Genomic DNA, 144,179 nt, shown 5'->3' with positions numbered 1-144,179 from the left:
TTTGTCAAGTTGCCACAAATTGTATTTTCTTTTTCCCCTCCCCAAAACTCCATTTCTATTTCTGTAGTGAATTATTTCAGCTGTAGAAAAAAAAAATCTGTCCTGGGAATGTCATGCTCTTAGGACCCACTCTTATAACATGAAACTAATTAAGGAAACCACGAAGCTGACAAATATCAAAGTTCTACAGTCATCTCTGCCCGTTAATTCCTCAGATACAACATACTTTCTCCTAATGGTTGAAATTCTCATTTTTTACAGTTTTGTACAACCTCACTAGAGTAAGTCTGAATTGGCCTCTTCAAAGCTATAGGTAGCAATAACCATTTTTTTATTACAAAGAGTGTACCATTTTCTAGTAAATTTGCTGAATTATACAAAGATAATTCTAAGAACTTCTCCAAAGCCTTTAGCTTGTTCACACTTGTAGTGACACAGGGGTTCCGATCATAATGTCATAATTTAAAATTTCTCTTCAACTTATAGCAGGAAACATATCTTTTCTATAGCTACACTTATCCTCCAGAACATCAGACCCCTCCAAGGTTGGCCCAACTCTGCTCACTTTTCAGTAAATCTTAATGTTTGCTTTCCCAGGCATAGAGCTTGGGAAAATAACTGAGTCCATATTGTTGGTGCCTTTGGAAGCCAATTGCCAGAATGGTACTAAGTGAGATGGCCAGCTATATAAATTCTTTTAAATAAATAATTAAAATGGAAACCCATCATATGGTCCAATTCCCTAGAGCCTGGGAAAAAAAATCCCTCGGGGACATCTGCCCAATTCTCCTTGAGCTGTGATTAGTCTCTTGAGTTTGGACAATAAAAAAATAATGATATTTTAAATGGCAATTGAAAACTTGCTGATTGTCCATGTGCAAATGCTCAGCTTACGTTCCAAGTCAGAAAGAAACTTTTGAGAAACAATGAGGCTTGATTTGCAATACAATTGACCATTGCAATCTGGGTATACATTTGTATTCAAAGGCAGTTCAATTCAAACATGGGGATGATCACAATTCAACCATTTATAATGAAGGAAAACAGTGTGAAGAATGGAATCCCAAATCAAACCATCTTATAAGTTTAAGCTGGTGAGCAATGGCTATGCCACCTCCTCATGAAAACCTTCCTCAAAGATGTTGCAAAGAATGCATTCAAATGTTCAGGCTATCAGCCGGTGATGATGAGCAATTAATGTAAGCAAACAATGGCATTTTCTGACAATCTCCTGCAGATAAGGAAGAATCTGTGCATTCATGTGTGACCTTTTGGTCTTGTCTCTGGAAACTGGCATTGCCTGAATAAATTCAGACAATGGACAAAAAGAGGGTGATGATCATGACCATGAATTAATATTAAAAGCTGGAAGAGGATTGTGATTAATTACAAGCTACGCAAATGAAAACATTCTACTCTACTGTTTAATTATTTTCCCAGTTCTGGTCTGAATCTTGGGTAATGAAACTCTTCTCATCTTTAGCAGTAGGAAAAAAAATAGATAAAAAGGAAGAAGCAGTTATGACTCAGAAGAAATGAAAAACATAAAACGTAGAAGAGAACCAAGTTTTTGTTTTCATTTCTATTCATGCGGTACATCTATCCCCCACTGATCAGCTCTATAAAAGGCTTAATGGCAAAATGGGCTCTATAGATCTGGCTTTTTTTAAAAAAAGTGCTAGCAATATTTCTGAATGTGCTGCTGAACAGATCCCTAATTGCACAAACCCATGGAAAGCACTGCAAATCTCTTGATCTTTTACCGGTGATTCATGATATTTTTGAAGATGCTAAAGACTGATGGACAACTAAACCAATCTGAAGAATTTGGCGGGCACAGCTATTAACTAAGATTTATTGGGTGGGACTTGAATGGGGCTGAACTTATTTATTTAAAAAGAAAGAAAGAAAGAGACAAAGAGCAGGCCATAGGAAACTGCTAAAAATGCTTAAATTAGCATCTCTATTGACTGTGTTGTGTTGATCTGCATGGTAATAGCATAACAGAAAGAATTTTTAGAATTTAAAAAAATGGACAGCTCCTATTAAGCCAGAAAACCTGTTGTACTTTGAAATAACAGAATAACAGCGTTAGAAGAGACCTTGGAGGTCTTCTAGTCCAACCCCCTGCTCAGGCAGGAAACCATACACCATTTCAGACAAATAATTGTTGAATCTCTTCTTTAAAAAAAAACTAGTGTTTCAGCACCTGCAACTTCTGGAGGAAAGCCGTTCCACTGATTAATTGTTCTAACCGTCAGGAAAGTTCGAGGATGGATGTCTCCTTGATTAGTTTCCATCCTTTACTTCTTGTCCTGCCTTCCCAGATGCTTTGGAGAATAGATTGACCCCCTCTTCTTTGTGGTAGCCCCTTAGGTGCTCACATACGGATGCTCAGTAAGGATCAAAAATAATCACACAGCTACATAAAGTCTACATATCCAGAGACTGGTCAGACTGAAGGAGACTAAACTAAAGTTCTTGCATCCTACACTCATATCCTCATAAAGAAACTATCTTTCTTTTTCCATATCCTGCAGCTTTCTTCGTTGTGACATGCCTATATAACCTAGCTCTACATCAGTGGTTCTCAACCTGTGGGTCGTGGCCCCATTTGGGGTCAAATGACCATTTCACGGGGGTCACCAAACAACGCAGTCCACCATTTTTTCCCCCTTTTCCTTAGCTGTGCTACTCCCTTTTATTCTATTGGCTTTTGAAAGCCAATAGAATAGACTCTCTTGAATAGAGTCTAATTCTATTGTCTTTCAAAAGCCAATAGGAATTGTCCAGGCTGTCTCTGCCCTGCTGAGCCCGCCAAAAGTCCCATTCTGCAAACGGTGCTGCACCAGTTGAGTAGTCCTCGACTTACGACCGGTTAAGTAGTCCTCGACTTACGACCGGTTGGAGGTCTCAGCATTAAAAAGGTTGAGAACCACTGCTCTACATATTGAAGCTACTCTGACATCTTTGGTGAACAGAACAGAGCAGAATAGCAGAGTCAGAAGGGATCTTGGAGTTCTTCCAGTTCACCCCTCTGCTCAACCAGGAAACCCTATACCAGGGGTCTTCAGACTGGGCCCTTTTATGACTTGTGGACTTCAACTCCCAGAATTGCTCAGCCAGCATGTCTGGCTGAGGAATTCTGGGAGTTGGAGTCCACAAGTCATAAAAGGGCCAAGTTCGAAGACCCTTGCCCAGGAGTAGGCAACCTTGGCTCTTTTATGACTCTTGGACTTCAACTCCCAGAATTCCTGAGCCAGCACAGCTGGCTCAGGAATTCTGGGAGTTGAAGTCCAAGAGTCATAAAAGAGCTAAGGTTGCCTACCCCTGCCCTTGCCCTATACCAGGGGCGTCAAACTCAATTTCATTGAGGGCTGCATCAGCATTGCGGTTGCCCTCAGAGGGCCAGGTGATGTGGCCAGGGTGTGGCCTACTGCTGGGCTTGGCCAGCTCTACATTGTTTGCATCAAGGGTGCCTGTGGGGGCCTGGGCAGGATTGGGACAGATCTGAGGGTCTCTGGCAGAAGGGGGTGGGACCAGGGCAAGTGCCAAGGCATGGTCCACTGGAGGAGCCTCACTGTTCCTCTTAGGCCATGCGGGGGGGGGGGGCTTATGGAGCTAAGACTGAATGCTTTCAGCATAGATGGCCACCATAAAATTGTACATTGGCTCCTGGCCGGCCAGCCTGGGCCAGGGCCAAGGCAGCGGGGGCCGTTCCCTCACTGTTTCCAGGATGGCTTTGCTGGCCACATGAAACCACTTCGCGGGCCACATCCGGCCCCCAGGCCTTGTGTTTGACATGTCTGCCCTATACCATTTCATGACTGTCCAATCTCTTCTTAAAAACCTTAAAAAGAAAACAATGCAGTATGAACAGCTGGTTTCTTAACATCATTTTTTTAAAAAAAGAAAAGAAAAGAAAAGAAATACCGTATATTCCGGTGTATAAGGTGACCCGGCGTATAAGATGACCCCCAACTTCGGCGCCGAGTCGCATGCCTAGAAAGTCGTCTTATACACCGGAAACTACTGTTATTTCCGGCATATAAAACGACTCAGCGTATAAGACGACCCCCGACTTCAGTGCCAATTTCAACGCTTTCAAAAGTCATCTTATATGACAGAAAGTACGGTAAATGAATTAATTAATTAAAACCTCCTCCCTTTTTGCTCCCTCTGCCCAGCAGACATGTCATCTCTATCTCAAATTGCCTGACAAGTGAATTATACAGCAGAGCTCCTTAAAGTTCAGCCCATATTGTACGGCAGATGTTCCAATGCTATTAATTCAGGAGCTCCATGCAGATGTCCTATTGTTCGCTTCCTCCCTTGAGGCAATTTATGGCCTGCTCCTGTTGCATAGTATCATATTACAGTCACATTAATGCAAAAGATGCATTAACTTCACCTCTGACTTTTTTTCCTCTCAATCCTTTTACATTTTCATGTTGTTTTTTTCTTTTTCCCTGCAGGTTCTAGCATTCTGCTCTATATGTTCCTATTAGCTTCAAGTTGATCATTTTCATAAGTTCCTAATGAAGGAATCAAAAGTCATCCAAGGCTTGATAACTATCTCAGGCCTTCTACAATCACCATAACACCTAGTAAAAGAATGGGATTTGCTACCATCAGGTAAATTGATAACTATCAATTTAAATGGCCTGAATGAGAATTGGACAAATTCCTGGACCATGGGGCTTTCAATAAATCCTAGCTCTCTGTCTATGGAGATTCTCAGTCATCCAGGTCATGGTTGTCCCAAAGGTGCTTTTTCAAAAGACAACTGGAAATTTTCTTTGAAGACATTTCTCTTCATCCAAGAAGCTTCTTTAGCTCTGACTGACCCATTCCTTAAACATGAGTTGCTAGGGAACAACAATAGAAGACAACCATTGTCCTTCAGTTCTACAACTATTGCATTGTCGTGACATAGAATGCTGAGTCAGTCCTTGGTTTGATCAACTTGGGCCACAAGTAGATCAAACTTAACTCCTCTGATCTTTGATGTTTTTTTTCTTTAGTTCCTCTTTTACCACTTCAGGTGCTGAGGGAGATAAAGAGTTCTGACTCTTATTCTTCTGGTGGCCTCAACGATTTGAATTCCTCTAACTGCAGTTGTATAAAATAACCTTGCAAGAAATCTCCATTATTTGCCAGAACTACTGCTGAGTATATGCCTTATAGGTTGAGGACAAACAGACATTGTACTGTACAAACTATAAATTAGATCATTTTTTTTTAGAACCTCCAATAAGCTTAGATTCACACTTTGCATGGCTTTTCTCAGAAGCTCCTTGCATGAATATGATCATTACTTTCTAGCCCCATCCATCACTAACCGCACACATCTAGATCAGCCATTAACTCTGAAATGTAATACTATGCCCTCTAGTTGATTTCAAGAACGATAATATTCCATCCATTTTCTAGAAAATTATAGTGCTTTGCAGAAATACATTAAACTATCAAATCTTTCTCGTTACAGATTTCTCACAAGGCTTTCCATTTCAAATGAGCTTTGAGCCCACCTAAATCTCTAATGGAGCTGCCTTCTTTCCCTCTGCATGAAATGAGATGTGCAGCTTCATTGCAGTAATTTGAAACTGAGCCAATTGAGTGATGTTTGGTGGTGCAGGATCCATTATAGAAAGCTAAAAGGAAGAATTTAATATAACGATAGTGATATGTTAGCTAAGAATTCAGGGAGTCTTCACATACCATGCCATACTTCACACTATGTTTAATGTTTGTATTTCTCCATACTCTGAAAAGACCGTTAACAGAGTAACAAGAACAACAGAGTTGGAAGGGACCTTGGAGGTCTTCTAGTCCAACCCCCTGCTCAGGAAGGAAACCCTATACCATTTCAGACAAATGATTGTCCAATCTCTTCTTAAAAACTTCCAATGTTGGAGCACCCACCACTTCTGGAGGCAAGCTTTTACACTGGTTAATTGTTCTCACTGTTAGGAAATTTCTCCTTAGTTCTAGGTTGGTTCTCTCTTGATTAGTTTCCATCCATTGCTTCTTGTCCTGCCTTCAGGTCCTTTGGAGAATAGGTTTACCCACCTCTTCTTTGTGGCAACCCTTGAGATATTGGAACACTCTTATCATGTCACCCCTAGTCCATTAAACTAGACATACTCAGTTCCTACAACCATTCTTCATATGTTTTATCCTTCAGTTCCCTAATCATCTTTGTTGTTCCTCTCTGCATTCTTTCTAGAGTCTCAACATCTTTTTTTATATATATATCATGGTGACCAAAACTGGATGCAATATACCAAGTGTGATCTTATCAAAGCATTATAAAGTGGCATTAACACTTGTCTTACTTATCACCTAAGTGTGTGGATTTGCTGGCTATTTCTTCAGATAGGATTTATAGCCAAGTAACAAAGAGAATGCAGATGTTTTGTCCAGGCAAGACATTACACACTCTTGATGAAGTGAATAATCTGTTTAATATGCAGAGATATTCAAACGCAAGAAGGTCTAAACTGGCAAAGCAGGTTGATTTAGCATCTCTTTTAAATACTGCTTGTGTTAGAGCTGTTAACTTTACTGCTGAACAGTGACAACTATTTCTGAAATTTGCATTTATGGAACCATTATAATTTTGCAAGGAAGAAAAATGTCCATGTATGGTTCCCTCAAGTCTATGAAAATTTACAAGTTGAACACATCTTGGCATTTCATCTTTTCCGTTATTCATAACTGGAGCAATGCAGACACTTGGGGGGGGGTGTCCAGGAGGAGAAACACATAAAAAAGTACAGTTTTGGACACTGGATTTACTCCTTTAAATGATGTGGGAAGTTTCCAATAATGAAACTGAAGATCAAATTATAATGGATTGAGGAAACTGTTCACACTGGTTGTGATTTAGTAAAATCTCCAATAAATGATACGGGGCATTCTAAAAAGGTTTTACATAGTCCTGATTTATTGTTCCATTCATATAAGCCTCCTTTTCTTCTATTTTGACTTGATAGACAAAATGCTTCTTGCACCTTCTTAAGCATTCGTCATGCAATCCTTGGGGCTTACTTTTTTTGTAGTACTTTATCAATGCATGAAAATGTAGCAGTCATGCTTTGGGAAATAAATTCCAGAGGGGATGCAAAAAGGCACACCATTCCTTGCAAGTACATCTAGGAATATTATCTTACACAATTTCACATCCACCTTTTCCATATTATTTACAATGTGTTGATTTAACAGTGGTTCTTCAGAGTTGAGACAGGAGATTTTCTAGAGATGGCTTCCCCATGCAAAGGTTGTACTCTGCCATTCAACCGTGGTCCTTTCTCCAAAACCTTCTGAGACAGGAATTTGGATAGGTATACAAGGAAGAGAGAGAGGATTTTGTATCCACTGGCATGTATTTTCACTGAGCCAGTAGAATCAAAGTAGGGTTTTCAGAACCTTAGTGGAGGACTGCAACAGGAATAACAAACACTTTAAAATAAAAGTGAATAAAAAGTCACCCTGAAAAGTCAAGGCAGGAGCAACCTATGAGGGATTGAAGTTGAGACACTTCTTGATAAATGGGGACAATGAAGGATACAAAACAGGTACGTCAAGGTTGATTCCTGATAACCTCATAGACTCATCCACACTGGGGTTTTGTCAATATTCCAGAAGTGATTTGCTATTGCTTTCTTTCAGGATCATCGTCACTACCACCACCACCACCACCACCATCACCGCCACCAACACCATCATCATCATCATCATCATCATCATCATCATCTCCTCATCCTCCTCTTCCCCTAGATCAGGGGTCCCCAACCTGTGGGCTACTGCCCACTAGTGGGCTGTGAGGGGTTTGCAATCGGGCTGTGGAAACGGCCGGTAAGCACATGCACACACGGGAAACCTCACTTGTGTGAACAGTGGGTGCACACATACATGCTTCATTTAAGTGAGCGGCAAACACGTCTGCATGCCGCTCACACAAATGAAGCTGCACATGCACATGTGAGCTTGCCAGCCGCTCATGCAGAACCATCCCCTTTTCCCCCACCCTCCAGTCCGCAAAATCAGAAACATTGGAGAACTCTGCCCTAGATGTTATAGCTGTGCTTAAATCACTTTTAGAATTATGTATCAAACGTAGGATCAGAAAAGAAAATCAGGAATTATAGATCACTGGAAGAGGGGATTGCACGCCGCATATTTCTTAGGTCTGTCTGTAACAACAATGCCATATACCAACCAGGAATCATAATATTCTCCTTCTCTTTGACAGATATTTTAAAAGCAAATTCTCTTCTGTCAAATTGTACAGAGAAAAGTATAAAAATCGATGCCTAGGACTTTTGCAAAGTTAAATAAGAAAAATAAGAAACATACTTAGTAGGGGATGAGCTGGATTCCTTAGCTTAGATTCCGTCCATATCATTCTAGAATGATGCTACAGAGTTACAGGTACTCTTTATTCAAACTGTTCATTTGCTGTTATGCCTTATGACTCAAATTACATGGTAAGCTGCACAGGAAGTGAGCTTACATAACCAAAAAAAGAAAAAGAAAGAAAAAAAATCCAGCAAGAAAATGAAAAATAGCAATGTTTATGCCAGGTTTCAAACCAATGATTTATTTATTTCTAATATGCTAATGAAGCACCCTGGATAACAATTGTTGCAGCAGAAATTAGAGAGCTAAAGGACAGTGATCATTGATCACTGAATCTGGTGAAGTAGGTTGATTCAAATGTAGAGGGTTGTCAAGAAGGAAGTACAAACTGGAAAGCGACATTTGAGTTGGCCCAAGTCAAAAAACCCAACTTGAGGAAGAAAACAAGAGGGCTGGGGGAGAATAGAAGATTTATGTTCTTGTTCTCCAAAAATACTTAGTGGCGTCAATGTAGTAATCTTGCAATATGGTTTGTGTGGAAAAATGCATGCACAGCAAACTGCCGTGCTTTCCCCCCCACAAACCTCATAACCTTTTGATACCCTTTGTCCCAGTGAAGCAGCCAGAAGGTCATCCACTTTTGACTTAATGCCTGACCTACCTAAACAGATAATATGCTTAGTTCCTTCTCCTATCTCTTCCTGTCTTTGTTAGTTCCTTCTTCTTTCATCTCCCTGTATTTGTTCTTACCTGGTCTTTGACCATGTAATGTGTTACTTGAAAATAGTTGCTTACATGAAGACATTTTCCAATGAAGAAATCTTTGTCAGCATCTAATGGTTAAGCTAGTGTATGTAACAAGTGTATAAGAAGAATAAACTCAGAGTTTGTCAAGCTGTGTCCTGCAGCTTCAAACCTCTGCTCAAGACATGCCTGTGTCTTTTTCTTAGTGTCTTACAATGGTTATAACTTTTGAGACCTGATACTAGCTGTATGGGATTGATCTTATGTTGAGTCTATTTGGATCAAGAAGAAAGTGAAATAATTTCTAACTTTGTCTATGCTCTTCTGCTCTCTTCTTTTTCTACCTGTTACCTGCAACTATAATGTATATGTGTGAGTATATATTCCTATATACCTATAGACACACAGACAAATGCATATATATGGGGGGGTGTGGAGAAAGAGATTGAGATTGAGCATGTTCAGGGAAGTCTCCATCACCTCTATAATTGGAACTAGGAATGAAAATAATAGCTAATATTTAACAAAACAATAAGGCTAGACCTGACAAGAATCGCACTTCCATTCAAAAGCACACAATAGGAAGACTAATGCATTTTAAATACACTCCCAACTGTCTTGTCAGTAACAAATTAGACTTGTCACATTCTCCAAACAGATTTAGCAAGAGCATTAACAATGTTAATGATCTGTGATCTCAGCAGGAGAAAAGAGGTTGAAAACTAGCTTTAGTCCCTGACAAACAGTGTAGCCCCTTTCCCGAAGACTGTCTTCAGGAATGAACTTGAAGGAAAGCAATGCCCAAACACACTTTCACATTTGTTTATTTATTTATGCACTGTATTGATATCCTGTTGCATTTCCCGATGGACTCAAACTTGATTGGAGTTGGAGTCTGGGGTTGGAATCACTGGCAAATTACAGAGGTCTAGGAAACAATAGGACTCCCATTGCAATTTGCTCTAGATCTTTTTTTGATTCCATGCTCTACTTCTGTATAGTTGTTACTTTAAGCCAGTGTTTCGCAATCTTGACCAGTTTAAGCTGCATGGATTTCAACCCCCAATGCTGGCTGGGGAATTCTGGGAATTGAAGCCCATGCAGCTTAACGTGACCAAGGTTGACAAACACTGCTTTCAGCAATAGAAGCAGAAAAAGGAGCACTGACAGCTTTTTCCATATTACCTCCCCCCCCTTGATATTGATACAGCTAAGACTCAGTGGGATAGGATAAGCACTGTAAACCCCAATGGAGAGTTGCATAAATACATTAAGAGCCATTATATACATTAAGGGCCACTAGTAAGCACTCTGAATGATATACCTCATTGTATGCTAATCACTATACACAAATCAGGGAGCCATTGTTAGAACACCCTAGGGAAACACCGATTGGTTTAAGGTGGAGAAAGGATTGTGAAAGGAGTATGCCAAAATGATCTGGACACCATGAAATCTGACACCAGCCAGACCATAGAAAAACCCAAAGAAGGAGAGCAAGATCAGAAGACGTGAAAAGATCTGGCCCATAGAATCGCCAAGAGTTGGGGACAATTGAATAGATAACATCAACATGACCTTACTAAAGAAGATCAATTTTGGTGGATTGTAACATCTCAGTAGAAAAGAGATTTGTGATGGATGTTTTTAATCCTTATCTTTAATTACTCTGGACTACATTGGTCATGGTACATCATCAGTGGAAGCTCCAACACCAGAAGACCGATGTCTACCAGACTTTCCAGTGGAGGATACAACCACTCAACTGAGATGAACTTATGTTTCTGACTACAAAGATATTTCCATCAGTTAAGATATTATTCAGCCCTATCCCAATTTCTTGGAGAGAATAGATCTGAGAACTAGAATTGTTTTCCAAGACAATTGATAGACCAAAATAGTAATGATAGTAAGCAGATCCCAGAAATTAACTTCCCTTTTTATTTCTACAATTAATGAATATACACCTTGATTTAAGTCCATTTAATGAATTCAGTAAAATAAAGCACCAGATTAATGATACATAGATATCTTTAATAGATTACCACCTATTCTTTTTATCAATCAATTATATCAGGGCAATGATGCAGATTTATTTATAGAGAATGAAGGATGAATCATTCGAACTGAAGACAGTTTGGTAATTAATTCAACAAAATAAACAGTAATTGCTAAAAGTAATAAAACTTTACATTACATTAAAAGATCTAATAGGTTTTCTAAGAGGATTCTATTACATGTAGTGCAATGGAAATGTGCTATTTATAAAAGTGAGCTTTGAGAAATGTCAGTATCTTGGTATTTACTTTAGAAAATTAGAAACCATGAGGAAAAAAAACCTTTTTAAAAGCACATTTGAAGATTCTTTCATTAGTAAAATTAATTGCATGATCTTAATTGCACTGGTATGACATGAGTGGCTCCTGTGCAGGGTGATTTCTTTAAAAAAAAATCAAGGAATATAATTTGGTGTTGGGGGGGGGGTGTTCTAAGTAAAATCCATCAAAAAGAATTCCTTAAATGGGCAGAGATTTTGAATGGAGAACTATAAAAACTCCAATTTTTTACAACCCACAGATTTTGCTTTTCTTATAGGCACTTAGAGACCTAACCGGAAGCAAGTTTGTTTCTGAAACAATGAATTAAAATTCTACAGTCTTTCTTTCATTTCTTACCTTCAAGTGTTTCATAGAACAATGTGTGCAAACATTGAGTTCCTTCTCTTCATTAATGTTAGGTCAAGTGGAGTGGAAAACCTGAGGCCTTTCAAACATTACCCTTGGGAACAAAAACCACAAGATCCTTGCCTTTGCTTGCTCAGGCCTAGAAGAAAAATATTTTATATATATTTATATATAAATTAAGCCTTGGTTAAATAGATCAATGATCTGAACTCACTATGAGGCAATTTCATACCCACCTTAGTCCTCTTCTTTGACTTCTATCTAATCTCCCTAGTCATAATACTGACAGCTGAGGTTATTTAGAAATTAGTCAACACTTTTGCACTCATTCTTAGAGATTTTTAATGGATTTTTTGGTTCTCAGACTGGATTTCTTGATTTGTTACTCAGGTTCCCATAAGCATTTTAGCTGAAGTCTTGATCCTATTATTTTGGAGGAGGAAAAAAAAAGGCTACAGAAACAGCATTGGTTATAAGATGTAAAGGGATGAGGGAACAACACACAGTTGATTTGAAGTGGGTGTATAATCAAGAGAAAGCTAAACTGAGTGTTTTATTACTTTTGTTATTGTCAGAAATTAATAAAGACTGAGAAAGGAACAATCCAGAGAATTCTTGCAATATTGTGGAGAAAAAAACTAGAAACTCTGGAATGAAGCTAGGAGACGTGAACTATAAAAAACGCACATGCACTCACCCAGCGTCGGATGAGATACTCCATCCTGCTCACAGACAGTAAGTGTTATAGGTTTACAAGCAGGAGAAATGAGAACTGCCATTCCCAAGAGACCCTGAATACATCTTTTCTGATGACAAGCAGTTAACGTTATGGATCACATCTGCCTAGACTTTTATCATGATTTAAATTTGTTTTTCATTCACCAAGCTAGATTGCAGGAGAATGCTGAAGTGTGTGTGAATCACCTGACAGAAATTTTATTAGCATCTCTGTGGTGATCCTAGGGCGGAGAAAGGAAGTTTATGAGTAAACAGGAGTACAGGATACTCTGTCACCTCCAATATTCCCTGCGCAAAATGGAAGGTGTAATTGATTTTTCTAATAATAGGGAAAATGCTCCTTTGAAAACATAATAGCACATTTTGAGTCCATGTCTGAGTGGTGTAATTCACACTATGTGGGGCCACTTGAGTGTTTTACCACAAATGGCTTGCAGTCATATTTGGTCTTCTGGGAGCAGATAAGGAGGGAGACCCAGGCAACACAGTATTGAATAACTGGAGGTTGTATAAATATTTATAGAAGTATATACCGAGAAGGTTAGATAAATAGAAGTATTAATGTAAGAGAAAATTAATCTTATTGTATATAATACAGATAGGGAAATTTGGAGAGAGGAGTTGCTCAGACATTACCCCTGAATTGTATCTGAAGAGGGATGAGAGGGAAGAAAGGAGAGGAGAGAGAAAAGAGTGAAGGAGGGGAGAAGGAAGTAGGAAGGTTGGAGGAGAAGAGGAGAAGTGGGGAGAAAGGGGAGGAGAGTGGTGAAGGAAAGAGAAGAGGAGAGGAAGAAGAGGGAAGTAGGGAAGAGAAGAAAGGGAGAAAGAAGGTAGAGAAGAAGGAGTGTGGATACAGTGAAAGGGGAAATGGGCGAGCAACACCAAAAGTCATGTGTATGTATTTATTTCATTTTATTCAAAGTATCTTATATATGAATGTAAAAAGAATGTATGTTAACATCTGATAAATATCATGGTATATGTATGGGGGAGAGTTTGGAAAAATAAATAAAATAAAATAAAATAAAATATTTGGTCTTCTGAATGGATGCACAACATCTGAGGTCCCCTAATCCCTGAGGAAATTGCATAGCCTAGAATAGCTATTTATTTTTCAGAAGCATGGAATCCAGAATAATAGATACAGATATACCTGGTGCTAAAAGAACAAAGGCGATCTTGTTTCCTGTCTTCTCTGCAATAGATCCCAAGAACTGTCATGATCTTCTCGGGAGCTCTTTCATTTTGGGTACCTGAATTTTGTTCAAGTGGAGGGTGGGCATCAGACAGGATGCCAACGGTGCTGACTTCTAAAGTGTATTTCTAATGATATGCAGGAATGACTTTGGGAGACTGGGCAAAGGGACACTGCCAAGGGAACGTTCAGATAAGATATCCAGCATAGCTGGATCACTTGCCTCAGCTCCTGCCAATCCAGCAATTTGAAAGCATGTTATGTGCTAGTAAATAAATAGACACTTCGTGTGGAAGTATGAACCCAACCTGTGCCAAATCTGCCTGAATGTGACACCTGAACACGAGACAACATCAACAGAGGGGAAAAGTCCCAGATGATGCTTCAGAAGGTCATTAGCCATTCTGAATGTGAAGCTAGTCACCCTCTAGTTCACTTCTGGATAGTGTGCTAGCATGAACCAAATGGATTAGCAATCTTAGGCAACCAAACAACTACTCTGTAGTCTCCTGGCTAGTATACCCTCACCATACACTAAATAAGTAAATAGATTCTATTCTCCTCATAATCCTAAGGAATAATCCCAAATTACCATTTTAAATGAAAGTTCTGGCTGTTATATCAAGTTTGATATAACTCAGTATATTGGGATGCTGTCCAGGTATGATGAGAAAGTAATTCCTAAAATTCTGATGCTGAGTATAAATTTAGGGAGCTGGAGGCACTATGCTGGGAAAATAAATGAGATATAGGTATGGAAGTCTTCAAACACAGGTTAGAAGAGTGAGTATCTCCCTATTCTAAAAATTTTACATTTGTGCTATTATCCGAAAATATGAGCAAAAATCAAGCACAGAATCCATCATGACTAATGAGTGGCATCTCCTTCCATCTGCTTCATTCCTTCTTAAAATTGCATTGAGCACCTGCTAAGTTGTAAAGGGAATAAAATTCAATGTAATTCAAATCTAAAGGAAAATCAAATCATAGCCAACTCACATTCATAAGTGAATTATTTTCTATCCAATCTGAAGTTCTAATTGAAATAGCAGCTCCGGGCCTAATTAAGAAACATATTTGCAATTATTAGCCAATATATCATTTGTCAATGAGAAGTCAAAAGGAAGGAAGGAGGGAGGAATCGAGTCCAGAAAAAACACATCATTTCAAAAGGAAAGATATGTTTAATGTTTCCTTCTTCAGAGTGGGAGTAAATGATTTGCTAAGCTCCAGCAATACAGATGATCAGCAAAAGCTCCTGACAACATATTGACAGATATCTGCTTATTATCTATTCATAAGCCAAAGTTAGTGGAGAAATTCAGCTTCTCAGTTTGATTTTCCAATTCTGATTCTTTAGAAGGTTGCTAGTCCATATAAATATGATCAATACCAGCAGTGCCATATTTTAGATAAAGCAAAACTCCAGTAACGTCATCATGCGTGCCTCTTCCTTTTGCAATTTGATGATTTTGTTTAACTTTAAGCATTGGTAAACAATATGGGGGAGGGAATGAGAGGACTATTCTAATTAGATGCATTAAGCTTATCAAAAATCAGGTAGATTTATTTCACATTTTAAATAAATGGGAAATGTGTGTAGGAGAAGAGCAAGAAAGTAGAGTTAAATGAGACATTAGCCTAGAGTTGTTATGTTCTCATAAATTATTTAAATCCAACCTCCTGAATTCAGTTGACCCTTATCTGGTGCCAATTTAGTGTTGAACTTTAGTTGATTAGATTCTTGAATCATAAAAAAGAAGTTTTTATTCTTGTCTATAAGCTTGAGCAATAAATATTCTGACCCGCACCTTAATGTATGATCCTGATTCTTTGCATCTGATATTGTGCCAATGTAATTTTATAAATTTTGATGGTGAGACCACAGGGCAAAGGATTCATATTGGTCCTGATTATTCTTTCTATTTAAATGCATTTTCCTCAGAATAAACCCATTAATTAACCTCTTAGTAATGTTCTAAAATATCGCCATTGCAGATATTCCCCACAACTAATTAGTGAGAAAAACAACAGATATTTCTATGGGAAGTGAAGAAAGCAAGGATATAATCAAAAACAATATTTCAATCCTTAGAAGCAAGAGGTATAATTAAAAATTACTTTGAAGCAGCCACTGCTTCACATATAACAGACTGCATTAGTCTCACTTATGTGTTATTTTGGAATAAGCTAGAATTTCCAATCAACTGAAGAGTGTATTTTGGTGCAGAAAATTTGATCAGTATCATCAAAGCAAATGCTTGGGCATCAAAATGTGTTTAGTATCTTAGAGAAACTTTTTAAAACTAAAGTTTTTTTAATATACTTTATATGTAACATATTGGAGAACAAAGCTTTATTAGGCAGTATGAAGGTTTTCGGGGGTGGACTATTTTTTTTTAAGGCTTAAGTGAAAAAAATGATTAAAATTAGAAAGTGAACACATAAGTAGAATAGATATAGTTTTTGAAATGATGCTGTTTTCAATTTCAGGGGCTGAATATTTTCATGTCATACACATCAGCCATTTGAGTTGAATACATTTCCTATGGACATACAACCATGTAGGAACCAACACAGAAGTGCTTCCTTCTGGAGTGGGGTTTTTTTTCCCCTTTTTTTCCACCTCCAACTTTTTCCAATCTAGCCTACAGTCCAAGTTCAATGCTGATTTCCTTATTCCTTTTTTTGAGATCAGCCAAGATCACATATTAGGGAAGTCATAATTGATATCTTATAAGAGAATTGAATGTGGAACATTGCTCCTAGAGAACAAACTAGCAATAGCACTTAGGCTTATATACTGCTTCACAGTGGCTTTACAGCCCTCTTTAAGCAATTTACAGAGTCAGCAAATTATCCCCAACAATCTGGGTCCTCCTTTTACCAAGCTTGGAAGGATGAAAGACTGAATCAACCTTGAGCTGGTGAGAATCGAATTGCCAAACTGCTGGCAGCAGAAATAGCCTGCAGTACTGCATTCTAAACACTGTACAGCCAAGAAGACATAAAGTTGACTTAGAATAGAATAGAATAGAATAGAATAGAATAGAATAGAATAGAATAGAATAGAATAGAATAGAATAGAATAGGAATGGAGTAGAGTAGAGTAGAGTAGAGTAGAATAGAATAGAATAGAATAGAATAGAATAGAATAGAATAGAATAGAATAGAATAGAATAGAATAGAATAGAATAGGAATGGAGTAGAGTAGAGTAGAGTAGAGTAGAGTAGAATAGAATAGAATAGAATAGAATAGAATAGAATAGAATAGAATAGAATAGAATAGAATAGAATAGAACTGGAAGGGACTTTGGAGGTCTTCTAGTCCAGCCCCCTGCTCAAGCAGGAGAACCTATACCATCTCAGACAAGTGACTGTCCAGTCTCTTCTTAAAAACCTCCAGTGATGGAGCGTCCATGATTTCTGAAAGCAAGCTATTCCACTGGTTAATTGTCCTAATTGTTAAGAAGTTTTTCCTTAATTCCAGGTTGCTTCTCTCTTTGGTCAGTTTCCAACCATTATTTCTTGTCTTGCCCTCTTCATTGGAGACTTCAGATCTTCTCAGAGCAAACTTGACTTCTCCACTGGTGTAAGATATTCATCAGCACAATTGTACTAAATGGGTGCCCTAAATTTTCCTTAAATCTTAGTTTGGACATTAAACTTTAAACACATTGACATTAGTTATCGGTTGATTGCAGTCCGTGCAACAGCCAAAGTGCTGTTGTTTGTATCTATTGCCTATTTTACCTGAAAAGTAAAATTGAATTATCCTTGGGAAAACCATTTAATGGTTCATTTGGCGGCACAGAGAATCTACAGTCCCACTTCAGTTCCACTTCGGTACATAGCCAACAATTGAAATAACTGCTAGGCTTCCTTCTTTAATGGCCCTCTTTTAAATTATCGTCCAAAAGTACATATAATTTGGCAGGATATCTGGATTTAAGCAATCATATCCGGTTTGGAAGGGTTTTAAAATATTGATGCTGTCAGTATCATTTATTTCCAAGGCAGATAAATGAAGGTGGGAATAAAGGGGGGGGGAGAGAAATGCATATAAATTGAACTCAACAATGTCGAAAGAGAAAAAGTTTCTCCTTTCACCCAAACAGTGTTAATCAGAAAAGGCTGAAATACAGAATATCATTTCTCTTGAATAAAACTGACAGAATATAAATCACTCTTAATACTGCCAACTCTCTGCAAGAATGCAGAAAGAAGGTGTGATGCTGCTCTATACACATTTTGTATGCTTCAAAGCCTTCCACTTTGTCTGGCAATTCTGAATAATAGAGGATCCTGAGCCATGTATATGAAAGTTGGATTAATGTGCAAGATTTAATCTACGGTTTGCAAGGACCAGGCAAATTCCAGGGGAAATCAAGAGTTTAAGCAGTCTCTCCCAAACAGGAAATAGGTCTCAAGTCTGACTTGTAACGTATTGCTTATGACACATTCCTTGTTGCAAGCCAATTTTCTCTTCCCCTCCCCAACTGAATTGAGTGTAGTAGGTGAAGGGGGAAAAAAAACACAAGTAAGATCTCCTAAGAATTCAGAACTTACATTTTCTAGGAGGGGAATATGAAAACTAAAGCTCTGGTTTTAACTGGGGCTGTTAAACAACAGATGAGATCACTGGACTTTGATTTACATTAAACCAAGTTGTTTCTGCATTGTCCATTGCTACCTTCTCCAACTTGGTGCTGTCCAACTGAATTGAGATTAAGACAGATCTCTCAGTATAATAATAAACTTGTATCTTGGAGGGATGACCCAAAACTCAGAGTTTGCAGGAAAAAGAGGAAAAATCTGTCACAAAATGTTGACCTGCATTTGGAAAAGGAGCTAATAATTTCCTCAGGAATGCAATGCAGCACATCATTACTTACTACTGGGCCATGCCAGCTGAACCGATGTGAGAATGAATGACTTTTCACCCCTGGACTTCTTATTCACTGTTCAGCTGAAGCTGATCTCAGCAAATCTTACATTGCAAATAACTTGGAGCATTGCAGATCTGTGATTCTTCTCTATCTTAGCAATAGCACTAGCACTTAGACTTATATACTGCTTCATAATGCTTTACAGCACTCTCTAAGCAGTTTACAGAGTCAGCATATTGCCCCCAACAATCTGGGTCCTTATTTTACTGACCTTGGAAGGATGGAAGGCTGAGCCTTCCTTGAGCCGGTGAGGATCAAACTCCTGACAGTGAGCAGAGTTAGCCTGCAATACTGCATTCTAACCACTGCACCACCATGGCTCCTTATGACTTGTGACTCTGTGTTTTGTTTCTATCTATCTATCTATCTATCTATCTATCTATCTATCTATCTATCTATCTATCTATCTATCTATTATGGTAGGCTCTTCCTAGTTTCCCCTTCTCTATAATTTTCTCCCATTCAAACCTACTTGATGTTTTTTACTAGAGTTACTATTTGACATCACAACTGAACAAAAGCTGAAGCTGAATGCAGAGAGGGGCACTTCAACAAAATTGTGATTTCAGAAGTGCTTGTTTGATGCCAACAATTGCAGATGAAAGATTCTCAGGTGAGAATTTGGAAGACCCATCCCCCTTACATTACTCAAAAGCAATTCTTCAGTATTTCCTGAAAGTGGGAGTTTGAGGTATTTAATGATTAAAAACATGATGTCCTTGAGTACAAGTTAGGGGAAGGAATTGCCATGGTCCTTTAGGCTGCCAAAATGACTAACATAAAGGCAGCGGTAATGAGTCTGCCCGGAGTGATTAGATTTCTAATTAGAAGAACACATATCTCATTCAAGTGTGGTAATCCCTGCCTGTTTGTGACATCAGTTGGCTTGCCTCCATCCGCATTCTGCATTCTAAAAGAGAATACACAAGATGGAATGCCATATAGTGCCTTCCTTTTAGCAGTCTACCATTTAACCTGTGATTTCCAAAACAACTTGTTGTGGGATTCGTTGTCTAGTTTAAATAAACAATCACCAGCCAAAACTTCCAAGAGAAAATTATGGTAATTTATTTGTACTACTTTTCAGAAAGGGTGTGTCACGTACACACAAGTACAGTGGACAACACACCTTAAATCATTCATATTCTTTATATTCCCTATTGCTATTGCAAATTTACCTCCCATCTTTCCCTCATTGGCCTAATACTCAGACCGTCACAACCTTTTAAAGTGCCTAAATGAATACATTACCTCCATCCCTGATTACATTTCCCATTACTCAAATTCTATCGCCCCCTGCCTTTATTTACAAATTACCTTTTATGGCTATAATTCCTAGGGGTTGTCTCTAGTATAACTATCATATCAGCAAATTCTGGTTAGGACTGTTTTTTTTTGTTTTTTTTTTTTTTTTTAGCATAGCAAGGCCTCTGATCCTAGCTCCTACATGCAGTTTCCACAGGCTAGCATGTCTTCTGCAATTTCTATAAAAACAATAGGTTCTTTTTCCCATTACGTGGAACAACAAAAAACATGGGGAAAGAATCATGATATTACTTTTTGTTGTATTTACTTTTCCTTAATTTTCATGCAGCTAGACCCATGTCTAAGGGGCGCAATGGCTCAGTGATTAAAGACACTGAGTTTGACAGCTGAAAGCTGACGGTCTGGGTTTGAGACCTGAGAACCATGCAACAGGGCAAGTTCCTGTCCTTGCCCCATGAAAATGTGCAAATGCAAGTAGATTAATAGGTACCACTTCTATGCACCTTTGCTGTATAGCCATGCTGGCCACATGATTATGGAAAATGTCTTCAGACAATACTGGATCTTTTAGGCCAAGAAACAGAGATGAGCATCACACCCTAAGGTCAGCTACAACTGGACAGGGAAAACTTTACCTTTAGGCCAATGTACACTACATGAAGGAAGGGGATGAAATAGAGTATACATGGATAAGGAGTTTTGCACCATTTGGCATAGACTAGAGAAAGAGGGATTTTCGTTTCTCCAGGATCTGCAGGACCTTGGATGAAGCAGTGATTTTTTTTTTTATTTCTCCATATTGTCAGTGCTGCAAGATTTGTAGAACAGAAGATAACCATGGATTATTTTCATGGATTGAAGTATCAGGAGAATGAAAATGATGTTGGTGTGAAAACTGCCTTAGGGAAGCTTTAAACTGGCAGATGCTCATATGGTGAAAGAGGGGCAGAGCAGGTGGTTAAAGACTGCAACATGTTTTCCATTCTGACAATGCTGTGCCAAGAAAAGACCACTTGCAGTCACAGAAGAGAACAAGGTGCTTGTTAAAAGGTTCAAACATGCAATTCTGTTTGTGTCCAATTCTAGGAAGAACAACTAAAGAGAACAACAAATTGTCTTTACAGTGATTGACTCTATATACTACTAAGACTCTTGTGTCTGTTTGATTGTTTGGCCAAAATGGTACATTGTAGGCAACATTTTTTGAATCAACATCTCTCTGATTTATGGAATATGTCAAAATTTGGCAACATTGTGGCCGCTTCAGTGTTGCCATGTTGCCACAGTCAACTGGGGTCACATGATCATCATTTGTAATACTCCCTGTCAGCTTTCTACAATTCTTGTCAACTCAGCAGCTCAAAAACATGCAAATTGTTGTTGTTGTTAGTTGCAAAGTCGTCCGACCCATCGCAACCCCATGGACAACGTTCCTCCAGGTCTTCCTGTCCTCTACCATCTTCTGGAGTCCATTTAAGCTCACGCCTACTGCTTCAGTGACTCCATCCGGCCATCTCATTCTCTGTCATCCCTTTCTTCTATTGCCCTCCATCTTTCCCAGCATTAGGCCCTTCTCCAGTGAGTCCTTCCTTCTCATTAGGTGGCCAAAGTATTTGAGTTTCAACTTCAGGATCTGGCCTTCTAAAGAGCAGTTGGGGTTGATCTCTTCTAAGACTGACTGGTTTGATCAAGTAGATAAATAGGTACCACTTTGGTGGAAAAATAACAAGGACATGAAAGGAGCCTCCTCGGGCATCCTCTGGGCAATGGTGATGTCACTGGCTAATCCTTTCAACTAGGAAGCTTCTGACATGAATGCAGCAGCAGCTTTCTGGGGAAACTGGCAGGAAGTTGTAACTGATCCTGCTCACACTGCTTTTGCATCCACCCATGGTCATACTGTTTCTCTGTTTTGGTAAGAAAATATATCTGGAATGATGACCCAACAGATCATGGGCTGGTTAGAGCAGAGCAGAGCAGAGCAGAGCAGAGCAGAACAGAGCAGAGCAGAGCAGAGCAGAACAGAACAGAACAGAACAGAACAGAATAGAATAGAATAGGCTTTATTTGGCTAAGTGTGATTGGACACACAAGAAATTTGTTTCCGGTGCAGAAGCTCTCATTGCTCTACTTAAAGTTAGAGAAATGGCATCAGAAATAATAGCAAACGTTGTACGACTAGCTGTAAGATTACTAAAACTTTAGTCTGGAAGAAAAAGCTATTGTAAATTCATTAACCTTACATCCAAAGAGCTGTAACTAAGCATATTTAATTTAATACCAATTACCCCTAAAAACAATCCCATGTTTCAAGAGGAAAATCATTTGTTTCCTTAGGTAAATACTTCCTTTAATAAACAAATTAAATTCTGCTCATCTTGTCTCCATGGGGTGTCCACTGTTCCTTCCACCCCTTTACCCCCTAAGAGCTGTAATGCCCAGATTCCCCGCTTTCATTTCAAACAAGAGCTGGTTTTGAATAGGGCTGCTGCAAAGTTTCAAAGGAGTACTTGACTTTAATGAAGATTCATTGAAAGCACAACTTCAAATCTACTTTACCACGCAACAACAACAACAACAACATAATAATGATGATGAAGATGATGATGATGATGATGATAAAGTTGGAAGGGACTTTGGAGGTCATCTAGTCCAACCCCCTGCTCAGGCAAGAAACCCTATAGTACCATTTCAGACAAATGGCTGTCCAGTTTCTTCTTAAAAACTTCCAGTGTTGGAGCATTCACAACTTCTGGAGGCAAGTTGTTCCACTAATTGTTCTAACTGTCAGGAAGTTTCTCCTTAGTTCTAGGTTGCTTCTCCCCTTGATTAGTTTCCACCTGTTGCTTCTTGTCCTGCCTTCAGGCGCTTTGGAGAATAGCTTGACTCCCTCTTCTTTGTGGCAGCCCCTGAGATACTGAAACACTGCTATCATGTCCCCCCCTCGTCCTTCTCTTCATTAAACTAGACATACCCAATTCCAACAACCGTTCCTTATATGTTTTAGCCTCCAGTCCCCTAATCTCTGTGTGTTTAAAAACCAAGCCTGAGGCAGCAACCTTGCCTCTTCCAATGACTCTAGTTAGCTTCTAGAAACCTTACAAAAAGTTCTGGACATGTGTAGTACACATGAAAATCTTTTCCAGCATTAAAACAGCTGGATGAGAATTCTAGGTGATGTAAATTATCCAAATCAGGATGCTGGCTAAAGGCAGTAATAAATACAACTGAAACTGAGAATCAGGGTGGAAGCCAGATAAATCTATTCATTAGTCTATACATTGCTTTTCTTTCCAGAATCTTAAATCTATCTAAGAACAAACATTTCCAGTCTGAATTAAGCAGAGTATAAATCCTTCCAGTCCCTACCATTCAGTCAGAACTCAAGAAGCTTCTTGGATGAGCAGCGAAAGGTCTTCAAGGAAAAACAAAGGAAGTCCAATTGCCTCTTGAAAAAAGCACCTATGGTACATTCGGGTAGATAAATAAAAGTTTGTATTTGTCTATGAGGTAGATCGGATTTTCTTATGAGTTGTCTATGGGCAGCTCAATTTGAAGGGCTATCCTCTGAGCTACTGCAAACTCTTCTCAGAGGTACCAGTAAATGCATTGTTTAATTATACATAGCAGCTGCCTTTCTCATATATGATCTGAGAGGCCCTACCAGGTAAACATGCTATTTCAAAATTAGCTTGATTGAGGCAATCAAGAGACTTGTGTAAGGTTTTCAAGAAAATCCTTCATTAACCTAAATGGTCCCTTTTCATAATGAACACTGCAGCTAAGGAAGCTCATTGACCACCTGAAAGGAAACTATCAACCCTGAAGAACCAAGATGAGAGGGTCAATAAAGAGTATAGTGACAGGTGTGCAGGAGGAAAACCACACAGCCATTTGTGGGAACAACAGGACTTTCTCTAAATCCACATGGAATACCTTTTGTTGCTAAGTAACCACGTATGTGCTTGCATGCATCTTTGAGTCAATATTGACTCCTGACGACTGCATGGACTGGTCCCTGCAGTTTTCTTCACAAGGATTTTTGGAAGTGGCTTCATTTTGTCTTCTTTCCAAGGGTCAGAAAGAGTGACTGACCCAAGGTCACTCAGATGGCTTTGGGCCTAAAGACAGACTCTCCCATTTTCTGGTATCTGCCCTACTACACCAAAATGACTTTCTTCTATCAAACTGGCTCTCTAAGTAACCCTAATAGGACCCAATGCTTTTTAGGTGAAGTCACCTCCATCATTTCACCAATGAAAATTAAAGCATGTTTGTGACACTGCTATGCCTTCCTGATTCAATAGCTGGGTTCACACATCATTCTAAGTCTGCATTTTTTGGGTAACCGTTTATTTACTTTTATTAACTAAAAAAAGTTTATCTCTGTTGGTTACAGAATATGCTATGAATTACAATGACTGGATTTTTTTTTGGGGGGGGAGGCTGTCAGACCAAGACAAACCATTTAGCACTTAGTGTCATACCAGCAAAACAGATTTCTCTTTAAATTCCCTGTTACATACTTTGAGCATGCCGAAAGAGCCTTTACTGCTATACATGTCACATGTATATTGATGTAGCCATGTACTTAGGAGCCCCTGATGATTTGGATTCTTTCTTGTGTGGAAATTGTACCTTTGTAACAAGCTTGTCCACCCATTCACTAGAAGGCACAAATGTTGGAACCTGTCAGCATCAGAGAATGCGGAAAGGATATTAAAATCCATTATGAGGCAGAGAAGATGCTTATCTGAAGAAGACACTGTTCTCGTAGCAAAGATTAATGATGGGAAGGTCTACTGAGGTTCTGAAGTTACCATTGATGATACAACTTGCCAAAACTTCTGGTATCCATGCTAAAACATATTATAGGAAGGTAAAGGTCATCTACCCCTTCTTAGACTGAATGACAGGAGGGTGAGGAGTTACTAGCATTTTCATAAGAAAAATATGTAACAAGTTCTCCCTCTGTCTCTGTTCCTGATATCCAGGTATTTGGTGATATTCCTATCATATCAGAAGACCTTGCTTATATTAGCTGGAACAATGAGTTCTTGGAAAAGTATTAGCAGAAAATTTTCTTCTTAGAGCAGGTGGCGTAAAGATGAGATGCCCTGGCTATTATCTTGTCAATTTGTTTAATGATTATTAGAGAACTAGCTGATTTCTATTAAACAGAACTGACAGACTAACCATTAGATATAGATGCATGTTTATTAAACTGGAAACGGAAGGAACAAAATTTACTGGGTCATTTGCTTGCAAACTTCACACTAATCTCTCTCTCTCTCTCTCTCTCTCTCTCTCTCTCTTTCACACACACACACACACACACACAGAGAGAGAGAGAGAGAGAGAGAGAGAGAGAGAGAGAGAGAGAGAGAGAGAGAGAGAATATAGGCAGTTGAGATGTCAGGTTACTTCTTCTCTCAAAAGGAGTCTGAAAAGAAATTGTTTTGCTATCTTTATTTTATGTTTATATAAAGGCATATTATATTTAGCTATTAACTTCCTTTCTGAGGTTGATCACAGTATTTTGGGGTTGTGTGCTTCCACATTTTGCTGGAATATCACTCTTCTTTGAGTATAGTCTGTTTCCCACAGAAAACAAGGTAGTTTATGTCTACATGTGATGAAATTCAAGCTTCAGCTTTTAGAGGACTGCCAGGGAAGACACTCCAGTTGATGTCAAAACAAGGAGATGTGCAAACTACATGTATATATGTGTGTTTTGAGAGGAAATTGAACTGATTGAAAGTGGGAAGAAGGGAATTGGCAACAACAGAGCCATCATGAACCAGTATGGATAGAATTGTCAGTCAATTATATTACTATAAATCTTTCCAGTCATCCACAGTTCCAAGCTCATTCTTGGCCAGAAATGTAATGGAATATTGTCTCAACTCAGAATAATGTCTGAGAAAAAGATTTGAGATGTGTTCTGTCTCCTTTTCTGGAAAATTGTGTCTGATTAAAGCTAAATAATACCTGCTTTTTCATTGCTTAAACTTCAGGATAGACTAGGATAGACTTGGGAGTAGAACCTAGTCCTCCCCAATGCATTAACGGTTGCATTGTGTACCTTCTGTTGAAAAGTAGTTCTCCTAAAATACGTCATCAAGGGTTCAGCACACAACTCAACAACTGCAGAAAGAGAAACAAGGCATTATGCACTGCAATGCCATCTTGCAGTCCTCAACTTATGAAACAATTGGGCTCCGTTGCTAAGCAAGGCAGTTGCTTAGGAGTTGAAGTCCACAAGTCATAAAAGGGCCAAGTTTGAAGACTCCTGCCCTACACCTATTTTAGCCCTTTTCTATTATAGAGAGACAGACTGAGAAACGTTCTTGCAATGACTCATAAAAGTAGCTCTTATCTGTAAGCAGCAGCTTCTGAAGCATGCCTGGCTTAATCCAAACTTCTGCATGCATATGTTCCTATTATGTTCACGGTAACTATGAGGTAGATTTAACAGGCCTAGGACATACAGTGAAAAAATCAAGGAAAGAGGGGAAAAAACAGATTTCCTGATCACTCAAGCAGTCAAGCTTGTGTGAGAACAACAGAAACAAAGAAATTCAGTTTGTTTAGCTGTATGAACTATAAAAGGAAGTAAGTTTGCCTTGGTTATTGTTTGTTATACCCTGGATAAGATGTTTGTCTTTTGCCTCAGAGAAAATACAGATGATTACTGTTTAACAATGCATTTTTAAGAGTCCTATTTTTGTTGAACATAAAATCTCTCTCTCTCTTTCTGTCTGGTTGAGTAGAGGATTGCAAGCAGAACAGATGAATCTATTTATTATAGCCTGCTAGCCCCCAAGAGTTCTTATGGTCCTGATCCAGTCCTAACCTGATGAAATTGATGGCAATTATAAGGCCCTCTATTATGCTGGACCAGTTTTTATCATGTATAGACTGAGCTTACAAGGAGAAAATACATTTTCTCGCACATATGCCCTTCAAATTAGCATTAACAAGGGTCGATTAAAAGAGAACTTTATTAATATACCAGCAATTTCTGTTTGCAACATTTTGACAGATTCCTGAAGAGGGAGCAATTGCTAGCACTCTCCCGTCTACAAATCTTGCAGGAAGCTTGCTACCGCTAGAATCTTGTGTCTGTTCTCTTCTGAGCGCAGTGGGACTTCTTTTGCGCAGATGATATGGATTTTGCTTTGGCATACTGATTACGTGATAAATTAAAGTCAGCATAGATCCATCTTTGCCGCATTTGGGCCCACTGCATCCAAAGAGACGTTACATTTTCACTCAACCCGTCCTTGGAGCTTGACAGGAAAACAGCAAGTGGTAACCTCAAAATCGGTTGACAGCAACTCCTTATATTCTCATTCTGGGACAGATGAACAGACAGACAGACAGACAGACAGATTCTTATTCACTCTGGCTGCCATTTCCTTCTAACTTGTTTGTGCTAAGATAGAGGGAAAAAAGGTGGCATTGAATCTTAAAAGCAGGTATATGCTGCCATCCAATGGTGAGCCCTAGCCATGGCCAATAGGATACTCCAGACAGGCCAAAAGATACAGAACCTGGTGTTAAATTATAGTTAATAAAAAAATGAAGGATATTATATATATATATATATATATATATATATATATATATATATAATTTCTTCCTCCCATATTTGGGCCAACAGGGTGCATCAAAAAAACACTCAACACACACACACACACACACACACACACACACACACATATTGAAAACAATGCAGAATTTATTGCTATTGCCTTCTGAGATTTTTTTTTTATTTCCGAGTCTAGTAAATCCCATGAAGAAATTCACCAAGAAGTACTAATGAAGTTCCATCCAGCTTAGTTTTGCCACTGGAAGGAGTGTAGCTGTTGGCACCATGTCAAGTAGGGTATTATCGGGTGCAAAGAACCAAGAACAACACAATGAATTGCTCCGAGTAGTTTCTTTATTGCTTTTTCCCCATAGACAGGAATTCTGCCAGACAAAAGCACAATTTGGATAGCTATAGCAATAGCACTTAAACTTATATACCTTAAACTTAAACTTACATACCTCCCATAGTGTTTTATAGCACTTTATGAGCAGTTTACAGTGTCAATATATTGCCCCCAATAATCTGGGTTCTCTTTTTATTGACTTGCAAAGGATGGAAGGCTGAGTCAACCTCAAGCCCGCCAGGATCAAACTCCTGACTGTGGGCAGAGTTAGTCTGCAATACTGCATACAGCTCCTTTGAGAAGGTCTAAGGAGGATCCCTCCTGGACTCATTCTGTATACCCAGGACCCATGGCTGATTTGCCTCTTTGGGTCCTGCAACTCAGCACCAGATTCCATCACAATATGGAGAGTTTTTAAAAAGTACTTTTCATTGAAGCTTCGCACCAAGCAGTCTGTTGGAATAAAATTATAAATTAACCGTCCTATACACACACACACACACACACACACACACACACACACACACACACACACACTCCTAGGAAGCTGAATGGAGTAGCATCTCAAGTAATCAAAGTGGTTTCTGTAAATGTGCAACCGATCAGTAAAATCCACTTTGCAGGGCAAAGCATGGTAGAGCAAGCCTATTTCATGCAACTTAAATATTGGGATGGAAGTGCTTTTAATCATCTATTTTAATTTAATGCAGGGACTCATAGTGCAAAATAAACCCTGGATAGGTAGGTATTCTTATCTAAAAATACCTTCCCCAAATATAATTTGCATGTAATGATGTTACATTGACATGTGACATATTTTACTTTTAAACATAGGATATATTGAAAGACATGGTTTAAAACCTATTTGATTCAGAAACATGCGTTTTTGAAGGCACATTGATCATAATTTAAGCTGAGGGCTGCATTGCAAACTGCAGAAGCAGAAAAGCATAAAGAGAATTATGTTCTCCTAAATGCATTAGTCCAAGAGGTGTTATTTTAATTGGGCTGCAATATTTGGCTGATTGATCAGCTGAATTAATCTATTGAAATATTTTGTCTGATTAAAAATACATTGCTCAGTTAATCAAGTCATTTATTTTGTCCAATTAAATATGCGTTCTTCCATTAAGCAAGAACTTTTAAAAAAAAATTAAAAAATATATTTGCTGTAAGAACTTAGAGGGGGAAAAAGTATTATACAGGCAGTCCTTGACTTACGACTACAATTAAGCTCAACATTTCTGTTGCTAAGTGAGACATGTGTTAAGTGAGTTTTGTCCCATTTTACGCCCTTTCTTGTACAAGTTGCAAGCAGAACTGCAGATCACTGCCGTTGTTAAATTAGTAACATGGTTATTAATCTGCCTTCCCCATTGATTTTGCTTGTCAGAAGGTCATAAAAAGGGATCACATGACCCAGGACACTGCAGCCGTCATAAATATGAGTCAGTCGCCAAGCGACTGATATTTGGGTCACATGACCAAGGGGATGCTATAAGGGTCGTAAGTGTGAAAAACAGTCATAGGTTACTTTTGTCAGTGCTGTTGTAATTTTGAACAGTCACTAAACTAACTGTTACAAGTCAAAGACTATAAGGACGGAGGTGGTGCACTGGTTAGAATGCAGTACTGCAGCTAATTCTGCTGCCAGCAGTTCGGCAGTTCGATTCTCATTGAGCTCAAGGTTGACTCAGCCTTCCATCTTTCCGAGTTCGGTAAAATGAGGACCCAGATTGTTGGGGGCAAAAGGCTGACACTGTAAACCACTTAGAGAGAGCCGTAAAGTACTGTGAAGCTGTTTATAAGTCTAAGTGCTGTTGTCACTATTATCTGTATATGCTATTTTAGGAAAGTCATTTTCATTTTCCTTCCTTTACACACAGGTGTAATATTTTTTTCCAAAGACTGGTTTTATTCAGTAAATGCAATGTAAATGATGTACATTTTCCCTTTCTGAGTTAATGTGCATATATATGCAAATTTCATTGTTCATTAATTCCTTAAAAACCACGCAGTAAAAGCTAAGCTTTCTTTACAATCTCTTGAAAATTTTATAATATAAAGCTAAGCCATCAAACTATGTGTATGCTTTGGAAATGATTTGAAAGAGGTACTTTGGAATGTGCAGCAAAAAGAATACGGCCTGTTTGAGCAGTCACACCTGTTTCTAGACTTTCCCATGATCTTGAAAAAGAGACATAGCTGTATTCATAAATAAAAAAAATGATGCAGCTGCTTAACGTATTTCCTTGTAATATCCTCATTGGAAATGTTTCACAACACTGCTCCAATAGCCTCAGAATCTAATCATTATTCCTGATTTGAGATCTTTCTTGACCTATCAACTTAGACTTAAAAGAAAATAGCGAGACACTTCAAATTTGACTTGCAGCCAACTGATAGTTATCATGATCAATACATGTGATAGTTTGGTGATACTGTAAATTCTAGTCACTTCTTAGGCATGGAGCCTGGGTGGGTGAGTTTGGAGTAGTCACTATCCCTCAGTCCAATTCATTTCACAAGGGAAATGTTGTAAGGAAAGTATAAGAGAAAAGCATTATGCATGCTTCCTTCAGTTGTACAAACAAGAGTGGGATACAATAGTAATAGCACTCATATACCGCGTTATAGTGCTTTACAGCCCTCTCTAAGCGGTTTACAGAGTCAGCCTCTTGCCCCCAACAATCTGGCTCCTCATTTTACTGACCTCAGAGGGATGGAAGGGTGAGTCAACCTTGAGACTGTCAGGGTCTAACTCCTGCCAGTGGATAGAGTTAGCCTGCTCTGGATTATGAATTCTAGGCAGTTTTGATGACAAGATGAGATGACATGAGTTTCCATCCTTGGATTATCTCAATGAAGGGCGAACTTTGTTTTGTAAAAAAGAGAGTAAATTTCCAGATGTCCTGTATTTGCTATTGAGATGAAGAGGATTCCTCTTTCTACATGGACTTTTGGACCACATTTTGTAACACATATATATAGATATGTGTCAGGCACAAAGAATCAGGACCACCAGTTAGGTTGTAGCGTAGAAGATTTAGGCAAGCCTATACACAGGAATCTGATTAGTTAAAGTTCAACATTAAATTAGTGCTCGATAAAGGAATGGAATTTGATGGAATTCAGGAGTGGTTGGACTTGGAACAAATGTGGGGACGCAACAACTCTAAGCTGATGATTCATTTAACTCCACTCTCCAGCTCAATCAGCCCTTCTCCTGCAGTATGATCATATAGATTGAATAGACCAGGCATGCCAAACTCACGATGTCACGTGATGTCGCGCAATGTATCGGGAGAGTTTTGCCATTGCCGGCAATGGAGTGGGCGCGGCTTCTGCATGACGCGTCCGGCCCACGAGCCAGCAGTTTGACACCCCTAGAATAGACTGATGCTAGAGAGACAAGCCAAGAAAAGACTTTATCTTGTTGTCTTGACCTTCTCCACCCTGGTGTCTTCCAGATGAGTTGGCCTGTTTTTCCCAGAAGTCTTAACTCTGATTTGGAATTCTGAGTGCTGCAATCCTGACATATGTTAATCAGCATTAAAAGAGGGGGGGGCTGATTTACCTTCATCTTTTGGGAAAGTAAGTTCTGAATTATCAAGGATAATGCCTTCACAAAATGAATCATAACCTTTACAATAAGCCCTGAAGGCCTCCCTCTATGTGTTGAACATATAGGCTAAATGCTGGAACATTTTTAGCAGATGTTAGTTGATGCATTAAGATATCTATAAAGGAGAAATGATTATAATTATGTCGTTAGTCAGAACGGCTCCGCATATGCCCTTCAGTTGAATAAGAAGAATCATTTTCTCAGAGTTGCAAAATGGCTGCCATTGGCACATTATGTCATTGTCTTTCTGTCTGTATCCAGATGCTCTGTCTGCAAATGGTCTCCTCTGGCTTTTAGAAAGAAAGAAGAAAGGGCATCAACTAATCACTGCATTTGAAGCCCACTGCATTATCTTCTGTGTTCACCACCTCCCATGCCAGTAAGTGAGCTGTTGTTTTCCTACTTAGTTTGCCTGAGCATGTGTCCTCTTTTCAGATAAAATCACCACTTTCCCACTCAGCTGTTCTGATTGCATGAAGAGGAATCTGATTGCAATATTATTCTTCCATCAGCTACATAAAAGATTAAAAAAAAAAAGTCTTTTCAGGAATCCTAGAGGGTTTGATGAGATTACATTTCAGTAGGGTGTAAGTCGGTTGAGCTCGCTAGCACATCTGATCCCAGCAGCTGCAAGGGGGCTTCAAGGCTTGATTAGAGAAAAGTGGGCTGTTGTACTTTATTTAGCAATTTGTAGAATGTAATACTTGGAGTTGTTGTTTTTTCCTTTCCTTCTGGTGGTTGGAGAAGTCCTTTCCTTCTGCCTATAGGTCAGAGATGATGTGACGTATGATCTGTTAATTCTTTCTGTATTTCTAAAAACATTAACGGAGCTGTGGAGAAGTAGGAAAAACATATTAAAGTTCCAAGAAGTGTCAGGTCAGAGAAAAAACCTCTGTGTTTGTAACAGAATAAGTTAGAAAGGATCTTGGAGTTCTTCTAGTCTCGAGCGAGAAATTTATGCCATTTCAAACAAATGGCTGTCCAATCTCTTCATAAAAATCTCCAATGTTAGAACATCCACAATTTTTGGAGGCAAGTCATTCCACTGGTTTATTGTTCTCACTGTCAGAAAAATTCTCCTCAGTTCCAGATTGCTTCTCTCCTTGATCCGTTTCCATCCGTTGCTTCTTGTCCTGCCTTCAGGTGCTTTGGAGAATAGCTTGATTCCCTCTTCTTTGTGGTAACCCCTGAGATATTGGAACACTGCTATCTTGTCACCCCTAGTTCTTCTTTTCATTACACTAAACATACCCAATTCCTGCAACCTTTCCTCATATGTTTTAGCCTTCAGTCCCTAATCATCTTTGTTGCTCTTCTCTGCATTCTTTCTAGACATCATGGCAGTATTCCAAGTTTCATCTTACCAAGACATTATAAAGTGGTATTATAAAGTTTAGTCACAAATGGAATTACTGTAAGTGTACCAGACTTTTTAATGGTTAACAAACCTAGAATGAACTCCACAGTCACCTCATATAGCTGTGAAAAATGCAATTCCCTCTTTTGAACATTGAATGTTTTCACTTGCAGTTATTGTTTATTCTGTAATAACAAAATCCATAAATCCTCCAACATACACTATGGGCAAGGCTTTTGACTATTTCTAGATAAAGGTCTGCAAACCTCTTTTATATCTTGACTAGTCAGCAACAATATTGGCAGAGTCATTTCAGTTATGAAAGTTGTGATAATTTTTTTCCCCCAGGTTATTTTATTAGCCATGAATTTTCACGAAGTGATCCCTGTGTACAATCCCTGGATATAAATTATGTGAATGAATATAAAGAGAATAAGCCTTGGTCTGTTTGTCAGTGGGATAAGAATAGTAACATATTTTACAAAACATCTGAAGGGAAAGTAATTTTCTGTTCAGGTCTGTATGATATTTGTGGGTCTAATAAAGAAGAATTTTTTCTTTTTTATCACAGGGTTGGTATGGGGAGCCCTTGTTGCTCTCTGAGTTTGGTTATTTTCTTGCAGATGTTTCATTAGCCAATTAGGTAACACCATCAAACTAGCACTGATGTTACCTCTTTTGGGTAATGAACCATCTGCAAGAAAACAGTCAAGCTCAGAGAGCAACAAGGACCCGTCATTTGTGGTCTATAGCAGGGGTGTCAAACTGCCAGCCTGCAGGCTGGATGCATCATAGCAAAACTGCGCCCACCCCATTGCCAGCAATGGAAAAAAAAGTTGCAATACATTGTGACACGTCACGTGACGTTGCACGATTGATACCCCTTCTCTCTCTCTCTCTCTCTCTCTCTCTCTCTCTCTCTCTCTCTCTCTCTCTCTCTCTCTCTCTCTCTCTCTCTCTCTCTCTCATACACACACATACACATGCTGACATTGTCTGTATAGTGGAAGTGACATCATAAAGATTCTGCAAAGGAATAGAATTTCTTAGAATTCTCCAAGGGAACAAAAAGGAAGTGGAAAAAAATGGCCCACAAGCCAGGAGTCCTACGTACCATCAACAACTGGTCTGAAGAATTTGGAGGCCACTGTAGCGATTATCTCCAGCTGGCCTTTATCACTTCTTGTCTCTTTATTTTTGTGGGAGGTATCATTATCATCTTGATGATCAGAATAATCCGATACGTATTACGTAGGTGTTTCTTTAGATATCCCATTCAATTTCAGGTAAGCCAATAGAAAGAGAATGGGGCAAAACTCTTGTTAGGATTATATATTTGAGTATTGTATCTTACATATGAAGTTAAAATCAGATAGAAAGTTACATGTAACGGAAGTGGGATATCTTGGGCTCTTCTGAGAATTCGGATGGAGAATCGGTGCTTTGATTGCATATTATCGATGTATCCGTTTGATATTCGTTGCTTATTTACAATATTCCCTAGTGACCTATGGATGCCCACTCTCCATTCCCTGAAGAAAACAAACCCTACTTTATCACCATTTGAATTTCACCACACTTGGGAAGAGAAGAAGGATATTAAATATAAAATAATGTATCAGTGTACCTTTATATTTCCGGATAACTTTCTATTATAACATCCTGATGAGAAACTGGCATTTCAGTTGAGAGTGCTTTTTTAAGGGCTTTTCTGTCCTTTCCTTTCCAGATGTCATACTTTATGGTTCATAATTCACTGTAAGTTTTTAAGAAGAGATTGGATAATCATTTGTCTGAAATGGTATAGGGTTTCCTGCCTGAGCAGCATGTTGGACTAAGTCCCTTCCAATTCTGTTATTGTGTTATAATCCTAAAATAACCAGTGGAAAGGAATATTATTGAGATTGAATTGTGGTTGTGCAATAGCCAAATAACTAAATACTTCTGTCTGAGAGCAATTCCAGAATAAACTTTTGGCCCTGCATCATATAAGAGGCACACAGAAGGCAATTAAATAAGGCCCTTAATAATAATAATAATAATAATAATAATAATAATAATAATAATAATAATAATAATAATAGTAGTAGTAGTAGTAGTAGTAGTAGTAGTAGTAGTAGTAGTAAAGTTGGAAGGGACCTTGGAGGTCATCTAGTCCAACCCTCCTGCTCAGGCAGGAAACCCTATACCATTTTGGGCAAATGGCTGTCCAGTCTCTTCTTAAAAACTTACAGTGTTGGAGCATTTACCACTTCTGGAAGCAGGTTGTTCCACTGATTAATTGTTCTCACTGTCAGAAAGTTTCTCCTTAGTTCTAGGTTGCTTCTCTCCTTGATTAGTTTCCACCTGTTGCTTCTTGTCCTGCCTTCAGGCGCCTTGGAAAATAGCTTGACTCCTTCTTCTTTGTGGCAGCCCCTGAGATATTGGAACACTGCTATCATGTCCCCCCTCATCCTTCACTTCGTTAAAGTAGACATACCCAATTCCAGCAACTATTCCTTAATGTAGACAAGCAGCATAAAGTCTTAACATTTATTTTTATCTTGATAGCTGTTTACCGATAAGATGCTCCGGATAAGTTTCTGGAAAGGAAAGTTCCAAGACAGGGTGGTTATGATGATCTCAGCCCAGACGTCTATAGGCCGTATTCTGGTGAGTTGTTTTAAAGGTGGCCAAAATATTATACTGCAGAATGATTTAATGATTATTTCAGCATTTGATGATTAGGCACAAGAGTCAATGCTTCGGCTACTAAAATAGAATTTTCCATGCACAGGAGACAGGCATCAGTAAGTCTAAAGGTGTCCCAAGATTTATAAAAATGCAGGAAGAAAAGTGATACCAAACCCTGCTAGACAAGATTTCATGAAATCTTAAAATGAAATAGTGTCATGGAAAAAAAATGACTGATAAGATTACCGCTTTGGTGTTATTAAAACAGCTTAATAGGTCTACCTTACACGCTAAAAATAAATGCAAAAAAAGCTAAAGGGAATGGGGAAGTCTACATTAATTTTAAATCATTATCTGTTGTGGATTTCATCATGAATATTTGTATCATAAAATGGTATCCAGATGAAATGATGAACGCATACATAATGACAGGGAGGATGACTATGTCTTTACTGCAATTACATGAGAAATATGTCAAAACTCGTTTAAACTGAATTCAACTCTGGATGAATTCATGGGTATGGACAATATGGGGTTGTTGCCTTTTTTTTCTTTTTTTTGCAAAAATAGGACAAAAATCTGCCTTTGCCTTCATCCAAGATGTTCCAGTTTCCTAGTTTAGCAATAGGCTTAGTTTCCATCCAAATTTCAACCATATTAGACTTTGCTTTGCTCTTAAATCAGCTTAACAGTAAGGCTGTGTAAAATAAAGGGCTAGGATAAACCTTTCATGGAACAGTTAATTTTTGAGGAAAGATTTAAATATTGATTAAGCAGGTGAATGGCGATACTATTGGTAGTGATAATAAAAAAGATTTTGTCAGTACCATCAGTTCAGGAATTTGGTTGATGCCACCTTCTGAAAAAAAATATCACATGATATACTTGAAAGACTAACTCTTAAAGACAACCAATGTAGACGATTGATTCACTGCAATTAATATTGAAGAACATTATTTATATAAGCACCTTTAGACACTTCTATCTCAGTTCCTGTATGTTTTTCTCTGGCCATTCTAAATGTAGTTTTCCTTCCTTCAGATCAGTGTTTTGATTCCTGGACAGCTGGTTGGACTAAGTCTGCAGTTTTTGTGGCAAGATCTCCATAGAGAAGAATATTTGTAACTTGGGGTTGAAATGAAAGATCCTTGGTGCTCTCTGAGCTTGGTTGTTTTCTTGCTGACCTCTTATTGCCCAAACTAGGTTTCATCATTGGGTAATGAAACATCTGCAAGAAAACAAGCTCAGAGAGCACCAAGGATTCTTCATTGGCAAAGGTTTTTTTTTCAATACAAATGTTATTTATAATACAGTTAAAAACAAACAAACATTGGATTTAACGTGACATTCCAGTATATACATTCTTCTCAGATTATTCCACTTTTTACAATCAATTCTTCATCTCTAAGTTTTATATACAATACTTGTTCTAAAATAACATATATTTCTATCTTAACATTTGTCTTTAATCCTGACCATCCTCTTCAAATTCCTCCAGCAGTAGAATTTATCCCAGGTTTCATAATAAACTGATCCACATTTGTCTTTTAATATCATTGTGAGCCTGTCCATTTCCGCACATACTAATATTTTATGTATTAACTCTTCCTCTGTGGGAATTTCCTTGCTCTTCCGTTTTTGCGCAAAAGCAAGCCTAGCTGCAGTCAGGATGTGTAGCAGCAGGTAGATTGTTCCCTTGTCATATTTTTCTGTCGTTATTCCCAACAAGAAGAGTTCAGGTTTTAACTCTAAGTCCAGTGTTAATATATCCCTCAACCGGTTTCGTGTCCTGTTCCAATACTCACGAGTCTTTGGGCATTCCTACCACATATGGTAGTGTGAACCTATATTGGCAAAGTTTTGAGGTGAATTCCCATGGCGTCCTTCTTAGGGTTTGAAAGAGAGCCTAAAGCTCGCATTATTTAATTGAAAAGTTTAAGGGTGGCCAAAAAGGGAAATTGTTTTAAACAACTGGAAATTATCACTGGTTTATGTTTTATGTATGGTACATTGAAGTGGTAATGGAGGATATCTAATAGAATTTCGATTCTTACACCTCCCAATAGTTCTTGAGTGTGAGATCCAGTATGACAGGCAAATGCCAAATATGGCACTAAGCTTAGAAAAACTAGAAACCTTAGAAACCTCTGTTTTAATTTAGCCTGGAAAATAAACAGTGAACTAATTATAGGTTTCTGTTTTAGGTAATACTGGTGTTCCTATTTAGTATTGGATCACTCATCATTTACTTCATCAACTGTTACAGGTAATTAGGACCTGGCAATTTATTCTAGGTATATGTCTTTCTTTAAAAAAAAATGTATTTCACATGTCTGTGTTAATTTTTATCAAAATATAGTTGCTTCTCTCTCTCTCTCTCTCTCTCTCTCTCTCTCTCTCTCTCTCTCTCTCTCTCTCTCTCTCTCTCTCCCTCCCTCCCTCCCTCCCTCCCTCCCTCTTTCCTTCCTTTGGTTAAAAAAAAGCCATTTAACTAATGGAAAGAAATACATCAAACCTACCACAGACTAAATTTAATTGAGTTCAACCCCTAGCTATTCCGTGTGCATATTTTCTTGTAAGAATACAAAATTGATTTGCTGTTTGCCTCCTCCTAGGGTATTGTGTGCTGGCTTTTTGTGTGTGGCTAATTTCCAATCTAGCCCTCAGCTGTGAATATGTTTATGGTGGTTTCCCATAAAAGTATGAACCAGATCTTATCCTGCTTACTTTAGCCAGATACTGCCATCTGCTGTAGACAACCATACGTATTCTGCAGTTTTCTTGGCAAGATTTTTCAGAAGTGGTTTGCCCTGGCCTCCTTCCTAGGGCTGAGAGAGAAGGACTGGCTCAAGACCACCCAGCTGGCTTTGTGCCTAAGGTGGGACTCGAACTCAGAGTCTCCTGGTTTCTACCCTGATGCCTTAACCACTATGCCAGACTGATATACCTGGATATCCGGACCTAAAAGCTGTTGTCTATTTAGGGACAATGGAGGATCAGAGGCTCATTTCTTTCCTGTCATTGCAGAAACGCCTGCACACTCAAAGCATGCAACGGTCTCTGCAGAGGCTATGCAGCTGCTTTGCAGCACTTCCTACTATGATTGCTCGACACAGTGCTGTGTAGTCATGCAGTCATTCCAGAAAGCACTGCAAAAGGAACACAGCATCCAAGGAGAACCCCACGCTGTTGCAAACATCTGGAATATTTTGTTCTAAATCAAAGGAAAAGTTCAGTCACCTTCCAAAATTTTAAAGATGAGAGAGGTTAGGTCGATTTTATTCCTGTTTGGGTTTATTCCATTGTGGTTCAGTTGGGAAGAAAGAACTCAGGGGTCATCCCCCGAAGCATCTGTGAAAAGATTCTTTTGTATCCCTAAGGACAGTTCTGTGATAGGTTCTAGGTCTCTCTGTCTCTAATGAATTCAGCTCTGTTATCGCTATCGAAATAGGAATGTATTCAGGCGGTGCATACACAGGAACTTCCGGAGTACCCCATGCTGTGAAAACAACTACTATATCTTTTCGATACTCACAGAGGGAACATCTTCCACTTTGGAAAGATATAAGCCACATTTTTCAAAAAAGATATTCCCCCCCCCAAAACACACACTTGGTTGGGAAAAACGGCACCATCATTTTTATATATATTTTTTGCAAAATGCAAATCAAACCAGCTTTGGCAATTTCATTCTGTCATTCCTCACTTGTCAACAACACAAAATGTGGAAACTGTCAAAAATGTCAAATGAAATTTGAAATTCTGCTTGTTGATATTCTGCAGTGTACAGTGTGAATACGGCTTGGCTCAAACGCTGCCAGCTTTTGAATCATCCAATTAAATCTCCCCCTTGTGGTAATATGAAATGCTTTACACTGGAGAAGGAATCAAGCATCTTCTGTATAGGAGCCAACATATTTGTAGAGTGTGTGTGCGTGTCTCTATATGCATAGGTCTGTGCCTGCATATGAATCATAATCTGCATTTCCTATGGAATCCATACGGAGGCAAAGAGGGGCAAATGATGACATGCATTTTGTGACACTATTGTACAAATAATGCCTTCATGAATTTCCCTCAGGTATTATCCATTACTTCTTGTCCTGCCTTCAGGTGCTTTGGAGAATAGATTGTCCCTCTCTTCTTTGAGTCACACCCTCAAATTGGAAGACCGTTATCATGTTATCCTTAGTTCTTCTCTTTTCTAGATTAGACATGCCCAGTTCCTGCAGTTTTCATCCTATGTTTAGCTTCTAACCCTCTAATCATTCTTATTGCTATTCTTCACTTTTTTTTTTTTGGCTTTCCAGCCTTAGCCGTGGGCATATAATGTTTCTCCCTTTTTGTGTAGTCTTTGGCTTCTTCCTTTGCTATGACAAAGCCTTTCCAGATTAAGAATAAGCCTCAGCAATGATCTGAGTCCTGGCAATGATCTGAGTACTGGCCAGGCACCATAGAAGGGGGGGTTGAGTTTGTTGATAGAAACCACACATCTAGATTTAGAGTCAATCACACACACATCCATCTCCCAGAAATGAATTTCATGAAAACATGTAGATTTCTTGCGAATGAACTCAGACACATGACCCCGAATTCTAATTTCCAATTCCCTCCTTGCTCTTATTTTTTTTAATGATTATTAAAAAATTGATTTCAATTTTTTTCAATTGATTTTCCAAAAAAATCATGAATGTCCTGTCTTACTATAAACAACAATTTCTTTTTTTTCCCTTTCTACAGTGTTAAAGAGTTTTGTCTCACCTTTCAAGACCAGACAATTGCAATTGATCTATTCTTTAATTTATTTTTTCTTCTGTACTTTGGATTAAGGGTAAGAAATATTTGTAATTAAAAATATTTTAAAAGTCTTGGGTGAATTAGAACAAGAGAATAAGATCCAGGAATGGTTCAGAAATTTGTTTAAATTTGCATTGTAATGTGGACTGTAATACAAACATGCCTACTTCTCATTTCCCTAAATCAACTGAAGAGCAGTGCAATTATTCTGTAATTTTCATATTCTTCCAAATTTTGCTAGTTTTGAGTAACTTTTTAAACAATTTGTAGAAAGGTGCATGCCATAATATATCTGCCTGTGAAAATGGGCACACGTTTTGACAAAAAGGTATCCCATAAGTTGTTTTACTTTTTTATTAAATTTATTTGCTATCCATCTCACCATGAGGAGACTTATAATGAATACTGAAATATGCCAAAAAAAAAATGCTTTAGAAGCTGGTGAAAATATGGAGTAGAATGTTGTAAAAATAGGAATATGTACAATATAAGACTTGCCAAATTATTTCACTGATAGAACTATTAATTTCCTACTTTAAATTTTAGGTAGGCCTGAGGGAACATAACGATATCACTCAGGCTGTGAGTTCTCATTTGATACTACCCCCCCTTTTTTGAAGTCTGATCATATCATGAAGCAAAAAGACCTGATAGGGAGAGAAGAGTTTCATTATCTCTGACATTGTGCAGTGTTGTGGTTTTGTTTGTTTTTGTGTTTATTTTTTTAGTTTTTAGCAGCCAGTGACAAACTAGCATTCTGGTTGGAACTTAATTCCATTGTGGATTTCTTTACCATAACTCCAGTCTGTATAGCCTTCTACCTTGGAAGAAATTGGCTTGGTAAGTACTCACCTCAGTTGTATGTGTCTATGGAGATTCTCAATCATCCAGGTCATGGTTGTCCCAAAGGTGCTTTTTCAAGAGGCAACTAGAGCGTCTTTGTTTTTCCTTGAAAACATTTTGCTTCTCATCCAAGAAGCTTCTTCAGTTCTCTCCTGAGAAAACCTCTGAGAAATTAGATGCCTGTCAAAGGCAAGAGAATAAAATCAATGAAGGAGTCCTTCTTATAAACTGTCAAAAATGGCTGAGACCATTTTGATTCTCCTTAGGAAGTATTTATGGAATTCAGTAACTTCAGATTTTCTGTAATGTGCCATATTTAATGTGGCATTCAATGGGACCAAATATATATTTATGGCAACATCCCATATCAAATGTATTTGGCTTTTAATTCTCTGCAAAATGGTAATAATACCACCTACTGCCTAGAAATTAGTTAAATAGGTATGCATTATTTCAGTCTAAATGTTGCCACCATGCTTCAATCACCAGAAAAGGAAAAGATAGTTTCAGCTATTTCCTCATTTCCTCCTCTTTATAGGTTTACGCTTCTTAAAAGCATTGAGATTAATGGAACTTCCCAAAATTTTGCAGTTTCTCCAAATCACCACAAGTGGGTAAGACAATTTTTTCTTTGTGTCATTAGTAACCCATCTGTCTGTTTTGTGCTTCCAACTGGCTTTTTTGCATTGGTCAGCTAGAGCAAAATCAAAGTTGTCTCCAGCTCAAAATAGGTTGATGTCCTTTGTCCCAATTTGAAGAGAAGGCTGCTAATCCTGCTCAGGTCAGCTGAACTGTGTGACCCTAAACATCTAAGTAAAATTAACTTTAGGTCTTCCTATGCAGGTGTCTCCTGAAGGTTAATAATCCCTCTCGCAGTCGGGTACAAAAGACCAGGTCCTCACAGTGAAGGTTCAATTAAATCAATTTATTGCTATAGCCTATGCACAAGAATCTTCTTGTAACAGTACCTGATTAGAGTTAGATAAGCGTTAATGGCGCTGAAGCAGGGTTGGACTTTGTGACTATATATGGATTCACATTTGCACTTTCCTCTAAAAAAAACTTTTTTATTCATGGGTTGCCCACTTCTTCAATCTTCTGAACCATATTCTGCACTCTCCTGCATGTAATTCCCATTAGACCACTCCTATTGGTTCACTTCCAACATCCCCGAAAATGCCTTATCCAGAATTCATATCAAATCTTCTCATAATTTACCTCCAATTAACATCTCCTAACTGTTTTCTTGTTTGCCCAACTGTCCACCTTGCAAGTCAGTTTTTACTGCTTTCTCATGGCTCTCCATTGTACTAGATGATGGTTAGGCCTTGATTGTGACTTTGTTGCTCTCCAATACTTGTTGGTCAAAACAAACTACTACTACTTGTCAGGCAAAACAGGCTTATATGTCTCGTAACTTCATCCGCAGTGTGCTGTACTAATGCAATGTTATTTGTCTTTGCATTACCAAAAAATAGATCCAACATTTTCCTTTTTTGCATGGATTTTCTTCCCCTGGGTTTAGATATGGAAGTTGTAACATATGGAACTCTGTAAAAGTTGTGCAATATAAGATACTTCAGCCTTGGGTCTCTGGTGATTTCAATTCGATTTCAGGAATTCCTCTTTTGGAATTTTCTCTTGATGCCCTCAGCAACTCTATGAGGAAAGCACAAACAGAATAACAATGTTGGAAGGGACCAAACCCTTGCTTATACTTTATCAGATAAATGGTTGTCGAACTCTCTTCTTAAAAACCTCCAGTGTTGGAGCACCCACAACTGCTGGAGGCAGGTTGTTTCACTAATTAATTATTCTAACTGTCAAAAAATCTCACCTTAGTTCTAGCTTGGTTCTCTCCTTGATCAGTTACCATCAAAGACAGAATTAACCTAGAACTAAGGAGAAATTTCCCGACAGTTAGAAAAATTGGAACAACTCGCCTTCAGAAGTTGCAGGTGCTCCAACACTCCAACAATTCTGTATGGTATATACAACTACTACTGAGATTGCTTTGTAGTAGTGTTTTATTAAAAAAAAAAAAAACAACTGGGGTAATCAAAGCTGAATGAATTGTGCTACAAAGAACCCTAGGACAAACGGTCTACTCTATTTGAACTGTAGCAATTCAAACCCTACCATTATGGGCTGATAAACAACGTCTAATGCTTTGATTCCTTTTGGTAGCAGAAAGGGGAGTGAAAACCTTTTATTTATGATATGATTATTAGTTGTCTCCCTCCATGGGCCACTGTGGGATCTACAGGGCCAGAAACAGGACGAGAAATTAATTAATGAATCAATCAATGTCCACTTGAGTTAAGAACATTAATTAATAGTGCCTCACATGGAAGACCCTCAAAGGATTAAATGGAGGTGAATGTTGCACCTGTTCCTTTGAAACTCATTCCTATCAACCCTCTCCTTGCATGTTCAGTACTGCCATCAAGCTGTCCAAACTGCTAGCTGTATTTGTCAGTACCTGGCTCACGGCCGCAGGATTTCTTCACTGGGTATGTATCAAATGCCTGATGAAAATGCCAGCAAGAACATATGTCTTGGTTATTGAACAGTGAAGGTAGATTTCATACTGAATGTCCTGACTGAATGTAGCTTGTTTCAAATTAAGCTGCAGGGTTTAACTTTGAACCTGTTTGCATTCTATAGTTCTAACTTGTGATGCTCCCTAAAATATATTTTAACTTAAGCTGACATTAACTTACATTGGATTCAAGATTTTTTGTTCTATAGATGCTGGCAGAAGTAGTGATCAGTGAATAGCAATATCACTTAGACTTACACAGTATACTGCTACACCATGCTTTACAGCCCTCTCTAATCTGGGTCCTTATTTTACCAACTTTGGAAGGGTGGCAGGCTGAGTTAACTTTGAGCCGGTCAAGATCGAACTCCTGGCAGTGAGCAGTGAGATAGCCTGCAATATTGCATTCTAACCACTTTGCCACCACGGCTCGTTTTAAACAGTAACATAGGAAACATCGATATAAATTTTTATTTGATGTTTGTGAGTATTGCATGTCAAACATTTGCATATTCAAGAGAATCTTTTTTTTTTACTACATGGCTCTTATTTCAGACTTCTTGCCATTTTGTATCTATCCTGACACCCATTTGTGGTGATGCTTGCAATATGTTATCAAAATCCCAAATGTTTTTATGTTCAACAACTTTGAACTTCTATTGAAATTCATCTGTTAAGGCTTTTCCCGAATTAACATGATTCTCCTCCTCAAAGCTTTCCCTTTTATATCCACTGACTAGGTTGCTGCATTCTAAACTTGGATTAGCAAAACACAGTCACTCTATTCACACATCATGTTACGTTTAAGCTGATAAACTATATCATAGTTTAAGGAGATAGTATAGTTCAACAACATGCTAAAAACATGGGTTCTTGGACTTCTTACGTATCTCACATCACTCTCATGAAGTCTGTGTTAATTTTATTTCATTAGACAAGAAAACATATACATATACATACAATACATATAGTATTGCAAAAGTTTGTATATCAGCAGTTAATATGTATAAACATTTGGACATGGGTTCACATGTTTAATATCTTTATATGGATCTATTTTGGTAATTATTATATAGTTGGCATATCAATACCATTTATTTTGTTTTTAACTTGTCTGTAAATCCTAGTTGTAATAAATGGTTTTTGTACATTTCTGCAGACTAGGCAAAAATGAGGTTCAACTCAATTCATAATAGAGCTGGAAGGGACCTTGGAGGTCTTCTAGTCCAACCGCCTGCTCAAGCAGGAGATCCTATACCATTTGAGACAAGTGGCTGCCCAGTCTCTTCTTAAGAACTTCCATGATGAAACACCCACAACTTCTGAAGGAAATCTGTTCCACTGGTTTATTGTTCTCACTGTTAGGAAGTTTCTCCTTAATTCCAGGTTGCTTCTCTCTTTGATTAGTTTCCATCCATTGTTTCTTGTTTTGCCATCTGGTGCTTTGGAAAATAGATTGACCCCTTCTACTTTATGGCAGCACCTCAGATATTGGAACACTGCTATCATGTCTCCCCTAGTCCTTCTTTTCTCTAGACTAGCCATACCCAGTTCTTATGTTGTACTATTTATTATACAGATGGAGAATTCTGGAGATCCCTGGGTATATCACAGCAATCATCAAACCTTGACTTACTTTGAATGCTTATATCTGATCATGGTAACTATGTCTACAGTTGGATATGGAGATGTTGTGGTCAAAACCACCATAGGACGTGTGTTCATACTTTTCTTCATTGTTGGTGGTCTGGTAAGGAACTGTATTAGGATTTGGATGAACACATTTAAGAGCTCCACTTCATATATTTTGTTGCCATGTAAGGTGCCTGAGAAGTGGAGCCTGCTAGCAGAGAGTGAAAACAATAAAACTATGAGAATCTAAAGAAAATCAAGGGTATCACTTATAAAGAAAAATGTACCCTAAGCAGTAATAATATAATATTCCACTATGGACAATCAGAAATAACAGAGTCTTGCTCTGTGATCTATAGAGTTGATCAAGAATTCTAGAAGTTTTCTCCTATGATCAATAGAATTATGTTGCTTGTAAATACAGTACATACGTTTTCTGCCCTTTTTAAAAGGTGCTGAAAAAAGAATAAAAAATGGAGCAACTATAAATCAAAATCAATATATAGTATATTTAAAGGTTTTGAGTTATGCTAGATATTCTCTAGGGATAGCAATAGCATTTAGACTTGTATACCACTCCATAGTACCTTACAGCCCTCTCTGAGCAGTTTACAATATCAGCATATTGCCCCCAACAATCTGGGTCCCCATTTTACCAACCTAGGAAGGATGGAAGGCTGAGTCAAGCTTGAGCTGGTCAGGATTGAACTCCAGGCTGTGGGCGGAGTTAGCCTACAATACTGTATTCTAATTAATGTGCCGCCACAGCTCATCCCGGATATTGTTGAGAAGTCACCAAATGGATGTATTGTGCCCACTGCCAATTTCATTAGGCCAACTTTATGATTTTGGGGAAATTTTGGTGGGCATTTTTAGTACAAATTTATTTTTTTTTCATTTTCAAACCAATATGCAGATCCTGAAACTAGTAATCTTTCAAAGGTAATATTTCTACAAATGTTGCAGTGCAATTTACACTACACTGTAAATATGAGAAGAAAACTGCAGGAAATGTATACTGATGCAAACCATACAAACATTGTGCTCTGTTAAAAAAAACCTGCTGGAGATAGATAGATAGATAGATAGATAGATAGATAGATAGATAGATAGATAGATAGATAGATAGATAGATAGATAGATAGATAGATAGATAAATAGATAGATAGATAGATAGATAGATGAATCTTGGAAAACTATTGAAACTGGGTTCCCATTGCCTAGATCCTCTTTGCAAATTTGGTACCTGAAATAGCAGACATTGTTGGAAGCAGAAGAGTCTACATGGGTTCCTATATATCTGTGAAAGGCAGAAAGTAAGTAATTTTTATGTTATCCTCCTTGAATTTTTATACTTCTTAATGTAAGCATTTATTGCAAATGAGTGGTTTTTTTCACATAATATACTCATGTGAAAAACCGGGCCCAACACTTAAATACCATGTTAAGCTTTGTTATTGTTAGATGTGGTTGGTGCTTTTGTGCTAACATTGTTGCTTGGCTAATTTAATGTATTGTGCAAACTGAGATAATAATTGATTTCAGGAATTGGGTTGTCTTCATTAATTAAATTAATAGATGTATAATCCCCCTTTTATTTTAAAGCTCACGCTAGCAATCATCATAGACCATCCTATTTTTTTTCTCATAAAAATAGCCCTTTGAGGTAGGTTGTATTGAAACAAAGATAGATAACATTCAGTAGGGTTGGGGTGAACCTGGCATTCGTTATCTATCAATATTATAACTATTGCACCACACTGCCTTACAATGTACTGTGTAAAGACAACATGTGTGTTAACCCAGCATCAAAGTCAAACTCACTGCAAAAAAGCAAAATATGTTCCTTGCTCTGAGATTATTTTCAATAAGGACAAAGTAAGAGAGATGTTTTATAAATAAATGAATAAATAACTATTACATATGACTTCCAAATTGGGGGAAAAACTGACTTTACAAAGACATTTGCTTTGCGAATAAAGCTCTATAAAAAGATAGCAATAATATTTAGACTTATATATCACTTCACAGTGCTTTACAGCCCTCTCTAAGCAGTTTACAGAGTCAGCATGTGGCTCCCAACAATCTGGGTCCTCATTTTATCAACCTCGGAAGGATGGTAGGCTGAATCAACCTTGAGCCTAGCCAAATAAAAAAATGAAGTGCCAGTTTCAGATATTAATACATGAGAGGCACTTTCTTTGATTCATTAGTTGCACTTTAATGAATAGAATAGAATAGAATAGAATAGAATAGAATAGAATAGAATAGAATAGAATAGAATAGAATAGGAGTAGAGTAGAGTAGAGTAGAGCAGAGCAGAGCAGAGCAGAACAGAACAGAACAGAACAGAACAGAACAGAATAGAATAGAATAGAATAGAATAGAATAGAATAGAATAGAATAGAATCTTGGGGTCTTCTAGTACAGCCCCCTACTCAAACAGGAGAACCTATACCATTTCAGACAAATGGTTGTCCAGTCTCTTCTTAAAAACTTCCAGTGTTGGAGCATTCACAACTTCTCATAGTCAACTTGCTATTTTGTTTATTTTTATTTCTACAATGTACTTCCTCCCAGAGCAGTTTGGAGGAAAAAAAAAACCCACTGTGAAATAAAATCCACTGTCTTATGAGTGAGGTGCCAATCCTCCCTCGTCTTGCTCCTTGAAAATAAGACAGTGAGCAGCAAACTTCTCTTCTTTCTATAGGTTTATTGTTGTTTGTGGCAATATCACTCTGAGCAGTGTGACTGCTTTCTTAATTGACTTCATAACTCAGGACAGAGGAGACATTGCCAGTGAGATAGTCTTTCTGGGAGAGTAAGTATCACGGTGCTATTCTATCTAAGCCCTACAAGTCATTCCTTCACCAGGAAAATGCAACAAAAGTGCTGGGGATAAACCCATTGTGCAGAGTAAAGACAAAAGAAAAGAAAAACCTGGAAAGTTGGCCACAGTGAGTTTGTTAGAGAATTTTAATTTCTCTGTTGGTAAAAATAAATCAGAAGCTCTCACAGTTGACTGCATTTAGCTGATTCAAATAACCTCTTTATATTCATATCAAAATATTTACAATACCATGTATTCTTCTTTACAGCAACGTAACTCAATGAAGACTTCTTACAGAGAGATGCAGAGACAAACCTGAGACTGAATAAAATCCAGCTCCTAACTCAACACCCTTTTTTTGCACAGATTCAATAGCACTTTCTTCACATTGGCTGACTGAGTTACCACATGACTCTTCCTGCTCATGAATATTCCAACAGAGTTGGCTGTGATGAGTTGGCTGGGGCAAGTTGGTCAGAACAAGTTTTCCTACCTAGGCCTTCCAGGCTGGAAAGTTTGAACTGAAATAAATGCAGGATTATTTTTCCCCGGAAAAGCACTAGTTTAAATGCATTTGTCCTGCCTAGTTTGTCTTCAAGTATGCATGACAGGGTTAGAAAATCATAGTTCTTTCCCCCTGATGATTTGTCCCTTCCCAAGGTCAGCCTCTGACTGATGAAGTGTCACCTTTTTATGAGGTTGTCAAGCAGAAGTTGTCAAACATACAGCCAATGAAGCCACATAACATGGTTCTCCATCACTTCCATGTTTTTTTTTTTTTGGAAACTAAATGACTTCTATCCTGTTTGATAGGATGTACACCTAGGTCAGAGTGCTTTGGAATAGCAGGGTTAAACAGAGTTAGACCTCAACAATAAACCTAAGGCTGCATAACTCAAGTGGTCATTGAACATATATGCAAGGTCTGTAATTCCCATAGGTAGCTATATGTAAGAGTAATTATTTCCCAAGAGTTGATAATTGCTTTTCTTCTCTCTCCCAATATAGACATCCTCCCTCTCTGGAACTAGAAACTGTGTTCAGATGTTACACAGCGTATACCACTTTTTTCCAAGGTTCTGTCATGAATAGTAAGGATCTTCTGAGAGTTAACGTAAGGACAGCATTTGATGGTACATTACAGTCCTGTGTAAACATTAGACAGACTGGGATAGATGGTTATATGTCAGACACAGATGTTGAGGAAGATGTGGTGTGCCTGTGTATCCTGTTATCCCTAAAACTGGCCTCTGCAGTAAGATGCTACAGAAGATTATTTCCCCCCTATTATCATTAAAGAAACACTGATCTTATTACCAAGTCCTTGCAACATGGAGTGACAGAACAGAAGCTGTCACTTTATTCTTCACTAAATGTATCTGACTGGTATACTGATCATACACAGTGAGTGTTAATTGCAAAGTCAACTATGACATTCTCTTGACTGTTTCTTAACACGATGACCAAAAGCTGCTTACTATGTAACTATGGCTTGCAAAGTATAATTTATGGCAGAGTTTTTCAACCCCAGCAGCTTTTAGACTTCAACTTCCAGAATTTTCCAGCCAGGATGATTGACACAACTTAAAGTTGCTAAGGTTAAGAAGCACTGATTTATGTTGTGTGCAACTTTGGGATGAGGGGATGGAGAAAGTGCAGATCACCCTTAGCCTTTGAGGGTTTGCTCCAAAATGGAGGGTAAAGAATGGGTAGGGATACAACGGACTACATTTGATGTAATTTACATTAAATTGAAATTAAACTGATTACATTAATATGATTACTTTCCCTGCATTTAAGAATTTGCACCCGCTGTGAACTTACAAATGAAAATTCAGTTTTGGCAACTGAGGCTTATTTGACAGATTACCGTTCAGCAGATCATGCTTTATACCTCTGCAGGCACCATGTCAATATGTCAAAGGAGGGATTATCAAATATATTTTTGTAAAATTGAGAATATGTTTACAACTGTGCATAACTAACCTTTGGATTATGGTGAAATCCTCCACCAGATTTATGGTGGTGAGAAAAAGAGTGATTGGAGAGGAAGAATTCCTGCTGAATACCTTCCTTTTGCATTTCAAAGAAGTCTTTGAAGATGCCAAATGAAGTGTCTCGGTTGTATTAAAAAGAGGCAGGACTTTCACACACACTTCTGATCACCTCGTAATTCAGAGAAGAGGAAAAACAGCATAAAACCATCATAAACATAGTTATTGGGAAGAATTGTTTTTTTCTGGAAAATGCAATAAAAGCTAGCACACACAAACAAACAAACAAACAAAAATCCCATGAAAATATATTTGCCTAGCATGAGTTGCAATTCTATTTAATTTTCTTGGAAAATACACTTTATTTATTAATTAAATTTATTTGCCACCTACCTCGCCACAGGGTTACTTTAGGCAGCTAACATTAATAAAAAAGAAGAAAAATGAAAAGACATATAAACAGAAGTAAATAACAGAACTGTACAGTAAACAATGACAAAGAAATACAGTGAGAATAAATACATCACTATGATAACTGGAAAGATGGATGGATGGAGAACAGAGAGCAAGTAGAGGAAGGTGGAATCTACCATCAATCTAGCAGCCACCTCCAGTTTGGAAATACACACCCTCCCCAATTTGGTCCCCAGGTCGATCAGCACAGCTATGTCTTTAGGCATGTAACATAATTATAGATAGTACAATTAACAAGGCTGTTTATTACATAAGCACATAACATTCCAATATTTTCTCCTCTCTCCTTTCTCTCCTTGAAACATAGATGGGTAATGCTGAAGCATGCCTCATTTTAGCTGATATATGTTCTACTGATCCTTATACGGAGGATATTTCCAACATCATGAGGTAAGGTGGGATCTAAATAGCTGCATTTCTTTATTTAATTAGGATAACCCCCAGTGCCTTCTTACCAATTTTTTACAATATTAAAACTGGCAAGGAGGTTTCCCTGGTTCTAGATCAGTGGTTCTCAACCTTTTTAATGCCGCGATCCCCAACCGGTCGTAAGTCGGGGACTACTCAACCGGTCGTAAGTCGAGGACTACTCAACTGGTGGAGCACCGTTTGCAGAATGGGACTTTTGGCGGGCTCAGCAGGGCAGAGACAGCCTGGACAATTCCTATTGGCTTTTGAAAGCCAATAGACTTAGACTCTATTCAAGAGAGTCTATTCTATTGCCTTTCAAAAGCCAATAGAATAAAAGGGAGTAGCACAGCTAAGGAAAAGGGGGGGGAAATGGCGGACTACATTGTTTGGCGATCCCCGTGAAATGGTCGTTCGACCCCAAATGGGGTCCTGACCCACAGGTTGAGAACCACTGTTCTAGATGATTTCGTAAGTCTTGTCATGTTCTTAAATGGCTCTGCGAATGTTGCTCAACTCTAACTTTCAGTAGTCTTCATTGTTAGCCACTATTGGCTGTTATTATTGGGAGTTTAGTCAGCATATCTGGAATATCAGACATTTTTCTATGTATTTGGTGTCTTCTTGTTCAACCATTAGATACACAGATAAATATATATAGAGAGAGGTCATGCATTTGGAATGCCTAGGAAAGACAGATGCAAAAACAGCAATCCCAGTTAGCCTTTTAACAATAATTTGAAGAACTTCATTGCATTTGTATAAAAGCATAGGTGTGACAAAGAATATGAGTGAGAGTGCATACAAACCATGAAGAGATATGTCTGGGTGGCCGAAAAAGGAAGAAAAAAAATGTTGTAATAATTGTATATTGTTAGAAATTATTTTATTCTCTTGGGATCCAGAACAAACCTGATGCTTTCATTCATGAAGATGCTGAACTTCTAGTTGTTGTTTTTTTTCCCCTCTGCTAATCAATAAATATAGAGAAGCATTCCCTGATCTGAGTCTTGCAATTTTAAGTGGCACAACCTAAAGGTTAGAAACTAGGGCTCAGTTGTCTGTGAACGATGGATGCCTGGACACAGCCAATCCAATGTGAAGTTTTTGATGCTGCCCTTCATCAGTTAAGCTGGTGGCAAATTTATTCTCCCTCTTCACTTAGTTTAGCTAATATTATTTACTGTTCATACTCTTGACACACCCCTATCCACAATGTACACTAACAATAGCTTTGTTTTTTCATGCAGGGTACTGTCTATCAAGAATCATTTCCCAAACACCAGAGTTATAATACAAATCATCCAGTCTTCTAACAAGGTTGGGTTGTTTTCCCCTTTTTTTCTTTCTTCTTGTACATTTGAGTAGCCCCTGGTTTATATAGCAGTTCATTATGGATTTGAGAGGTGGCACTTCACCCACTGAGATTTTTCAAAACAGAATCTTTTTTTTCTGTCTTATAAAATTCATTTAGCCACCCCGACAGTCAAGCCTTCCATTAGCAGAGATTTTAAAGGAAAACTATCCCATCTCCCTCTATGGTTCCAATATCTATTTCTTTAAAATCCAGTGACACCCAACTCCTATTATAAAAAGGGGAAAGACAGTTCCCAAGTCTTCAATTAAAGAAAACTAAAGTAACTAATTAAAAGGGTCTACACAAGGCCTGGGAGAACAACTAGAATGTCATAAGGCTGTCAGCTGCATGAATCTCTAAGGTGGATTTTCATCTGGAGGGCAGGCCAGCAACCTCCAGGGTCCTGCAAGATGACATAGTTTGATCGATGGGACCTGGAGAATATCTACTTTACAGAAATGAATGAAGATAAATGATATCTTAACCTATGCAGTCTAAGGGCTTTAAAGATAATAACTGGCACCTTGAATTGCATCTGGAAGACAACTGGTAACCAATACAACTCACAGACCAATGGAAAGCTGGCTGGAAGGTGTAAGGAGGATTTCCATTAGGACAGGGGTGTCAACCTTGCAACATCACGTGATGTGTCGTGACATATTGCAACTTTTTTTCCATTGCCGGCAATGGGGTGGGCGCGGTTTCGCTATGACGCATCTGGCCCACAGGCCGGCAGTTTGACACCCCTACATTAGGACAAAAGTGATAGGTCTGTGCAGTGCTTTTTTTCTTAAAAAAAAAAAAAAAGGTGCCGGAACTCACACACATCATACAACCCGCCTTGCCTACCCTACAAGGTTCCATCCAAAAAAGGTGTCGGAACTCCGTTCTGGGCGTTCTATGAGAAAAAAATTCCTGGGTATGTGGCACATTTACTGATGCCACCACTTAACCACTGTTGGTGCAGTGGTTAGAATGCAGTACTGCAGGCTACGTCTGCTGACTTCTGCCTGCTAGCAGTCTGGCAGTTCAAGTCTCACCAGCTCAAGGTTGACTCACCCTTCTATCCTACCGAGGTCAGCAAAATGAGGACCCAGATTGTTGAGGGCAATACGATGACTCTGTAAACTGCTTAGAGAGGGCTGTAAAGCACTGTGAAGCTGTATATAAGTCTAAGTGCGATTGCTATTGCCATTAAAAAAAATCAAATTATATTCAATGACACAAGCTTTGTATAAGAAGAAGGAGCTGCTGCAAAGAAGGGGGGTGGTGTCAGGCTATTCTCCAAAACCCCGAAGGCAGGATGAAGAAGCAATAGATGGAAACTAATCAAGGAGAGAGTCAACCTAGAACTAAGGAGAAATTTCCTAACGGTGAGAGCAATTAACCAGTGGAACAGTTTGCCTTCAGAAGTTGTGGGTGCTTCATCAGTGGAGGCTTTTAAGAAGAGGCTGGACGGTTACTTGTCTGAAATGGCATAGCATTTTCTACTTGAGCTGGGCATTGGACAAGAAGACCTCCATGGTCCCTTCCAACTCTGTTATTCTGTTATCCTCTATCCTTATTGCTACTCTCACCTGCTGCTGACATCAATGGTGTTTATGAAGGAGTCACGATGAAACATTCCATGTTCTCCGAGACTTTGTCAAACTTTATACAGGTTCACGATGCCGAGTGATTTAGAAATCCAATCTAATGTTTATAATTTAAAAAAAAAACAGTTATTTCAGAACCTTAGCACACTGTTTCATAAGTATAATACTGTACTATTATATATAATTTATGAAAGAGAGTGAGTGAATTCAAAGTATGTAACTATAAGACTTTAGTCTTCCCAAGAATAACACTCTTTTCTGCTGTTGACATGAAAAGTGTATGATTTGTTTTTTTAATTTTTTTTTTAATATATTGCTCTCTATTTCGTCCTGAATTAGGTTTACTTGCCAAAACTCCCTGGATGGGACTGGAGAAAAGGTGATAGTATCATTTGCTTTGCTGAACTCAAGCTTGGGTTAATAGCTCAGAGTTGTGTGGTGCCAGGTTTGTCCATACTGTTGACCAGTCTCTTTATTAGAGAAAATATCCAGGTACTGCTCTTTAATCTATCTCAACCTCAATGCCAATCAATACTGATTGCTCGTATTGATTTATTGCCCCCCCCATCTTACCATAGGTTAACTCTGGGCAGCTTACAGTTACATATACAATTAAAAGATAAAAAGTTAAAATCAGACGTTAGAACCAAGGAGGGTGGGGGCAGAGTGAGGGGAGGTGGGATCTGTTGTTACTTGATCAACCATCTCCACTGTGCTGTTTCCCCATCGGGGCAAGAGGCCAATTGGTAGAGCTGTGGTGGTGCAGTGGTTAGAGTGCAGTACTGCAGGCTACTTCTGCTGACTGCCAGCTGCCAACAGTTTGGCAGTTTCAGTCTCCCTGGCTCAAGGTTGACTCAGCCTTCCATCCTTCCAAGGTCAGTAAAATGAGGAGCCAGATTGTTGGGAGGGCAATATGCTGACTCTCTAAATCGCTTAGAGAGGGCTGTAAATAAGGTGACCAACTTTTTTACAATGAGAAGGAGGACACAAATAAATTGAAGGAAAAAAAGTGAGTCTAATGCGTGCGTGTGTGCCGTGTCGTGTTTCGGTAAGAAGTAAACAAAGCCACTTGCTTGCAGCGCACTCTTTCTCCTGTGTGGAGTGCATGCGTCTCATAATCGCGCCTTGCCGCACTATACTGAGCCTTGACGAATCATCATGTCAAATACAAATATATCACATCACACGCAACGGATTGGCTCGGCATCGATAGAATACGGAGATTTACAGATTAGTCTTCAAATATCGAAAAGGAGGGCATGTAGGAGGACACTTTTCGAGAAAGGACGGAGCTTACAAAAGGAGGACTGTCCTCCCTAAAGGAGGACGGTTGGTCACCTTACTGTAAAGCACTGTGAAGCAGTATGCAGTATAAGTCTAAATGCTATTGCTATTGCTATTAGAATAGACCCTTATGAAAGGATAGGAGGTTTGGGGCCAACTTCACCTCAGAGAGCAAAATGTTCCAGAGGGCAGGAGCAACAGCAGAAGAGGCCCCCCTCCTGTTCCCTGCCTGCTGGAATAATTGAGCTGACAAGATCCACAACATGCCTCCTCTGCTAGTACAAGTTGTATGGGCCAATCCCAGGTTACTGCTATGAAGTGCTCTCTAATATATATATATATATGTGTGTGTGTGTGTGTAAGACAGTTTTTATGGGTAGATACTATTAAACTTCAGTTAATTTATCTTTATTTCCATATTTATGAAGAAGTCAGGCCTATAGGGCAGAAGACAACTTATTGCTGCCCGCTTTTACCAAAACTTTGTTACACCTTTCATAATCATTCTGCCTGTTAGTTGTGTCTGTGAACTGGAATATCTATGTCTGTTTTTGTTTAATCTTGACTGAAGATTTGTTGGGACATCCTCATTATTAAGTACTTGATATTTCTAATCTGAAGGACTAACAGGATGAATTATTGTTAGAGTGGTTGGTGTCCAATTTAGATAACAACTCTAAGCCACAGGGGAATCCAGCTAATAATTTTTTTTTTAATAGCAGAAGGATGTTTGGATTAAGCATCAGCATGAAATAGAAGGCCAAGACTATAAAGTGATGACTCAGCTTCTTTCCAATGATTTTGTTGGCATGTCCTTCAAAGATGTTTGCCAGTAAGTTTCCCCATTACCCCTGCTCCCTTAATCCACTTTCTTAATTTTCCACTTTAAATTCCACTTTCTTTGCCACATACACATTGTCAGATTTCCATCTACTGGGCAAGTTGGTACTCCAATAGATTAATTCTTGACATACGTTTTTTCCACCATCCCAATCAACACATGAACAGAATAGTTATTGCTGCATCTAGGGATTAATTTTGTATATTGAAATGCCACAATTTATTCACTGTGAGATTCTGGATTGCATATCTTGTATTTCCAGAACTAAATCAGTTCTGGATCTGCTTAGCTTGATCTCAATGTACCAGGTTCCTGAGTTCTGAACATTCATTGGCATGTTAAAAGCATATTTCTGATGAGATTCTTCAAGGCTTATGACTGCCAATGTTTAGACCTTACTGTAAGACATAGAAAAGATCAAAGGAAGATCAGTCAATTTTACTTTCAGGAACCTTCTAAGCCAGAAGACAAAGCCTCTCTGATGTGCTCAATATTTTGCTGCAGGCTCATCCTCATTTTACCAGCCATAGAGGCAAAGCTCTTTAAAGTTCCTCCAGAGAGGATGGAGCTGATCACCATACAGATTCTAGCTGGCTACTATATAAGGTTTCAGACTATTGCACAGATAAGTATTGATTCTAATAGAGGAGAAACTTAGCCAATTGGACACACAAAGAGCTATTGAAGTTCTGCTTTCTATAATTCTATGTCTTGCCTAAATTGTGATCCTAGAGCAGTGATGGCGAACCTTTTAGAGACCGAGTGCCCAAACTGCAACCCAAAACCCACTTATTTATTACTGGGTGCCAGGTGGGTGTGGCCCACTGGGTGGGTGTGGCTGTGATGGTCATGGCAGATTGGGTGGGTGTGGCCAAGGTGGGTGTGATCACCTTAATGTTGCTCATGGGGAGGGATGCCTGTGGGGGCTAGGCAGGGTTGGGGGAGATCCAGGGGGACTCTGGCAGATGGGATAGTGGGCAGGAGGCTCGTCCTGTGGGGTGAGGTGAGGCAGGGTGAGGCAGGGCGGGGATGCCATTGTCACAGGGCAAAGTGAGGCAGAGGCCGGGGCGTCTGCTGCCTGACACCATCGGCCTCTGCACACAGAGTCCAGCGAGCGCAAGGGTGCTGGGATACATCTGGCCATATGGGACCTCGGTGAGTTAGCGGGCGGCTGGTTGAAGAGGGACTTTTGCCATCCCCGGGGCATGGTGCGCGTGCCCACATAGAGGGCTCTGAGTGCCGCCTCTGACATGTGTGCCATAGGTTCGCCACCACTGTCCTAGAGGGTTCTGCCTGGATGTTTCCCATCATGCTTGAAAATGTCAGAAAATAAGGCCTCACCCAAATTAAAGATTGTTTATGTATTAATAATGGGACAACGTTCAGAACTTTGCCTCTTTGTTTATTTGTTTATCATTTTTTAAACCTGAACTTATCTCTTTATGTTTAAGACTGTGCTTTCTGAAGATGGATCTAATACTTCTTGCTATTGATTTTCGAACTGGAAAACAAGGAAACAGGTGATGCTTGAACTTCTCTTTGTATCAGGTTAATAACTCCCCCCATTCTTTTGTTTAAATGTGTTTGTGACCATATTATGTGGCCTAGAATCTGTTGATAATACTCCAAGTTTGCTTGTTAAGGATGTGTGAAATGTCAAACCAAGATTGATCTGGAAGCAATCTGATTCAGATCTTTCAACTTTAATTTCTCTGTAATTTAAATCTAGAAAGAATTTCAGAATAATTCTTTCTGTGTATGCCCACAAATCCATTGAGTTAATTCAGAAATCTTATTTGATCAAATGTTATTGAAAGTGAATTTTAAATTGAATTTTCTTACAGACCCAGTTATTTGGTTTGAAAAGGCAGAGGCCCATAATGTCAACAGATTGTAATTGGCACTCTGAATACATTTTTATTCTTTTAGACCCAATGGAATGTTGAAAAGAAATTATGTAAAGAAGGTTGGGACAGAGATGTAAAGGGGATTGGGACTCCATCACCAACATGATTCCCATAAATCTGAACATAAACTAAATTTATTGGGAACTGAGAAAATGGGCAAGATCAGTCCAGAATCTGTGGAAAAAAACAAAAATCCCACCAAGAGCTAGTTGGACAATGACATACAATGGTGCCAATATCATCACTTTCTTCTTCTTCTTCTTCTTCTTCTTCTTCTTCTTCTTCTTCTTCTTCTTCTTCTTCTTCTTCTTCTTCTTCTTCTTCTTCTTCTTCTCCTCCTCCTCCTTCTTCTTCCTCCTCCTCCTCCTCCTCCTTCCTCCTCCTTCCTCCTCCTCCTCCTCCCTTCTTGAATTTTGAAGCTTAAAGTTGAAATGAGAGGTCCCTGAACTTGGTTGTTTCCTTGCCAACATTTGATTACCCAAACTAGGTAACATCATCAGTGATAATGATGATGACTAGCATCATTGTCATCATTTATTACTGTCATTGTTGTTGTTGTTGTTATGCACTGCCTAGAACTGTACTCTGTGAGATAGGTGGCTTTATAAATATGGATATGACTAATTAATTAATTCTATGCCTTACTCTCCTGATCATGTGTCCCAGAGGAGAACTTTTATGAAAGCATTGGAAAGATTTGTAGAAGAATATGCTCTGTGTATTTTGCCTTCCCTCTTAAGCTTCAACTTTACTTTCTTCTTACAGGAGTTAGGTGTATTTTTCAGATAGTAAATTAAGTAGAATAGTGGTCATGCTGACATGTATCAATAATATACTATTTGACAGTAGCATCCTGATCAATCCACCTTCTGCAATTAAACTCCATTACAACACAATGGGCTTTTTTATTGCTTCCTCTGTCCAGGATCTGAAAAGGTAATCTCTTTTAATTATTTCCATTCAACTGGGGGGGAATATTGAAAAGTGGTTTATTACCACTGAACACGAAGAAATGAAATAAAACTATCTTGTCTGTTTTCTCAGCTGTTCTGTCTAATCCATTTTTGGGGGGTTCCACTTTTATTATCCAGAGCTTATTATTATTGTACACAATGCCACAGTGGGATCACCAATTCTCAGCTCATTGTGAAGTGTCATTGCAAAAGAAAAAGTGTGAAAAAACCAATCCTGGATTCTGGTAATTTAATTTTCATTTCAGTAGCTTTAATGTATTGATGGATAATTGCTGGTGTCATGCAACGTATGTCTTCTGCATTTCTTTTTGCCATTCCCAAGCCATGTTATGAAAAAGAAATCATTTCTGATTTTTTTTTTAAGAAGAAGAAAAAAAATGTGGGTGAAACACTCATGGATGGGGTATTTAGTTAGTTCTAAAATATCCATCATTAGGTCCTATGCAGAGCACACTGGATAGCAAGTGTTTTCCAGCTACAAAATACTGATGGGCTCAATAGCCGTAACTGCGAGAGGGATCTCAGAGTCCTAGTGAACAATCACTTAACTATGAACCCCCCACAATTTTAAAAAGATGTTGACACTTTGGAAAGAGTGCAGAGAAGAGCAACAAAGTTGATTAGAGAGTTAGAGGCTAAAATGTATGAGGAAGAGTTGTGGGACCTGAGTATGTCTAGGCTAGTAAAAAGAAAGACTATGAGTGACATGAGGGAGGGGAGGGAAAGGAGGGAAGGGGAGGGAAAGGAAAGGAAAGGAAAGGAAAGGAAAGATCTTCTCCCTATTACTCAGTCCTTAGTGGAAATGGCATTACTGAAGAATTTCAATTGGCCAGTTGTGTCTTAAATTCTCAGGCACACAAACTCAATATGAGTTGCTCTTCCAGGAATAGTTGTCTTCCATGTAGTTTGAAGCTCTAAGCAAGGCCAACTTTCCCTGTAAAATAATACTATCTAAGGCAGGGGTAGGCAATCTTGGCTCTTTTATGACTCATGGACTTCAACTCCCAGTGGCTCAGGAATTCTGGAGTTGAAGTCCATGAGTCATAAAAGAGCCAAGGTTGACTACCCCTGATCTAAGGTCTTTTATCCTAGTCAAGTATTTCTTTTTATGAATAATCGTTTCGTCTCTTAACTGAACAGCAGATGGCAGGCAAGTCTCGTTGGTGACTTAGCTACTTCATTTTCTTTGCAAATTGCACAGAATTGCAATAAGAGAAACTGAGGCCTGGGGACATATACACCTGTAGGCTTTTCTTTAAATTCTATGATCAATATAACTACAACAACACTCTTCAGAAGAACAGGGCAATTTCTCTAGCATTCACCAAGAGAAGTTTGAAATCAATGCTGTTTACTTTCTATTTCTGCCATGAAAAAGAGCAGCAGAGAAATGAGACAGTGATAGCCATTGATCACTGGCACCAATGTCCATTGACTTACCAACTTGCAAAGAAAAGATTATTGTTTATTTTTCTTGGTCATCTTCCATTCTCCACCAGGTATTTTTAAATCTATTTACTCAAGGGTGTAGTAATCTCAATCCTTCAGGAGATCAGCTACTTCCAACTGCAACTTCAGTTGTCTTTCCTTGAGTCCCTAATTAGTAAAGCAGAACATTTTTACAGAACAGTTAACTACTACATAGATATTAATAATGAAGTGGGATGAGGAGGAGGAGGAGGAGGAGGAGAAGGAAGAAGAGCAAGATGAGGAAGAAGAGGAAGAAGAAGAGGAGGAGGAAAAGATTTTCAAAGATTTCTCAACATCGCCTGTATTGATAAATATTATAAACTTATGTAGACTCGTAGATTGAACAGTTGTTTGATAATTTGGCAAGTTAGCATTACTTGAAGAACTTCATGTATTTGCTATGAGTACATGGCTAGGATAGCTTCAGCAGAACATAGGCTGTTGATTTGAAGGAAGGAAAAGAATAAATTTCCTCTTAATAATTTTCATTTCAGAAAACACATCAAGCAGGCATAGTAATTTGAGACCTTCAGATGAAATTGTAGTACATTCACGATCCCTTGGGATTCTCTCCTTCTTGGACTTTTTTCCCAGGTAAGAGAATTAAACGGAGTTCTCCTTATGTTACAAATCCATTTCTCGACCTAGATTCCCAGATAATTTGGGAATAAAACAAGAGAAATGGCTTTTTGCTTCTCGTTGTATATTAGAAGCTACACTTAGAAGTGCTTGCCTTTGCTGGTTAAAAAGGGCTAGAGATGATGGGCAGTTTTTTACTACTAATGGAAATTAATTTGAAAATAGTGTCATGCCATGTTTCAAGGAGCATCCAAATCAAATTGCATTGAAACCTGACTAATAAGGACCTTCTCACCCCTTTCTAGCCAGATGCTCCAGTTTCACTGGTTTATTTAATGGGAGTAAATCTCTTAAAACATAAATTTACATGCACATGAACAATGGCACTATGGATTAAGATTTGGAACAACTGCAAACACCAAGGGACTCATTCATCTTCTGCCATAACTGTACCTTTGTCTATTAATTGTGTGTGAGATATCTAGCACACACAGCCAGGAGAAAGGAAGAACCATTCCATATTTGTGCAATTTGGAGCCATGATGAACATTTTTATTCAAAGAATAAAACAGTTATTTAAAATGACCAAGATTGCCCCCCTTCCTCCTCCTCTTTTATAAGCTTCTTTCAGTACTTATACTACAGCTTCCATATGTTTCTAACTCAAAATTTGGGAAACTGGCACCAATTTTCAATAATCATATTGCTAACATTCAACTGTAATGACCAAGGAGTGATATGGGAACCACACAAATGGATAAGGGACTATTGTTTCCTCACTCTTGTTTTAGCACTATTTGAAATCCCACCTCACCTTTCAGCTGCTGTTTGACTAAAGGGGGAAATATGCAGGTTGTCTACAGCTATTTATTGACAACCAGTTTTGTCTAGGGGACATATTAGGTTAGAAACTTTCCCTAAAGGGTAAGTTATCCATACTATTGCATTGTGCCGATTTGACCAAAAAGGGAATCATTAAGTTTATAACACCCCCTCCCACTTCTGCCCATAACATAATCTGAAGCAAAAAGAAAGGGGGGGGGACCCTTTCTCAACCTGCTGAAATATCATTATTAAAATGTGCATGAAAAGTCAATTACGCCAGAGGGAGGTATTTAAGAGAAGCAAGTTTCCATACTGTGGGATTACACCTCAGGGATTACAAAGTCTGCTGAATTCTTTGCAGCTGTTTAACTTAAAAGTGGAGCAGACTTGCACAGTCAGATGTTCTGTAGCCCTCACAAGAAGAGAACAAATATGGTGGGAAAACATTGCTCCTTTGGCCATTAGAAGCCAGCCCTGCCATCAAACGAGGCAGCTGTAGAGCAAAGGAGATGACGCCAGGACCTAGCAACTGTCCCGTCATGGCTACTGGAGATGACGTTAATGATCTGCAACTATATAGGATTTAAACTGTTTGCATAAGTGTTGGTGGTTCTATGCTAATTTGCAGAAGACAGGAAGGCAGGCAGGCAGGCAGGCAGAGTCCTCAGTTTACAACCACAGTTGGGACCAGAATTTTCATTGCTAAACAAGGCAGCTGTTAAAGGAATCACATGGTCATCAAGTGAATCTGGCTTCCCCCATTGATTTTGTTTGTCAGAAGCTGTCTGGGAAGGTCACAAGTGGTGATCACATGAACCTGAGATCCTGCAACCATCATAAATACATGCCAATTGCCCAAATTTTGGTCATGTGACTAAGGGGGTGCTGCAATTGAGGACTATCTGTCGATAGCTAGTTAGCTGCATGGATGGATGGATGGATAGATAGAGATAGATAGATAGATAGATAGATAGATAGATAGATACTCAGCATGCAGTTGGATGCCTTATACTGCAGTCTTATCCATGTTTATCTGAAAATTGTTGAATGCAGAAGAATGTCTCAGTAAACAGCCATAGGATTCATTATCTCCTTCACGCTCTTTCTTTTCTTCTCTTTTTTCTCTCTTTTCTTCCTAAGGTTCATTCTTTTCTAAATCAGCAGTTCCTGGGGTTTTCTTTTATGTGGGGTTCTGTACCATCATTTAACGTTTTAGAAGAGCACCATTTCAGTTCAGCATCTGCCTTCATGGTGCCTGGAGGTAGTATTACATACTTGTCCCTGTTTGTCTAGCAGATCCAACATTATTACTTTTAATAATGCTCAAAAATTCAAAAATTTTATAAGATGTTTGTGCCCCTGCCAAAAATCTTGCAAAACTATGGGAAAATGTTCTCTCTCTCTCTCTCTCTCCCCCCCCCCTCTCTCTCTCTCTCACACACACACACACACACACCCTCCTTCCTTCCCTCCCTCTTCCTTATACTACAGGGTGAGTAATGAAGGATTTTACAAGAATTTTTGAAATTAGACTAGATCTACTATTTGGGCCATACTTAGCTTTTGTTTTCCACAATCACCATGAAAAAAACACAAAAATGTCTGGTAGATAGAAACGCTACTTGTGTGATGTTTGCATGAATTTCACATATTTCACTAGGATGTGGCTTGTTTTCAATCATAGTTTGTTCGACCAGTCATAGCGAGCTGGTTCTTTCATAACCAAAAAATCCATAATTCTTTTGTTTTATAAGGATGGCCATCTTATTTCTACTGTAAATTTAGTTAATCTCCTTTGGGTGACGCCATTAAGCTTTCCGGGTTTCTTCTGATGGTGGTTCATCTTAGAGAGCGAGATTGTCATGTGATACACAAAAACATAAAATGGGTGCAGAAATGTGTACTTTCTTTCTCTCTCTGGAGTTAAAAAGATTCTAATCCAACTTCTACCAACATAAAATAAGATTAAAACAACTTAGATGAAAGAGAAAAGGTATTCTTGCTTGTTGTGGTTTTTTTTTTTTTTTTCTTAAGAGAGCACCACCCAAATCTGTATTCCTTCTTAATTGAAATTTATCTAACATCTGGATAATTGCTGGTAAGTACATGTTGATTGCCAAACTGTAGTCAAGGTGTGTCAGTCTTTCATAAATCCCCAGTTCTTAAGATTTTATTCTTTGATGCTATCCATCACATCCAGGTCCAAGGGCAAGTGGGACGTGAGATGGGGTTCGGTGGGGGTGAGACTAGAACTAAGTAACTCTGCCTTCCCTTAATCCAGCAGAATGCAATGCATTTTTTATGAATGTGAAGGGGAGGCTGTGTTGAAGTCTACAGAAAGGTCACTGATATTTTTGGAGTGATAAATCACAAAAGAGAAGGAAGATTTGCATTTTGGCCATATAACATTCAGGGATGGATTAGAGAGAGCAGGGGAAGAATTCTTTGAAGTAATATTTCTCTGCTGACTTGTTTTATTAGCTCACTTTTAACATGTTACATTATTGCTTATAGAATTTCATTTACTTGGATTGGCAGCTTGATAAATATGTCTATTGGCAATGATTTGGATTGCTCTGGGCATTAATATTATTAAAACCTGTCACGGGGAAATGTCTGAAAGATGACTTACTGTAAAGATTACAGCACAAAATAAATCACACAGTGGTATTTGTTACCGTTTATGGCCTCTTGGAGCCGAGTCAATCCCTTTTTATGTTGCATTATTTTTCAAGTTTTTATAGCTTTACATTATATATTGCTGTCAGAAATGAACAGATGGGGTGTCAAACATGAGCTTTTTGAATAATTCCCACCCTTGGGTTATTTGTGTGAAGGACAAGTGTAAAACTCTGTTCTCCAGAAAGGGAAGACTGGCAGGGTTAGTTAATGTGTTGTGACATTACAGAAAGCCTACACATACACACACACACACACACACAGAGAGAGAGAGAGAGAGAGAGAGAGAGAGACTTTTTTGTCAGCTTACACAAAATGGCTCTAGCGTCTGACCTCCTCTGGCTTTTATCTCACAATGGGGCCTGAGGAAATTCTAGCTGCCTGTATACTGTACTTGTAGAGTGGTGGACCCATGTAAGATAAACAGACTAGAAGAGAGACAACAGCTGGAATGTCAGAAACATTCTTTGTGGGCTGTCTCTCCCCAGATGGAGAGACAGGAAAATGTGTCTTCCATATCATGACGATCTTTCACTGGGACTATTCCAAATGAGTGAAAACAGGATTGGTTTCTCTCACGAATGCCTGTAGCACTGCGATCATGGGCGCCTTTTCTTCAACCATTTGTGAGTTTGGGGCTGCTTTGCTGAGAAACGGGTCTGCAAGAGAAAGGAAATGACTTCAATTTTGTAAGCAAAAGAGCAAATTAGTAACGCTCGCAAATCTTATTAGTTGAGCTGTACCTTAAAGCCTGTGAAATTGACATATGAAGGAGATCTGTCAATCAGTGCTGCCTGGTGTTTACAGGATGTGGTGATGTATAATTGATTCAGTGCCAGTAGATTTTCTTACCCACCCACCCTCTGCCTAGAATCGGTCTATAGAATCCATTTCCACTTTGATTCTCTTGAGACTATGGAATCATTTCCCCATCTTTTAAAATGTAGCAACTTGGAAAGTCTTTGCATTTCTTTTTGACCTATATCTTGAAGCAGGATGGGCAAATGAGAGCCCACATAAGGCCTTCAAACTGTCTGTCTATCTATCTATCTATCTATCTATCTATCTATCTATCTATCTATCTATCTATCTATCTATCTATCTATCTACCTACCTACCTACCTACCTACCTACCTACCTACCTACCTACCTATCATCTATCTATCTATCTATCTATCTATCTATCTATCTATCTATCTATCTATCTATCTATCATCTATCATCTATCTTCTTTCTTTTTTCCAGAGAGAGAGGGTGAGGGCAAAGCATGGTTGAATAGCACAAAGACAATATGCATTTATAAATATAACATACAGAACATTGCTTTATTTTATTTTTTCCCCTTTTTTACCATCACAGAGAGATTTTCTTCCACCATGTCCCCATGTACTATGATTTTCTGCAGGGGAAAAAAAGAATCCTGACCTTGCCACAAAGTGGGGGGGGGAGTCACTTTGTTTACAATGGTTTGGAAAATACAATGGGAGAGAGGAAAACAGATACATGTGTCCCTGATTTATCTATCAACCAATGTTCCCTAAATGTGTTGCATAGCAAAACCCATATATCCAGATAGAATTTCCTTGTACACTGCTCTGGGGAAAAGCTGATTATCTGAATTTACTCAGTCTAATCCAGATGCATAAAGATGTTAGCTAATTATTAGTTCTGCCCAGTTAACTTGTGCAAACCTGCCTATTTATAATATGGTCAGTTCCTAATTCTGTGTTGAGGATGTGGGAAATGACAGAACCCCCTGGCAATGCTTATTTTATATTTTAATAACCCAGAGTAATTCTAACAATTACACACATATCATAAATCACATCATAATGGCCCTTATTGAATTACTGATTGGGGACTCAAGTTTAAACAGATTGAAAGAGGATTAAGAAGGAAATTAAGGCTCTAAGGAACACAAGCTGGAAGTTAGGTTGGAAAAAAAATCTGTACCCTTTGCATGAAAAAAATCTTGAATATTTTAGCAAGTTTTGGTCCATACGGTAACTTAATGGTGGGCTAGCTTTTCATAGCCTTCCTTGTTTTATTTCTCAGACAGTCAGTTGACTCCAGTCTTAGACCAGTACAAGCAATTTACCCATGACTGCTCTGCGATTACCTATATTTCTATTTTAAGAGACAATAAATAAAATTTAAGATAAAATTAAAATACATCTATAAAACAATCCAACTAGACGCTGTGAATGAAGAAGTCCAAAAGGAGCAATCCATCTCCAAGTTAAAATGATTTAGAGGTTGAGTAGAGGGCTGTAAAATACTATGTAGCAGTATATAAGTACTATTGCTATTCTTGTCGATCAGGATACATATTTCAATTGCCAAGAGTCAGAGTAGAAAGAGGGATGACCTAAGTAATTTCAATCATGATTGTCTGAGTTGCTTCTCTCTTGGGATCTGGAAAGACTCCTTTTTATACATTAGGTTTAGCATATTTTAATGTTTAAACTTTATTTTAAGGATGGTTCCATCTCAAAATGTCAAAATACCTTTTGGCAATTTTTAGGAGGAAAAGGGGTAGGAGATAGTTTCACAAAGATCAAAAAGTGTACTTGTGGTTCTGTGAGTTCAGCTTGCCCACCCCTAATGGGAAGTAAAAGTGAGCTTAGAGGTATCTGACTCATTTGACACGATCTGTGATTGCACAGTTAAACAGATTGGAGTACATATGAACACAAGCCACTTTCAAATCTGCCAGCTGGGGTAAGCAAAGGATGAGGAGAATGAGTAAGAATATGAAAAGCAGAGAATGGGGACTCACGTACACATACTCAACCTCTACCCAGTTTTATGCCCTCTCATGCTTGAATTGAGCTTTTGAAACCCTTCATTTGAAGTGATCGTGATTTATACTGTACATTGTTAAAAGTAGGTGTGTTTTGAATTGGAGGATGGGAAGACGTGGTTCCACCCAGTTATGACATTTATCCCCGACAAATTATAAGAAAAGAACCATGTTCTAATTAATAAAAACGAGGCAATGATCAGTCTCAGAATTTTCCCATGTGGCCATCCATGGGATTTCTTAATCAAGAAAAAAAGTAGAAGGCATCCTTGCCCTATCCAGATTCCCACCAATCTATAGACAAGCAGTACCCATAATTAAATTAACTTACTAATTAACCGCTCTATTCAAGCTGATTAGCAGTGGCCAAATACAATGAAGAGTTGTCAAGAATGTCTTGCAGCTGACAATGTTGTCAGTGGTGATTACTGGTTGTCACAATTTTCCTTTCTGTTTTGTTAAGGGCATTAGGTTTTGTTGTTCTGGATAACGAAGTTGTTTTCCTTCTCCGGAGCTTTCAGCTTAACCTCCCAATGCATCTGTTTTGTAATATATATATCTGTGATTATATATATTGTGGGGGGGGGGCATTCTATTCACTTGACTTCAGTTGGGCACATTAAAAAAAACAAAAGGATGCCAAATTAGAAATGCTTAGAGTTTTCATTCCAGGAAATGGGCTAGAATCTATTTGATTGGCTTTTACCTGCTGCAAGGGCTGATCTAAAATATTTAAAAGCAGTTCCAGATCAGAAAGCTATAGAAGGTTATAGCCTTTGGGGGGGGGGGATTGTCAGTGTAGGGAGATTTTCTCACATCATTCTATGTTTGTTCTTTTCTCTAAGGCAACAGAAATATGGGGTCTAGTCTGATGGGTGGGGAAAATCTGAAATCACCATAGTAAATTTGGATTAGAATTTGACATACCGGGGTGTGTGTGTGTGTGTGTGTGTGTGTGTGTGTGTGTGTGTGTGTGTGCGCGCACATAGTTACAAAGAATAATTGCTGTTGTTGGGACTGCATGTTTATGTCACTGCAAAGGGTGGTGACACCAGAAGAGGGGAAGCACTTTGTTTTTGTTCAATTTTAGTCCAATCAGTCTTGATCAAAAAGTTGGCAATGATGATCTGTAGCTTCATAATTGTTAGGTAGGAGAGGGCTAACCTGAGCCCAAGGGAGGGGTCAAACTCATCATAAGTCATGAGTCCCCACAGTCCTGCAAGATATCTAAGTCCAGCCCACTTGAATGCTTTCTTATTCTTGTTTGACTGTTAGTAGGTCAAATTCTTGTAGAGAGCTTAAGCTTGCAATAAATCTTTATACTCATTTGAGCATGCTAGGGATCACAGTTATCCCAAAGACATCCTTTTTCTCTGAGCAATAAAGTTTAGAATAATCTTACAGTACTTTATTTCTTTGGATCCTCCTTCTTTTTTAGAATCAGATATTTAAAATGCAAAGTTTTGGTCTGTCCTCTAGAATTTGAAATAATCAATTATATTCTGGTTTCACTTTTTACATTATTGTACTGCATATCTTTTCCACTTCAGAACCTGCCTTCTCTTTTTAAAGAGGCATCTGTTTGTTTTCCCTTGTTCTTAAAGTGCTACAAAACATCCTAAGTTACCATTTTTAGGCTAGGTTTTTGAGTTTAGTCTATTATTAAACTGCATACAGCTGAAAGTTGATTGAGGTAAAATAAAGGTAAAGGAGTTCCTGCAGATTTTACTCCCTTAATTGTTGCCGACTGTAGGGACCGGTGTTCATCTCCATTTCAAGGCCATTGAGCCAATGCTGTCCAAAGTCATTTCCACAGTCATGTGGCCAGAATGATACTATGAATGATGGAGTGCTGTTAACTTCCCACTATTTATCTACTTGCATTTGCATGCTTTCAAACTGCTAGGTTGGCAGGAGCTGAGGTGAGGATGGGAGCTCACCCCATTTTGTGGTGCTCAGGTCTCAAACCCAGGCTGCTGGCTTTCCAGTTGACAAGCCAATGTCTTAACCACTGAGCAACTGTGCGTTGTATGAAGTGAATGCCATTTTATTTCTTCTATTTTATATCTCCACAACATTAAGGAAGCTTTCTTGGTTTGAAGACATCTAATGAGAAAAGCTTCTTTCCTTGAGATTTGTTTGAAATGAGGGTAGTCCAGGGAACTGCAGGTGAGAATATCAGAAAAACAAGAGTTGGAAGGGATCTTGGGGGGGTCTTCTACTTCAACCCCTTGCTCAAGCAGGAGACCCTATACCATTTTAGACAAGTGGCTGTCCAATCTCTTCCTAAAAGCCTCCAGTGATGGAGTACCCACAACTTTTGAAGCCCAGGCATTGAGAAGAAGAGTGCATCGTTAAGGAGAGGACATTGACAGAAGACTCTTGATGCTTAAGAATATTTGATAGATTAACTATTGCTGAAATATTGCTGCTCATTTGATTATTGGGTTTACCTGTCTGCAAGGGCTTTTCACTGATAGTAGTTGAAATGCTATAAATCTTTTTTTAAAGAAATATACAAACTGAGGGTCTGCATATATCTTAACTTATAATATTCCAATTGATGGCAAGCAAAGCCCTTCATTATTATAAATTGAGTGGTATTAATTTAGGGTAATGAAGTGGAAATAGAGGAAGAGATGACAGCTTTCCATAAACATAGCATTAAAGTGACATGGAAATGCTGTACACATTTGTAAGTATTTGTGCATTTCATATCAAGCTTTATTATTGTAGGGTGAAATGAAAATCCATATGACATAACAGTTAAATGAATTAGGGATACTCAAATCCAAGGCAGTCTTCAGCTCTGAATGTCCTTAGTACTGTCATTTTGCTCAGTTTAATCCTTCTAGTTTATTTGCATAGATAAATTACTGAGGACCTCATATATGGAGTGTGGGGAGCATATTAAAAAAGTGACTATTGTGCATACAATGGGTTTTCTATAGGGATGTGGTGGAATCACCAGTTAAAGGAGAAGGGGGAGTTAAGAGGTATACCATTATGGAGTCACTCCAGGGGAGGAAACATGGTACACCAGATTAGCAAATCCTTATCGGCTGGTTCACAAGGGAATGCAACCAGCCTGGTGGGATTCTTGTAATATAGGTGACCAACAACAGAGAAACTGTTTTGGTCTGTTCATGAAGTTGTTCTTGTTCCTTGCACCTGATAAGGCTAGATTCAAACAGCTCTCGATTTGCTTACTACACACAGCTTTAGGTTACTTCTACATAATTTGGCCAACCTTAAAAAAAATCAAATCCAGATTCACTTGAAAGCTGGGTCAAAGATCTAGCATTACTAGATTGCATTCTCTCTTCAACAACTCTTGATCATATTCCCTTCAGCAATCCTGAGAGCATACAGGAAAGTTTTAACCTACCCCACAGAAATCCCACCTCAAAATACGTCAAGATCCTCCCAGCTATTGAAGAGACCTTCAGTAGGCTGAAAGTTAGGGTGAGATCCCTTCTTGTTGGAAGGAGACATGTTTTGCTGTTTTCTACCTCAATATTAAGAATTTGCTTGAAAGTGGGTCAAACAGAAATTCTCAACTGCAAAGGATTGGTCCGCTATAAAAATTCTAATAGATATAATTAAAGTAGGATGGGGAGACAGAGCAACATTTGATAGAGGTGGGATATTTTTTAATATAACTACTAATTTTGTATGATATTTTCCCTGGCAGTCTTCCCCTGAGTTTTTGAAATAGAATCCAGCTTTCACTCTAAATAAGTATATCCAAAAATGTTCACCCAATTGGTTCAAATAGCTGGTCATCTGTCCTCACCTTAAACCCTAGAAAACAAATAATGTCAGCCTAGCAAAATAAACTGTCTGATTTGTAATGTGCTTATAGTCCAAGATACATTAACCATAACAAAGCAGCCTGTGACATCTGCTAGAACAGTGGTTCTCAACCTGTGGGTCGGGACCCCATTTGGGGTCGAACGGCCATTTCATGGGGGTTGCCAAACAACGCAGTCCGCCATTTTTCCCCCTTTTCCTTAGCTGTGCTACTCCCTTTTATTCTATTGGCTTTTGAAAGCCAATAGAATAGACTCTCTTGAATAGAGTCTAATTCTATTTATTTATTTATTTATTTATGAGACTTATATACCGCTTTAAGTGCAAGCACTCTGTAAGCGGTGTACACCAATAAGCAATGTATATATATATATTTACATTGCCCCCAACAATCTGGGTCCTCATTTTACCTACCCCGGAAGGATGGAAGGCTGAGTCAACCTTGAGCTGGTGAGATTTGAACCGCTGACCTGCTGAACACAGTCAGCTAAAGTGGCCTGCAGTACTGCACTCTAACTGCTGCGCCACCTCGGCTCATAAGCCAATTGGCTCAAAAGCCAATAGGAATTGTCCAGGCTGTCTCTGCCCTGCTGAGCCCACCAAAAGTCCCATTCTGCAAACGGTGCTGCACCAGTTGAGTAGTCCTCGACTTACGACCTGTTGAGTAGTCCTCGACTTACGACCGGTTGGGGGTCGCAGCATTAAAAAGGTTGAGAACCACTGTGCTAGAACACCTTAGCTATTGCTACTTATCTTCAAGTAATAATAAAAAGGGAACAGACTCATCTACTTAACTTGTCTTTTCCCTTTAGGCAATCATGGGGACTGTGTTGGGGGGAAAGAGAGAGAGGAAACTGATGATAGTGGTAAAGGGAAGGAAATGGCACCATTCAAAGATGGCGTCTTAGAAAGAAGCCATGGTTGATTGGTAGAAGGTCCTTTTCTGAATTTCAAGCTTGGAAGCTAGTGGATCCTAATGTTTAGCTTGCTGAATAGGCTTGATCAAAATTGTGGCCAGAGTCAGGAAATTTCCTTGGAAGACTGAATCCTTACCTTGATATGTCTGTTTTTCTCTCTTCTCATTTCACCATTTCCTGAGACCTCCCACCACAGAAGCTGTATTCATTAAAATCGCTCATTGACCTTCCTAGGGCAGTAGATTCTAGACAAGCTCATATTGCTTGTGGAAAATATGGCAGATGGGAAGAGCAGTTAAGGCACCTAGAGATAGATGAGCATTCTCTCCTCCCTCTCCCCCCTCTCACTTTCACAATGATATCTGAAGAAAGATGCCTTGATGATGAAGTGTGTTTCAAGCATTGCCTTGCCTTTTTATTTCTCTGCTCAGGGCTCTGACAGGTGTTCCCTCCAGGGCATAGATGCTTCCTATAACATTTGAGTGAAGGGAGATATCGTCTGTGACAGCTTGTGTACATAGATCATGGTTTTATGATGATGGAAAAGTGTGCACTGATTGATTTGCTGAGCTGGGCTGAGTTAAAAAGAGCTTGCAACAAGATAGCTTCCCTAGTGCCAAAACACAATTTAATCAACAGCTGACCGATCCATCATCTGGGCAGCAAGAGGGAGGTTGCAAATGCTGGGGAGGTGCCCTATGACTAATGGACAAAAATGTTTATTCTTGGCATAAGTGCACTGAGATACACAGACTAATTTCTTTCCTCATATTATTTACTAATACCAACTCTTCTCTTGTGCTGAATGGCCCTAGACTGTTTTCCTTCCTGCTGCTTAAACTTGAATCCTGACACTCTTTCTGACACTTATTTACCAAAAGCTGGGATATTATTTGGTGAGAAGGGAGCTGTCACTCATTTTGGGTTTTGCTTAAATATCAGCCATCTGTGGCAGGTGTAACTTGTGTTGATTCTGAAATGCACGTGTATTTATGAATCCTGGAAATTATTTCTGGCAATAAGGTATTTTGTAGATGTTTGTGCACCGCCCCAGAAATGAGGTTTGATGGAAGTAAGAGGAAATAAATTCTGCCAAAGATCCTGTTGGATGGGAATTAAGGACTTGTTTTGTGTCTTGGTTTTTTAGGGTCCTGCTTTTGCTATGAAACTCTTGACTATGTAGCCTCATTGTCAATGATATCCTCAGTCATATCTATTACAGTCACCTTCTCAAAGTCATATCCACAATACAAAAATATAATGCTATGTTCTCTGACACATGTCATTATCTAGTGCGGAGAAGTCAATAAACAAAGGCTGGAAAGGAGATCATGTCAAAAAGAAAGAAATGTCTTAGCATGAGCCCAAAATTGTTGTGAGTTTCTATCAGTGTGGGATTTTTGTCTTGTTTACCAAAGAACATAATAGCTTATCATTTCCAGCTGGATAAAATATATTAATCCTTACTCTGTATTCGATCCTTTTTTAAACGCAATCTTGGCACTCTTCATTCAAGTGTAAACGAAAAGATGTTCTTAAAATAAGGTATATGGGAGAAACGCAGAATTGTCTAGATTGAGATCTCATTCAATAAGTTGATTCATAAATGAGAGCAAAGTATCTCATTTCCTATTTGTATCTTCTGATTATGTCCTTCTGACTTTTGTCCACCTGTCCTCCTTCCTCTGTTTTTTCTTCTTTATGTCCAGTTGTAAGCCTCTTTTGGTAAAGAAATTTTGAAGAATATCTGTTATTCTTCAGACCATAGATGGCACTATGTTAGTCATCCTATGACAATCTGTCATTTTGTCCACCTAGGCGTTCAGAAGAAGAAGAAGGAGAAGGAGAAGAAATAGCTAGTATTTGCTCATTGGATAATACAGGAATGTTTCATTGGTGTGAAGCTGTCCCTTTTGAAATGGCACTCTTGGTAGGTGATGAACCTAGATGAAAATCTAGATGTATTCAGGGCATTGCTTTACTTTTGTTTTAATTACAGCCTGTTAATGTAGAATCCATTTCTATGTTAGGCCATTTTTGCTTGTATTTGCTTTATTAGTCCCTTCCATGCAATTTCCAAATTTTTTAACGAAGTTTTTTTATGAAGTATTTAACCTCCCCAGTTGCATTTTTTCTGCCTCCTTCAAAAAGTAAATAGAGTTCTGAGATTGTCCTTTCACAACTCTTATGTCTACTTTCCATGTATTCTCCACAAATGTCAGAAATTAATAATAATATGCTGTCCTGCCTATCATTAGGCAGAACCCTGAAGCTTGTAAGTCCATCTGCTATTACATGTGCAATTACACAAACCATATACTTACTTACCCCAGTGTTGAATTTGTAGACAGTTTATGTCTGAACCGCTACCAACTTTTCTTTTGGAACAGGAAGCAAAAAGCAGTGGACCACTGATAATGGTACACAAAAGCTTATGTGTTAATTGTTAGTCCTTGAGACAGTACATATCTTCTAACATCGGTGATGCCTAAAATAGCGATGGTCAGTCACAGTTATTTTTTTATTTAGCATATGGCATATCACAAATGGACTAGCAATATATATTAGCATTTCAATTAGATTAGTAGAACCAATAAAATGTTAGATGTTAAAAAGATCTTATGTTCAAATATCAATTTCTAGGCCAGGGATAGGCAACCTTGGTTCTTTTATGACTCGTGGACTTCAACTCCCAGAATTCCTGAGCCAGCATGGCTCAGCTTGGAAACCTCTCCCTTTCCCCTCAGCATGGCTGGCTTAGGAATTCTGGGAATTGAAGTCGATGAGTCATAAAAGAGCCAAGGTTGCCTACCCCTGGTCTAGGCCATCTAACCATTGAAGCGCAGCATTATTAACATTAAAAAAAATCAGATACTGGACCGGTATATATGCTCTCTGCTTACAGATGATCACAATGTAATCTACAGTTTAATGTGGGACCTCGCAGTCACACTGAGGGGATGATGCTATGCCCCATTTATACAGAGAGTTCTAGAAGATGCCGTGTGAGCTGCAAATGCTATTCAGGATTGTCCATCGCTGATGTGGTAGTTCAAAGCCCGGGATTTTTTTTGTGTGGACATTTATATGTCTTCTGACATGGTTATAGTAATTTGGGTTGTTTAGAGACCTTATCAATAAACACAATAATATAGAAAAATAACTTATTTTTTAAATTATTCATTGGAATGCCAAACTCTGAGAAGAAATTTGAAGCATCTTTAGTTTGGGATAAGATATTTATGTTGAAACCTCTTCTGTCAGACTTAATATGCACATTAGTCTTTGTCTTCAATATAGCAAATTCATCTTTTTCTCTCATATTCCAATCAGGCTAGCCTCCTCCTGTACCCCCAGCATCTATTAAAAGGTTATAGAATGAATCACTTCCATTGTTTAGCATCACTTGACAGACTAATAATTGGATTTAAGGCACGTTCCACTAAATACAGCTTGAAATTTCATTATTCAATTTAAACTAATCCAATTAGTTAGAGATGATCATTTAATTTGGCAATGATTCTAATCACTCATCAGCAAAGTTCCCTGACATGAATCTTTTATTTGCCTTCAAAGATAAAACCATTATGAAGAAACGGTTTTATGAATGTTTGCTTGACAGCTCTTGATAGGGAATGTTCCAATCATCTAAAGATTTCTTCCGTCACACCTAAGCATAGTCACCTTGTCATGTCAAATACCCAGTATGACAAATAACCATTATGTTCTCTGACACAACATGACATTATTAGGTTCCCAGAAATCTATAACAAAAGGCTATAATGGACAGAAGAGACATACATCACCTTATAGTGGACCAAAGGATAGTTTAGATTTTTCTAGGAGGTTGAGGTATATATATATTTGCTATGCAAAGATTATGCTATAAATAATAAATCTGTAGGGTGCTAAGAACTAATACATAGGCTAGAACTAGATTTTGTGAGGGTTTTGTCTGTTTTAATTGGTATGGTGACCTCAAGTTTAATATTTTTCCCCTGTTAAATACTTGGTTAAGATCTCATTCAGCAAGATGAGTCACAAGTGACATCTCACTTGATGGGTAAATTGCCAATCTGTTAGATTTGTAAGAGGTGATAGATTCTATTTCTTACATAAAACCTCCATCAGTTAAAGACCTTCTCAATTTCAGATGTCTGTTTTCAGTACCAGGAGGACTATGAGATTAGGAATGGAGCAGTGGTGGATTTAGCATTCTTTTGCTCTATTTCAGGAGTACAATTCACAATGTCTAAATACAGTTCAAGACATGGAGCATGAAACTTAGACTTCCCCCTTCAGATATTTAGGGTTTCAGATTTATTACAACTGAAATATTTTCATTTCTTTGCCATTCTTTTTGTTAAACATGGCTGGTATCAGATCTGTATCTCCAGCAATGCAGGTTACTACTTCTCTCTGAAGTTCATGCCTCTCTTTGATGCATTGCCTTTCAAAGTAAGCAGCAGAGACACCAATAGAAAGAGCCCAAATTTTTTTTCTTTCCTTCCTTCCTTCCTTCCTTCCTTCCTTCCTTCCTTCCTTCCTTCTTTCCTTCCTTCCCTCCCTCCCTCCCTCCTTCCTTTCTTTCTTTCTCTCTCTCTCTCTCTCTCTGTCTCTCTCTCTCTCTTTCTTTCTTTCTTTCTTTCTTTCTTTCTTTCTTTCTTTCTTTCTTTCTTTCTCCCATTGAGCTTCATAGAAGGCAACTTGTTGAAAGATCTGTCAAAATCTGGAACTAGCATTAATGATGAGTATGTCACCTTGTTAAAAGTTGAATCAAAATCTGAGGCTTGTGAAAGGGTTGTACGTTGGTACAATCTATGCATTCTCTGTAGAGGTTGGTAAAATAATCTAAATTTTCCAGTATTTTCAGTTCCATTACTGTTTTGCCAAATTCGTTTCTATATTCCCTCTGTTTTATCTTCTGTAGAAACCCAAAAAGAGGTTTATCAGTGACTTGCGTGATCATATTGTAGTCTGTGTTTTTGGAGATGCCACTTCGCCCCTGATTGGATTACGGAACTTTGTGATGCCGCTGCGAGCTAGCAACTTTGCATTAAGTGAGTTGAAGGACATCATCTTTGTTGGCTGCATTGAATACCTGGAACAGGAATGGGAATTCATCCACAATTTCCCAAAACTTCACATACTGAAGGTATGATTGTGTTTTTGGTGGATGGGAGCATCATCGGATGGGGCAATAAGGCAAATTTCATTAACTGTGTTGCCACTTTTTTCACTTTTCACTTTGGTGAAAAGAGGAGCTTTTTAAAAAACAAAACAAAACACTATTTTAGTCTCTCTCTCTCTCTCTCTCTTTCCATTGACTTGTATTTGGTTATTTTCATGATTTGGTCTTGGACTGTTCATACCTGCCATCTCAAAATATTAGGGAACTGTGCCATTGATGATTGGCAAGGATGATCAGAGAAGGCTATGGATATGCAAAAGCAAATTCTGTCTTTATGAAGCTTCAGTCTCAATACTATCCTTGGTGTTGCACCCTCAATTGAAGCTGTCTAGACAGAACAGTATATGAGTTCATTTTCCTGGATCCCATTCTCATTTACTGGTGAAAGATAATGGAGTTGAAGAAAGTAGCCTCTTACCTATTTTCTATACACTATGGTTATCTTTCTTCTTTAAACTAGCTAGCCTTTTCCAGGAACATCTGCTATTCCAGGAATCTGCTTTTTGTTCTGAAGTGCCAGAGCTTTTACTGATAGGAGATGTTGAATATCTACAGTATATTGTTTTTGAGACTATTCTATCCTTTTTTTTAATCTCATGAATCCAACATGTCTCTTCAAAATGTTGTTAGGAATGTTTATATTAAATTAAAACTCAGGTTTCAGTATTGTTAGTTCTATGGTTCTCATCTCATAAGGCACCCAGAATACACTGCAGGGAAGATGGCAGCATAAAAATGTATTTTTTTTTTAATGAACCTGTAATCCCTTGCATTAGGATGGAGTCAGAATGACTGAATGGAGCTGTGCATTTACTGGCCAGATTCCCTTCCTGATGCCTATGCAGAGTTCACAGCACATATTTTCTCTTTGCGCCTAGAGAGAGAAATATCTGCCCATTACCTAGGATTGAACTCAGAGCCACCTGATAGTGAGGCAAGAGCTTCATTTCTCAGCCACTATGGCACTCAAGCATTAAAAAAATATTTTTACATACATAGATACATACATATATAAATTTCTCACTTTTCCTATCAGGGCAGTGGACTATCTTGTGCAGATCTCAAGGCAGCCGGCATCCAATACTGCAGCATGTGTGCCATTCTGTCAGCCAATGCCACTGATGCCAGTAATCAGACTCTAGTGGATACCAAATCGATCTTGGCTACCCTAAATATACGTTCCTTGCAGTTCAAGCAAACTGCATCAACAGGTAAAACATGGGCACTCACTGAAGGGTGGAGGGTCAAAAGATATGGTATGGATGATGCCCTTGTCTCACTTTACATAGTTGCACCTGATGTTTCAATCACAAAAGACAATGCTTATGGGATGATGGTACCACAGGTGTGTTGTCATTTTGGCATCATCATGATTTGCTGTAGATGCGACTGGATGAGAGAGAAAAGCAGGCAAGAGGAGGAGGAGGAGGAGGAGGAGGAGGAGGAGGAGGAGGAGGAGGAGGAGGAGGAGAAGGAGAAGGAGGAAGAGGAAAGGGAGGGAGGGAGGGAGAGAGAGAGGGAGGAAAGAAGGAAAGAAGGGAGGGAGGGAGGGAGGGAGGGAGGAGGAAGGAAGGAAGGAAGGAAGGAAGGAAGGAAGGAAGGAAGGAAGGAAGGAAGGAAGGAAGGAAGAAAGGAAGGAAGGAGACATTTCAGGACATATTTCCTTAATTAGTCTCCACTTACCATTTCTTTTTAACATTTATCTCACCTCTAAATTAAATTTTATGAAGGATATTAATCTATTTATGAACAAAATCTATGGGCAATTCCACAAGGAATGGTTTTAATTTCTAGCACAGCTGGCCCATTAGAATAAATAAGTAGCTGTGCTAGACAATAAAATACAGGGGTTCTCCTGAGTCCCCCACCCATTTTCCTCTATAGTTCCTGACCTTGCACCTCTTTTTTCAATAACCCTTAGATCTTGCCCCAGAAAAAGAGACTCTAGGCTGGATTTATATCAGTGCGTCAGACACATAATCTGAAAAATTACCTTACATCCAACATCATTTATTTTTATCATTAGAGATTCTTATCTTCTGTCTTTCCATTTACAGAAGAGTGAAGATTTCTCCTCCTCTTGGGAACAGCAATATTAATTAACTGAAAATGAATTGGGGATGGATAACTCACCTAAGTGGTCTGCCCATTTCTTCATTAACATTCAGGACATTTTACAGAGACAGAGAGAGCGAGAGAGAGAGAGAGAGAGAGAGAGAGAGAGAGAGAGAGGATAGAGAGAGAGGAAAAGGAAGAAAGAGAGGGAGAAGAGAGGGAGGGAAGGGGGAGAGGAGAGGAGAACTCAACACAAAAAAATAATTTCATTCAAAGCTAAGGGAGTTGTAAAAGAAAAGAAAAGAAAAGAGAGAGAGAGAGAGAGAGAGAGAGAGAGAGAGAGAGAGAGAGAGAGAAAGGAAGGAAGGAAGGAAGGAAGGAAGGAAGGAAGGAAGGAAGGAAGGAAGGAAGGAAGGAAGGAAGGAAGGAAGGAAGAAACAAAGAAAAAGAAAGAAAGAAAGGCTTCCTCATGGCAATGCAGCCAGGAGCCAGGGGCCTGGCAGTGGCCAAGATCCATGTTGGGTACCCCTGCTGTGTCATTCCCAGCTTCATTTGTTTTCCATTCTTAGGATCACCTGAAACAAATACCTAATTCTTCTTCTTGACAATTTAAAAAAAAAACTTCAGACATAAAAAAATGTTTGAGATAAGCACACTGTGCAAAAATTCCATTTTATCTGATGGTGGAAGAACATTACCTAATAACTACAGCAAAAGCTGTTAGAAGAAGCAGCTTCTGTTCGTAGTGAAGTAAGGGAATACACCTCTAAAGGGGCCATCAAAGGGCGCTGTGGATAATTTACTGTTCACCATTTATATTGTGATTTTTATCTCTGTCTCTCTACTTCTATCTATACATACAGGTAGTCCTTGACTTACAAACAATTGTTTACATTCGAAGTTACAACAGCACTGAGGAAAGTGACTTATCATCATTTTTATCATCATTATGATTTTCACACTTACGACCTGCAGCATCCCTGTGGTCACGGGATCAAACTTGGCAACTGGCATATATGACCGTTGCTGAGTCCCCAGGTCATGTTGATCTCCTTTTGTGACCTTCTGACAAGCACGGTCAACAGGGAAGCCAGACTGATGCTAACCATGTCACTAACTTAACAACTGCAGTGATTCACTTAACAACTGTGTTAAAAAAAGGTCTTAATATAGAGTAAAACTCACTTTACGACTGTCTTGCTTAGCAACAGAAAGTTTGGGCTCAATTATGGTTATACATTGAAGAGTACCTTTACTCTTTATATCCCTATTTAAATCTATATCTTTATATCTATCCGTATCACTCTCTCTGTCTCTCTTTCTCTGTCTATCTATCTATCTATCTATCTATCTATCTATCTATCTATCTATCTATCTATCTATCTATCTATCTATCTATCTATCTATCTATCTATCCAGTGCTTTTTTTTAAAAAAAAAAAAAAAGGTGCCGGAACTCACACACGTCATGCAACCCACCTTGCCTACCCTACAAGGTTCCATCCAAAAAAGGTGCCGGAACTCCATTCTGGGTGTTCTATGAGAAAAAAAGCCCTGTATCTATCTATCTGTCTGTCTGTCTGTCTGTCTGTCTATCTATCGCAATAGCAGTAGCAACAGCACTTAGATTTATATGCTGCTTCATAGTGCTTTATAGCCTTCTCTAAGTCAGCCTATTGTCCCCAACAATCTTGATCCTTATTTTCCTGACCTCAGAAGGATGGAAGGCTGAGTCAACCTTCAGCTGGTGAGAATCGAACTGCTGAATTGCTGGCAGCCGGCAGTCAATATAGATACCTCTATCTATCTATCTATCTATCTATCTATCTATCTATCTATCTATCTATCTATCTATCTATCTATCTATCTATCTATCTATCTATCTATCTACCTATCTACCTACTTACCTACCTACATATATACCTATCTATGTACCTACCTACCTACCTACCTACCTACCTATCTATCTATCTATCTATCTATCTATCTATCTATCTATCTATCTATCTATCGTTTCAATTATCTAGATTAACATAAACATGAACATGGGTGAAGGAAAGGACGGAGGATGGGAAAATCTTAAAAATGTCTTAAATCATGTACAGGCATCAGAAGAAAAATATGACGTGTACTTTTTTTCTGCAAAAAATAGTCCACAATGTCTGCCATACAGAAAGTTAAATTAAGATATGAAGGTTAAGAAAGGTAGACAGTTCCAATTCTCAAATGTTGAATCCAGCATTTTACTTTTGGAGGGAGGAAAAACAAATTTAGGCTATGCCTGTTTTCCAGACAGTGAGCTCCATAAAGTACATTAGGATTTTCATATAAATAAACACACACTATTAATATGCTTTTTAAAGTTAGAAGGTTCTTCTGTTTCTCTCTCTTTTTTAAAAAATGATAAAGACAATTAAAAATGTGCCTTTTAAACGTAATGCTTCTCAGTTGCTGACAGACCAGTTTTTGAGTTGTTTTGACATACTGCCACCCTGCTGTTCCCATTCAGTTGTTATTTTAAACTTTGCAATGGTAGATAAAGTCTCTTTGTTTCATATCAAAAACTTTGCCAAAACTGGAAGGTGGGGGGAGCTTGTCATGAATGTGATGTAGGATTCAGAGTTTAACTCTCTTGAATAGTTGCAGAAAGGGGAAAAGTCTAGCAGGAAATGTTGGGTTTACAGTGAAGATAATAGTAATTAAATGAGAATATTTTCCATCTCAGAAGTTTAGACTAGGTTATACAGAACACCGAAAGAAGCTTCTACCTATCTAAGGTTTAACCCAGGGGCAGGAAACGGGACAGGGGAAAATTGCACAAATGGTCACCAGATTTGTATCTAAAGAAGATAGTGGAAGGTAAGATTCAAGTATTGAATCTCCAGGCCACAAATTTGGAAACTTTATCCTTCCTCCTCTTTTAACAGTCTTAGGCTGTGCTACTAGAACTGAGTTGTTTGGGAAAAGTAGTTCTAACAAGAAGCATCGGAGAAGGGAAGTTAAGGATTTAAAGCTAATATCCTTCTATTGCAGCATTTTCTGGCCAGATGCTGTGGTTTCACTTACAGTTACAAGGTTCAGACAGTGACCTCCTGGGACCGATTATCAAATGCAGACAACCTCTGAAAAGACCCTCCGTTCCCAGCTTTTACAAAAACAGAGGGTCGGTGATACAGCCAAACTTGTACAAAACACTGTACAGGTAGTCCTCAGCGTACCACCACAACTGAGCTCAAAATTTCTGTTGCTAAGTGAAGCATTTGTTAAGTGGGCTTTGCCCCGTTTTATGACCTTCCTCGTGACGTTTGTTAAGCGAATTGCTGCACTTGTTGAGTTAATAAATATGGGTTGTTAAGGGAATCTGACTTCCCCATTGTCCTTCCTGGCCAGGAGGTTGCAAAAGCAGATCGCACGACCCTGGGACACAGCAACCGTCACAAATACGAGTCAGTTTCCAAGCGTCTGAATTTTGATTATATGACCATGGGGATGCTGTGACAGTCGCAAATGTGAAAAATGACCCTAAGTCACTTTTTTCAGGGCGGTTGCAACTTTAAACGGTCACTAAATGAACTTTTGTAAGTCAGGGACCACCTGTATTGAAATCTCAACTCCATTTTGCAAGTTTCTGAGATAGGGCCTTTCCTCTCCTTTTTAACTTCATTCTCCATTTGCTTTATAACAGACATGTCAAACACAAGGCCTGGGGGCCGGATGCGGCCCACGAAGTGGTTTCATGTGGCCTGCGAAGCCATCCTGGAAACAGTAAGGGAACGGACCCCGCTGCCTTGGCCATGGCCCAGGCCGGCCGGAAACTAATGTACAATTTTGTGGTGGCCATCTATGCTGAAACGTATTCAGTTTTGGCTCCACAAGGCCATCTGGAAATGGCTTGGTGCCGCAGGTGCTCGAAGGCCATGCTAGGCGTTTGACCTCTGCTGCCCAGGGCTCCGGGCAACCCACGCCACCATTCAGCCCCCCCAGCATGGCCTGAGAGGAACAGTGAGACTCCACCAGTGGACCATGCCTTGGCGCTTGCCCCGGTCCCACCCCCTTCTGCCAGAGACAGATCTGTCCCACTCCTGCCCAGGCCCCCACAGGCACCCTTGATGCAAATGATGTAGAGCTGGTCACTCCCACCCAGTAGGCCATACCCATGCCCATCCAGTAGGCTGCACTCACCCTGGCCCCATACACACACCCCCGAGGGCAACCACAATGCTGATGCGGCCCTCAATGAAATTGAGTTTGATACCCCTGCTTTATAACAACATTGTATTGTCTTCTCCTTCCTCTTCTTCTGCTTCTTCTGAAGTGGATGCTTCAGCTGGGGCTCATTGCCAATAAGACTAACCTGCCATTCATCCTGGATGTTCTCATTTCTTGATGAGGAAAGGATTAAACTAAAGAGAGGGGAAGTCAAGGAAGTTTCAGATTTTGCAGAGGTGATACTATGATGAAATACAAGATACTCTCAGGCACTCTTTGGTTGCCATGCAATGAATTTATTACAAAAACCGGACCTTCAATCCATTTAAAAAAATGCTTTAATGTTTTTTTCTATGGAGATTCTCAGTCATCCAGATCATGGTTATCCCAAAGGTGCTTTTTCAAGAGGCAACTGAAGCGTCTTTGTTTTTCCTTGAAAACATTTCCCTTCTATGTAATAGTAATAGTAGTAAAGTTGGAAGGGACCTTGGAGGTCATCTAGTCCAACCCCCTGCTCGGGCAGGAAACCCTACACCATTTCGGACAAATGGCTGTCCAGTCTCTTCTTAAAAACTTCCAGTGTTGGAGCATTTACTGCTTCTGGAGGCAAGCTGTTCCACTGATTAATTGTTCTCACTGTCAGGAAGTTTCTCCTTAGTTCTAGGTTGCTTCTCTCCTTGATTAGTTTCCACCGTTGCTTCTTGTCCTGCCTTCAGGTGCTTTGGAAAATAGCTTAATTCCCTCTTCTTTATGGCAGCCCCTGAGATATTGGAATACTGCTATCATGTCCCCCCTTGTCCTTCTCTTCGTTAAACTAGACATACCCAATTCTCGCAACCAATTCTCATCCAAGAAGCTTCTTCAGTTCTGACTGAAGTTCTTGAGGTCTTCAGTCAGAACTGAAGAAGCTTCTTGGGTGAGAAGTAAAGTGTCTTCAAGGAAAAAAACAAAGAAAGTCCAGTTGCCTTTTCAAAAAGCACCTTTTGGGCTGATTAGTTTTTGTTTGTTTGTTTGTTTGTTTGTTTTTGAAAAGCTAAAACCCAAAAGATTGCAAAAATAATGGCAACAAACAGAAATATTTTTTCAACATTGCACTATTATTAAGTCTGGGCTGTGGGAGTTTACTGAATGCCTGAAATCTATCATTCCCACTTTTTGCTACCTATTTAAAAGTACAGGAGACTCATAAAGGTAAACAAAAAATACAAATAGGGAACAATGATATGGATCCCTATCTATATGTGTCTAAATACATAGATACAGAAAGTGTGGGTCACTGTAATTACCTGACTTTATTGCTTCCTAAAAAGGGAGAAAAAATAGATTTTTCTCAGTTTTACTCTAATTAGTACCCTGTCATGTTTCATCAAATTCAGATTGCCAAACCTAGGTACTGAACTAAATAATCTTTGGCATAAACTAAACATACTGTAGTAATTTAGTTTGACAATTTAATATGATACTGGAATTCGAATGTACAGTAGAAATATATAATTAACTAATGTTTTGTAATAGCACCCTGCCAAGATGAGAGATTTCAGGTAGAGGGGATGTATATTGTTGGGGAGTAAAAATATTGACATAAGAAAAATGTAACTAGCTATGAGGGACTGCTCATAAAAACTTAAGTCCCTAGGGATTGGGTGGCATATAAATTTTATTAATAAATAATAAATAAATTAATACATCCTCTTACTGAAATTCTCACCTTACTTTCTTCCAGATTTTTGAATTGTTTTCCAATATACTTTCCTATTCCAGGTGAATTTGTTTGCCTGCCTGCCCCTCTGTTATGCAATCTGATTAACAGCAGCTCTCGGGAACCAAAAATGGGACTTTCCCACTATTTCTTACTTGAGAATTTCCAATGAGAGAGGCAGGAAACTAAGATCCTCTGTATTCAAAGGTTTCTCTTCAATATGATACATCTGAAAAAAAAAAAAAACCCACACATAAGTCTCATATTTATCCTAATGTCCTTTTGGAACGTTCTCTTGATTATCAGGCAGAGAAAGTTCTTTTACATTCAGTGGTACTTTCAATCATTTCAGCTTGCAGGTGAAGCTGAAAATCTATTATGTTCTCCCGTAATTCCATAGTTGGGATTCTGGGAAGCTCTGTATCCACAATTGCTTCAAATGGACTTCTAGGCTGAGAAAATGTTTTTTTTTCTTCCTACTATGGGCATTGGGGAAATGATCTGAAGCCTTTGAAATGGCTTTGATGACATATCAGCAAGGAAGGGCTGAGTCCTCTGCTTTCTCATTTCCCAAACATTATTTTTAATAAACTGTAGAGCAGCATTAATCCATGAAATAAACCTTGCCGAGATGATAGATTTTTCTATTCTGATGCCAAACCAAACTGTGTTGCTCCCCAAGGCAAATTCCAGTCCATATACTCAAGTTTTTGGCAGTTGATCGTTCAACATTGGCAACGAGATAAGGTCTTCTACTCTATCTGCTTGTTTTCTGGGACAGGGCAGAACTTATGCTATGGCACATACAGATCCCTCCTTATATGAAAATGAGCAGGTCTGAAGGCTTGGAAAAAACGCCCAAATTGCTGTGTTATTATCCAAGGCAGCTGATCTCTCTGACATTAGGGCTAGTAGAGTTCTCTTTAGTAGTTGTGATCTGTTCTTGTGTCTGAGCTATTTTATCATTCAATGGTTAAAGGCCATTTCTGAAAATGTTCTTTCAGAAATGGTAATACTTTTGGTTAGTGTTTCAAGGCAGATCTTGTTTGGGGAATTCTTCCTTCAACATGCTTTCCAATTCTGGACCCCTGATATAGCAAAGTGCTAAGAAAATGGGACTCTTGAAGAATTTCTGATAGCTCATTGTTACAAGTCAATGGGAAGGGCATAGGAGATTTACTGATCTGAAGATGGTGAAGATACTTTTGGGTGGGCATTTTTTAACAATTGCCTCTCCAATTGTCTTTTGATTTTTTTTAAAAAATATAGAAAACTAGAGAAATGTTCACAAATGTATAGAAAGGAAAAAAATAAGAGATTAAGAGAGAGAGAATACCAGTAGTTTATTTTACATTTTTTTTTCTTTGGGTGATAAAAAATATTTTCTTAGACCTTAATCAAGGGGCAGAATGAGACAGCTATTGACCAGTTTGAAATGATAGACAGTCCTAGGTGTCTGATATTCTTTGGTTAAAATATTCAGGAATATCTACAAAATGGGTTGCCATAAACTGCAAGGACTTCTTAGGTTGTTAAGAAGACACACCTGATGGGGATACAGTATGTGATATGAAGGCAATGGCTAGGAAGGACATCTCTGTAAACTCTAAGCTATTAAATATATAGACATGACCATAATCATAGTATACACAAAAAGTAAAAACAGTTTGGCTCAGTCTCAAATATATCCTAAAGATTCAGAAGGACTGGACATCTAAAGAGCTTCAAAACTCAGCATACAAAGGACAAATTGGAATGGTTTCTTGAAAAAGGAATATAGTAAGTTTGATTGCCTGTGTACGGGTTTTAGTTTTGTAATTAAATTTCACCTCTCATATCTTGCAAGGCCCATATCTTTCTTCAGAGCTATTTGTGTCAAGAATAAAGCTGCTTTAAAACAGGCAAAGCAACCTGAAGGATTCTTAATTAGTTTGACACAATCGTGGACATTTCAACATTTTTCCACAAGAGAAGGATTCTTAATTCACAATAAATTAAAGGACACTAGTGAATAAAAGTAACCAAAGGGAATTCAAGTTGCTGAATTTCATGAATTATGTTTGGAAAACTCATATTTAATTACATGTTTGAAATCAACCTTTTCCTGTTTTTCAAAAGACTTCCCAATTCAAATATGTGCAGACAAAAATTCTTGAAAAACCACACACCCCAAATATGTCAGTAAATACAAAATGTATGTTAAATGCACACAAATGTCAAGCAGTCCCTCATAATGGGGGGAGGAGCCTAAATCAATATTAGCTTACCCCAGAATACTACTCTCAACATTGCTGTTTTGTCCTATCCTCCTTCAATGAAATTGTGGTTGATTATCCAATAGTTTAACAAGATGAAAGCAAAAATCAATGAAATGGTTTAAGAGGTGCTACATTAAAGGCTTAAAGTGATCACAGTTAATAAATAATTGCAGATCTCAGCAGGTTGCAATGGGTGGTCAACTGTATCTGGATTTTATGGTCAGCCCTGCTTAGTTTTTGGATAAAAGTTTATTTTTGGCTTAGATTAACTCAGGAAATGATAGGTAGGTAGATATAGAGGGAGGGAGGGAAGAAGGTAGGCAGGGAGAGAGAGAGAGAGAGAGAGGGAGAGAGAGAGAGAGGGAGAGAGAGATGGGGCAGAGGCAGACAGACAGGTTTCCCAAAAAGCAATAGCAAATTATGTGTTTGGTTGCCAAGATAACAGCACAGATGTGTCCATCTAAGACATCAGGGGTCAATTCTGACTTGAAAGAAATTTGACTTAAGTAGTATAGATCCTCTTTCTTAGATGCTGATAATTTCACTGTCTTTAGGAGCCTCTTATAGCATGTGTGAAATCCTTTAATCTCTTCAGGCTGTTTTTACAATTTGCTGAGTGGCTGCTATAGGTTCATTGACATATAAACTGGATTAACGGCTGCATAAAAGTTCTCCCTGGATTGCATTTGTCTACGTGGATGCTCCAGTATCTATTTTTAATTCCTTTAGCTTTTGACAAAACAATCCCACCAACATGTTTAATACTGCCCAAATTCCTGCTTATATAGCCAATTCTACTTTTAATCCAATTTATTACCACCTTGGCAGTATGACCTTGCTTTTGTCATTAACATATTGGAGAGAGAACTAATTACTGCAATTTTTTTTAAGGATTTAAGTTAAGAAGTAAGGCATTTCCCTCTCCCCCCCCCATTTTCAAGGCTTAAGTGCAGGGCAGTGTGTGCTTTGTGTCAAAAAAACAACAATTAGAAGAGACGATTAAGCCAATCAAATGTGCAATTTTTCCTCCCTTTTTCATAAAGTTAGTTGTTCCTTTGTGTTAAAATAATTGCAATTGTCCTTTTTTTTGCAATGTCGTTCTGTGATGGAGATGGGTAGTCTCTGAATATGATAAATAAATAAACAAATAAATAAATAAATAAATAAATAAGGGCATTTTGAGGCAAATTTGAAGGTTCCTATTTACAGCATCAGGCCCAAAGATGTGAATATAAGGAGAATGAGAATTTTGGGAAAAAATATATTAAGGCTGGAATATTTAAGATGTGATCCTATTGCCTTTGGGAGGGTCCTGGAAGACTTTGAGGGGTGCGATGGCTCAGGAGTCAAAGATGCTGAGTTTGTCAGCTGGAAAGCTGACAGCCCTGGTTCAAGACCCAAGCACTGCATGACAGGGTGAGCTCCCGTTCCTTGCCCCAACTCCTGTCCACCCAGCAGCTCAAAAGCATGCAAATGCGAGTAGATAAATAGGTACCACTTTGGTGGGAAGTTAACAGCATTCTGTGTGCCTTCAGCACATAGTCATGCTGGCCACATGGTCACAGAAGCATCTTTGGACCATACTGGCTCCCTCAGCTAAGAAACAGAGATGAGCACCACCCACTACAGTCAGACATGACTGGATAGGGGAAAACTTTACTTTTAACTTTACATTTTAGAGCAGACATGTCAAACTCAAGGCCCATGGGCCAGATCTGGCCCATGATGTGTTCAGATCTGGCCTGCAAGCAGACTAGTAGGAGGAGATGATTGAGTAATTACCTCCTCGCTTCTTTGGGTGTCTTGTCAGTGGCAGCAGAGCTAGCAGAGGATGGGCAGCAGGAGGGTCTCCAACGCATGGAGCTGTGTGTCAGCAACAACCACAAGGGCGGGTGGGCATGGCTAAAGCACCCTCTGCCTGAAAGTGAGTGGGAAGGGAAGGGAAGGGAAGGGAGGGAAGGAAAGAGAAAGGACGGAAGACGCTCAGGTCATGTGTTTCTTTAGTTCTCACCCCTCCCTGTCTCGTGGCCTTTTCCACCTCCTCTTCCTTCATCTGTGCTGCACAGTAACCGCCCACCTTGCAGACTTTCCCCCAAAGCTGATGGGAGGAAACGTGAGACGGGAGGTTCATGTGCACCAGGCCTGGGCCAAAGCTAGTCAAGAAACCTGAGCCATGCGCTGCTGAAGTGTCTTATTTAATCTTACAAGCAACTGGCCCTTTGAGGGCAACCATGATGTTGATGCGGCCCTCAATGAAATAGACTTTGACACCCCTGTTTTAGGGGACTTTGGGTGCTTTAAATCTCCCTTTCAGGATAAAGCAGAGATGCAGTCTTAGAAGGCTTCTTCAAACTGCCCCAGAAATGTCTAGTCTCTCCCTTCCTGACAACTTTGCTTATTTTAGTAAAAGCAAATGGGATATTCTTAAGGTAGATCAGCAAAGATAGTAGATTTTCCATGTTGATAACTTTCCAATTCCTGATGCACCATCAGAATTCATGGAGATATATTGTAGGACAGTGGTTTTCAAGCTTTTCTTCACCACAATCCTCCTTTAACTATCTTTAGTGGCCACAGACCATGGCCACAGACACCCCAAGACTTAACTCAAGATTTAAATCATAACATTTTTTCAAGCCTTCGCTTATCCCTTGTGATGACATTGTCCCCCCCCCCCATCGAATCCATGGACCATAGATTGAGAACCACTGCTGTAGGATAAATGCTTTGTCATTACAGCCAGGAGAAGAAGAGAATTTTCCTGGGATTTTCTTAGGAGAAATACATTGGGGGGTGGGGGTGGAGGAAGATTTAAATATGCATGTTTGTGGCTACTGCCTATCATGTTGCAGTAGCTTAAAGCACTGTAACGGAAATAAAAGAAAGTTGTGGCAATGTTTTTGTTCATGTTCCTTTATGAGGGCCAATGAGCAATGCTGTTGGTTGGCCAAGGCAAGCAGAGAGCAAACTAATTAGCCAAATTGGTACTGAACATATAAAGCCTCTGCACCATCTCTGAAAAAGTGGTAAATAGGGCCCCACACAAACGGATCAGGAGCTGTGAAATCTATGTTTCTCTAAACTATGCCTGTTTTACATGTATGTAATTATCAGTCTCTTTTCTTCCTGTTTTGTGCAAGGATTGGGGGAGAGGTAAAACTAAGAAGCCTTGCGCTTAACCTTGTGAATTTATTTCCATTCACATAAACATCTTACCAACAAAATATGCCTTTCCAATTTTAAAGCCGAGCACTGCACGGCAACATCAGAGACAACCCTAATCTATAGAATAGCTGAATTCTGTTCGGCACATTAATTAAGAAGTGAATTAAACTGAGTTATTAAGGAAAAAGAAAAACAGCCTGGACAAAATGAATCCCATTTGTAATTCTGCAAACCTTCCAAGATAATGAAGTTCTGTAGCTGAACTGAAGGCCAAAGAAATGTCTCTTTGTTTGCCTTAAATAATGTTTAAGAAGCATTTGTTGGCAGACTCAGAACCTCTTATATTTATGCCTGATTTTCTTTGTTTCTTTTCTCTCCCCTCCTCCCCTCTTCCACTGATATCAACAGTTAATCCACAGGGATCCAGTGAAGATTCAATTGGAGTTCAATCGCGCATTTTTTCCAAACGGATCTCTGTCATCACCGAGCTTAGTAAGTTTTTCTTTAGGAACAAATTTCACGAAGCAATATGCCTGATGCATTATTTATTTACTGCCAGCTCTCTTTAGAATCTGCAGATAGAAAGTGACAGCATGCCGTGTCCAAAGAACAATAAAAGGGTTGACTTAAATGTTAATTCAGCAACTTTAAAGACGTCTCGATGGCTTATCAGGAGAATAAATATAATGAAGTGTTACAAAGACACAGCAGGAACCTAAACAAAAGTTTTCCATCTGGAGAGGTTTTCTCCCACTCCTGCCTAAGGGTGGGTACACCCAGAATGATGATTTTTAATTGATGTAGTTATGATGGACAGAATAACAGAGTTGGAAGGGATCTTGGAGGTCTTCTAGTCCAACCCCCTGCTTGAGCAGGAAACTCTATACCATTTCATATGAATGGTTGTCCAGTCTCTTTTTGAAAGCCGCCAGTGATGGAGCACCCACAACCCCTGAAGGCAAGTTCTGTTGGTTGATTGATCTCACCGTCAGTTCTAGGTTGCTTCTCTCCTTCGTTAGTTTCCATTCATTGTTTCTCGTCTTGCCTTTTTGTGCTTTGAAAAATAGTTTGACCCCCCTTGTCTTCTGTTCTATATATAGAGAGAGAATAGAAGATGAGGTATATTCTATACTTCTGTTCCCCTCTCTCCTTTTTTTAATGGCTTAAATCATTGTTGATTTGTAGACAAATCCCTGCAGTTTTCTTGGCAAGATTTTTCAGAAGTGGTTTACCCTTGCCTTCTTTCTAGGCTAGATTAGAGATAGCTATTTTTAGATAAGCAAAATTAATTCGATTGAACAAGGAAGATCAGTTTGTACTTCTGACAAAGTTGGAGAAGACCAAGAAGTTAATTGATTCATCCTACAGAAAAGGACAGTTTAATAAGAAATTTGAACTGGGTGACCTTTCAGGTACTTACTGTGCACAAGAGAGAATCCAAAAAGCTGTCTGAAAACAGTGCTCCTTTGGATAAATTATAGTCCAACATGTCAGAGTTTTCTATTCCGCCCTGTTGAAAGAACTGTGCGTTTGCAGCTACCTCTGTAGGAGAAGAAAATATCTAGTGCCGTCTCTGGCATGCGAACCTATGGCACTCATGCCAGAGACGGCACTCAGAGCCCTCTCTGTGAGCATGCGCCATTGCCCTAGCCCCGCCTCCGCCACGGCCCCCTCATGACCAGCAGCCCCCCTGTAGAGTCACCCCTGAGCAGCACAGCTAAAAACATGGCAGCCAGGCAGCAGGGACAAGACTGCCTTTGCGCCCCGATGCGCACAGTTGATGCTACTGGGTGTGGGTGGAGGGCATGGCTGCCATGGTACTGCAGGGCTGCCTGGGTGATCTGTGGCTGGCTGTGGAGGCAGTGGGTGCCCCTGCAAGTGGGTGGGGGTGGAGCAGGGTCAGGCGGCAGAGCAGGCGGGTGGGCTGGGGGGGCAGACTGATTTTTGGGCACTCAGTCTCTAAAAGGTTCGCCATCACTGTCCTAGGGCTTCTAGATGGATTTGTGCCTAAGGTGGGACTAGAACTCACGTCTCCTAATTTCTAGCCTGATGCCTTAACCATTATGCCATTCTGGCATATCTGGATATCTGGATATCATTTCTTTCCTATCATTGCAGAAATGCCCTGTGCACTCAAAACATGCAAGGTCACTGCAGAGGCTATGCAGCTGCTTTGCAGCACTTCCTACTGTGATCATTCGACACGGTGTTGTGTAGTCATGCAGTCATTCCAGAAAGCACTGGTCTCCTGGTTTCTAGTTTGGTGCCTTCATCACTGCACCAAACTGGGTCTGTGTATCCCAGTTTGTAACATATAAGCATCTGGGAAAGCTGCCTTGGTTTAATGGGAGAATATATCTTCGCTGTACAAACTATTGACAATCTAGCCTCTTTGACATTTCTGATAGGGCTGAGGAATACTCTGGGATGAAACCCTGCCAGTTAGTGGAAATAATATTGAAATGCACAAAGCAACGCTATTAATATTAAGATTATGAACTGGGGAAGCAAATTAATCTCAGTAAATTAGTGCATCATGTAACTAAATTGAAGTGTACCTCTATATATACCACACCCAAACAGTTGTGATATTACTGGCAGTGGAAATTCTTAAATTATGGGAAGAGAAATTTGGTGACTAATTTTCAGAATTCCTCCAGAGGAATGAGGAAATGAAACAAAAAGAAAAGAAAAAGCTTTGGACAGTTCCTCAAAAGGAGTGAAAACAGTGTTCTACTAAAACAGCATAAACGTTAAACCCACAAAATCTATTGGATGAAGCCTTTCCCCAGAATACATTGAAAATCTGAAAAAATTGGAGACCATCAGGGAAACAATTTATTTATTACTTTAACTTATATGTTCAGCCACTTACTTGCCACTCAACCTAAGGCAACTAACAAAAACAATAAAATTAAGAGCAAGAAAATCACCCAAATGTCTTTGGCTACATACTTACGTATAGTATGTATATACATACATATTGCATATATGTGTGTATTTCCAAATACAATTTTCCTTTGAAAGCTTTCTAAAATAAATTCTTCCATTAAACTACTCTGGGAGGGGAATTTCTGCAACTGGCACAATACAGGGCGTCTTTGAGTTATGACTGCAATTGAGCCTGGCAATTACTGTCATAAGTCGCAACAATCATACAGTGAGTAATTATGTGACCAGATCCAATTTTGAAACTTTTTTGTGACAGTTATTAAGTAAACCCATTGTTCACTATGGGCTGTTTTTTTGCCATTACCGTTACCATTTGCCATTACTTTTACTGGAGAAGAGCACCAGATTCCGGCAAAACCATTGTAAATCACATGATTATGGGGCACTGCAAATGATCATAAATGCAAGCCAGTTTACTGAGTCCCCAAAATGCAGTCAAGTAATGGGAGAGGAATAATGTTAGAACTTCAAAACTGGGTAGTAAGTAGCTTTCAGGGTATCTCTCATGACTTTGAACCATGGCTAAACTCCTGGTTATAAGCTGAGGACTACTTGTATGCATTTTCATGCTGTAGCAATGAACCTAGTGGAGTTTTTTCCAACTTATAATTTCTATTTATGATAGGCTGATATATGCAAGCAGTTGATCTTGTGTTGTATATTTATATTTTGATATTTTCTTCTCCTACAGAGGTAGCTGCAAACGCACAGTTCTTTCAACAGGGTGGAATAGAAAACTCTGACATGTTGGACTATAATTTATCCAAAGGAGCACTGTTTTCAGACAGCTTTTTGGATTCTCTCTTGTGCACAGTAAGTACCTGAAAGGTCACCCAGTTCAAATTTCTTATTAAACTGTCCTTTTCTGTAGGATGAATCAATTAACTTCTTGGTCTTCTCCAACTTTGTCAGAAGTACAAACTGATCTTCCTTGTTCAATCGAATTAATTTGCTTATCTAAAAATAGCTATCTCTAATCTAGCCAAGAGAGCCCCAGACAAAGTACCACATGTTATCACAACACAACACATTAATTTACCATAAAGACAGACATATTTATCTGGACATTCGTGATCGCTTAACTGGTGTTCCTGAAGATATATAGTGATTGTTCCAAAGGACTTGCCTTGGCATCACAAACAGCAGTGCTCAGTTGGCTTAAGGTTTTAGGTTTATTTCAGAATTATAACTTTAGATCAGGTTTGATACACACATAAGCAGCTTCACAGTGAAGAAAGCATCCAGAGAATCAAACTCAAGAAAAAGAGTTCAAAAGCAAACAATGTCAAATGTTGAAGGTCTTTGCAAATAGAAATCCTAGAAAATCAAAGTCTTCACAGACAGGCAGCAACCAGCAAACCCAGTTGTTTCATAAATATCACCACTCTCTTACTCTACTAAGCATAGGTACTCCTAATCAGGTCTTGTTTCCTTCAGCAAGTTACTCCTAACTCACCCTGCCAGGTTCAGTTGTTTCTCAACATAGGTAAATATTCTTATTTCTGTTTCAGTATTGATGAGAGTTGGATAGATGAAGCTTAAGGTCTAAATCAAGGACTGTTAGATCTAGAACTGAAATTGTAGGCCTGGTTATTGGCTCAGCTTCAACACCTTCTTTAGAGTATGTCTTCTCTGGTCTTTCTCATGTAAGAGCAGTGTCAAGACAAGTTATGCCATGACAGAGGTTCCAGGGCATTCCTTGACTTCTAAATCGATTCTGAATTAGGTAACTTAAGTGTCAACACTTCCTTCTGAGCTGGAGAACATATGAGTTATGAGCTGTCACTGAGTTAAGAATTGCCAACTGCTTGGGGACTCAGGTCAAAGAACACAGAGTATGGTGCTGAAAAATTTTCACAGTTTGGGTCCACGTTTCTACCTACGAGAATAAACAGGCTTTCCAACCCAATCAATTTGTTCTATGGAGATTCTCAGTCATCCAGGTCATGGTTGTCCCAAAGTGCTTTGCCAAAAGTTAAGTGACTTTCTTGGTTTTTCCTTGAAAATATTTTTTTCATCCAAGAAGCTTCTTCAGTTCTGACTGCATGATGGGAAATTGGAATATAAATCCCCAATCTCAGAGAACTAACAACCAGATGACTGCAAAGAATATAAACCCCTCCATTTCCTACCATGCAGTTAGAACCGAAGAAGCTTCTTGGGTGAGAAGTGAAACTTTTTCAAGGAAAAAAACAAGAAAGTCCAGTTGACTTTTGGAAAAGCACTTTTGTGTCAATCCTTGATTGTTGTCTTTCCAGTCTTGGACTAGAAAGACTGGAATGACCACAATGACCACAAATGATTATTAACAGGGTGTGTTTTGCTAAATCCATTAGAGGTACATCTAATGTCAACAGTTTTTCACTGGTGAAATCTACATTGTGGGTTAAACTGTCCCTGGATTTGTGACTTGTCCCTTTGTTGATACAGTTTAGGAAGACTCTCAGAACATATTTCTTCATTTAGCCCATGCAAAGCTTATGTTATGGATTTTATCATAGCATTATTAGCTACCCAGAACCACCAGAATTGGGTAATGTATAATTTTGCTAGGCTTTCGCTAGAAATGTAAATGAAATCTGTTAAATTTCTTTTCAGGAGAAAGGGCATCAGCTGCCAAAATTCTGTCAGGGAATAGACAGAAATGAAATCACAGAATCACTAGCATTTTTCTCTCAATATGTCTCAGCTCAAAACATTCAAACAAAAATGGGTATATTTAAGGGAGTTGCATGCAAAAAAAAAAAAATCTAACTAGATCCGTACAAAGCAAAGCAATATTCAAATTAGTTGTATGTGAAATGTATATGGTAGGGAAAGTTACATATGGCAACAATTGTAATTTTTTAGAAACTCTCAGAATGATAGATATCTTATTGGTAAAACACTACCTAGCAGTAATTTAAATAGGTTATTTACACTATTGAGCATTACTAAACATAATTCAAAGAGACTGTTGATGTACTTATGATATACTGGCATAATGGCTATTATTACAGTGTTTTAATTAGTAAATAGCTCTTCCTCTTCCCCAACATAATATGATTTTAAGAGTGTAATTCTTGATGTGCTAATAAAGCCTTCTTTGGAATATATTAAAGCAATGATGCCCCAATTTTTTGGTCAGGGGCTACAACTTATTTTTCAGTGATGTATCACTTTGCAAAAAAATGTATGCACGCAGGAGAAAAATGAATTTGATTAAATTTAATGTGATTTAATCTAGCCTAGTTAAGAGAAGGATTAGGGGTGATAGGATAGCTGACTTCCAATACTAGAGGAACTGTCACAGAGAAGAATGACTCAGCCTATCTCCAGAGCACCTGAGGGCAGGATAAGAAATAAATGATGGAAACTTGTCAGAGAAAGATCCAGCCTAGAACTAAGTAGAAAGTGAGAACAATTAATCAAGTGAACAGCTTGCCTCCTAAAATTGTGGGTGCTACATCACTGGAGGTTTTCAAGAAAACATTGTACAACGGTTTGTCCAGGATAATATAAACTCTCCTGTCTTGGACCAGGACCTCTAAAGTCCCTTCCAGCCCTATAATTCTATTATTCAAATTTAATTAATTTGAATGATATGATTAATCCCCATATGCTTAATAATTGTCCTCTTCGGTTACCAAATATTAATGATAATCAGCAGCAATTTTGAAGAAGTCTGGTACAGCTGCAAGTTATGAACCCTGTGTTGAACTTTGAATAAATAAATTGCAGGGATATTCTGATAGAAAATGATCTCTCTCTCTCTACTTGCCTGTCTTTTTATTCTGAAAACTCCAATAATGTATTTAACTCAGCAAATAAAATACAGAGGGACACAGGTGACACACAAATCCTTCTATTTTTTTTTCCAAGTCAGAGAATGCAACAATCCTTTTGATGTTAAAAAAAGAAATATAGCTCAGCCCTATAAAGCTAAGTATGTAAAATGCCAATTCCTTTTGAGCAAGATAAACCTGACCTAGTGCTCAGGATAATACTGGATAATTCCATCTTTAAAAATGCTGATACAGCTATTGAAATAATGGAGCACAACTCACCAAAATGGCCTATGTCTTCACAGACAAAGGCAAACATATTGTCTGCTCTGTCCTTATGCTTTCTTGTTGATTGGAACAGTAATCAAAACCTTATTACAGTGTTCTGGATATTTGCAGTTACTGTGTAATGGAACAAATATTTTGCCCAACATGTTTAATGTCTCTGGTTGATCAACCTGAAAGGCATATACTATCATCATACCCCAATCTCATATGCTCTTAGTTGTGGCTACACATGACATCAAAACCTATATTAGTCATAATGTTTGGCTAGCGCTAACTAAAATTTGAAACCCCAGTTTCTTTGGCTTATATTAAATTGAAACTGCAAACCCATCAACTTTGCATAGTTGAGGGTAAAGAGGTATTGCATTTCATGTTTAATAGGTGAATATGCATGTAACATCTTCATTGTGTTATGGGCTCATTTCAATACGTAAAGTCTTTCAATTCAAGAACTGCATCTAGAATCACAAAATATGTTTGCTGGAAACTTGGGGAGAACAGTCTATCAGATCCAGGTCTACTTTGAGTAACTTTATTATAATATGCACATCTCAGAACAAACAGGTTTCCAGCTTTTTTATTCATATTTACAAAATATAAAAATGGGATGTGAGAAAGTAAAAGTTGACATGAATTTTCTGGAGTGATTGTAGTACCCCTTCATCCAAATTAAACTGTGTTGTGTTCTCAAAACTGCTCACTGGCTTGCTTTTTTTTTTTCTTAATAATTTCAAATTGGTCTGGGATTTCCAGGTTCAGCTCAATTAGGCTTATTGTAGGTGCTAAATAGATGAAAAAAGCTTTCATCCTAACTGGAATATGATCATAGCTGGGATATTTTCTAGTAGGGTAGGAAGCAATTCAAATGAATTATTTGATTCTCCAAATTCAGCAAATACTTTCAAAATAGTGGCTTATTTAAAACAGTAAACCCAGTTTTAATGTGCCTTACTTGACTTACCACTGGGTAAGTTAAGACAGTAACAGACCATCCTACTTTACAAGATTACTACTGTTAAGAATAGGAATGTTTCTTGAGCAGTCAAGCCCCCTCCCCCGTCTTTCATAAATGAGTGAGATAGCTATATCACTCTTCCTAAATTTTGGAGACCAGTAACTCAAACATGTTGTCAAAGAGACAAGCAACCTGGAATTAAGGAGAAACTTCCTGACAGTGAGGACAATCAACCAGTGGAACAGCTTACCCCAAGAAATCATGGGTGCTCCATCGCTGGAAGTTTTTAAAAAGAGACTGGACAATCTCCTGTCTGAGATGGTATAGGTCTTCCTGCTTGAGCAGGGGGCTGGACTAGAAGACCTCCAAGGTCCCTTCCAGCTCTACTCTATTCTATTTTATTTTATTTCAATATTTAAATTTTTAATTCTGGTCTGTGACCGTAATAAAAGATTGATTGATTGTAAGACTAAAAAAACCAGGGATGGCTACTTGCACGGTGCTCTTAGCATTTTAGAGGAACAGAAAAACATGAAAAGGAAGATTTGAAAATATGACTCTTTCTGTTTTAGGCATATATAATGCCTTCTAACAGTGTTCTCAATATGCTGAGTGACAACTTGTCAGAGAAGGAGAGGTAGAAGCAGAGGCCAGAGTCAAGAGAGGAATCAGCCTGGAGTCATTATGTTGCCACAAGCAATTCAAGTCCAGGCCCCCTTGAATTCCATTGACTTTTATCTAGCGCCAATGTAGTGCTTATTGACTAGATTCTTGCATGTAGGCATGAGCAATAAATCAGTTTAATTGGAACTTGACATGAGGTCTTGATTCTTCATGCCTGACATAACCAGACCCAAGAAGCCCAAAACCTGACTCTGCTAATACGCTTTAAAAAAAGAAATGCATATCTGCAAATTTCTTTGCAGTCAAATCAGTATGAAAGGGATTGGCCAATCAGGTGAAATTTACAGCCTGGTCATTTCATTCTGAGTGAACTGAGTTTGCAAACCTTTCTCTTATCTGATTGACACAAATGTTTTCCTTGGTTTTCTGTTATTTCTCATTGCAGACCTACCATAATTACCATGTACTGGCTTTGCTTCAGACGCTGGTGACAGGAGGGACCAGCCCAGACCTTGAAGAATATTTGGCAGAGGGGAATACACTGATTGGCAGTAATAGCAATGTGATGTCCTGGGGAGTTAGAAACAGATGTAAACTGGCTCTTTTAACACTAGTAGATGATCCACAGTTAATGGAAGGGCTTCTGGTAAGTTTTGTTAGATGCCAGCTGATTTAATTCAAGCTAGTCCTTTTGCTCTCTCAGATAATTCTCTAATGAGCTGGAAAGCTAAGCTTCTGATAGTCTTGAGTTAACTATCATTATGTGCTCTGGATGACATGCTTGAACATTGCCAAGCTGGTCCTAAATAGAATATTGAAATCATGATTTGCATTTAGAACATTATCCTGGAGCCAGTAGACAAAGCTTCCATCAAGGTTAATGGTTAGGAGTACCTGGACACAGTAAACATGTTTGGTTGTAATACAGGAGTCTTCAAACTTGGCCTTTTATGGCTTGTGGATTTCAACTCCCAGAATTCCTCAGCCAGCGTGCCTGGCTAAGGAATTCTGGGAGTTGAAGTCCACAAGTCATAAAAGGGCCAAATTTGAAGAGCCCTGTTGTAATATGACCTGCATTTGAAAAAACAGAGAAATCACCTCTGTGTTGGCTCCAGCTTTTCAATTGTTCTTAGGCAAGATATCTTCAGGGGTCTCCACATTATTTATCTGAGTATCATAACTGTTGATACCTGACAAAAAAAAAAAAAAACAGCTGCCAAGTGAACAGCTGCTTTTACAGCCGATCAATGGCAATGGTCCAGGCAAGAATGCACTGGTAATCTGCTCAGAAGGAAAAGATGATACCTTTTTAATATTTTTTTTAAAGACCATTGTTAGATGACTGGTTTGAATTGAGAGTCATTGGCAACTCTAGGACAGTAAGCAACTCCCATATGTGTTATGACACTTTCATTGTGATGGGATCTTCAATAATTTTGTAAATGTGAAGTGTGGACTAATCAGATATGACTCTAAAGATGGATACATTCCTCTCTTCCTTGATATTTCTGTGGATTCATTCCACTCAGCATTCCACATCTGAATTCTTTGCATAAAAGATTTGCTAGAAACTGCCAATTCTATTATTTCTGATTTTTTTCCATTTCTGTTCAGCCCCATATTGATGAATCCAACAAAAAAAGTGTTTGTTTTATAATACTCCTTCCTACCTTCACAATACCTATTTTTTAAAATGAAAATACCACATTGGCAATATCTACAGAAACCTGGAAAGAGCTGATGAAAATTATTTTTAGCTTGCTATTTTCCCAAGAAGTGATGTGGGAAACCTGCCTTTTTTTTGAACTGTGATCTTCTACTTCTAGTTTATGGGTCTTCAGTTAATCAATGATGGTTGATATAGAATCAAAAGTGTTTTCTTGTTTTGCAGCTCTTCTTTGGTGATGTGTTCACTAAAGCCCTTGATATGTATGGAATTCTTTGCTTCGGTATCTATCGCCTGAAAGCCAACCCCAATCCATATGAAATCAGGAAAGTATAGTAAAATTGAATTTTTCTCATAAAGGTTTAGCTATCTGCCTGCATGTACATCAGCAAGAAAATATTGGCATGTTAAATATTTCAAAAACTATATGGCATTTGTATTTTAAAAAGTAGCCTAGGGGATGTACAATACAATGAAAAATCATCATTAAAGGACAGAATTCGGGAGTAGTAATGAAGTAATGAGCTTTCTTTTGTCATATGAGATTTATTGTTCTCTGTTTAATCCTCTTTTAAACCCATTTCATCCAGCGCATCTTGTACTAGAGAATTATACAATTATAATTAATATATGGAGTTGCTGTCATGAGATGCGGTTGTGACTGCTGGCTCAATTGGTTTTAAAAGCCAGTGAAATAAATTCACAGATAATGAGTCTCAGTGACTTTTAATTGTGACAGTGATGTGCAAGTCTCCAGATGAATATCTCTTGCTTGGGAGGAACAGAAGAAGGAAGCCATTGTCTTTATGTCCTGATTGTGATCTTTTGTTGAAGATAATCTAGTTGTGATCTTTTGTTGAAGATACTCTAGTTGGCTACTAAGACAAATAAGATGGTGGACTATATAGCAGTATAGATCAGTAGTTCTCAACCTTTTCTTTACCAAAATAATATTTTGGCCACAGACCACCAAGACCTAAGATTTAAATCACAACATTTCTTCAAAGCTTTGTGGACCCTTGCAGTCAATGGACCACAGCTTGAGAACCACTTGTAAAAATATCTAATATCAAAACAAATGGATCAGATTTTTGACCTACAGGGCTTTCTGGAGGTAGTATCTTCCAGATCTTCTGGAACTTTGGCATCCATCATTAGAGTTGATGCACCATAGTTTTCTTGTAATATAAGTCAGAGGATGAATCTGTAACCTCTTCTATTCTACTGCCTTCTCTTTCACAAAGAGCAAGAATTCTTATGCTATTCCATTAACCAAAGGCATCTTCCAATTCAGAAATAACTCAGAGGCTTATGACATTGACACAAGATGCCTTATAGCCCTGCCAAATATTTCTGCATTTTCTCCTAAAATTCCTTCAAGTTTTTTTTCCCACATGGGTTAAGCAAAGATAGTCATGTAAGATTAGTACTTCTCTATTTTTGGCTGATTTTCTAATCCAATATTGTTGCTGTTGAAAACTATAGCATTATTATTCAATAAAAGCTTTTCATCATCAATCTCTTACAAGAAAAACAATTCTGTTACTCTCCAGCATACCATTTAACTTGTCAATGGGAGGAACCAGTGTAAGATGCTATTTTAAAATAAATTTCTGTTAACCTCTTTCTTTCCGTCCATGTTATGCAAGTTTTCAGGTCTTTGAATACAGTGATTTTGTACATTAGTTGCTCTAATTGTCGTATACATTTGTGTGTTTTTTTTTCTCATGACCAATACAGCTATTGTTTTGAATTGATTTCCATATTATTGGTGACTTTTTCCCAAAACAGGTTTGTGATTGCTCGGCCACCCACTAATTTTGAGATCCTTGCTTCTGATCAACTCTTTTGCCTTGTTCCATATAACATTTTATCCAAAGATCTAACAAATGTAGTCCAGTCTATTCCACCAAAACCTCCAAGGACTGTTCCTCAGAAGAAAGAAAATGACTCTTCCTTTATAAATAAAATCTTCTTTCTTTAAGAAGTGTCTGTGACTATTTGTTTTAAGTTTTCTTTTTTTCTTTTTTACCCTAGAGATTTGAAGTAATCTTCGGTGCAAACAATAAGGATCATTCATAGAGTTGCAGCATAGAAGATTTATTCAGATCTATAACACAAGAGTATGGTTAACTAATGGTCAGCACTAGATAAGGGTCAAGGGAATTCAAGGGGACCTGGATCTTCTGTGGAAATGCAAGGACTCTAAACTGATGGTACATTTAACTCTACTGCCCAATTCTGCCTGGTCTTCTCCCACATATAAGCAGTACTTTTTTTCTCATAGAACAGAGTTCCGGCGCCTTTTTTTGATGGATTTTCCAAGTTTTAAAAGTAACTTCTAAAAATTTGATGTTTGGTCCACATAGACTTGAATCGCCCTGTCAAGTGTAGCAGGTTGGTGGCAAAATCATTAAAATGGTGCATGCGGGCTACCTGTGTGTCGAGTCCAATGCATGCGTACTTCGTCCGTGCTGGTTGTGATGGCGTTGCTCGGCTTGTGACACTGTTCAGCTTGTGATTGGTCATGTGGTCGTGCACTGAGTGCTTACTGTGGGTGGCAACCATTATGTTTCATTACACAACTCACGTGTGTGGGTGAGTGTACAGTGATTGACTAGGTGCGAAAAGTAAATAATTTCTTTATTTTAAAAGATCATTGGTGAATTAAAAATCTTTTTTATTTTTAATGTAAAATTTACTATGAACATTTGCCTTAAATACAATAAATTAAATTTACTGTATGTTAAGAACTGAATGTATATATGTATATATGTGTGTGTGAGAGAGAGAGAGATTAATAATTTTCTTACAAAAAAGCACTGCATATAACAATGCATAAACATTCTGCTACAGAAGTTTATAACAATCTGAGGATGGCATTCCTCTATCTGATCAACCATTTTCCTGATGATGTATTTTAAAACATGTTTCCTTTTTCCAGAATTGGTTATCACAGAGTATTTTCCTTAGATTTCAATTAAAACTTCTTAATTGACTCAATTAACATGAAAACAAGGAAGTATGGAAAAGAAAATCATACTTCATGTGTGATTTCATATATAATCATTTGCTTGGGCTCATTCTGAGGGTGGGCAGCCATGTTGAATTGAGTCTGATCTGTTCACATACAGAGACCAGAGGAAAAAAAGAGTATTCCTAAACAATTATATCAATTTAGAGGACCCTTTCTTAAAGACAAAATTAGAGACAAAATAAGTACGGGAATTTATGTTGGTCGCCTAGCAGAAAACAGAAAGCATCTGCTTTGGGCAAATGCTGCACTATTCTTATCACATGATTTTATCTCCAGTTTATTAAACTAAGATATACACAATCCTATTAAGTTAGAAAGCTCCTTTATGCAAAGTTAAAACATTACATTGTTTGGTAAGTGCTGTTGTGATGGGGTATATAGATCAGGCCCATTCCAGTTCTCATGTTTGAATTAACTTGGAAAACTGGTCAGTTTACGTGTCCAGATTGATTCATACGGAATACCAAATCAAATTTCATTTAAATCAGTTTGGACTGATTCAGACCACTAAAATGATGTGTGGATTTCGAACCAATCAAGCACTCCAGATAAATCTAGTTAGGCCCAAATTGATCTGGAACTTCAAATATCTCTACAGACATACTATTCCTAATTGACAATGATTCAACAGTGTTTCAGGCATGAACCTGACTACATTCATTTGCAATGTCAGGAGTTGTATTGCTATATCTTGCACAGAGGCATATGTGCGAGCCCTAAGCTAGGGCATCTCAAACACTGCAATACTGTGATTGCCTAAACGAAATTATATTAACGCATATAGACATGAGTAAAAGCGACAACTCCATCAGAGATAGGCTTGGGGATTGATTGAATGAATGAAGGAATGAATGAATGAATGAATGAATGAATGAATGAATAAAACAATAGCATAATGACTAAAGTTTCATCTCCATCTCACCAGGAATTCTCAAACTTTTTAATTTTGTTATATTCTTTCGACTGCAATGGATTTCAAACTCAATGAGCTAAATAAGGAACTAATCCCAAAGCAAGTTTTAGCAGGACTTTTACTTTTTTCCCCCTTTCTTTTTCCCTTTTAAATGTACGTTTCCACCAAGTTGTTCGAAACTCTCTATGGGTTCCAACCCACCACTGAGAAAAATCCTGCACTGAACTATGGATTTTGCCCAAGGTAGAACATAGAACATGGAAATTGGAGTCAGAAGAGACCTTGGAGGTCTTTTACTTCAACCCCCTGCTCAAGCAGGAGTCCCTACACCAGTGGTTCTCAACCTTTTTAATGCCGCAACCCCCAACCAGTCGTAAGTCGAGGACTACTCAACTGGTGCAGCACCGTTTGCAGAATGGGACTTTTGGCGGGCTCAGCAGGGCAGAGACAGCCTGGACAATTCCTATTGGCTTTTGAAAGCCAATAGAATTAGACTCTATTCAAGAGAGTCTATTCTATTGGCTTTCAAAAGCCAATAGAATAAAAGGGAGTAGCACAGCTAAGGAAAAGGGGGAAAAAATGGCGGACTGCGTTGTTTGGCGACCCCCGTGAAATGGTCGTTCGACCCCAAATGGGGTCCCGACCCACAGGTTGAGAACCACTGCCCTATAACATTTCAGACAAATGGCTGTCTGGTCTATTCTTAAAAGCTTCCAGTGATGGAGCACCCACAACTTTTGAAGGCAAACTATTGCACCGGTTGATTGTTCTCACGGTCAGGAAATTTCATGAAAGCCTTTTGTACTGTCTCAATTTACTCTTTGGCTTTGCTGATATGGAGACTATAAAGTTTCAAATTTTGGTTCTGGATCAGATCAGGAAAGTGAGTGGATTGTCCCTAGTAGGCAACCCAGTAGAAGTACTATATTTTCTGCTTTTAGAACTTGAAACTGACCCCTCCTAACAGTTCATTCAACTTGCAGCTTCCAACTGAAGCTGTCATCTTCAAAACACCTGATGTTTTAGGCCACTCTTGCTTCTCCCCCACACCCTTGATTTTTGTCAACATTTCATCTGAACAACTCAGCTCTTCTGTTTAATTTTCTTTGTTCCTAGTAAGGATACCAGGATAGCTGCAAAAGGACTGGGTGTTTATAAACGATGACCATTTAACCCACACATTTCCATTTCATCCCAAATGAGAAATTATGATTCTGAACTTTCAAACAAGTTGCTTTGGATCTTTACTTTGGGAATTTCCTTCTCTCTTCTAAAAACTGTATTCCCTAATTGATCTGTTCAGATGAAAGATGAAATAGTAGTTCAGCACAGAGAGCCCGTCTTAATCCCACCTTCAAATGAACAGAGGTGATATAAGGCCCATGAGTAAAATATCCATACATAGCTCCACTGTGAAAAGGCTGGGATGGGATCACCCACGTCCCCATACTGAGGTGTGGTGGCACAGTGGTTAGAATGCAGTATTGCAGGCTAACTCTGCCTACAACCTGGAGTTCGATCCTGGCTGGTTCTCAGCCTTCCATCCTTCCGAGGTCAGTAAAATGAGAACCCAGGTTGTTAGGGGCAATAAGCTGACATTTATAAACTGCTCAGAGATTGCTGTAAAGCACTATGGAGGGGTATATAAGTCCAGTTGCTATTGATATTGCTATCACCCAATGCAGAATTGTGTGTCTTCCTGCACTGTAGTATGCACTGCTATTCAAAGACTCCAAGTCAAAGGTCTTTATGCACAACATTCCCTGCAAAGGTTATTTTGCCTTGAATAAGCCCTGACTTTGTTTTACAGGGCAAAACAAAAATGAGGATTGCTTTTACGTTCCCTCCCACCCTCTCCCCTAACACTAATTAGATCTGAAAGACTGTAGCCTGAGTCCAACCACTGCATACCGAGAAGAAAGCAGCCCAAGCAGCTGACGCAGAGTTCAGACTAAACTAACTGCAAACTCCCTGGAGATGTCCCAAGGTAAATCTGATAGTCTCTGTCATTTATAATCAATATCAGGCAACTGAGTTCACTGCTTAAAAAACTGGGGAGCCAATTAAGTGATCCCTCAGGCAGGAGACAAAGGCCTGCACTTCCCTTTGGTTTTAAAGGGAAAGCCGTGTGGTTATTTCAGTAAATATTGCACAGTTCTTAACTGTGGTGCTTTGCAGAGAAATTGGATGTGCTGTAGGATCATTTGAGAAATAGTCTATGAAACTGCCTTATGTTCTGGTAAGCCAATCACTCAAACATCTATAAGAGAGATAAATGACCTTTGTAAGATCAAAAGCAGGTGCTTTTTTTCCAGCCTGTTATGGATATGGTTTAAACACTCTCTCTCTCTCTCTCTCTCTCTCTCTCTCTCTCTCTCTCTCTCTCTCTCTGTGTGTGTGTGTGTGTGTGTGTGTGTGTTTGTAGATTTTCACGAGACCTCGTCGAAACGTCACCAAGATACTCTCAATCTTACACAGGAAAAGACCCGAATACAGCAAGACCTGCATATAACACCTTGGCATTTTAACTGCTATACTGCAGTCCTACTTTTTACAATCTCTTTTGCCTTGCAGCCCCCCAACTAGGGGCATTAAGCAGGCTCAAGTCGCTACTGCGAAACATTTACAAATCCAGATTTCTTTTTTTCTTGACAAAGAGGTTCGAATCCCATAAAGGGTATGGCTAACTGATGAGAGCAGAATGAGCCGAAATGGCCATAGTCTCCCAACTTAATTCTTTAACTCTTTGTCAAGAAAAAAAGAAATCTGTATATGTGTGTGTGTGTGTGTGTGTGTGTGTGTACACAGAAGAACTGAATCTCAAGAGTTAAAACACACACACAATATATATATATATATATATATATATATATATATATATATATATATATATATATATATATAATAAAATATAAAAAATGAACACTAGGGTAATAAAAACTAAAGAAGTTTTAATGGGTTAAAACTATAAAAGTTTTAAAAAGCGCCAAGCTTTCGCCGTCACCTGCCGGCATCCTCAGGGCTGGCGTGCCAGAGAATGAGAAGGTCTTTTTATAGGCGTGCCGAGGTTTGCACTCGGCTCCTTGATCTTGTTATGGGGCCTGATTGGTTCAGCCGTGTGTAGTTGGCCTGCGCTTTTTTTCTCTTCTTAGTTGTATTTTTATCCTCGTCCGTCTCCAGTTCTCCCAACCTCAGATTAGCTGAATGGCAATTCCAGTTATTTCGGTTGCTTTCATGTTCCGATCTCCCCTCAGGCTTGGGTGGTGGTGGACGTTCCAAGTTCCTTTCTCCGCCCCGTTCTGTCCGGTTGCTACTTTTAGAGTCCCATATATTTCCGGTCTCAATGCTTTCGGTTTTAATATGTTTATCATCCTGGTAATCCCGTAAATTGTTACGAGTCTGGTATAGCGTGGGGGGGTATTCCGCATGGTGGAGGGGTCGTCTCTTGTTCGTTGTCATGCCCAGCTGTCTCGCACGTGTCTTACTCCGAGTGCTCAATCCTGGGGGTGTGTGCACAGTCATCGGGGCGCGTCCCTCCTGGTTACCGTGTTCTTCCTTAGTTCTCCCCTTTTTTACCTTGTTGGAAGCGCTCGCGTATGTTCTATGGGAGTCCTCAGGATCGTCAGGTAGGGGGTATGACAGCTCGATCTCTCGCCCCCTGCCGCTCTCCGACTTTCCTTCCTCCTCTCCAACGGTATGTAGGGTTTCATCATCAACCACCTCCCGTGGTTTGTCCTCATAGGAGCTGATCGTTCCAGCTACATGGGGAGGTTTTCTCCTCCTTTCCCGACCAGCTGCGATGTTTCTTTTGGTGTGTGGGCAGGCCATTGCGTTTGGTGATTCCTCCGCATTTTCACCTGCCGTATCTTCCCTCATCTCCTCTTTGTAGCCGGGGGTCCGGACCTTGGTTCCTGTCCCTCCCCTGATCTTCTGGGATTGCGGCAGTCCCGCGGGGATGGTCAAGGTGCCTCGCGTTTGCTTCCTTTCTTTCGAATTGCACCTGGTTCGTTGGGCGGTGCGGGTGCTACCCAGATTGTTATCAAACCGTCGGGGGTGTTGCCGCCGATTATTGGCATATATACACACACACACACACACACACACACATTATATCTATCTATATATCTATATCTATATTTATATCTATCTATCCATCTATCCATCTCTATCTATCTATCTATCTATCTATCTATCTATCTATCTATCATCTATCTATCTATATATCTCTATATCTATCTATATATCTCTATATCTATCTACACACACACACACACACAATCTTAACTGCTGACTATAATTCCCTAAAATATTGCTTACATTAGAGACAAAGGGAGTGGGTGTCCAAAGCATTTACTTAAAAGATGGCTGACTAGAAATATGAGGAATTAGAATAAAAGTCCTGTGCACAATGAGAATATCACACTGCCAGCACTTCCAGCTTCAGGAATATTGCTTTTGGCTGCATGCTACCAATTGCAGATTATGGTCTGGATTATCTGTTGTTGAAAACACTTTCTAGCACCTTGTAAGAATTCTTGTGACAGAGTTGTTGGTTCTTCCAGGCAAGAGAAGCTGCTTAAATAAAACCTCTCCCCAGTTGTATAATAGACATGCACAATTCAAACTCCTGGGTGGAGTCTTCTTGAGACAGGTGAGAAGAGAGTGTCGACAGCAATGAGATGTAAAAGTATTTTTTGAAGTGGTGTCCAAGTGTAACAGATTTAATCTTGTAGTGAGGGAAAAGGACCCTGGGATCGTCTGTCATTCAAGGATTAGAACTTGTTTTGGGGAATTTCTAGGTGTTCATTGTGACAAGGTGGGTGGCTTGATAGCCTGTTTATTGAAGTCCTTTTCTTTTCTCTTCCTGGTTGGCTTTCAGCTTCATTTCTCTGGTGAAACTAAGGCCAGGGTTAAACTCTTTAAGGCTTGCCATTTCTAATCCCTCTTCAGTGGCATGCTCCTGATGCAAGCAGGCAAGTATAGAATAAAACACATTGTTAATGAGCGGTGCTTTTATGCCCCACAAACCAAATAACAGTCAAAGAGACGTAGCGTTCAAAAGCTAAGCAAACAGAAGTATTTAAAGAAGATCAGTGGTGGAGGAAATACAAAGAGACCTTGACTTACAATCATTCCTTTAATAACACTTCAAAGTCACAATAGTCTCAGAAAATGTCACTTCAGTTCCATGACGTCAATTCAGGTGCTCTGCAACTGGCTTGTACTTAGAACATTTGCAGAGTCTTAAAGTCATATAACTGCCTTTTGTGATCTTTTCTGACTAGCAAAGTCAATTGTGGAGGGCTGAGTTCACTTAACAGTTGTGTGATTCACTTCATGACACGGTCATAATGGTCATTACAATTGAACCGGGTTACATGACAACTCACCTAATGAATGTATCACTTAGCGACCAAAACTTGGGGCCCAGTTATGATGATATATCAGCTTCTCTCAATTTACTTCCAGGTATTAGGCACCAATGATATTTAGGTAATCCTCGACGTACAACAGTTTGTTTAGTGACCGTTTGAAGCTACAACGGCATTGAAAAACCTGACTTAGGACTGTTTTCACACTTATGACCATTGCAGCATCCCCATGGTCATGTGATCAACATTCAGACGCTTGGCAACTGAGTCATGTTTATGACGGTCGCAGTGTCCTGGGGTCATGTGATGCTCTTTTGGGACCTTCTGACAAGCAAAGTCAATGGGAAAGCCAGATTCGCTTAACAGCCTTGTTACTAAATTAACAGCTGCAACGATCCACTTAACAACTGTGGCAAGAACGGTCGTAAAGCAGGGCAAAATTCACTTAACAAATGTCTCACTTAGCAACATAAATTCTGGGCTCAATTGCGCTCATAAGTTGAGGACTACCTGTATAATTCAGGATCAAAAATCCTTGGCAAAAGAGGGTTTTTTTTAAAAAAAAAAAATTCAGAACAGATACATTATAGACCATTAAGATTCTTTCCATTTACTTATTCATTTATACTTCATACTTCTTAACTGCCCGTCTTCCTTGGAGTGGAGCTGCTGAAATTTATGTGAGACTTTTATATTTCCTGATATAGCGAAGCCGAAAGTTAACATATTGCAAACTAATAATTGTTGAAGCTACCGCTCTACTCCAGATGGTGCTGCCTATCCAGGTAGGATTATTTTCCCCCATCTACACTTACATTAACATATACTTAGGCCTAGTTTGGGGTTGTTGTTGTTGTTGTTTTAAATCCCCTTGTTTAACCTAAGTAGTTTCCTCCCATTCACCTTTGCACTCTCTTTCCACCAAATGCAAAAGATGTGAAATATTGAGGTTCCATTTATGCCATCTTCCCTGCTTTTCAGGAAGTGAAGTGGAAATTGGAAACAGTGCTCCTTAAGAAAGGTGAGAAATTCTCAAGCCACGCTATTTCTTTTGAGAGGTGGTATAATATTATTACTTGGAACGTTCAGAAATAACTAGGTAATGTGTACCGTAAGTGGCAGACCATCAAAAGAAATTGCCCTATTTTACTGTTGGATGTGGAAGGATGTTAAGTTCTTCAAGGAAGCTGTAACTTGTTTCTTCGTGCCAAATTTAAAAGGTGAGATTAAGGGGGGGAAAAACCTCTAAATAGGTTTTGGCCTCCAGGAAAGAGTTTTGATTTCTTTGTAGTCAACTGGCAATGGTTGGTAATGTCAAGTATCTTGGGCAACTTTAGAAGAAAGGCTGTACATCTCTGGTAGGCTCCACAACTTTCCATATTGAGGTTCTCCAGTGTGTGTGGGTGTGCACCTACCATGAAAAGTTGCTGCAGCATATAACACCAGCCTAACCCATCAATCATAATCCCCTGAGCTGCCAGCAGTCATGTAACTGCTTAAAGAACTCAGCAGCCCTCTGGTATTTATAAGGGGAGGTTCCCCCTCCTCATCTAATTAATCACGGGTGAAACTGCTTGGCCATCCTCCAAAAAACCTTGGAAGATCTGCCAAGCTTTGATGCTAATTTTCTTTCTAAATAACCCCCTAAAGAAATTTACGATTAAGTAATTAAAGTGATGAATAAAGAGATGCTTAGTAAATGGGAAAAGGATGGAAAGGAAGGGAAGAGAAGAGAAGAAAAAAATCTCAATCCATCTTGTCTTCTCAAGTAGAAGTACATTCTTCTTTTTAATGTATTTATTATCTGTGTAAAATGGTTACCAATACAAAGTTTAGTAGCCTGTTTTTGGTCACTTGGCTGCATTTAATGGGATGCATTTAAACAAATGGTAAAAAAGAAGGAAATACGTGGTGGCCAAAACGAGGTGAAGCCACATCACAATTAAACTTGTTTTTCAAGAAGAGTTTGATTCATCCAGTGACTTCATATCCATGACAATGGCAATAGACACCTGATGTATCATTGCTTTTTTGATGTATTGTTAGCATCCAAGTGTAACTTGTAGGCCAGGGAATTCCTGGATTCTTACACTCTCCTATTCATCAAACATGATCTGGCTTACTTTTTCCAAGCTGAACCAAGGTTAATTAGATGTTGCCACTTAGACCTATCAAAAACTCTTTTTATATATCAAGGATAATCCTTCCCTCTTTTAAAAAATCTTCGCCTGGTCAACCCTTCGTATTTTTGCCTTGATTTCAAAGGTGTTTTTCAGAAGGCAACTGGACTTGCTTGATTTTTTCTGGAAAACGTTTCACTTCTCTGAAGAAGCTTCTTGGATGAGAAGCAAAATGTTTTCAAGAAAAAAAAAACTAAGAAAGTTCAATTGCCTTTTGAAAGACACCTTCGGGACATCCATGACCTGGATAATTGAGAATCTACATCAGGGATAGTCAACCTTGGCTCTTTTATGACTCATGGACTTCAATTCCCAGAATTCCTGATCTACACAGCAGTTTGCCTTTGAAGAATTTTGAAATTAAAAAAAAAAAAGAAAATGCAATGGAAAAAGAAGCAGGCTAAAACTAGATAGATGGATCCCACATGGAAGGTTAAGGTTTAAAACTTTGCATTTGATGTTGGTTAGCAGAGAGATGTGACATGGGAGACTATGTACAGTTTAGAGCTTGAGAACCTTGATAAGGATTTGCTAAAGTCATACTTCTTAACTCAAGGACCAGCATAGTTATATTGCAGATATGCTCAAAACTACAAAGAAACTTTGAAACTGAAATACTTTGGACACCTAATGAGAAGGAAGGACTCACTGGAGAAGAGCCTAATGCTGGGAAAGATTGAGGGCAATAGAAGAAGGGACGACAGAGAATTGAGGTGGCTGGATGGAGTCACTGAAGTAGTAGGAGTGAGCTTAAATGGACTTCAGAAGATGGTAGAGGACAGGAAGACCTAGAGGAACGCTGTCCATGGGTTCATGATGGGTTGGACATGACTTCGCAACTAACAACAACAACAACAAAGAAACTTCTGTCAGATTGTTGTCTGGATTATAGGTCTGGAAACATGTGAAATTGAAATGAACAGTTTTATTTCTTTGTCCAGTAGAGTTAGCATCGTCTCCCTACTGAGACCTTTGTTACAGAAAACCATGAATTTAGGGAATCTGGTTACCTTCCTCTCTGTATGCTTATAGAAATATTGTTGCAAAGAAGGGCAGGTAATTGATATTTTCCATATTTCTTTAGACTATTACTCCCTAAATTATAGCCTACATTAGAGATTGTGGGAGCTGGAACCCAAAGCATTTTAACAGGAATTTCATTAGAACTATCAGGATGGAAACAGGTGGGAGGTCCTATGCCCAATGAAGATTTTCAAGTCAGAAAATGGGAACCATTATTTTGGTATGCATATAAAATTAATTAACAAAAAAAAATTACACTGTCACCATTTCCCGCTTCAATAAATAAGTTTTGATTTTCCTTAAATATTGTTTTTACCTGCATATCACTTCTTGTGAATTATAGTGTGGAACCTTAGACAAATGTACAAAGTTCAAGAAAAGAATTAGAAAGATAAAAAGCAATTATGAGAATTTATGGCAATTCTATGCTTCTTTACCTACAAATAAAAAAAAACATTGCTTGGTAAAACTGATGAGTCACAATTTAACTTTTTAAAAAGCTTACTTTGCAGAGAAGAATTAAACTCTAAGTCAAGGTTCCTTCCATTTTATTGGAAAAATGGTCCTATAAATCAACCAGTTTTATCTGATAATATTAACTTAAAGCCCATCCCTTGCACACTACACTTGTCCTCTGGAGATTATCTAGGCTGACAATAGTAGAGCTTATTTGTAACCTAAAAGAAATCTCAAAGATAAAAAAGAATAAAACCAGGTGCTCTAAACACTCTTGCTTTGTTTACACATATGTCACTTTTTTCTGTAGTAATCTATGGTTTTTACTCAAGGATTGTCCATTGTTATGAAACTAAGTGGGTTATAAAGCCAGCTATTTTATAGATAAATGCAAACATATTTTCATGTCAACAGTTCACTTTCATGGATTCTTGAAAAGCAGATGATTCAGCATTATATAGACTAAGAGTACTTTATTCTCAAAGGTGAAGAGGGTGTCAAGATGTTTCTTTAATTGTTCCTTGAAATTTACTCTCTACTTAAAGCAAAATACACTTTTTCTTTCAAAGAGAACTTGGCTTGGCTTACTTTCCAATGAATGGAAGAACAGTTAAATTTCTGTGCATTGCTGCTGCCATATCTTGTTCTACAGAGTAATTGTGAAATAAGTGAACTCAACCTGCAATATTTCTCGGTGAAAATAACCAGCATAACATAGATGCCACACCATTATGAGACAGGAGAGAACTTTTAGTTCTTCCTGAAAAACCAAAGAAGTTCAAGAACAACTGGCCAAAAGTCTGATCAACTCGTGGAGATTTTCCAAACTGTTCTTTATTTAAACCAGAGGTCCCCAACCCCTGGTCCATGGACCAGCAGAATTCCAGGAACTGGTCCATGCAAACAAGTGAAGCCCCATCCACGTGAAGTCACGTGAAGTCACGGCCCCTTTGGTGTGTGGAAAACCCTCTATCCATGGAACCGGTCCCTGGTGCCCAAAAGGTTGGGGGCTGTTGATTTAAACAAGCAGGATGCTTCACAGCAATTATCTCCCCAATGGGCACCTTCCAGATGTGCTGGAATTACAACTGCCAGAGTTCCCTAGTGCTATGTATACCCTTTGAGATAATCCAAGCAAGAAGGAGTACTGGCTCTACTTTTATTGTAAGCTTAACATTAACAGAATCTTGCAAGACTGAAAGTATTCATCCCATGCTTTCCATTTACTCTCTGGAAAACTTGGGAGGGTCCCTTCTGAAACATTCCCCATGCCCTTCCTCCTTTTTAGGTTCAGATAGATTTTACACATCAGTGGTCCAGCCTGAGTTTCTTCATCCTGTCTCTCAAGGTCATTCTCACAGATCATTACATCCTATGACCAAAAACTTCTGGGAAGTGTATCCCTGTTTCTACAGGGTACCATGCTGGGATAACTACAGTACTACTGAAGCCAACCTTGCACTATTTTGTATTTTATTTTTCCATTTAGTTTAGTTTTTTTTAACCCACTAGAAGCTTCTTTGTTCTATCCATCTGAAAACTCAGGGATGCATTAATTGCATTCCACACAATTATTCCAGTCATTTTCTATTGCCTCCCTCTAGTTCTCTAGAGAGGCTACTATCAAATAGATCATCCATTATTAAAAACACAATGCAGTTAGTTAGCAGAAAAGTATTACATTCAGATAAGCTAAGTTTAAGTAGTTTGCCAACTGGGCCTTTTTGTTTAAGTTTGCTATAGCTGTTGCTGATAGGCATGAAGTAATGTTAAATTAAACTTTGCTTTAAGTTCAGCTCGGTTTCTGGTCTTCACAGTCATAATAAGGAAGAAATTTACCCATGTCTTCTGGCAATTTTTTCCCAATTTCCTAGCCTAGACTTCAGACCTGGGATTCCTTGTTACCTCCCATTTAAGTTCTAATTTGACCCAAATCTGCTTAGTTTTTTTTTTTTTTTTGACATTAGATATATTAAACTTGGCTGCAGAAATCTGATGGATCCAAATGTACAAACATAGATATATAGATGATAGATGATAAATGATAGATGATGGAAGACAGATAGATAAAATAGATGATGGATGGATAGATAGATAGATAGATAGATAGATAGATAGATAGATAGATAGATAGATAGATAGATAGATAGATAGATAGGCAGGCAGGCAGGCAGGCAGGCAGGCAGGCAGGCAGGCAGGCAGGCAGGCAGGCAGGCAGGCAGGCAGGCAGGCAGATACGTACATATTTTTGACAGTTGCTAAACACTGACTTAATATCCCAAACTAACTTGAATCATCTTGGCCACTCTACTGTTCTTTCTGGTGAAGACTAAAGGGAGTTGTATTCCACAGTATCAAATGACCCTCTCCTGTTGACCATGTCTTCTTGACAAGGTCTTCTGTATCAGGATTACTTGTTTTTCAAATTTCTTTTGGGTTATCACAATCACCTGGCCGTACTTAGAACACTCTACTTATTTCTTAAACAGCCACATAAAACAATACTCAAAATAAGGCTGTCCAGATTTAATAGACTGTTTACCCCTAGCTGCGATGTTTTTCACCATGTTGAGATGGTGGGGGGTTTTGTGTATGGGGGGGGGGCAAAAATAGTGAGAGAGATCTGAAAACAGTGATAGAACTATTAGAGAACAAAGGTTGGGTTTTATTTTGAAATTCTCTTGATTTTTAATGGCCATATACTTTATAGTTTTAATAACAGCAATTATAATCAGAATGGGTCATTTCTGGGGTCTTAAATGTGGCACAAGATAAAGAATGGTATAAGGCACTCGTTTCCCTGCTAATGAAACTGTACCCCCTGCTTGTGAAACCCAGCAAGCTACAAGATCCTTGAACAGGGTCAATTAGCTCTTGGACCTATCGTATCACCTTAGGGAAGGATTTCAAAAAAGCAGAGATTTAAATTTTCTTCCTGCACAAACACTTGGCTGCCTTTGTCCAGTTTTCTCTCTCCTCCATTCTCCTTTTAACAATTCCTTTCCAATGAATTTGATCCTTTGTGGGCCAAGAAGAAAAAAACAGCTTATATGCATTAGTGCTTTTGATGCACACCTTGGTTTATTATCAAAACCAGGGTGAACAAGATTCCGGGAAATACAGCAAAGGGGAATGAAACACAAACTTATTCAGAGTTGTAGGTCTGTGGTTAAACTTAGTAAAAAAGGGGGGGGGGCATTTCTTCCTTGTGTTTTGCTGGAAAGTTTATTGGAGTGGATCTCTGTTGAACGTCAAGGCAAGAAGTAATGGATGGAATCTAATCAAGGAGAAGAACCTTAGAAGAACTAAGGAGAAGTTTCATGACATAACAAATAATCAGTAGAACAACTTGCTTCCAGAAGTGGTGCATGCTCCAACACAGGAAGTTTTTAAGAAGAGATTGGACAACCATTTGTCTGAAATGGTATAGGCTTTCCTGTCTAAGCAGGGGGTTGGACTAGAAGACCTCCAAGGTCCCTTCCAACTCTGTTATTCTGTTATTTTGTAACCTGGCCAGAAGAAATCTATATCAGTTTGTATGGTTATTCCACAACAAGTCTTATGGGGATTGTACTTTTTTCCCCTAAAGCTTACAAGATGTCTGTGAGTCTCATGTATATTTGTTGTTCTTTACTTTTCAAAAATCCAGCATGCCTACATCCCACATCATAAGTTTCATCCTTATTAGGAACTATCATACCTGGGTGGCTAAATATTACAAGTTCAAAAACCTTATGAACCTTATAGAATTACATCTACTTATCCATCTCTGATGATGGCCAACAAGAATGAAAATGGTCAAATGGCACCTCCTGGTGGTCAATGCAATTGAAAATACCACACAGGATTATACACTGTGTGAAAATGAGGCACTTCCTCCTCATGTGTGGAAGTCATTTAAAAACCTATAGACAGTGGAACGACATAATATAACTTCTGTAGATACTAGAAGAAAAGAGGGCAGTGGTTTTTCTCGGTGCTTGTCTTGCTTAGTTGCAAGGTCCGCTTGTTTTCACACTGTACTTTCACAGCTAAACCTATCACTGCATGATGCAAAGGAAGGTTTTTGTCTTCAACCAGCTTGTCACGGAGCATGACACTGATCAGGATTGAGAGGAAAAGAGAGAGGAAGAAATTGACTCGTATGACACCCCTGCCAGAGACAAGAGTAGAACTGAGTCTCTCCGCCCTTGAGTCCAACATCTCAACTACTACACAGCATATCTAAAGACAGTGAGCATTACAGAGGAGGACATAATGAAAGAAAGGAGATTATTTATGTATTTATTTATTAAACATATTTCTATAGTGCCACAATCCAGAGAGATTCTCAGAATTGATATGGACTAAAACATCCATGGTAACCAGGCACAATGGCTCAGCAGTTAAAGATGCCAAGCTTGTCAGCTGGGTTTGAGACCTGAGCGCCATGCAATGGAGTGAGTTCCTGCTACTTACCTCAGCTCTTGTCCACCTAGCATGCAAATATGAGTAGATAAATAGTTCCCATTTCGGTGAGAAGCTGACAATGATCTATGGGCCTCAGCCTATAATCATACTGGCCCAGTGGTGGGATTCAAATATGTGAACAGCCGGTGACTGGCCCAAGATCACCCAGCTGACTTTGTGCTCAAAGCTAGGACTAAGTCTTCTGGTTTCTAGCCTGATGCCTTCACCACTAAACCAAACTGGCTCTCAACTAAATTATAACCCTCTTCAAATGGAGTGTTCTATCTTTTGTTGTTGAAAGCTCAGTGGGAAATTAGTGAGGCCTTTGCTGCACATTGCTGCTACAAATACCTTACACAGTTCAGCTTCCCAGTTCCACGGAAGATACAGCTGCATCTCTGTCTGGTCAGCAACAAGCTTCCAATGGATTTATGGCACCAGTGTTCTAGTTTGCAATAAAGTTCTCAGCAGCTGCATCCGGCACCCTCTGGCACCCAGTATATCCACTCATCTTCCCTTTTTGCTTTGTTCTGCTTACGCATAATGTCAACCCATAAACCTTTCATCAAATCAACCAGGTGGAAAAAACCCATTACCGAAAGAAGTGTTCTTTCAGGTTTGGGGGCAGAGAAGGATGGGGCCAAAGGAGGCTGAGAAAGCTCCCTGGTGGTTTTAAAAAATAGCTGTGTGTGCTCTAAGCTGAAAAGCTGGCTTTGCTGTGCCCCCTCAGGTGCTGCCGAGCTTCTGAGAAGCTTGAAGCATCAGTCATGCTAGTGACAGGACCTGGAATGTGCTATGTACATAACCAAAGAGGCGGCATTTTCAGCTTAATATGTTGTGATGAAAGGAAGGTTTCAGCACAAGTAGGAATGCCAGCATGAGCACAAACACTTGTCCCTTTATGGGGAAGCATCACGATTCGGGGAGGGCTCACCCTGCTCTGTAAAAAAGAGGAAAAAAAATGTGTTCCAACATTTCTGGCTCCAGCAAACCTGTTGACAGATACCCAAGTTAGTCTATTTAAGTAGGTTCTGATAAATGAGCAAGGTGGGACTGCGAAATATGGAGATCAGGGTAAGGGGTATTTAGCCAAACTTTCCAACTGTTCCTATTTACTGAGGAGAATCTCTTTTTAGGTACAGTGCCCGATCAATCCTTGTCCTCATTTGCCTTTTTCAAGATGAATGCCTTTAAGTACCAGCACAAACTTTTCAATAGATTAGAAAAAAGCATGTGCTATGGCTACTATTTATTAAATATATAAGGTGAGAATACAGTCAGGTTTGTATTGCTTAAGGCATCAGGCTAGCAACCAGGAGACTGTGAATTTTAGACCAGAAATCTTGGGAAGCCACTAGCCAGGCAAAAGGAGGGATCAAGTAGCCTTGTTGTGCAGTTGCAAGAGACCTAGGGCTGACCCTCCTAAGTTCCATAGGAGTCATCTATTTGTTCCCAAGAGAAGGCAAACAGTCTGGGGAGATAGCTCTATTATGGGCAGAATACAATAAAACAGTTAGCTTGAGACAGTGGTGGGATTCAAATATGGGAACAACCAGTTCTCTGTGTGGATGCTGCTTCCGGAAGTCCATTCTGGGCCTGGGCAACAAAAAATCAGCTACCGGTTCTGCTGAACTGGTGCAAACTGGCTGAATCCCACCACTGGCTTGAGCCCTAAATATATAGACCAGGTTCCTTGTGCTCAATATAAGCCATCTAGGTGACCTTGGGCCAGTCACTGTTTCTCTGCTCTAGGAAGCAGGCAATGGCAAACCACTTCTGAAATCTTGCCAAGAAAACTGCTGGATCTTGGATGTGAATCAATGGAAGGGAAAGTGGGGGGAGGGGGGATTGTTGGTTCATCTGCCCAACTATTGGTACTGGTATTTTTCTCACTTCTCCAACCTGATGGAGCTCCCCATTAAAATCCTCATATCTTCCCCTAGGGTTTAATTAAAGTGTGGGATGCTAAGCTTCAAAAGGCTGAAAACCATGGGAAAAAAGATGGCACAATATTATGTGTATCATTTAGACAAAGACCGTGTTTTGTCACCTCTTGCTTAACAGAAGTATCAGAAACCAGCAATCCACTGAAGAAAATTTGATTATTTCTACTTTGATAAAAAAATATATATGCATGTTTGCTGATAGAAGAGAAGATCAGTAGCTCAGGCTTGAACTGTGGGGTTCTTGCTGTTCTCTGAGCTTATGGTTTTCTTGCAGACTTTCTGCCTATCCCAGGTCCTGGGTAAGGACTCGATAGGTAGACAAAATGCCAAATCCAGTCTGAACATCTGGCTGACTATGCGATGATCCATAATAATAATAATAATAATAAAGTTGGAAGGGACCTTGGAGGTCATCTAGTCCAACCCCTGCTCAGGCAGGAAACCCTATACCATTTCAGACAAATGGCTGTCCGGTCTCTTCTTAAAAACTTCCAGTGTTGGAGCATTCACCACTTCTGGAGGCAGGTTGTTCCACTGGTTAATTGTTCTAACTGTCAGGAAGTTTCTCCTTAGTTCTAGGTTGTTTCTCTCCTTGATTAGTTTCCATCCATTGCTTCTGCCTTCACGCGCCTTGGAAAATAGCTTGACTCCGTCTTCTTTGTGGCAGCCCCTGAGATATTGGAACACCGCTATCATGTCCCCCCTCGTCCTTCTCTTCATTAAACTAGACATACCCAATTCCAGCAGCCATTCCTTATATGCTTTAGCCTCCAGTCCCCTAATCATCTTTGATGCTCTTCTCTGTACTCTTTCTAGAGTCTCAACATCTTTTTTATATCATGGTGACCAAAACTGGATGCAGTATTCCAAGTATGCCCTTACCAAGGCATTGTAAGGTGGTATTAACACTTTACGTGATCTTGATCATCAGTGCACTGCAAGAAAACCATCAAGCACCAATAATTAATTCCACATATCCATGCTTACCAAGAACATCATACAAGACCATTTATTTTTTATCCTGATGAAGAAGAATATGAAAAAATATAGGAAAAAAATGACATAGTATTAATAAAAAAAAAACACAAGCATGCAAACAGGAAAGCTACACTACGTACCCCACTTTAGACTCCTGGCATTACAAAAATCGATCCCTCACAGAACAGGAGGTTTAAAAAGAGGATCTGTCTGCTCAGAAACACGTTGAAATCAAGTCAGTTCCCCTTGCCATCCTGGGTTCAAATCTAACAGGAAGACAGTGATTTCCCCATAAATTAACTTCAAGGATTTCATTTTTAAAAACTCATATGGGATAAGAACAAAGCCATCTGGCTCTTGCTTTATGTGTCAGAATCACTCATCAAACCGAGCTCTAACCCTGAACGATGTAATCTGACTGACTGTATTAATGTAGCATTTTCTGTCTGCCTCCCAGAAACCAGATTCATATGTTGCTGCTCCGTTACAGACCAGACGGTTACAATATTGTCTGTCCTAAAAAGCAGAAAGATGTGATTTGGCCAGAATTGCCACAAAAAAGTTGTCAGAAATGATAAAAAAAATAAAATAAAGATAGCCGATAAAGTCCCTTCAGGAGTGTGATTAATTTGATGAGGTTCAGTTTGAAATAGAGTGGTATTTCAACTTTCTAAGAAACAGACATATACATACTTGATAAAAAACCCAATCTTTACATTAAGAATTGGCCGAATGAAGAGGAAAGAGTGGGAAAAAGGGAGGGTGAGTTTCTATCAGCATCAAAATTTGACAACTTCCTTTTTGGGGGAGGAACATGACTTTTTTCCCCCAAAAAATCTAAAATTCTGCTCTCCTGGGGGCCAATTATTTGGGTTAAATTGGGTTATTAAAAAGCATACACAACTTTGATGATATGGTTTTAATCGGTTCTAATTAGAAGGCTGAAAATATACAACAGACACAAGAGTAACCCACAAGATCTCTATCCTTTTTTCCTGAATTATATCTGAAAAGTAAATATGGAACAGATGCCATTTATCTTGTCTACCATTTCCAATTGTAATTAAATCTGGGCTTACCTTTTCACATTGTTCCTTGCCTATATGGTAATTAGAGTCTTCTAAAGATCTAAAGATCTACCAGTTTCCTCAACATTGTGGACAAATGGCACACCACCAATTCCCATCCCATCAAACTGCTTCCATCGAACAAGACAGTTGCATCAGAAACCTCTATACAATTCCATCTAAATAAACATATAGTAATCTCCCAGTGGATCCAATATACCCCAAGTCAATATACCCTTCAGAATGGTCCAAGGCAGTGTGGCTGGCTGGGGCATTCTGGGAGTTGAAGTCCAGATGTCTTTAAGTGGCCAAAGGTTAGAAACACTGGTCCAAGGCAATCAGAACTTTTTCTAAATCAAATATGGATCTGAAATGAATGTTTGGTTGGTGTATCTTCTTAATAATTAAGATTGGTCCCCTTTCAGATGCAAGGTTTTTTTTTTAATTCCACCATTATTATTATTGTTGATCATCGCACAGTCAGCCAGATGTTCAGACTGGATTTGACATTTTTGTCTACCTATCGAGTCCCTACCTGGGATAGGCAGATGTGGATGTTTGAATTGATGATATTACAGATATCATCGCAGGATGGAAGCAGTTCCTAGTCAATCATTGTGTATGTGCGACGGATAATCACCTTTTCTTCCAGTAGTTCTGCAGCTGCTGGCCCTGGTTGCTCAGCCAATAGTCCTGAGTCCTATAACCCATTGTTCACTAGATATCCAGGAACTCCAACATTTAGCGCAGACCTTGTTAACCCAGGTGACATCCTAGCCAGTATGGCTTTCTGAAATTTACGTCTCATCATATTTTTTATGGGAGAGACACTCTTTGTCTGACTCCTTTGATGAGATCGGTCCAGTTTGGCTGAACCTCTGGCATAGCTCTCATTTTCCTCAGAACACACAAGCCCCACAACCATGTCAAGATAGTGCCTCACTGGGGGATTATTATTGATAACAATAACAATAACAACAATAATAATGTTTTTTCAAATAACTCTTGTAACTCTTTTACAACTCTTGCTATCTAGCTTCTCCAAAGTCCAACATTTGCTTCTATAGAATACCATAAGGAAATACTATAACCTGCACAATGGTAGGCATAGATATATTGCAGAATTTGAATAACTTTTCCAAGACTTTCTTAGCTGCTCTACCAAATGTAAGTCACTTTTAACTTTCATGAAAACCTTACCGGGGGGGGGGGAGAAAACTCATCTATATTGTTGCAAATATTCTGTTTATATTCTCTGAGTTTTCTATTTATTAAAAACATTTAGATCCTGTCTAAGAGACTCACGAAACACCACCAACAAAGTTGCTCTAAAAATGGAAATGCTAAAGGCAAAACAAGAGAAGATGCAGCAGCAGCAATTAAAAAGAGACATTATTAAAAACAGACATTTATAAAATAGTTTCCAAAGCCTGAAGAGAATCTAGATTAAAGAACCTCAGTCTGCCTTGGAGAACTTCTGAACTTCCCCGGTGTGGCTTAAAACTTCAGATGTGTAACTTTTTAAGTTACCACCCAATTTATAGCTCAGTCTCTAAATTAATTCTTTTAACTATGGGGCCCAATAAAGATCTGGAACTAGTTAGCTTACCAGTGATTAAACAAAGCATTTCAAAAATGCCTAAATGAAATGTTTTGACATTTAAAATCATGTTCATTCATGCAGTCTCAAAACATGTGCTTCAGGTTTGACATTTTCAAAATATTTTGTTTTACCAAATATTGGAAAAAAAATAAGTTTTGTCACAAAACGATGAGAGTTGTGTCACAGTTCTGTCTGAATAGGATTTTGAAATATTGCTATTTTGAACAATTAGGTAATCTGTCTCTCTGTCTTCCTTCTAAGGCCATATTTAGTGGGATACGTTCAGACTAACATGAAAGCTGCACACTGATATATCAGGCTTTATTTGCACACGTTTGCCAGGATTATCTTAACTATGATTTAATCAAGAGAAGTCACTCAAATGCAAGAGGTGTCTTGAAAATGCTAATGCTAAGAGGGATAAAAACACCTTCATCAGTCTCGTCAGTGACAGACAAAAATTCTCCTGAAATGTGATGAAAGATAAGCTTGTATCAGGTTGTTGTTGTTTTGAAAGAGATCAAAAATTAAGAGAAATTTTTCATAGGTAGAATTTAATTTATTGCTCTTATTTATGGACAAATAGCAGCATAACAATAACTCTAGGGAGGATTCCTATTCTTTGTAACTGATTGCCAAACTGATCACAGTTTCCCAAAATTGGGGGGCGTAGTTTCTTTCACGATAAAGTAGGAAACAGAAAACGGACAGCATGAGCTCTAGAATAGGGTTAACACTGCAAAAACAAGCAATTCCTAAACTTCTGCACAGAAATTCAGTGGTGGGAAAGAAATCTGGAAATCTTGACTTTGGCTAAATTTCATCATCATCCAACATTACTCCAGACTGCAGGTTTCCTCTGTCCAGTCCTGTCCAAGTCTAGGAGGCAGTGCTCACCTCCATTTTTTCACAGAGGGAGCCAGTGTTGTCCAAAAACATGTGGCCAGCATGACTATATGCCGAGGTGACATGGAAAACTGTTACCTTCCCATCAAAGTGGTACCTATTTATCTACTTGCATTTGCATGCTTTTGAACTGCACAGTTGGTAGGAGCTGGGACAAGAACAGGAGCTCACCCCATCACAAGGTGCTCAGGTGTCGAACCCAGGCTGTGATTTTTCCAGCTGATAAGCTTAGTGTCTTTAACCACTGAACCACCATGCCCCTTTGCCCTAGACTGCATCCACTCACAAATTGTTAAGTATAGCTCTTGGCCATGAACATGTGGCCCTCACTCCTGGATGAAAATGAGCAAGGGATGGCCATTTTGCGTGTGCTTGCTAGCAATGGTATTACCTAACTGGGTAATGAAATGTCTACAAGACATCAACCAAGTTTAGAAAGCACCAAGGATCCCACAGTTCAACCTTGCAACAATGTGCTACAAATATTCTCCACTATTGGATGGGCATTTCTTTTTCCTAAGGGAGTCGCTATCAATCAGACTGATCATTAGTGGGCAACCTGTGGCCTTCCAGCTGTGGTTCCATGGCATCATCCTTACCCTATTAACTTCCTACCCTTGGTAGGAGCCAGAATTCAGTAGCCTCTGGGCAGGCACACTTCATCCATACCATACTTAACAGAAAGCCAAATGAGGGGTCCTTGATGCTCTCTGAGCTTGCTTGTTTTCTTGCAGACGTTTCATAACCCAAACTAAGTAACATCATCAGAGCTAGTCAGTGACTAGAAATGATGATGTTACACAGTTTGGGTAATGACACGTCTGTAAGAAAACAAGCAAGCTCAGAGAGCACCAAGGATCCCTCATGTCAACCCTGAGCTGCAAATATTCTCCTTTATTAGAAAGCCAAATGAACAAATTCTGTCTCAGGATCCACAACAGTTTGAATCTCTCTCTGAACCCAGTGTGTTTTGAATAGGCCATGTGCTCAAGTGTGCTGTAAATCTTTGATCACCATGAAAAAGCAGAATTCAGGCCTCTTTCCCCCATGTTTCAGTTTATTAAAACTTGGCAACAATCACAGTTATGGGAAACAAAGATCTTTCTCATCCAGGATTCTATCTCAACAGTCATTCCGATAGACCTGTAACAATCAAAGAGTTTAAATAAGCCCCATGCCAAGAACAAATTAAGCACAACTCCAGGGAATTGCAATACTATGGGAGGCCCAATGTAACTTCTTTAATGCAGTACAATCCATTCGCTCTGTTGGCTAACCCCTCTCCCACTCATTGCTGTTGATGGAAGGGTCCTGGACCTCTGATGGCAACAGCACAGAACAGCTGGATGTTTTGCCTCACACATACCCTTTGGTCTCCTGCGTTCAAATTGCAATGGTTGCTGTGGGGTTTTGCAGCTGTTATGGTTATATACTACAACACCCTGCAGAAAACCCACTTGGGAGGTCACCTGGGAATGAAGGATGAAACAAATTTTAATTAAAGCAAAACCAATTGGTTTTTTGTCCATTAGGGTCAGGTGAAACAGATGTTGGGGGGGGTGAGGAGGCAAGGCTGGGGTTCATCAAAGATGTAAAACTTTATTTCGAATGAGGGTAATAAAAATATGTATTGCTTTCCTTTCATGATGTCTGTGTCAGCACCCTGGAGGAGCAGTAACCAAAATATTTCTTGCTTGGGATGTTTTTGTTCAAAAAAAGCATGCATGAATCAGAGGCCCCATTTGTCCCTCTGTTATGCAGCAGAAACAAAATTACGCCCTAAACATCCCATCATACGCCTCTCACAACATTTGTGGACTTGTTCTCTGAATATCCAGATGTTTGCCGATTGCTCTGTTTAGGAAACGTTGTGATGCTCATGTTTATGTAATCTACCAACCAACCCCACTAATACTTGGCTTTACCCTACACCTGATCTGTAGGCATTCAAACACTGCTTGTACAAAAATTGTACTTCTACACTCCGCTGGAGTAATTTAGAAGCTCTTTGTGGATGGGCATTTGTCTCTGCATGTATAAGTCTGACGGTACCATTTTAGGAGATATCCTCCTCATTTGAATACAAAGATCCAAAAAGTGGGCAAAAGGACCGGCCTCCCCAAAGTGGACAAAAACACCATTTTTTTTATTTCTTTGCATTCGAGACTCAAATGTTTGCACTAAATGCACTAAGATCTCGGCAAGCAGCTGGGGATGTAGAGAGCACAGCCTGCATGCACAGCCACACCATTCCTCCCAGTTTTCATTCCATGCTGTACAGTACAACACACATACAAACCCTATGAATTTTCTCATCCACATGATTTGTATCTACCTTAAATAAACCAATTTATTTAACTCCTGCAAATGTTTTAAACATCCAAAGCTCCTTTAAAGAGCAATGAAGGTCAGTGTCCCTCCTTAAAGAAGTCCAAAATGAGTTTAGATGCTTATAGAGAAGGCACAACTTTTTCCTTTGCTGAACAGCTGATCACCAGGGCCTTTTGGAGTCAGGGCTCATGCATTCTCCAGCCCTCAATTTCTTTTCTCTCTCTCTCTCTCTCTCTCTCTCTCTCTCTCAGCAAAATTTAAATTGCAGCATTTTTTTTTCATTCACGACGACCCACCCTTATTCTTACCCTTCAACTCTAGAGTGTGCCTAGTCCTTGATCTCTTCTGAATTAAAATAATAATAATAAAAAAATGTTTAACAAATCTTCAGCAGAGTGACAAGCTGGGGGCCAAGCTGTCTTTTAATACAAACCAGCCAGCATAATACCATTCATCACAACACACACTCTGCCAGATAGATTGCTCATTGGAAAGTGAAGGGAATGACGTTCACTGGAAGTTAGAAAATAGCTTTTCCTTCTTCCCCTATTTTTAAGTTATATCTACTCTCTCCAGCTGCTGCTCCTGCTCCTGCTCCTCCTATTTCTCCTGCTCCTCCTCCTTCTCCTTTCTTTCTTAAGTTGCTAGGCTGCTTGATTCAGATTAATGGTGCTGTCAGGATGGGATTCCACTTGCCCGGGTAATGAGTTAGGAATGTATTCCCTGTCACAAATATACCAGATGTCAGGAGCAGAAGGACCCAGGAATGCCAGAAACAATATATAGTTTCTTCCCAGTCCCCTGACAGGCCAATATGCTACACAGGGTCTAATTTATGTAGACAAAATGCAGGCAAGGGGCTTCACTGGTAGAGAATTCTGCCAGAAAATCTGCACTATAACACATAATGGGGTGGGTGGGAGACGGGAAAGGAAACCAAATGCAAACTGGAACACTAAATGGCATTGCTCATAATGAGAATGGCCCAGGACTGTTTGGACTTCATTAACTTGGGCTTTACATCATTAGGGAAATAAATCAAAGCTGGCACACAGTTCTTCTAGCATTCAGTTGCTTGGCTAAAGTATAAGGTCACAACTATCGGGTCATAAGCACTCCCAACATTCCAAAACGTTTCACTCTTTTTCTACTTCCATTGCTCCACGGACTCTTTTTCCAGTTAGTAATAATCAGGTTTTCAGTTGTGGAAACCTGTACAGAAATGTGTATTCAGGTCATGTAGAGCCAATCCTTATAATCCTTAATTTAGATTTAAGCCTTACTGTAAGGTCCTTGGTGGCCTCTGAGCTGGGTGGTTTTCTTGCAAATGTTTAATCACCAAACTAGGTAACATCATCTGTGCTAGAGGGAGTGGGGTTTGCTCTTATTTTCATATACTTATTTTTATATACTATACTTGCCCTATCATTGTTGGTGGGAGTATTCTTGTGGTTCCTTGATTAGGCTGTTGTTTACTGCTGGTTAGTTTGTCTGTGTTGGTAGTTCCTTGATTTGGGTATTGTTTACTTGATTGTTGGTCAAGTGCAGGGGTGTCAAACTACTGGCCTGAATCATAGCAAAACCGCACCCACCCCATTGCTAGCAATGGGGAAAAAGTTGTGATACGTCATGACACGTCACGTCACGTTGCAAGTTTGACACCCCCGGTCTAGTGCTAATCTTGGTATTGGTCTCTGCTCATGGTAAAGCCACACTTGAAATACTGCATCCAGTAAAAAAAAGATGTTGAGACTCTAGAAAGAGTGTAGAGAAGAGCAACAAAGATGATTAGAGGACCAGAGGATAAAACATATAAGGAACGGTTGCTGGAATTGGGCATGTCTAGTTTAATGAAGAGAAGGACGAGGGGTGACTTGATAGCAGTCTTCCAATATCTCAGGGGTTGCCACAAAGAAGAGGGAGTCAAGCTATTCTCCAAAGCGCCTGAAGGCAGGATAAGAAGCAACGAGTGGAAACTAACCAAAGAGAGAAGCAACCTAGAATTAAGGAGAAATTTTCTGATAGTGAGAACAATTAAACAGTGGAACAACCTGCCTCCAGAAGTTGTGAATTCTCCAACACTGGAAGTTTTTAAGAAGAGACTGGACAATTATTTGTCTGAAATAATATAGGGTTTCTGGCCTGAGCAGGGGATTGACTAGATGACCCCCAAGGTCCCTTCCAACTTTACTACTATTACTACTACTACTACTACTACTACTACTACTACTATTATTATTATTATTATTATTATTATTATTATTATTATTATTATGTTGATTGCTGGTGAGGAGATCTTTTTGGTCTTTTTGTTTCCTTTGGGGCTTTTTGATTGTCTCTTTTGATTAGCATGTATATGCTGTTTATCACTCTGTGACTGTTGATGGCCAATTTGTCTGAGTACCAGGCTTCCAGGAATTCTCTAGCATTTTTTGAAGCTGGCTTGATCGACGATGCTCATAATGAAACTGCACAATTCAACCCCAAGCTACAATTATTCTCTTCTATCAAAGCCTTACTATAGTTTTTTCACCAAAAGGACACTCCATTAGAATGAGTCAGGTCATTAATCAGCCAAGCTCAGTATTGTCTGTATTATTAAGATTCACACATAGCACTAAACCAGGGGTACCATATTTTTCTGACTGAGGGATATCTTAGATCAGCTGTGCTGGCTCAGGAATTCTGGGAGTTGAAGTCCACGAGTCATAAAAGAGCCAAGGTTGCCTACCCCTGTCCTAGATCTTTGAATGGCTTGTAGGGAGGCCTCCTTCAAAAAGCAGTTCATGTCAAATTACTTTACACTAGCATATAATTATAATGAAATAGATTTAATAGGATTACTCTCCAGCCATATATTTAATAATTTCCCCCTTCCGTCAGCTAAGAATTAAGAATTAACAACAATTTTGGGAGCATTCTGGAGTGCCACATCTGATTTTCAGAGTCTTTCATAGAGCCTCAGGTGGATCGTCATTAGATTAAATCATACTGTACCCATTTTATTTTGATACCGTGGGTTACGTGAACTCAACTTCTAAAACATAGGTTATTGTAGTGTTATACTTATAGTTTGTGTGCTTTTTCTAGTCAGAAACCACACTTTTTATTGTTGTTCCTCAATGGGTATAGGAAGACATATCAGGTATATGGCAACATTATCAAAGAGGAAGAGCCTAAACAGCAAGAAATCAACTTTTCCATATTTCATGGAGGATGGATACAGGACAGTTTAGGAAAATGGATGTGATAAAGTGAGCTTTTCTGAATACATTTATTTGATTTGTGCAGACCATGTGTGGTTTGAAGCCCTTGCTTCTCACCCCTACTTAGTTAAATGTCTCAGGATAGCTCTTCAAGGTTTCACAGAGATCTCTTCCACTTATTTAACCCAAAATGTTGGGAATGAAACACAGGATTCTTTAGATCTATGCTTCCCAGCAGCTTCAGGATATCTGGCTTCAATTCCCAGATTTCCCTAAAGAGTTTGACTGGGAAAATCTGGGAGTTGAAGTCCATTCATCTTAAAATTGCTGAGATTGAGTGACATTGTTTTAGATCAGGGGTTCTCAACCTTGGCAACTTTAAGACTTGTAAACTTCAATTCCCAGAATTCCAAAGATGGCTGAGGAATTCTGGGAGTTGAAGTCCACAAGTCTTAAAGTTGCCAAGGTTGAGAACCCCTGTTTTAGATCAAAACTTTTCCTTCATCAAGATGGATCCTAAGCCAGGAGTCTTCAAACTTGGCCCTTTTATGACTTGTGGACTTCACGCTGGCTGAGGAATTCTGGGAGTTGAAATCCACAAGTCATAAAAGGGCCAAGCTTGAAGACCCCTGTGCTAAACCATCCCTCCATTACAGGTGACTTAACAGCACAGATGGATTAGACTTCAATTTTAAGTTCTCTCTGAATCAAAGAAAATAGTAATAATACCTGAGGCAAAGAAATGGCAATGGTGATTTATTCCAGTCAGTCCTCAAAAAAGGAAAGAAGGGCTGAAGAATGCCAAGTACATGCAACCTGGTACTTTCCAGAAACTTCCAGCTGCTGGCAGGCTTGTATCAACAATGCCTTTTCTTCTAAATCATTAGCTCTTTTTTTTTTCCACCCCTCTCCAACACAGAATGTTCTCATTTAAAATTGGTTCATTCCTTTTCTGAAACCTGCTAATCAGAACCAGAGCTTCAGAAAGAGAAAGGAAGGAAAGAAAATAATATATCATTGTGGCTTTCACTGTATAAGCCCAAAGCAAGGCAGGTTAATATGGGCAGGGGTCTTTGTTTTGGTAAAATTAGTTTTGCTTGTGTTCCACTGATCAAAGGACCACATTACTAAGTATGCTGTCACTCTTTCTCTTTCTCCTGTACTACAACATTCTGGCAATTTACCTAAGGAACAAGGAAGTCTGCCATGGTTCATTTTCATCCTTTCTATGTTGGAGGATCCAAAGGTTTAGTCTTCTGAGCTTTTGGACTCTTGCTGGAGCCATCTTCAGGGAAATTCTTAATAGCAGAGTATGTGCTGTTCTGTGTATGGTATTTATATGATGCCTGTTGTATGTGGCTTTTTAGATGTTGATTGGGGTCTGTTGATGCCTGGCTTTTTATGTTGGGTTCATGGTTCTGTTCCAGCCAGTCAATTTATTATTTAGGGAAACTCTGTACAGTTATTTGTACAAATTTTCACCTGCACTTGTCCTAATGTAAGAAAAAGTGCAGAGAAGAGCAACAGAGATGATTAGGGGACTGAAAGCTAAAACATGCTATTTAATGAAAAGAAGAACTAGGGGAGACACGATAGGGGCTGCCACAAAGAAGAGGGGGTCAACCTATTTTCCAAAGCATCTGAAAGCAGGATAAGAAGCAACGGATGGAAACTAATCAAGGAGAGAAGCAGCCTAGAACTAAGGAGAATTTTCCTGACAGTTAGAACAATTAATCAATAGAATGACTTGATCCCAGAAGTTGTGGGGTGGTCCAACACTGGAGGTTTTTGAGGAGAGATTGGACAGCCACTTGTCTGAAATGGTATAGGCCAGTGCTTCTCAACCTGTGGGTCGGGACCCCATTTGGGGTCAAACAACCATTTGGATTGCCAAACAACGCAGTCCACCATTTTTTCCCCTTTTCCTTAGCTGTGCTACTCCCTTTTATTCTATTGGCTTTTGAAAGCCAATAGAATAGACTCTCTTGAATAGAGTCTAATTCTATTGGCTTTCAAAAGCCAATAGGAATTGTCCAGGCTGTCTCTGCCCTGCTGAGCCCACCAAAAGTCCCATTCTGCAAACGGTGCTGCACCAGTTGAGTAGTCCTTGACTTACAACCAGTTGAGTAGTCCTTTACTTACGACCAGTTGGGGGTTGCGACATTAAAAAGGTTGAGAACCACTGGTATGGGGTCTCCTGCCTGAACAGGGGGTTGGACTAGAAGATATCCAAGGGTCCCTTCCAACTCTGTTATTCTGTTAATGGACATATTTTTGTGTACTCTTTTCTGGTGTGGACATTTCTTACAAACTCTTTTTTTTTTCATTACAAGAAAGTTATTTGTATTTACTTCTCTCAGTACCTGTACTGGTATGTGGGAATGACTTTGGGAAATGAGGGGAAGAGGTGCTTCCTAGGGAACAATCTGATAAAAGGAGGAGGAGCCCATAGCTGTATAACGGGCAGAGAAAGAAACTTAGGATCCACCCTAACTAATCAGGCAGTAAAAAGAGACTGTGGGAGATTTATATTTTCAGACTTGCCAGATTCCATTAATGTAACTCTACAATAAAATAGAACTAGCTCATTTTTCTCATGTTCACAATACCTGTGTTGCTTGTATATTCTGCCCTTTTTGTAGTTGCAGATCACTTCACAAAATTCTGAAAAGTTTACATTTTGGAAAGAGTATTCATGTCAGATTCTGTTGTATTTTGGGATGTCAAAATGAATAAAACATGTATACAACATTAGATTTCTCATACATTCTTGTACCATCCTGCATGAAGTTTGGTCATGAAATAAATACTGTATATTAAGAAAAGCTCAAGTTAACATATCCATTTTCCTAAACTGTCCTATATCCATCCTCTATGAACTTTAGTCACAGCCAGGGCCTGAATAAATTTTGTTAGTGTTTTATATGGATTCCACTTTCCTATTCCTAAATAATTTTTGTGTGTCTTATATGGATTCTAATTTCCTATCACATACATCCCACAGTCCCTCTTTTAACATATCCATCTAGTCCACATTTTTCTGCAATAATCCGCTGGTGAAATACTATCCACACTCTAATCTGTTTTCTGTTCTTTACAGAAGTAGTTGTTCTCCAGATGCGAAATGTGTGAATTTGATAAGGAACGCTGGGCACTTTGACTTCCATGCATAAAACTGTAATTGCACCAATAAACGAGAAAGACTGGAGCATTCCGTTATCTCAGACTGTTATCATCATATCTTCAGTTAATAAGTGCTGCTGAACATCTTTTGCTTTTATCCCACCATAAATGAAACTAGAAAATCTGTGAACTTAACATTATCATTCTTTTGGAGAGAGTCTTAAATGTTGCATGTAGAGATGGAAAGGTAGTTTCCTCTGTAAAATTTTATAAATATATAAAAATAAGGTTATGAGATTAGATCAGGCGTGTCAAACTCATTTTCATTGGGGGCCGCATCAGCATTGCGGTTGCCCTCAGGGGGCCAGGTGGGTGTGGCCAGGGTAGGTGCGGCCTACTGGGTGTGTGGGTGGAGTGGGTGTGGCTTACTGGGTGGGTGTGGCCAGCTCTACATCGTTCGCATCAAGGGTGCCTATGGGGGCCTGGGCAGGAGTGGGACAGATCTGAAGGTCTCTGGCAGAAGGGGGTGGAACCAGGGCAAGCGCTAAGGTATGGTCCACTGGAGGAGCCTCACTGTTCCTCTCAGGCCATGCAGGGGAGGGGGGCTTATGGAGCTAAGACTGAATGCGTTTCAGCATAGACGGCCACAAAATTGTACATTGGCTCCCGGCTGGCCTGGTCCAGGGCGAAGGCAATGGGGGCCGTTCCCTCACTGTTTCCAAGATGGCTTCGTGGGCCACATGAAACCACTTCGCGGGCCGCATCCAGCCCCAGGGCCGTGTGTTTGACATGTCTGGATTAGATGTTTTCTCAGGACAAATTGATATCTACAGCATGCTCTCATGCTTCTCTATTTATGCAGTTTTCCCCAATTTCAGAGCCCCAGAAGTTGTGGGTGCTTCATCACTGGTGGTTTTTAAGAAGTGACTGGACAGCCACTTGTCTCATATTTTACAGGGCCTCCGGCTTTGAGTAGGGAGTTAGACGAGAAGATCTACAAGGTCCCTTCCAGCTCTATCCTCATTGATCTTGCATTTAAGAGTAATGGAAAGGGGGAGACTGTTTTTGTCAACTTGGAGCAGATCTTTTTTTTTTTTTTTTTTTTTGCAAAGGAGCCTAAACAGAGTTCTCTTGAAAGTCTGTCTGGGTGATGGTCATGTCTCTCCCTTCTGACTTAACGCTCCATTAGAAAAAAAGATTCTATGGAAAGAAGAAAGGAGTGCTATTAATCATTCTAAATAAAATAGTCAGTTTCAGAGTCTTAATCTTACTGAGGCAAAACAGCTTTCCTACTGTTTCAAGTTACGGCAGAAATATTATGAATAACAGCCGGATCCCATTCCTTGTGGGTGATAAAATGAATTATTGTTGTTGTTGCTGTTATTTTGTCTGACTTCTGAATGTTGCTAAAAATTTCTATCTTTTTTTCTGGAAGACAAGAGACTTCATGAAATTGTCAGCCCAGCATAAATATGTATAAAAGATGTATGTGCAATCTGTTTCCTATATAACACAGCATATGTATAATACATTCACTGCCAAATGCAGATATTCGATGTGGATGCTATAAAAGCAATACTATAGATGTGCAGTGTTGACTCGTAAGTGCACCTCTTGTAATACATAGCTCTGATGATTGCTTGAAGTTTAATGGAGAGGAACTAGAGTAAGTACAATTTCCTTCCTTCCTTCTTTCTTTCCTTCCTTCCTTTCTTCCCTTTCCTTTTGCCTTCACTCCTGGTGACTGCCTAGACAAGTCCCTGCTGTTTTCTTAGCAAGATTTCAGAAGTGTTTCTTAGGGTAAGAGAACTTGACTGGCCCAATCAATTTGTGTCTAAGGTTGGACTAGAACTCATGGTCTTCTAGTTTCTAGACTGGTGTCTTAACCACTACACCACGCCAGCTCTCTTCATTTTTATTTTCCATTTATCTCTTAATTATCTCCAGGTGCCTACCTGGAGCCATTTCTGCATTCCAGGAGGTGAATCAGAGATCACTGTGAACTAAAAGAGAATCAAATAACTCCAGGCAAGTTCAGGGCATGGTGAAATTGTTGTGACTTTCATGGGAAGTGATTATGTAAACACTACCAAGACTGTTGATTCAGTTGGATAGAGAAACAGAATGAGTGACTGCAAAGTTAATTGAGAGAAGGGGTGTGCCTGCAAAACCATTACAGATTAACAGTCTTCTGATTCTTAATTGTGAGAACATAGTGGAGACAGGTTGCTTTCAAATTTAACCCATGTCTGTCTCTAAGTGCAACATCTCTGAAAAATCTTAGAAGTCACCCTAAAGATATCTTGAGTTATTCACCTAATACAGTATCTCATACATTTCCTGTATATCATATTTTAGTCTCATAAATGGATAAGTGAAAATTGGAAGAGACCTATTCCATTGAAAAGCAATGTTAAACCTAAAGCAAATCCAAAGGAGAATGATATAAGTATTTTGGAACATAATGGTACAGAAATTGCTGTATAGGCTTTGGTACAGTTGTGGTGTACATCCATTTAGTGATGTTAAATAAACCTTACTGCTCACCCTAATCCTAGATGGAGTTTCTTACCTGTCATTGGGACCATGCAGAAGAGTGGCAACAAATTTAGGAATTTGTACTAAAAACTATTAACAAAGCTTGCAAAAGAAAGGTAGAAGCAGGCAGTGATTTACTAGGGACAGGTGCCAAAGAAGAGGAACAGTTGGAAATTGTGCTGAACATGGTGACCTTCCTCCTCTGGTTAAAACTAACATCTGAACATGTTGAATGATTTAACCTATAACCTTCTGAACTTTCAGAATGTCTTGATATGGAAGATTTATGCTTATCACAGCAAGACCTTGGCTGTTCTAACTGGTATGTTTGTCAAATGGGGTCAAATCTTGGTCAGCATTCAATCATACCTTCATCTTTGCCTGTCCTACTGCTGAGGAAATCCTGCAGTTCAAATGATCCTTACACATACTTTGATGAAAACATTCACAAATGGCACCCACAATCACCTGAAGGGCTGGCCTCCAAAAAAAGAATACAGCATCGCTACTCAAAGGCCTTTTTTGTCGCTTTGAAAGACGTCTTCCAGGAACAAAACTGGGAAGACTAATTTTTCGCAGAGCTTCTGGAAACATCTGGGAAAAGGAAACAAACATCTTGTGGGTCTATAAGATTTTCTTTCCTTTTTCCAGATGTTTTGATGCTCTTTGTACAGATAGCAACAGCTAGCTAACAATGACTAATCGCTAAACAACATCAGTTTGGCTGGTGCTCAGAAATTCATCAGGAAATACCTTGATTGTGGGCAAGATGAGGAGATAATGGCAAACCATTCCCATAATATCATCAAGTGGGATCAAAGAATCTACTGGGAACTGAATTTATGGATCATTGCATTATGACAGTGCAGTCCTATATATAATTGATCAGTTTTAAGAACTATCCAACATGGATCATAAGTTGTGTTGTATGAATCCAAACAATTACAGTGTATAAAAGAAACTGTAATTAAACCAGCCATTGTTATTGTGATGAATGATTCTAGTTGTAACTAATATGTTCAAGACTAAAAACATGGAGCTGGCCATGCAGGCCCAGACTTAAAATTTGACTGAAGATTTGAGAAATGAATTCCTGGAGAGCAAGAAATGATGAAGTCTGCCCTAACAGTTTATTCATAAAATTGATGGAATGGTTGTGGATGCAAATCTTAGCTCTCCCAAAAGCTGTGGTTTCTAAACATAGGTTTTCAATGCAATTTATTTATGGCTTTGCAACAGCATGCATTGCCTTACACAACTGCTCCAATTAAGGGTGTTTCTCAGCTCCCAGAAGCCTAGTCTATGCTTGTTTGTTTGCATTTGTGAGCATGTGTAGAGCAAGGCCAAACAAATGACTACTGTGAACCTGTGTGTAGATGGCAGAGCATATTGAAAAGATCAACCCCATTCCAGCTTGTGTTCAATTTGGAAATGCCAGAGATTGTTTCATAGTCTTCTGCAATGTTCATTATAAAAGTCCCCAGATGACAGATGGCTATTAGCTCACCATGACCTATATAAATGTCAAATGCAGAGCTATTGCCCCAGTGAAAATCTCAAAATAAATAACAACAGGAGAGATGCTGTGCTGCCATTACTGGGATTTAAGGCTTATGAATTTATGCTAATTTATCCCAAAGTCAGTGATGGAATGCATCTTGTCCTTTCGATGTGTTGTATTCAACACCTGTTTGCAGATGAAATCCAATCCTTTGTGATTTATGATGTCTCCTCTCTCTCTCTCTCTCTCTCTCTCTCTCTCTCTCTCTCTCTCTCTCTCTCTCTCCCTCTCTCTCTCTCTCTCTCTCTCTCTCCTGCACATACTGGAGAGCTACCCCAGGAGAACCAGCAGCACCTGTGTCATTGTGGGCGATGCGCTAGTTGCTATCGATTCATACCAGACAATACCACTGTCAGTTCATACTGACAGAACAGGCCAGCTTTTGTGTGCTAGCATTATGCAGCCCTCACGCGAACAATGATCTCAAATTGCCTGTGGTTACCGTTATTGATCTCTGCTCTTCCCCAAATTCTCAGAAAAGCTCCTGGCTTTTTAAAAGAAGAGTGATGTGACCAGATGAATCTGTTTCATCTTCATTCCTCTTTGGTCACTCGGTGGTTTTAGTTTTCCTTGGGGTATAGGATATGCAATTGATCCATAAGTCTGCCATGATTGTAGGAAAGGGATCACTGTCTCCATTCATGTCATGTCATTTTTGCACTTAAAATCCTCTTGGGGTAGCATCCTCTTAATGTTCCACCCTATCCATTTTCCCTTGGGTAATGTCTGCCTTGAGTCAAATTCAACTGCTTTTGATGGCGTAGACACATCTCCATTGGGGAATTTGGGCAACAATCCGTAAGTAATCTGTCACTGTCTTCTTCCAGGATATGTGTGTATATGTTCTCCTTTTCTATGTGCAAATCAGAATCCCACCATCACCAATAGAGCTACTAAGTTTCTATTTGCAGCAATTTCCCTAATCTAATCTTGGAGTGATAATGTGATTTTAAAAAACCCACCTTTTATTTTTATTTTATTTTGTTCTATTTCGATTTTATCCTATGTTTGATATTGTTCTGCCATGTTTATTATTATTATTATTATTATTATTATTATTATTATTATCTTTTATTCATTAAACATGAACTTCAGTCAATTGAACATTCAAATTGGCTGGCGCTGATGGTTGACACGGGTTGCTATCAGCATCCTAGGTGTCAACCAGGTATTATTATTATTATTATTATTATTATTATTACTACTACTACTACTACTACTACTACTACTACTACTATAGTTTTTATGGTAATGAAAAGTAGTGAAAACTTATTGACTATAAAGAGAGTCCTCATGTCTTATGCATGTATTTAATTATAATTAATTTAACATACCTTTAAGTAAACCTGAAACCATTTCAAAATAAACAAAAACCAATCAAGTCCTGATTTCAGTTACTCTTTGGAATGCAAGAACTGCACCAAAGAAAAGAATGGCTCTTGGCCACTCTCCCTTGGCTACTTCCTCCATTTCCAAACTTGAGTATTCAGCTTCAAGAGCCTTGGAACCTGTACAAAAAAAAAAAATGTAATTAAAATATTTTGAATAAATAATGAAACAAAGAAAGGTTTGATCTTCGGCAAGGAGACAATACATGATGACAGAATACTCAGGTCCATTCTGTTCCCATCCACCCTGCACTGCTTTAAATCAGCTGGCTCTTGAAATCAGACTTGAAAATTAATTTCCAGAAAACCTTTTCCTGACAGTTGACAGATGGTTGCAATGCTTTATATATTTCGCTGGTGCCCTCCTGAGAGCAGAGGTCTTTGAGCAGAGCTTCCCCCCTCCTTTTCTTTTCCTAACGTGGGCCATTTGGCAGCCCTCTCAAAACAACATCAGTACCATCGCTAGGAGTAGAACTGTTACAATTTGCAGATTTGCACCGGTTTGCTCGTTGCCTCTGCAATGCCCAATTTCTGCTAGAGAGCCAAGGGAGCAGCAGTTCTCTCGGGCAACAGGAGAAGGATCTCCAAGATGCCATGATCCATCGTGGATCTCTTGGTAATGGTTCTTTAAGATATCTAATAATATCTTTGTGCATCTATTTCCTAACATTTTGGCTGGAGCAGCCAGTAAAGGAAGTCTTTATTCGTGTCAGAAAGAAGGAATCCCTGCGGATTTTACTCCGCTACTCGTTGGTGACTACAGAGGGCGATGCTCATCTCCGTTTCCAGCCCATTGAGCCAGTATTGTCTGAAAGCAGTTCTGAGGTCATGTGGCCAGCATGACATCATAGGGTGTTGTTACTTTCCCACCGAAGTGGTACCTATTTATCTACTTGCATTTGCATGTTTTCAAACTGCTAGTTTGGCAGGAACTGAGGACTCATCCTACTGTGTGGTGCTCATTTCTAGAACCTGGTCTGCCAGCTTTCCAGCTGACAAGTCCAGCATCTTAATCACTGAGCCACCACATCACCCTATGCATGTCAGAACACCTACAAATTATAGATGTAGACTTGGTTGCAGCACGAGTCTGAAAGCTCAGAGCACAAAGTCTCTGGTCCCAGTGACGACCCAGATTGTATCCTGCCAGCTTTCTATAGTTGGTCACACAATCACCCAGATGCTTAGAATGGGTTTGGCATATTTTTTCACCTAGCAAGACCTTCCCATAGACAGATGCTGTTGTTCAATAATATTAAAGGTATCATTGTAGGATATAAGTATTATTAACTTTAGGAAGATACCATTTTGCAGTGAAATAATATTTATCTCTATAGAATAGAATAGAATAGAATAGAATAGAATAGAACAGAACAGAACAGAACAGAATAGAATAAAATATAGAGTAGAGTAGAATAGAATAGTAATAACTTTATTGTCACTTTGAATGTACACTAATCAGCATACATTAAAATGAAATTTCATTGCATACAGCTCTCAAAGGGTCACCACCTCCAATATACGCTACAAAAATATGATAAAAATAAATAAATAAACACAGAAGGGGTTTGCTTAGAAGAGGTTCCATGTTTTATTATACAAGTGTAAGTATGTGTATGTAGAGAACCATGGAAATGAGCTGAAGGGAAATAAACAAGAATTCTTATCTAAGTGTGAGTCAAAGATCATTCTTTCATAGTCAGGCAGAAAAAGAGTTAATTCATTTTTGGTCTTGAAATGAAGCAGGCTTTTCCACTTGTCTCCCTTAGCTTGCCATTTACTTTATTTGCAAGGCCATAAATCTGGAACTCTGGAGGATACAGGCAGCCAAAGGCTGCATGTGCAAGATACCATAATGTAAATGGCATATGTCATGTAAAGTTGTTAAAGGGAGCAAGCAGAAGATAATATGCCCAGAGTTGCTGTTAATATCTGTTGATTTCCTCCTATCCTCTGTAAAAAAAGCAAGAACTCCTTCTTAATCCATTCTAGCTTTCTGTAGCTTCTACAAATACCTTTGTTTCCTCATTTTCTAAAAAAAGAAAGAACAAGAACAGCAAGAACAGCTCTGGCTTTCAAAGCAAGGCCAAACTTCATAATATGCCTGGAACACACATGGACAGGGTCTGTGCATTTCCACTTCTGCTTATTGCTCAGTAGGCAATGACATATGTCAGGCTAATGCCTAATGAAATCCAGTGCATCTGTCATTTTTCCAAGTTCTCCATTCTAGCTTTTCTACCTCTGTGACGTGCCTTTTATAATGTATTTCTTGCAAACCAGAAATGTACCATTTTTGTACCATTGGATGCACTACAGTCCACAATATCTGGAAATTTGGAATGAGAATCTGCCTTCTTTGCAATTTTATCCTGAGATGAGATTACTATGAATTCTGAAGCCACCTGTACTTGGAATTGAAGTGCCCTGAAGATAATGCCAAGACAATCTTTAGAAAAGTGAATAAAATCTGACTGTCTGTTGGGAAGTAAACGATAAACCTCTAGATCCAATTTGCCATCTTTCCAATCCTGACCAACCATTTCTTCTATGCTTATACATGTACATAGATAAGGATCTCTGTTAGCCTGACTTTATTAGTGACTCTGCACCTAGATCAGATTCTGCCTATAGCAGGAAAAGCTATAGTGTCTGTTATAATGAGTCTGGTTTTATTCTGGTCCATTTCACCTTTTCTGAGACTTTCCAACCAACTGAACAGTCCAGGCAATGGTCTACACTTGGTGTAATGGTCTTATGGGGGCAGGGGAGCTCCTTCAAACACTTGTATGTTTGTAATTATTTTGTTGTCAAAATAATTGAAAGTCATAAAGTAATAATTCATAGCTATGTACATACTCAGTGGCCAGCTCCCTGTCTCTAAAATGTTTTAAAAGTGGAAGTAGACAATACAGGATACTTTGATGACCGTAGATCTTTGCCTAGATTCCATTCCTTTGTGTTCATCTTGCCATCCCTTGTCATCTTCTTGTTGTTTGTTTCACGGTTTGGCTTTTGGGTCCTAGACTTTGGCGTCTAGGTCTTTTCATAGCTGAACTATGAGCCACGTATCCTTGGTCGGTAAAATAACTTATACAAACCCAACAACTTATGACAACAATCATGAATGAGCAACATTTAGCAATGTTTGTGGACCTTTCAGTACCCCAATCCATTGGTGGAAAGCTCACAATCTCTATTTCAGGCCAACCCATATTTTTGGACAGGATATGGAGTAACAGTTCAGACATCACTGCAAGATATTGAAGTAACATAATCCAAGCAGAGACAGTAGCACTCCAAATGTGAACCTCCCTTCAACACATTTCAAGGTAAGTCTTCGCTTGTTAATGTAAACAACTATCTATAAGAAACAGAAATAAAAATAGAGATGTTGAAGGGTCTATTTCAGAAGCCACCATAACTGTAGTCTGAAGCTTGGATTTTCCTTGATCTGAGTCAATAACTCTTGTTCGAACTTTCAGTTTTCTGTGACCCAGGCACTATGAAATGATCAGATATTTTATAGAGGTTGGTCATTATTCCATTATTCCAGTTCATCCCATTTCTGCACTAACGTGCATGCAACTACTCCCCATATACGTGCTCAATAATATATAATAAATCTGTATTTCTGAATATCTTACCCTTTCTATTAAACATTCCCTCATTTTATACCCATTTTGATATGTTCTTTGAGTAAGAATTATATTGCAAGGTTATTTTAAAAAAAAAACTACAAAAGAAAGCCGGACTTTTTAAGTTAATCCAAGAAGATCTCAATATTAGGTATGTATGTATGAACTATGTATTTATTTTTAATTAAAACAGCAGATATTATCAGAAAATCAACTCCCTACTGACCCAAAAGGATGAAAGTCTTCAGAAGCCAAATGAGCTATTTTAGATAGATAATACATCAAAAAAAAAGGTGGTGATATTCCTTGCTGCTCTTTTCCTGTTACAGCATTTTAAGTACCATGTTTGCTTGTTTATTTCTTTTTGTTTTTCCATTCTCTGAGTTCATTGCTAGATTTTTAAGAATGCTTTCATTAAAGGAAAAATAATCTCATTTGCTTAAATAATTTGCTATTGTTGCTATTAATAATAATAATCTCATTTGCTTTAATAATTTGCTATTTAGTTTTGAGCCTATCAATCATATTTCATTTCCAGAAGCCCCATTAGTTGTTTTCTTATGGTGATTATGCTGATTGCTGGGACCTGGTTAATTGAATATGCATGGAGTCCTTGACTTACAACAGTTCATTTAATGATCATTCAAAGTTACAAGGGCACTTAGAAAAGTGACTAATGACCACTGTTCACACTTACAACCATTGCAGCATCCCCATTGTTCACCCAATTCCCATTTGGATGCTTGACAATTGGTTCATATTTACGATGGTCGCTGTATCCCGGGGTCATGTCACCACCTTTTGCGACCTTCTGCAAGCAAAGTCAGTAGGGAAGCCAGATTCCCTAAATTAACAACCGTGTTGCTAATTTAACAACTGCCATGATTCACTTAACAAACGTGGCAAGAAAAGATCGCAAAGTGGGACAAAACACACTTAACAAATGTCTCACTTAGCAACATAAATTCTGGACTCATTTGTGGTCATAAATCAAGGAGTACCTATATATACTAAGGGTTGAGACCCTCACTTTTTGTAGCAGGTGATTTTTCTAGTTCTTCCTCCATGGAAAACAGGTCTCTCTCTCTCTCTCTCTCTCTCTCTCTCTCTCTCTCTCTCTCTCTCTTCATGCCCCCTATACCCAGTGGTCGGATTCAGCCGGTTTGCACCACTTCGGTAGAACCGGTAGCTATTTTTTTTATCGCCCAGGCCCAAAAAGGAATTCCGGAAGCAGCATCCACACAGAGAACCAGTTGTTCACATATTTGAATCCCACCACTGCCTGTATCCCTTCCTCATCCCATTAAGAAAGGAACTGCCCCAGAAGAATACGACGGCTGTCATTCCTTTTATCCCCCCCCCACAAAGTGGCTTCTTCTTATCTTATATTGCCAGTTCCCTAAGATTGAAATTTGAAAGCACAGGATCGTTCATCTGAGAGTGATTAAAGAGCCTAATTTTTTGGAAGAGTCAGTAGTCATCATCTGTCATGATGAATGAGCATCTAACATCCCCTGATCTCATTATATCGTGATTAATT

General features: G+C 39.0%; 1 protein-coding gene across 1 annotated transcript; it reads left to right on the top strand.

Moving 5' to 3' along the window:
• The first annotated feature begins 33,963 nt into the window (after positions 1-33,963).
• KCNU1 (potassium calcium-activated channel subfamily U member 1) lies at positions 33,964-103,006 on the top strand. Its single transcript, XM_039356630.1, has 28 exons — positions 33,964-34,148; positions 35,413-35,514; positions 37,740-37,801; positions 40,276-40,366; positions 41,061-41,172; positions 41,714-41,789; positions 43,613-43,688; positions 45,297-45,467; positions 46,574-46,665; positions 48,060-48,170; positions 49,188-49,293; positions 50,955-51,037; positions 52,306-52,375; positions 54,347-54,499; positions 56,011-56,123; positions 57,584-57,652; positions 58,889-58,975; positions 59,131-59,237; positions 60,978-61,077; positions 73,918-74,029; positions 77,030-77,254; positions 78,327-78,501; positions 91,084-91,167; positions 94,319-94,440; positions 99,704-99,904; positions 101,150-101,250; positions 102,716-102,878; positions 102,962-103,006. Exons 1-28 carry the CDS (start codon positions 34,086-34,088, stop codon positions 103,004-103,006), a joined length of 3,072 nt encoding a protein of 1,023 aa, XP_039212564.1. The 5' UTR covers positions 33,964-34,085.
• Positions 103,007-144,179: the final 41,173 nt, after the last annotated feature.

Source organism: Crotalus tigris, unplaced genomic scaffold, assembly GCF_016545835.1.
Source record: "Crotalus tigris isolate CLP2741 ecotype Arizona unplaced genomic scaffold, ASM1654583v1 scf7180000018825.4774228, whole genome shotgun sequence".
Classification (NCBI taxonomy): domain Eukaryota; kingdom Metazoa; phylum Chordata; class Lepidosauria; order Squamata; family Viperidae; genus Crotalus; species Crotalus tigris.
Note: the sequence above shows the minus strand (reverse complement) of the source record. Positions and strands in the feature narration are given on the sequence as shown.

Coding starts and splice junctions, on each gene's coding strand:
- KCNU1 (XM_039356630.1), top strand. CDS start 34,086: ATGATCAGAATAATCCGATACGTATTACGTAGGTGTTTCTTTAGATAT. Junction 94,441..99,703: donor TGGATTCTCTCTTGTGCACA/GTAAGTACCTGA, acceptor TTCTCATTGCAG/ACCTACCATAATTACCATGT. Junction 99,905..101,149: donor AGTTAATGGAAGGGCTTCTG/GTAAGTTTTGTT, acceptor CTTGTTTTGCAG/CTCTTCTTTGGTGATGTGTT.